Here is a 138,402-nt window from a genome sequence, read left to right as displayed (position 1 = left end):
TAGAAGATCAAATGATGGAAAATGAAGCTGAGAAAAACAGAGATAAACAACTACTGGATCACGAGGGCAGAATTCGAGAGATAAGTGATATCATAAGATGAAACAATATTAGAATAATTGAGATTCCAGAAGAAGAAGAGCGAGAGGGACAGAAGGTATATTGGAGAAAATTATAGCAGAGAACTTCCCTAATTTGGGGAAGGAAACAGGCATCAAAATCCAGGAGGCACAGAGAACCCCTCTCAAAATCAATAAAAATAAGTCAGCACCCCAACATCAAATAGTAAAACGTACGAGTCTCAGAGACAAAGAGAAAATCCTGAAAGCAGCTCGGGAGAAGAGATCTGTAACCTACAATGGTAGAAACATTAGATTGGCAACAGACCTAGTCACAGAGACCTGGCAGGCCAGAAAGGACTGGCATGATCTTCAGAGCACTAAACGAGAAAAATATGCAGCCAAGAATACTATATCCAGCTAGGCTGTCATTGAAAATAGAAGGAGAGATAAAAAGCTTCCAGGACAAACAAAAACTAAAGGAATTTGCAAACACGAAACCAGCCCTACAAGAAATATTGAAAGGGGTGACTAAGCAAAGAGAGAGCCTAAAAGTAACATAGACCAGAAAGGAATACAGACAATATACAGTAACAGTCACCTTACAGGCAATACAATGGCACTAAATTCATATCTCTCAATAGTTACCCTGAATGTAAATGGGCTAAATGCCCCAATCAAAAGACACAGGCTATCAGATTGTATAAAAAAATAAGACCCATCGATACGGTGTCTGCCAGAGACTCATTTTAGACCCAAAGACACCCCCAGATTGAAAATGAGGGTGTGGAAAGCCATTTACCATGCTAATGCACACCAAAAGAAAGCTGGGGTGGCAATCCTTATATCAGACAAATTAGATTTTAAACCAAAGACTATAATAAGAAAGGAGGAAGGACACTATATCCTACTTAAAGGGTCTATCCAACAAGATGATATAACAATTGTAAAAAATAATAAAATGAAATAAAAAGAATAAAAGATCTAACAATTAAAAATATCTATGCCCCTAACATGGGAGCAGCCAATCATATAAACCAATTAATAACAAAAACAAAGAAATACATTGACAACAATAGAATAATAGTGGGGGACTTTAACGCCCCCCTCACTGAAATGGAGAGATCACCTAAGCAAAAGATCAACAAAGAAATAAAGACTTTAAATGACACACTGGACCAAGAGACTTCACAGGTCTATTCAGAACATTCCATCCCAAAGCTACTGAAAACACATTCTTCTCTAGTGCCCATGAAATATTCTCCAGAATACATCACATCCTAGGTCACAAATCAGGTCTCAACCGGTACCAAAAGAGTGGGATCATTCCCTGCATATTTTCAGACCACAATGCTTTGAAACTAGAACTCAATCACTAGAGGTAATTGGGAAAGGACTCACATATATGGAGGCTAAAGAATGAATGGGTAAACCAGGAAATTAAAGAAGAATTAAAAAAACTAATGGAAACAAATGAAAATGAAAACACACCTGTTCAAAATCTTTGGGATACAGCAAAGGCAGTCCTGAGAGGAAAGTATATAGCAATACAAGCCTTTCTCAAGAAACAAGAAAGGTCTCAAATACACAACCTAACCCTACACCTAAAGGAGCTGGAGAAAGAACAGCAAATAAACCCTAAACCCAGAAGGAGAAGAGAAATAAAGATCAGAGCAGAAATCAATGAAATAGAAACCAAAAGAACAGTAGAACAGATCATGAAACTAGGAGCTGGTTCTTTGAAAGAATTAATAAAATTGATAAACCCCTGGCCAGACTTATCAAAAAGAAAAGAGAAATAACCCAAATCAACAAAATAATGGATGAAAGAGGAGAGATCACAACCAACACCAAAGAAATACAAACAATTATAGAACATATTATAAGCAACTATATGCCAGCAAATTAGATAATCTGGAAGAAATGAATGCATTCCTAGAGATGTATCAACTACTAAAACCGAACCAGGAAGAAATAGAAAACCTGAACAGACCTATAACCGCAAAGGAAATTGAAGCAGTCATCAAAAATATCCCAACAAACAAAAGCCCAGGGCCAGATGGCTTCCCAGGGGAATTCTACCAAACATTTCAAGAAGACTTAATACCTATTCTTCTGAAACTGTTCCAAAAAATAGAAATGGAAAGAAAACATCCAAACTCATTTTATGAGGCCACCATTACCTTGATCCCCAAACCAGACAAAGACCCCATCAAAAAGGAGAACTACAGACCAATATCCTTGATGAACATGGATGCAAAAATTCTCACCAAAATACTAGCCAATAGGATCCAACAGTTTAAAGGATTAAATTAAAAGGATTTACTCACAGTGACCAAATCGGATTTATCCCTGGGCTGCAAGGTTGGTTCAACATCTGCAAGTCAATCAATATGATAGAATACATTAATAAAAGAAAGACCGAGAATCATATGATCCTCTCAATAGATGCAGAAAAAGCATTTGACAAAGTACAGCATCCTTTCTTGATCAAAACTCTTCAGAGTATAGGGATAGAGGGTACATACCTCAATATCATAAAAGTCATCTATGAAAAACCCACAGCGAATATCATTCTCAATGGGGAAAAACTGAGAGCTTTCCCCCTAAGGTCAGGAATGCGGCAGGGATGTCCACTAATCAACACTGCTCTTCAACATAGTATTAGAAGTCCTAGCCACAGCAATCAGACAACAAAAAGCAATAAAAGGCATCCAAATCAACAAAGAAGAAATCAAACTGTCATTCTTTGCAGATGATATGATACTTTATGTGGAAAACCCAAAAGCGTCCACCCCAAAACTGCTAGAACTCATATAGGAATTCAGTCAAGTGGCAGGATATAAAATTAATGCACAGAAATCAGTGGCATTCCTATACACCAACAACAGGACAGAGGAAAGAGAAATTAAGGAGTTGATCCCATTTACAATTGCACCCAAAACCATAAGATACCTAGGAATAAATCTAACCGAAGAGGCAAAGGATCTGTACTCAGAAAACTATAAAATACTCATGAAAGAAATTGAGGAAGACACAAAGAAATGGAAAAACATTCCATGCTCATGGATTGCAAGAACAAATATCATGAAGATGTCAGTGTTACCTAGAGCAATCTATACATTCAATGCAAACCCATCAAAATACCATCAACTTTTTTCAAAAAAATGGAACAAATAATCCTAAAATTTGTATGGAACCAGAAAAGACCCTGAATAGCCAGAGGAATGTTGAAAAAGAAAGCAAAGCTGGTGACATCACAATTCTGGACTTCAAGCGCTATTACAAAGCTGTCATCACCAAGACAGTATGGTACTGGCACAAAAACAGACACACAGATCAATGGAACAGAATAGAGAGTCCAGAAATGGACCCTCAACTTTATGGTCGAGTAATCTTTGACAAAGCAGGAACGAATGTCCAATGGAAAAGACAGTCTCTTCAACAAATGGTGTTGGGAAAATTGGACAACCACATGCAGGAGAATGAAGCTGGACCATTTCCTTACACCACACACAAAAATAGACTCCAAATGGTTGAAAGACCTAAATGTGAGACAGGAGTCCATCAAAGGAGAACACAGGCAGCAACCTCTTTGACCTCATCCACAGCAACTTCTTCCTAGAAACATCACCAAAGGCAAGGGAAGCAAGGGCAAAAATGAACTATTGGGACTTCCTCAAGATAAGAAGTTTTTGCACAGCAAAAGAAAGAGTGAACAAAACCAAAAGGCAACCGACAGAATGGGAGAAAATATTTGCAAATGACATATAAGATAAAGGGCTAGTATCCAAAATCTATAAAGAAATTATGAAACTCAACACCCAAATAACAAATGACCCAATCAGGAAATGGGTAGAAGACATGAACAGACAGTTTTCCAAAGAAGACATCCAAATGACCAACAGACGCATGAAAAAGTGCTCAACATAGCTCGGCCTCAGGGAAATCCAAATCAAAACCTCAATGAGATACCACCTCACACCAGTCAGAATGGCTAAAATTAACAAGTCAGGAGACGACAGATGTTGGTGGGGATGCGGAGAAAGGGGAACCCTCCTACGCTGTTGGTGGGAATGCAAGCTGGTGCAGCCACTCTGGAAAACAGTATGGAGGTTCCTCAAAAAGTTGAAAATAGAGCTACCATACGATCCAGCAATTGCACTACTGGGTATTTACCCCCAAGGTACAAATGTAGGGATCTGAAGGGGTATGTGCACCCTGATGTTTATAGCAGTAATGTCCACAAAAGCCAAACTATGGAAAGAACCAAGATATCCATCGACAGATGAATGGATAAAGAAGAGTTGGTATCTATATACAATGGAATATTATGCAGCTATCAAAGAGAATGAAATCTTGCCATTTGCAATGCCATGGGTGGAATTGGATGGTATTATGCTGAGCGAAATACGTCACTCAGAGAAAGACATGTGTCATATGACCTCACTGATATGAGGAATTCTTACTCAGGAAACAAACTGAAGTTTGCTGGAGTGGTGGTGTGTAGGAGGGATTGGGTGGCTGGGTGATAGACATTGGGGAGGGTATGTGCTATGGTGAGCGCTGTGAATTTTGCAAGACTGTTGAATCACAGACCTGTACCTCTGAAACAAATAATCTATTATATGTTAAAAAAAAAAAAGATAGCAGGAAGGGAAGAATGAAGGGGGGGGGGAATCAGAGGGGGAGACGAACCATGAGAGACTATGGACTTGAGAAACAAACTGAGGATTCTAGAGGGGAGGGACATGGGGGGATGGGTTAGCCTGGTGATGGGTATTAAAGAGGGCATGTTCTTCATGGAGCATTGGGTGTTATATGCAAACAACGAATCATGAAACACTACATCAGAAACTAATGATGTAATATATGGTGATTAATATAACATAATTTTTAAAAAGGCAATAGGTGGTGTGGAATGGCTGCAAATCAAGGACAGTAATTTCTTCTATAGACCCAATATTTTTGGTAGCTTTCTGCTTGAAAATGAAGATGACGACGTTGTAGCTCCAGCCTCAGATAAATCTTTGGAGTTGGAAGACATTCAAATGAAAGATAATTCAAACCTGTGTTATGAACAGGGGAAAATCACTGAACTGGGAAGTAGAGAATTCTGGTCCTCTTACTGATATCCCTTCTTCTGAGACAGAAGGTTATGTTTTTGTGGAAACTCAAGGTACTGCCTTGGAAAGGACTCCTAGATGAAATATTTCTCATTATAACTACTGATGAACTTTTGGGAGTTTTTATATAAAATAATTGACTGTGTCGCTTTCAGTTCCCTATTTTACTAGTTTTGTTGGCTATACATGCATTTTTGATTATAGCACAGTTTAATATACCAGAGTCATTAAGGACCAGATATGAATTAAACATTTTTAAAAATCTGATATAAATGACTATAGGGACCCTTTTTAAACTTTCTTTAAATTGGAAGTTTTATTAAAGTAAGTATAAGTTTTTTATTGCAGTCATCACAAATCACTGCAAACTTAGTGGCTTAAAATTACACAGTGTAGTATCTTATAGTTTTGTAAGTTGGCTTTCTGACACGGGCTGGGCTAAAATCAAGGTTTTGGCAGGACTTCATTTCTTTCTTGAGTTTGGGGGTGGGGAGACTCTGTTTCCTTGTTCATTCAGTTGTTGGCAGATTTCAATTATTTGCCGTTGAAGGATCAGTGTTCCATTTTCTTGCTGTCATCTGAAGGCCATTTCCAGCTTCAAGAGGCTGCCTACATTCCTTGGTTTATGGTCTTCTTCTCTTCAAAGCCAGTAAATCTCTTCCTTCTTCCGTCATCCTATGTCTGACCCATATTGCCAATTACCTGACCCAGTATCTGTTCTTTCTTTTTTATTTTGTAGCAATCCAAGAATTATTCAGGTTAGCAATGTGCACATATATGTATATATGTAGCCATATGACTAAATTCTGGCCAGTGACATGGAATTATAAGTGTTGAGTGATGGATGCTTCTGGAAAGTTTCCTTAAACTTTAAGGCTTAAAGGGAGATGGGCCAGTTCATCTCCTTTTTTCCTGCTGGAATATGGTTGTGGTGGCTAGAGCTTCAGCAGGGTTTTGGACTGTAAAGAAACCTCAGAAACAGAAGCCATGAGTGGCAGAGCAACTATATAGAAGATTGGATCCTGATGTGATGCTGCCCTGGACTGCCAAGAATAAGGGTTAATAAATCCTTTCTTTTGCCCCCCCGGTAAAGTGACTTCAAGTTTACTTTTTGCTACTGTTTCTCTGGAAATCTACTAGAGAAGGTAATAATAGAATATCAACTGTGATGTCAGGCAATATTGTTTGTGATTAAAAATGACCCCTTATTGAGGTGCCTGGGTGGCTTAGTTGGTTAAGTGTCCGACTCTTGATCTCAGCTCGGGCCTTGATCTCAGAGTTGTGAGTTCAAGCCCTATGTTGGGCTCCACGTTGTACGTGGAGCCTATTTAAAAATTTAAAAAAAGACCCTTTATTGGTAAACTGTCTAGACCAGGAAAACTATGACAGCTATAAATGCCCATTGGAAAATATGGACTTTGGACTTAAGCACCGTGCATTTTTTGTTTGTTTGTTTGTATTTTTAAGTAGGCTCCATGCCCATTGTGGGGCTTGAACTCACAGCCCTGAGATCAAGAGTTGCATGGTCTACTGACTGAGCCAGCCAGGCGCCCCAAGCACTGTGTTTCTTATTACAAAAATTCTTGAAAGCTACACTGATGGCTGTTTCAAGAGATGTTGGTTCTTGAGAAGCCTGAAGTTTCTAAGCCAGCAGAGCTTCTGCACCCACCCAAATGATCTTGTCTCCTTACACCTGAACTGACACTTCGACGCCAGAGTAAAGCCTCCTGTTGAAACAAGCCTCATGCTGCTGTGCTGTTTCCTATGAAGTTAAGTGAGTCTGGTGCTGGGTTCAGTCCCATAAGGCCTATTGGGTCCTATGAGTGAATGTCCTTCCAAACCTGTGACGACTGTTGCTGTTCAGACAGAGAAGGCACTGCAACTACCTACCTCTGGCCTTTATGTGAGAGAAATAACTCGTCTCTTGTTTAAGTCACAGTGTGATAGCCACACTTAATCCTATTTACTACATTATGCATTTTGAAAAATGGAGAAAAGTATAAGGAAGTAGAATGAAGATTCTTGAGATGTGTAATCTTGCTAAAGAAACTGATCTAGACTGGTATAGTTCTACCTTAAATTGAAGACAATAGAATGATGGTGGGGGGACGATGATGGCAGAGGAGTAGGGGACCCTACTCAACAGGAATTGAGCTGGATATCTACCAGACCACCCTGAACACCCATGAAATCAGCCTGAGATGTAAGAAGATAGATCTGGATCTCTACAAACAGAATATCACAGGTGGTTGGTTTGGAGGTATGAAGCGGGAAGCTGTGATTCTGTGGGCAGATATTGGGGGATAAAGGGCAGGGGGAGGGAGCCTGGCCATGGGGATCCTACACCGCTGGTGAGCAATAGCCTTCTGTGCTGGGGACTGGGCACAGACTCCCAGACCAGTAGCGGCGGGGCAAGGACTTTAGGGCAGCCCCCAGGATGGAAACCCTGAGCAGCAAGGCCACGTCTGTGAACTGGGGGTGGCTGGCGGTTTTAGAAGCACAAAGGGCAGAGACATGCCCCAACCTGGAGGTGAGGACTGGGAGCACTGCTGAGGGGCACACAACCCAGGACTGCAGTTTATAGCAGCACAGACAGAAAAGGAGATAGTGCGGCCTGGAGAGCTCACCGAAGAACAGAATGTGATCTCTCTACTTTGAGGCAGAGGGTTGGTAACAGTCTCTTCTGCTCTGACTCTCCAGAAGACAAAGAAAGCCACCAGAGAAAGCCTCCAGAGAACAAAAGCCCCCCAAAACCGGTTTTCACTGAGCCCATCCCCCTCCATAGGGGTCAGGGCAACTCTGCCCAAACAAGGTTGCTTGAGTAAGAGCACAGCAGGCCCCTCCCCCAGAAGACAGGCTGGGAAAACAAGAGGCCAACAGCCCTAGGGACCCTAGAAAACAGGTGCATCTTGCTTGGGTTCTGGTCATTAATTTGGATTGTATACATTCCCTCAACCACCCCACAACAGAATGACCAGGAGGAGGAACCCCCAAAATAGAAAAGACTCAGAGATTATGAATTATGCCACAGATTTACAAATGGATTCAGATATAACCAAGATGTCAGAGATGGAATTCAGGGTAGCAATTGTGAAGACAGAAGCTAGAATGGAGAAATCAATTAATGGCAACATACAGTCTCTAAGGGCAGAAATGAAAGCTGAATTGGCAGAACTTAAAAATGCTATCAATGAGATCCAACCTAATCTACATAATCTAAAGGCTAGGGTAAGCGAGGCAAAGAACGAATTAGTGACCTAGAAGACCAAATACTAGAGAAAAAGGGAAAAACAACCCAGAATCCATAAAAATAGAATCAGAGAAATAAGTGACACCATGAAACGTTCCAATGTTAGAATTATTAGAATCCCTGAGGGGGTGGGGAGAGAGAGAGGACTAGAAGATATATTTGAGCAAATTGTAGCTGAGAACTTCTGTAATCTGGGGAATGAAACAAACATTCATGTCCTAGAGGCAGAGAGGACCCCTCCCAAGATCAAGGAAAACGGGCCAACACCCCAGCATGTAATAGTAAAACTCGCAAATCTTAGAGCCAAGGAAACCATTTTAAGGGCAGTTAAGGGGAAGAGATTCCTTATGTACAGAGAGAGGAACAGCAAGATAACGTCAGACCTATCGACAGACACCTGGCAAGCCAGAAAGGGCTGGCAAGACATATTCAGGGTACTAAGCAAGAAGAACATGCAGGCAAGAATACTTTACCCGACAAGGCTGTCATTTAGAATGGATGGAGAGATGCAGAGATTCCAAGACCGGCAGAAACTGAAAAAATATGTGACCTCTAAGCTGGCCCTGCAAGAAATATTAAGGGGGGGGAATCTATAAAGAAGAAAGACCCCAAGAGTGACATAGAACAGAAATTTACAGGGAATATCTATAAAAACAAGTACTTCACAGGCAACATGGTGACAATAAATTCATATCTTTCAATAATCACTCTCAACATGAATGGCCTAAATGCTCCCATAAAATGGCACAGGGTGGCAGATTGGATAAAAGACAGGATCCATCCATGTGCTGTCTACAAAAGACTCATTTTGAACCTAAAGATACATCCAGACTGAAAGTGAAGGGATGGACATCTATCTTCCATGACAGCGGACCTCAAAAGAAAGCTGGGGTAGCAATTCTTATATCAGACAAATTAGATTTTAAGCTAAAGACTGTAGTTAGAGACACAGAACGACACTATATCATTCTTTTTTAATTTTTTTATTGTTATGTTAATCACCATACATTACATCAATAGTTTTGGACGTAGTGTTCCATGATTCATTGTTTGTGCAAAACACCCAGTGCTCCACGCAGAATGTGCCCTCTTTAATACCCATCACCAGGCTAACCCATTCCCCCACCCCCCTCCCATCTGTTTTTCAGAGTCCATCGTCTCTCATGGTTGGTCTCCCCCTCCGATTTCCCCCCTTCTATTCTTCCCCTCCTGCTATCTTCTTCTTCTTTTTTTTTCTTAACATACATTGCATTATTTGTTTCAGAGGTACTGATCTATGATTCAACAGTCTTGCACAATTCACAGCACTTGCCATAGCACATACCCTCCCCAATGTCTATCACCCAGCCACCCCATCCCTCCCAACCCCCACCACTCCAGCAACCCTCAGGTTGTTTCCTGAGATTAAGAATTCCTCATATCAGCGAGGTCATATGATACATGTCTTTCTCTGATGGACTTATTTCACTCAGCATAACACCCTCCAGTTCCATCCACGTCGTTGCAAATGGCAAGATCTCATTCCTTGTGATGGCTGCATAATATTCCATTGTGTATATACACCACGTCTTCTTTATCCATTCATCTGTCAATGGACATCTTGGCCCTTTCCACAGTTTGGCTATTGTGGACATTGCTGCTATAAACATCGGGGTGCACGTACCCCTTTGGATCCCTACATTTGTATCTTTGGGGTAAATACCCAGTAGTGCAATGGCTGGATCATATGGTAGCTCTATTTTCAACTTTTTGAGGAACCTCCATACTGTTTTCCAGAGTGGTTGTGCCAGCTTGCATTCCCACCAACAGTGTAGGAGGGTTCCCCTTTCTCCGCATCCCCACCAACATCTGTCGTTTCCTGACTTGTTAATTTTAGCCATTCTGACGGGTGTGAGGTGGTATCTCATTGAGGTATTGATTTGGATTTCCCTGATGCCGAGCGATGTTGAGCACTTTTTCATGTGTCTGTTGGCCATTTGGATGTCTTCTTTGGAAAAATGTCTGTTCATGTCTTCTGCCCATTTCTTAATTGGATTATTTGTTCTTTGGGTGTTGAGCTTGATAAATTCTTTATAGATTTTGGATACTAGCCCTTTATCTGATATGTCATTTGCAAATATTTTCTCCCATTCTGTCGGGTGTCTTTTGGTTTTGTGGACTGTTTCTTTTGCTGTGCAAAAGCTTTTTATCTTGATGAAATCCCAATAGTTCACTTTTGCCATTGCTTCCCTTGCCTTTGGCGATGTGTCTAGGAAGAAGTTGCTGCAGCTCAGGTCGAACAGTTTGCTGCCTGTGTTCTCCTTTAGCATTTTGATGGACTCCTGTCTCACATTTAGATCTTTCAACCATTTGGAGTCTATTTTTGTGTGTGGTGTAAGGAAATGGTCCAGTTTCATTCTTGTGCATGTGGCTGTCCAATTTTCCCAACACCATTTGTTGAAGAGACTGTCTTTTTTCCATTGGACATTCTTTCCTGCTTTGTCAAAGATTAGATGACCATAGAGTTGAGGGTCCATTTCTGGGCTCTCTATTCTGTTCCACTGATCTATGTGTCTGTTTTTGTGCCAGTACCATACTGTCTTGATGATGACAGCTTTGTAATAGAGCTGGAAGTCCGAAATTGTGATGCCGCCAGCTTTGCTTTTCTTTTTCAAGATTCCTCTGGCTATTCAGGGTCTCTTCTGGTTCCATACAAATTTTAGGATTATTTCTTCCATTTCTTTGAAAAAAGTGAATGGTATTTTGATGGGGATTGCATTGAATATGTAGATTGCACTAGGTAGCATTGACATCTTCACAATGTTTGTTCTTCCAGTCCTTGAGCATGGAAAGTTTTTCCATTTCTTTGTGTCTTCTTCAATTTCTTTCATGAGTATTTTATAGTTTTCTGAGTACAGATCCTTTGCCTCTTCGGTTAGATTTATTCCTAGGTATCTTATGTTTTTGGGTGCAATTGTAAATGGGATCGACTCCTTAATTTCTCTCTCTTCTGTCTTGTTGTTGGTGTATAGGAATGCCACTGATTTCTGTGCATTGATTTTATAGCCTGCCACTTGACTGAATTCCTGTATGAGTTCTAGCAGTTTTGGGGTGGAGGCTTTTGGGTTTTCCACATAAAGTATCATATCATCTGCAAAGAGTGAGAGTTTGACTTCTTCTTTGCCGATTTGGATGCCTTTGATTTCTTTTTGTTGTCTGATTGCTGTGGCTAGGACTTCTAATACTATGTTGAAGAGCAGTGGTGATAGTGGACATCCTTGCCACGTTCCTGACCTTAGGGGGAAAGCTCTCAGCTTTTCCCCATTGAAAATGATATTCGCTGTAGGTTTTTCATAGATGGCTTTTATGATATTGAGGTATGTACCCTATACTCTGAAGAGTTTTGATCAAGAAAGGATGCTGTACTTTGTCAAATGCTTTGTCAAATGCTTTTTCTGCATCTATTGAGAGGATCATATGATTCTTGTTCTTTCTTTTGTTAATATATTGTATCATGTTGATTGATTTGTGGATGTTGAACCAATCTTGCAGCCCAGGGATAAATCCCACTTGGTCATGGTGAATAATCCTTTCAATGTACTGTTGGATCCTATTGGTTAGTCTTTTCGTGAGAATTTTTGCATCCATGTTTATCAAGGATTTGGTCTGTAATTCTCCTTTTTGATAGGGTCTTTGTCTGGTTTGGGGATCAAGGTAATGATGGCCTCATAAAATGAGTTTGGAAGTTTTCCTTCCATTTCTATTTTTTGGAACACTTTCAGGAGAATAGGTATTAAGTCTTCTTGAAATGTTTGGTAGAATTCCCCTGAGAAGCCATCTGGCCCTGGGCTTTTGTTTCTTGGGAGAGTTTTGATGACTGCTTCAATTTCCTTAGTGGTTATAGGTCTGTTGAGGTTTTCTATTTCTTCCTGGTTCAATTTTGGTAGTCGATACATCTCTAGGAATGCATGCATTTCTTCCAGGTTATCTAATTTGCTGGTATATAGTTGCTCATAATATGTTCTTATAATTGTCTTTGGTGTTGGTTGTGATCTCTCCTCTTTCATTCATGATTTTGTTGATTTGGGTCATTTCTCTTTTATTTTTGATCAGTCTGGCCAGGGGTTTATCAATCTTGTTAATTCTTTCAAAGAACCAGCTCCTAGTCTCGTTGATCTGTTGCACTGTTCTTTTGGTATCTATTTCATAGATTTCTGCTCTGATCCTTATTATTTCTCTTCTCCTGCTGGGTTTAGGCTTTATTTGCTGTTCTTTCTCCAGCTCCTTTAGGTGTAGGGTTAGGTTGTGTATTTGAGACCTTTCTTGTTTCTTGAGAAAGGCTTGTATTGCTATATACTTTCCTCTCAGGAATGTCTTTGCTGTATCCCAAAGATTTTGAACAGGCGTGTTTTCATTTTCATTGGTTTCCATGAATTTTTTAAATTCTTCTTTAATTTCCTGGTTGACCCGTTCATTCTTTAGTAGGATGCTCTTTAGCCTCCATGTATTTGAGTTCTTTCCAACTTTCCTCTTGTGATTGAGTTCTAGTTTCAAAGGACTGATGTTTGAAAATATGCACGGAATAATCCCAATCTTTTGATACGGGTTGAGACCTGATTTGTGACCTAGGATGTGATCTATTCTGGAGAATGTTCCATGGGCACTAGAGAAGAATGTATATTCTGTAGCTTTGGGATGGAATGTTCTGAATAGACCTGTGAAGTCACTTGGTCCAGTGTGTCATTTAAAGTCTTTATTTCTTTGTTGATCTTTTGCTTAGATGATCTGTCCATTTCAGTGAGGGGGGCGTTAAAGTCCCCCACTATTATTGTATTGTTGTCGATGCATTTCTTTGTTTTTGTTATTAATTGGCTTATATAATTGGCTGCTCCCATGTTAGGGGCATAGATATTTTTAATTGTTAGATCTTTTATTCTTTTTATTTCATTTTATTATTTTTTACAATTGTTATATCATCTTGTTGGATAGACCCTTTAAGTAGGATATAGTGTCCTTCCTCCTTTCTTATTATAGTCTTTGGTTTAAAATCTAATTTGTCTGATATAAGGATTGCCACCCCAGCTTTCTTTTGGTGTGCATTAGCATGGTAAATGGCTTTCCACACCCTCATTTTCAATCTGGGGGTGTCTTTGGGTCTAAAATGAGTCTCTGGCAGACACCGTATCGATGGGTCTTATTTTTTTATACAATCTGATAGCCTGTGTCTTTTGATTGGGGCATTTAGCCCATTTACATTCAGGGTAACTATTGAGAGATATGAATTTAGTGCCATTGTATTGCCTGTAAGGTGACTGTTACTGTATATTGTCTGTATTCCTTTCTGGTCTATGTTACTTTTAGGCTCTCTCTTTGCTTAGTCACCCCTTTCAATATTTCTTGTAGGGCTGGTTTCGTGTTTGCAAATTCCTTTAGTTTTTGTTTGTCCTGGAAGCTTTTTATCTCTCCTTCTATTTTCAATGACAGCCTAGCTGGATATAGTATTCTTGGCTGCATATTTTTCTCGTTTAGTGCTCTGAAGATCATGCCAGTCCTTTCTGGCCTGCCAGGTCTCTGTGACTAGGTCTGTTGCCAATCTAATGTTTCTACCATTGTAGGTTACAGATCTCTTCTCCCGAGCTGCTTTCAGGATTTTCTCTTTGTCTCTGAGACTCGTACGTTTTACTATTTGATGTTGGGGTGCTGACTTATTTTTATTGATTTTGAGAGGGGTTCTCTGTGCCTCCTGGATTTTGATGCCTGTTTCCTTCCCCAAATTAGGGAAGTTCTCTGCTATAATTTTCTCCAATATACCTTCTGTCCCTCTCGCTCTTCTTCTTCTGGAATCTCAATTATTCTAATATTGTTTCATCTTATGATATCACTTATCTCTCGAATTCTGCCCTCGTGATCCAGTAGTTGTTTATCTCTGTTTTTCTCAGCTTCATTTTCCATCATTTGATCTTCTATATCACTAATTCTCTTTTTTTATGTTTTTTTAATTTTATTATATATGTTAGTTACCATACTAATTCTCTCTTCTGCCTCATTTACCCTAGCAGTTAGAGCCTCCATTTTTTATTGCACTTCATTAATAGCCTTTTTGATTTTGACTTGGTTAGATTTTCGTTCTTTTATTTTTCCAGAAAGGGTTTCTCTAATATCTTCCATGCTTTTTTCAAGCCAAGCTAGTATCTTTAAAATCGTCATTCTGAACTCTAGTTCTGACATCTTACTAATGTCTATATTGATTAGGTCCCTGGCAGTCGGTACTGCCTCTTGTTCTTTTTTTTTGAGGTGATTTTTTCCATCTTGTCATTTTGTCCAGAGGAGAATAGATGAATGAGAGAACAAAATGCTAAAAGGGTAACAACGACCCCAGAAAAATATACACTAAACAAATTAGAAGAGACCTGAAATCGGGGGAATAGAAAGGGAAAGAAAGAAAAAGAGAAGAAAAAGAAAAAGAAAAAAAGAAACAAACAAACAAAACAGAATATGATCAAATGCGATCAGGTTGGTGCATAGATCAGTGCCACACAGTAGATTTTGGGCGTATTTTGGTGTGTTAGAAGAAAGTGTCTCCCAAAATTTTAAAGAAAGGAAAGCTTATATATGTACAAAAATAAGGGTAAATATGATGAAGGGATGGAATATTATTGTAAAGATGAAAATTATAAAAGATTTTATAAAAGGAAATGATAATATAAGAAGTTGGTTGAAAAAAGAAAGAAGAGGATTTAAAAAAAAAAAGGGAGAGAATGTGATCAGGCAGGACAGTAGAACAAAGCCATACACTAGAGATTTAGGGTATATTTTGGTCTGTTAGAAGAAACTGTATCCCAAAATTTTAAAGAAAGAACAACTTATATTTATATACCAAAAATAACTTTAACTACTATGAAGGGATAGAATATGACTCTAAAGATGAAAACTAAAAAAGATTTTTAAAAAAGGGATTGATAAGATGTTGGTTGAAAAAGAGAAAAAGAAAAATAAAAAAAAGAGTTAAAAAAATGAACTTTGAAAGACTAAAGAATCATGGGGAAAAAGCCATGAATTCTATGTGCAGTATTCCCCTAGTGCTGGAGTTCTGCCGTTCTCATTGATTGGTAAACTTGGTCTTGGCTGGCTGTTCTTGCTGATCTTCTGGGGGAGGGGCCTATTGCCATGGTTCTCAAATGTCTTTGCCTGAGGCGGAATTGCCCCGCCCTTCCCAGGTCCAGGCTAAGGAATCCGCTCCGGTTTGCTCTCAGCAGCTTTTGTTCCCTGCAAGCTTTCCGTACAGCTTTGGAGGATAAGAGTGAAGATGGCGGCCTCCCAATCTCCGCCCCAGAGGAGCCGAGAGCTCGAGCCCCCAGAGAAAAGCAGTCAATCACTCCTGTCTCCCCGGTCTCCAGCGCACTCCAGGCTCACCCGGCCTGTGACCGAGCATTTCTATCTCTGGCACCCAACCCCGTGTGGAGTCTCCAAACCCAGCATAGTCTTGCAATGTGCTCCTGCACCGCTCCTCCTGGGGGAGGAAAGGGAGTCTCCCCAGATCTGCCACTTGTTGGGTCCCTGCTGGAAGAGCAGTGGCCCGACTGTGCCGCGGATCACGCTTTATGGCAACCCTGAGCTGAGAGCCCACTCCTCGGCTCCGTCTCTTCAGCAGGCTTCCCCGCTCTGATACCTGGGAGCTCTGCCACACTCAGGCACCCCCTGTCTTCCTGTGACCCCGAGGGTCCTGAGACCACACTGTCCCAGCAAGGATTCCACCCCCGGCTTAGCCTTTGGAGCGACGTCCCTCAGTGGAGCAGACTTCTAAAAGTTCCAATTTTGTGCTCTGCTGCTCTATCACTTGCCAGTAGCGGCTGCTGGAGCCCCCCCCCCCCCCCCGTCTATCTTCCCAAATATCACCTCGGATTCACTTCTCCACATGTCCTACCTTCTAGAAAGTGGTCACTTTTCTGTTCAGAGAGTTGCTGCTATTTTCTTTGATCTCCTGTTGAGTTCGTACATGTTCAGAATGGTTTGATCCCTATCTAGCTGAATTCCTGGGACCAGAGGAAATTTAGGTCTCCTACTCCTCCGCCATCTTGCTCCTCTCATGCCTGTTAGATCTCTGGTTGATTAGAACAGGATGTAACTCAGATAATGAGATGCAGAGGGCCAGGTCTAGAGCAGCTTTTCTGTTCTCAACATTGGGGTGCCCAAATGCTCAAGTATCCATAACCTAGGGTAAGCCACATGAACTCTTCCCATGCTGAGCCTAGGGTTCTAATGGTGGTATTTTTAGGACCTTTCCAGGCAACAGTTTGAGAGGCATCCTGTGTAGTTTGATTGACAGAAAAAGAATACCCATGCCCAGTATTACCGATAGTGTGTGCCACAGGCCAGACTTCTGGGTCAATATTGGTAATATCAGATGAATTAAGAATACCAGTCTTAGCTTGTTTTTCCTCAATGTACTATTTTAGGGTCCTCCAATTCCCTCCCTGGAGTGGTGATACTATGGCAATCCCGACAAGCTAAAGAAGGGCAGCTGCCCACTCACTCAACAGTTATATTGATTCCTTTGTCAGCATATGAGTGCACCCATTGTAGAAAAGTATTCCATCAGTTGCCCATCTTGTGACAAGACACCATAGGAGCAGCAGAAGTCTAAGATCAAAAAGACAGATATTTAGTAGGAACTTGTATGGGAAGGTCTTCCCCTTCTATAATAATTACAGTTGTCTGCTCTTTAGATGTTAATGTAGCTGCAGCTTTAGGAATTTGACCTGGTTATGTATACCATACATATTGGCAAGGGAAAGCAATATTGTCAGGTGTGAGGAGATTAACTGGGGCAGGAAATGCCAGACCAGGATCCCCATTTTTCCCCCTCTTTCTATGGTGCTTGTTCCTTTTCAGGTATAGTGTGTTTCCATAGGTCCAGCTTGCCACAGGACAACAGAATCCCAGTGGAGACTGAGCAAACCACACTAAGCAGCCAGTGACCAGGTCAGCCACCTTCAGCAGGTGTCTCTGACCCTATGCTGAGGTGTTGGGAGAAGGTAATGTCACCTGCCGGCTCCTTTGTCCCCAGAAAAGCAATGCCACTTCTCTCAGATGTGCTCCAAGAGGGAGAACTGTCTCTCTCAGTGCATCTCAGGAGATCCTCATATTGTGCCTGCTGCCCCCCCACCCAGGTACCTGCCTGCCTCCTCTACAGGAGCACTGCAGCATCCTCAGGGCTCTATACCAGCTACACCATGGACTTCTAAAACTCCAGTCTTTGAGTGCCACTGGTTGAAAAAACTCATGAAAATCAGCCCCTCTCATTTTCCCAGTCAATGGCTTCGGGGAAGTGTTTTCCTTGTGCAATCACCTCTGCACTCCTCTCTCTGTCTCTCTGTCTCTGTCTCTGTCTCTGTCTCTCTCTCTCTCACCAACCTGGGCTCCCTCCCCTCTGCAGTGCCTACAATCCATTTCTCCGCAAAACCATGTCTCTGCACCTCCTACTTTCCACAGTGTGGCCTCCTCTCTCCCTCTAGTTGTGCAGTCTGTTCTGTCAGTCCTCAGATCAATTTTGTGGGTATTCAGAATGATTTAATATTTATCTAGCTGTGTTGGAGGGGTGAGGCAAGCCTCCTACTACTCTGCCACCTTAGCTCCTCAACCCTCTAGTGTATTTTTAATTTCAGTTATTGAGTTCTTCATTCTCATTAGTTCTTCTACATATTTTCTACCTTTATTGAAGGTCTCACTGAGATCCTCCACTCTTTTCTCAGGTCCAGTATCTTTATGACCATTACTTTGAATTCTTTTTCAGGCATATTGATTATCTCCACTTCATTTAGCTATTTTGCTGTGGTTTTGTCTTGTTCTTTCATTTGGGATATATTCCTATGTCTTCTCATTTTGTTTAACCCTCTGTGCTTGTTTCTATGTATTTGGAACATCTCCTGGTCTTAAAAGTAGTGGCCTTATGAAGAAGAGGTCCTGTGGTGCCCTGTCACACAATGTCTCCTGTTCATTAGATCCACAAGCTTCAGGGGTGTCTCCTATGTGCGTTGTATGTTCCTGGTGTTGTGGATGGGCCTCCTTTGCTCAGTCCACTTGGCTGCAATGGCCCACTTTGCCTGTTGTGGACCAAGTTTGGTCTCTGTGCTATCAAAGGGCTAGTCTGGAGCAGCCATAGGATTGTAGTTGGGTGGTGTCAGCAGTCAGAGCAGATGCAGATGCCTGCCCCCAGTGTATAGGTTGAGGCTGAAATAGCACTGAGCTTCAGGGGCTCTCCCTGCCTTGTCCCCTGAGAAGATTTTGTGTGGACAGAGCCAGCAGTCAGACCACATGCCTGCCCCTAATCCATCTGATGGGGCTGCAGTGACCCTGAACTGTAGGGCTCTTCCCCATTCCTGGTCCCTGAGAGGTTTTTGCTGGTGGACAAGGCTGGTAGTCAGATCAGATGACTGCCCCCAGTCCATCTGCTGAGACTTCAGATACTGATCATCGGGGCACTCTCTCTATATTGCCAGGTCTCAGGTTCAGCTGCTGGAGCTGCAGTTGAAATGATGTGTGTGGTTATCCTTCCCTCTTCCCAAGGCACAAGACACTTTGGAGTGGCACCAGTTCCTGCCAGGACTGCTTGAAGAATGAGACATAGCCAGAACCACTTTGGAGGACCTCCTGCCAACTGGGTTGAGTTGAATGGAACAGATCTGAAGGAGAACGTGGGGGGCAGGGCATGTGGTGTTATCAAGGTAAATGGAGAGTGTCTGGGCTCGTTCCCACAAGTGTCGGGCTATTTAGGCTGTGGAGGCAGGCAGAGAAATGGTATCCAGCAGCTTTTTTTGTTCTTAGAGAAGTCTTCTAAAGATCCCTGCCCCTCCAGCACACATTCTGAGATTAGCAAATAAATCTCCTTCATGCATCCCCAGACACTTTTCAAACTTCTGCTTCTATACTCTATCTTAGTGGTGTTGTTATGTTGTCTCTTTAAGGACTGGCACTCAAGTTCTTATTGCCCTCTGACCCTCCCAGAGCCAAATCCACTGATTAAAGTACTCAGAATTAAGCCCCACTGGTTGTTTAAAAAAAAAAAAAAACTTACAAGGTCCAGCCCCACTGGTTTTGAAAGCCAAATGTCATGGGGACTCATCTTCCCAGTGCAAGTCCCCTGTACCTGGACTACCTAGTATGTGGTCTGCTTCTCTCTCTTCTCTGCGCTTGTGGCATCCCTCCCATTTGTGGTTGGTCTCACTGGGAGTTTTTTCCCTGACCGTGTCTCCACCCCTCCCATGCTTTTTGATGTGGGTCATTTTCTGGGTTGGTTGCCCTGATGTGACTCTTATCTAGGTGTGTCCATGGGATGGGGTAAGCTTAGGATCCTCCTCTGCCACCATGTTTCCAGAAGTCATCAATAGTTATCCTTCTTTAAGGAAGCAGTAAGCTTACTGGTTCCCAGTTGGTGTTTCCCCTCAACATTGGTTTGAGGATTGTAATCCTGAGGCAGAATTCACTAACAGAGTCTTGCGGACTTTGATTTTGTAAGATATTAATGTCCAATATGTTTTCTAATACTGAAGAGATTTTAAAACCTCATATTTTTGTGGGGGAGAATGTCCAATCTGTAATGTCAAAGAGTCCTTCCTGACCAAAATGATTTGTCCTCTGTATCCATCAATGGTGCTGAGATGGGGGCAGAAAACTCCTGAAGGTTACCATATATCAAAATACATTCAGCTCTAGTAGAGCCATCACTTTATATTTGTTTCTAGGGAACTATTGTAAGCTCAACATGAGGTCTCCAATTGCCTCCAGTGGCTCTTTACTTGAACACAGTCTTGACCTGCATCCTATCTCTGGGGAGTAGGAGGCACCCACTCTGAATAGGGCTGTATTCCTGAGCCTTCCACTGGAGCAGGTAGGACATCAACAATGGTAGGGTATGCGGGGCAGGTCTGAACTGGTGTTCAGGTTTTAAGGCACAGTATGAGGTTACCAATTATCCTTTTCAGGTGGGGTCTAGCAGCAGTGAGGCCAAACCACCTTTACTTCTGGGTTATTCTTATCAGACCCTTTATGGTTATATTGAGATAGGTTTTTTGCTTTTTGAGTTCTCTCTCTGTCTTCAGTCTTTCTCAGAGCCTGTACATATTCCCAGGGTTTGTCAGTTTCCCCTAGATCAGCAATAGATTGCCCAACATCATCAAAATGTCTTGTCTTATGACAGGGCTCAGCATGGATATCAATGTCCCATACCAGGTACTTAGGGTAGACTGAGTATCTTGGTTTTCATTCCTGCAGTGAATGTCACCCAGTCAGGTCTTTCAAAGATAGGGGCACAGGGGCACCTGGGTGGTTTAGACTGTTAAGTGTCTGCCTTTGGCTCAGGTCATAGTCCTGGGGTCCTGGGATCAAGCCCCGTGTTGGGCTTCCTGCTCACTGAGGAGCCTGTTTCTCCCTCTCCCTCTGCTCATGCTCTCTCTCTCTCTCTCTCTCTCAAATAGATGGATAAATCTTAAAAAAAAAAAAAAAAGATAGGGGCATAAACAGGCTGTCTCATCCCAGCTCCCTAAGAATTTGTAACTCCTCATAGATCTATAGATTTCCAGGGTCCCACATGCCCAGGGAAATGCTCTTCATTCAGCCAAGCCACCCTGCAGGCTAGAATAATCCAATCTATAAGGGAGTGAGTAATTTTAAGCCCCTGAGCACCACGCAGGTACTGCTGGATGGCTGGGTGTGGGTTGATGTTGCTCATTTTTCCTGTCTCCTCCCTGGTCAGAGAAATGCCATCACCCACCGTATCCCATAGTTGCACTAACCATGCAGGGATACTTTCCCTGGCCCTTTGCTGGAACTTGGAAGCTATATCAGTAAGCTCAGGAGGAGTGTATTCTGAACATTTCCTGAACAGGGGGTTGCCCCACAATCTTGGATTGCTGTTGCTGTGCTTTTGCTTTCCTTTGTATTAAGGGCCACACAACACAGCGTTTCATCCATTTCACTGTCAAGAATCACAACATCCTCCTCCTCACGTTCCTCACTTTCCCAGGTATTCCACCTCTTAGCCTCTCAATCAGGCTTTGCTGCAAGCAATTGGACCTTAATCTATGCCAGCTTATCTTTTCCTAGCTTTGCAAAGCAGCATGCTAGGGTCTCTAACTAAATATCCTGTTCTCCCATCTTGTCAGTCAGTCCCCGAAGCCAGCAGAGTAGTAGACACGTGCTCAGCTTTCTCTAACCTCAGCTGTTCTTCCCAATTCATAACTCAAGTTTCAGCCACTAGTTGGGCACTGATGGCCAGCCCACAGTAGAAGCCAGCCCCACTATGCAGCCATAAGTTTCCCTTCTCTGCTGCGTTGCACTCTGCAGTTCCTCAAACAAGAACATCAGACCATTCACCACTTAGGGGACGTCCCTGTACTCATGCGGTGATTCACATGCATCTGACATATGGGTCACCCCTCTCCACATAAAAATCATGGCCAACTCCCAAGGCACATTTCTTCAGTCTCTTGGCTGGCTAGCAAGTGGTTGGTTTGCAATCTCAGGAATTCCCAGACTGAAACTTGAAACTGGCCCCATACAGAAGGCAGAGAAAGACTGAAGAAAGAGGCAGGCCACTCCAGATTGGTAGATAGCTGGGTTAATAAGCAAGAGAAATTACTATGAGGCTTGTCTTGGGCAGCTGCAAGAAAAGTAAATCTTTACACCTACCATCCAGAATCTTAAGTTTATATAGAGGCCTGAACTGGGATTAGGCACAGTACCATCCACATGCGCTCAATAACACATTGCTCTCTCAAGGCTGTGTCCTTGAAAATGGCTCCCACTGTGGGAATGGTGGGCAGAGTATACATCCCAAGGACAGGGGAGGGGATGAAGAGCCTCTAGTTGCCCGGATCAACCAATGGTCATGTCCTCTTGATGACCTCCTCCCACACACTGCTCTTCTTGCCTTTGGGCACTATTATCTGAGGACAAAATGCCTGGATCTATGGCAGCCACCTTGTAATGATGAGAGGATGGTCTAAAGCAAAAGCACTCCAAAGATGGCTGCATCTTAATGTCATTGTCGAGCAACCGAATTAACCAATGACTATATCTGGACCTCTTGTGTGAAGGCCTTTTATATGCCCTTGTGCATTTTGGTTGTCCTCTGTACCCATAGCCAAAAGCAACCTTCCAGTATAGAAATTAACCTCACTGCTGGTTTTATAAGCTTATTGGAAATTATGTGACTTGTACATGCTTTTGCTATACAAGCAACTTTAACTTATGCCACTGTAGTTTTGCTGTCTTCTCTGTATTTAATGATAAAATGAATTGATTTGGGATGGGAAAGCAGTATGTTACAGTCGTTCTAAGAAATCTTTGTTGCCTTATCTGGAAGGTCATTATGCCATGTTTCGAAATGACACAAAATCTTTGATAGCTTCATGCCATTATTTGACAAAGTTTCATAATGGACAACAGCCTAGGAAAAAATAGATATCTGACCCAATAAAATCCTATTTCAATGGTATGATATTTTCTGGATATAATTTATTTTTGGCTCTGAATCACTCATCCCAGCATTCATACATCCCTATACTAAATGTGCACTGGAGTCTCATTCAATATTGACTTTGATGACATTATTCTAAGTTGCAACAATTCACTTTTTTATCTTAATTTTTATGTTTCAACCAAAACTTTTGAGCCATTGCTCCATTTTTGTGATTGGAGATATAACACAACACAATAGCAACTCTGAAAAAAATCAAATAAAATGAATGTAAGCAATAATATGCAAAGGAAAAATAAGTGAAAGTAACACCTGTTGAATTCATTTTACACAAGAGCCCACTGCAGCCCTTGGAGTCTATGGACAGTCTTTAGGAACAAAATACTAAGGATATAGACAGATTTCTATGAAAGTCACCATTTCAAATGTATGAGATGTGTGGGTTAAAAACTACTTCTTGCAGTTTTTTTTCTCTAAAACTTAGCACGTAGGAGACCACCAGAGACCACCAGTGATTCACAGAACACATTTTGAGAAACAACAATCCAAAACTGGATTCTCATAAAGTCTAATCTGGAGACCTACTTAAAGCTATTGCATAATATTTGGTCCTTCTGGAGACTCCAGAGGGATTTTGGACCCTATGATGATGAAAGGAGGAGATACTTTTGGGTGCCCATAAAGAGCCATTTTCCAGCTTCCCCTATAATCACATGATCAACTACCTCCCCTTTCTGTGTTTCTAATTAGAACATCCACATGGCCCATGGGGCGCCTGGGTGGTGCAGTGGTTGAGTGTCTGTCTGCCTTCGGCTAGGTCGTGATCCCAGGATCCTCGGATCCAGCCCCGCATTGGGCTCCCCACGCTGAGGGAAGCCTGCTTCTCCCTCTCCCACTCCCCTTGCTTGTGTTCCCTCTCTTGCTGTGTCTCTCTCTGTCAAATCAATAAATATAAATATTTATTTAAAAAAGAACATCCACATGGCCCAAACCCCTTGGAGGTGGCAGCAGCGGTGGGATCACACCAAGGCAGGAAATGACCTCTTATGTGTTGACACCCAGCTCAGTGCCAGGCATCACTTTGAGCTTTATACTAAGATGGGTGGCATAATAGCAACAGTGACCATATTGGGGGCAGCAGATCTCTGATACAGGACTTCAGAGTGCCTGCCAATCACTAACCATATGCAAACAGTGTCCCCTTCACGATCTCTTAAGATTTGTAAGAAACACCAGTGTATTGCTTCACTCTAAAGACCTTTCCACCTGAGCCCATTTTCTTGTCCTACCCCCACCTGCCACAGCCCCATTAGCTTCCCATCAGTGACAGCTTTGAGAATTGAGTGAGTAGAATAAGAAGTCAGGTTACCCCAATATAGGGATGTAATAACCTCCCCCTCTATTTAACTTTCTTGTCCTGGTCCCAGGATTCAGGGCTGGCCGGCACCCACCATTGGTTAAGGGACACCATGGGCATCATTGTACAGGACCCACATCCCTAAAAGGCCTGAATTTTAGATCTTTGACTTATTTCTCAACAAAGGTACATATATTCGTTTTGTGTAATGTGTTAATTTGTTAAGGCAAACATTTAAATACACACTTTTAAAAATTATGTATCAGCATTTCTTAATTTACTATATTTGCAATGTCAAAAAATGAAAGTGTCCTGGACCTCTTAATCTCTTAGAGTTGCTGGAGCTGGGTGAGCCAAAGTGGCATTGGGGCAATGCTCCTGCTGGGGTTCTATTCCCCCCTCCCAGCTAGCAAAGCTAACAAAGCCTGAAAGCCAAGTTTACAAATTCCAATGTGCAGACATTTTATTCCCAGTTCAGTTTGGGAAATCTGGACTGGGATTCCTGAGACAAAGTGCTGATAGTGACAGTATTTTACTAGGAATAAGGATGATAGGGAAGCACAGAGCAAATCATGGTATGTGCATCAAAGCCCACCCTCTAGAAATGGAACTGGAATCCTAATATCAATCTGGAGAGTTCAGATGTCAACCTGAAAATTATAGGGAGCCACTAAAGATAGATGAAGATTGTGGCTTGTTTAGTACTGTATTTTAGAAAGATCATTGGCGGCAAGTGAAGCAAGAGAGACTGGAGCCTGAGGCTATTGTTCATGTATTTCTAAGTAGAAATGCAAATCAACTCCGCCCAGGGGCATGGTTAGGGTCCTGTTCTGGGGTTTCCAGTTACAGCCTTGACAAGACAAATGGCCCTTCCCAGGCAAGGCACTTTGTGTGGATATACTGCAGCCTCCCAAAGGAGAAAGCAGCCTGATCCTAGCCTCCCTCACGTGGAACATTTCTCCCCCTGCAGGCCTAACTTAGTTGGGAGTAAGAAGGCCAGGAAACCTCTCAGAGGATAACAGGTCCAAGGGACAATAGGAGGTAGTTTCTTATTGGGCAACCTGAGGGTCTGAAGTCCCATTTTCTGGAACAGTCTGCCCATCGGCTTCCGCCATCATTTCCTTATAGTGACGTTTGAAGAAGCCAACCTGTGGGGGAGGAAGGAAAAGAGAATTAGGAAATCCAGTGGAAGAAAGGAAAAGAGATGGCTGGGGAGAGAGGGATCACCATTTCTGGAACCCCTCCTATGTTCAAGCACTGCACTAGAACCTTTAGATACACTGGGTCATTTAGTGAACCGGGTGGAATCACCTTCAGAATGAGAAACCAAGGCCTGGCCTTGAACAGACACTGCCTGCAGTCACAGACAGAATCAGTGGTAGTGTCAACACCTAATCCAGGCCACTGGATTTTGTGTTACAATTTGCTGTGAAGGGAAACATGTAGCGAGGAAGGTGAGAGTACAAAAGACAGGAAGAAGAGAGTGGAAGAGACAGGGAGAGCAATTAAAGGAGGCCTGAGAATCAAATAGGAAGGCATGGACATGGGGAACAGTTGGGGACCGGTGATGTCATAGGTGAATGGGGATCTCTCACATGCAATGACTGAGGAAGAATGTGCACCTATATCCAAGGTGAGCTCTTTCTTACATTATAAAAAGAATGGGGTCAAATTGCTGGTGGTGTCAAGAGCAGGATAGAAGCACTCACCTTGTATAGGATGGCTGTGATGAGAGCCAGCAGCAGCAGCCCTCCCACAGAGCTGCCCACAATAATGGGGATGGGGTTGTAGACCTCATACTTCTCCAGCACCGTCTCCACCTGGAGTGGAGATGACCTCATCAGAAAGACTCACACCTCTTGCTACCCCAGATTCTTCCTAGGTTCCCCAATTTTAAATCCCTCCCCTCCTTCCCTTCCTCCAAAAGGTGGGATATAGAAACACTCATGGGCTTAGGGATAACTCTCTCACTGATGGACGTTCATCCTCCCTCCCTCCAGGCTTCTGAGCCTCCCACACAGCACCAGAGATTTAGCAATAGGAGCCCTCTTACCAGCCTGGCCACTCCTACCACATAGTCCCTACCTGAGCTCTCAAGAATGCCTCCTGTCCTGGAAGCTGGGAATACACGGACCTGTTGAATGTGATTTCAGCCACACTCACCACCAATACCTTCTTCTGCAATGTCTGCAATACACAGGGACAGAGCTGGGGAAATAGCCCTAAGAAGAGGCTCAGAGTTTGAGAAATCTCCTGGCTTGAGGATGGGCACAGACACATCTGGTACCACCCAAATCCAGGGGAGGGACTCTGCTGTTGGGCCTACACACCTGGCTGACCCAGCCAAAGTTGAGGTTGCCCTTCAGGATGAAGTCAACATCCTCCTGGATGCCAAAGGAGGGGAGGTCACAGCGGAACCTCAGGCATTCAGCAATGGAGCAGTTCTAGAGACAGCGGAGGAATGAAATTGAGGAGGGTCTTAACTTAAGGGAGAACCACAGAAGAAAATGAAGTCCGCCAGGTTTGGGGTGGGGAATAGATGAGCAATTGTAGGTCATATATATAGATCTCCAACCTAGCAAATGCATTTCCCTATCTCCCCCAATAGGCAGCTGGTCCTGCAATGGGAATCCAGGGTCTTTCTCACCAGTACAAGACTCCCTGGAATCTGGGCCAGGAGGTCAGGATGCTGGGGAGGTTCCCTCTCCGACACACAGGGGAGGTTCTAGTGAGAGAGAGAAACAGCCACAGAATGATCAACATTTCACTGGTAAGAGGGTGTGAGGCACTGTGGGATCAGACTCTGGAGAGTTAGAAAGGCAAGCAGATACCTGTGAGGGGGCCACTACAGCCACATCCCACACAGCCACACCATTCAGCAGGATAGGAACCCAGAAATTAATGCTGATGGTCACATCTCGCTGACTCAGGTTATTCACCTGCAGAAAATTGAGACAGAACATTATTGTGGTCCTGGGAGCATCCCAAATCCTACTTCTTTCCTGGATCTAGCCCTCAGCTCCTCTTTCTCCCAGCAGCTCCCAACATTAGCAGCACCACGGGAGGGAAGATATGGATGCTCCCCGGCTTCTCACATGATAACGATGCTCAGCATCTTTCTTGCTCTTCTCATCAGAAGTTGAAAAGTTGAAGTACTTGGTAGATTCTTCCTTCCTGGGGAGAGGGGACTTGTTGGTGAGAAACAGCCCTGGAGCCATCCTCAGTTGTGCCCCAGTCTGCTGCTAAGGGCTCTATTGGGCCTCCCACGCAGATGATCCCGTGAAATAATTATGATCCCCACATGCTTCTGCAGCCTCAGCTTCAGCTCCTCTCCCATAGCATTTGCCCCAGTCACCCAGAACTGATACCATGTCCTTTGATACCCTGGCTCTTTCACATCCCCATAACTTTGTTCAAGTTCTTTCTTTTGCTTGGAACATCCTTACCACTCCCCTTTTGGTAATTTTTACTTAAAGACCCAACTTAAACATTACCTCTCATAACATTTAAACATTTTCCCATGGGAAAAAGGTGTTCACATGGCTTTCTCCTTTACTGGGTATCTTGTTGGCCTCTGGCAATGCTTGCAGAAGCTATTGCCAGAACAAATAAGCCTAAAGGGACTCGAGGAAATCATGGTTGGATCACCCGGGGAAAAATATAGTGCAAGCCCCTCCATGATGGAGTGAAGAAAAGAGATGTGGCTATCCTGGGACAGTTAAGTGAATGTGAGGAAGGATGGTGCATGAACACAAGCCCCTGGAGTGGACATAAATGTTCCAGGCTTCAGGTGGCTTTCCATCCAACCATCCATCCATCCATCCATCCATGCATTGCCTCCTTCAGTAAACATTTACCCTATACCTGGCTGTGTGCTTGGCTCTGGGAATTCAACAGTTAAACAAGCCATAATCCCTGCCTTCCCAGAGTTAACATCTAAGGTCTCAGTGGAATCAAGCCAACAAGCAGGGATGCTGCACATTTCACCAGCACCTAGTGTACAGAAGCCAGGGCAGCCATACAGAAACTCCATGGGCCCTGCACAGTTTCCCACAGATGTGACTGTCAGTGTGATGATTAACAACACAGGCTTGGAGCCAGACCATCTGGGTTCACATTTCAGTCTACCACTTTCTACCCAAGTAACTGAAGGTAAGTTACTTAACCTCTGTGGATTCTTCCTGTACAAAATAAGGATGCTAATAATAGTGCCTGTGACAGAGCTGTGATGAAGTCTGCAGCATGATATAAATGTTAGAATTTATTTTTTTCCCTTACTGTGGTAGCCTTTATGTTCCTCACTCCAACCCTTTCTATGCTTCAGTTTTCTCACCTTAAAATCTTCCAGTTCTAACACTCTTTTCAAATTTGAGTAAATCACTCAGCTTCCCCAATCCTTGGAAAGGCATAGTAGTGTATGGGCATGAGCACAAGCCCTGGAGCCAGACCATCTGAATTTGAGTCCTGGTTCTGCCACTTAGCAGCTGACTGACAGGAACAACCTCTTGATTTCTTTGTTGGTAAAAAAGGGGGTTTAACAATAACTATATCACAGAGTTTTTAGAAGGATTAAATGAATGTGATGAATGTAAACACATGTAAAGTTCTTTTTAAATGTCGGGCATAAGTACATATAACTGTAAGCTCTTAACATAAGTTCCACTATTTTCCCATGGACAGTCAGGGAAATTCATACATGGAGTTTGGAAGGGCAATGACATTGATCCTCCCTCCCTAGTTCCCCTAAAAATTCATGTGTCATCGGCAGCAACAACAGTAGCAAACTCTGTCCCATGGCAATATTATAAGCTTCTGACCACCTCTCTGCACCTCTGGAGTTTAGCCAGGTTATGTGAGTCTCCTTGCCCTGCTTCCAGCCTGGCCTGCCCATGCTCCACCACGCACCTTCAGAACTGAGAGCAACAGCCCTGCACTTGACTTTCCTGTGGCCTGCCACAGCCCTGGACTCTTAGAGACTTTCCCAGCAGTTTGTCACATCTCTGGCCTCCTCTTTGTGTTGTGAAACCTTAACCTTTTCTTTCCTCTGTGTGGTGACAATCCATATCTCCCACTTCAGAGTGCTCATAAAAGCCTCAATCTTAATCTAGTTAGTTTCACTTCAGCACACTCATATTTGCATGAAGAATACAATGGGCTTCATGTTTAAGGAAGCCTGCACCTTGGAGAGAGAGGGAGGAGTGCAGAGTGATGGCAAAGTGTGTGTGTCCCACCAGTAGGTCAATTCATCAGAGAAGAAGCAAGAAGTATATTGTGTATGTTGTTATGGCATAAATATATGACTGGGCACAAGTATTCCCATGTGAGGAATTAGAGGGCTAGTTCGGATACCTATCCTTTAAAGAGCAGTCTGGGCTTCAAGCGGAGGTACTAGGATTATAGGAGAGTCAAAGGTTCAGACCTGCTGATCACCATGTGGACAGCATATATCACTGGGAGCTCCGGATGAAACGTGGTCTTGCTGGTTGTAGGGTTATTATTCTCACTGGAGAGAGACAGAAAGAGAGAGTGAGAGAGAGAGAGAGAGAGAGGGAGGGGAGCCCCATTGGGAAGGAATCCAGGAGAAACGTCTCTGCTTGGGCATGAGATGAAAGAGTGAGGGATACACCTCACCTCACCTGTTACATTGGCCCTCAGAAGCAACTTGTTGCCCAGGGTGGCCTTGTAGGAGACGTCAAATGTGACTATGAAGGTGCCCTGAGAGAAGAAGAAACAAGGAATGGGAATAAGGAAGGTCATGGAGGAAGAAGGGAAAGAAATGCGTCAGGACAAGGGCAAAGAGTGATGAGGATCTGGGAGGAGGCACTCACCTTAGTGCCCTCTTGGAAGATGGGATGGTTGATGTTACAGCTGCTGCTCTTCAGGCCCTCGTTCCCAGTGGGCACTCCCTCACATGCCAAGTGCAGTGGGCGCTGATGGGGTGGCTTCAAGGAGAGGAAAACTAATTAAAAAATGTTACCCCTGTGCACATATGGGCTTGATATATAACATTGGTGGCATTGTGGAGCAGTGGGAGAAAGGACAGACTTTTCAATAAATAATCCTAGGAAAACTGGCCCATACAAAAAAAAAAAAAATCAAACAAACAGAAAAACAAAAAACATTGAATCCCTACCTCACTCCATAATTACAATAGATTCCAACTGGCTTAAAGATTTCAGGTGGAAAAGCAAAATTATTAAGCTCTTAAAAGGTAATAAAGGGGAATATCCTCATAACCTTGGAGTAGGGAAGTATTTCTTAAACAAGATCAGCACATAAAAACACTAAAGATAAAGGAAGTTTTTGTAAAAATCAACCACAATCAAATTAACACATTTGGTTTATTAAAAGACACTCTAAAGAGCCTGAAAAGACATGCAATAGGACTGCAAAATATATCTGAACACATATAACTGGAAAAGCCTGGTAACCAGAATATTTTTTTTAAAGATTTTATTTATTTATTTGAGAGAGAGAGAGAATGAGAGACAGAGAGCATGAGAGGGAAGAGGGTCAGAGGGAGAAGCAGACTCCCCGCCGCGCAGGGAGCCCGATGCGGGACTCAATCCCGGGACTCCAGGATCATGACCTGAGCCGAAGGCAGTCGCTTAACCAACTGAGCCACCCAGGCGCCCTTGGTAACCAGAATATTAAAGAACTCTTACAATTAAGAAAAGTATGTGTGTGGGGGGATGGGGTAATTAGGTGATGTGCATTAAGGAGGGAATTTGATGTAATATAGGTGTTATATGCAACTGATGAATCTCTAAATTCTACCCCTGAAACTAATACTACAATGTATGTTAACTAAATTGAATTCAAATAAAAAGTTAAAAGAAAATAAATGTATGGACAACTCAATAGAAGAATAAGAAAAAAATTTGCACAGGCACTTCCTAAGAGAAGAGATTAAAATGACCAGGAAATAGATGAAAGGTTGCTCAACTTTATTAAAGAAATGCAAATTAAACCTGTAAGGAAAATCTAATTAAAACTATAAGGAAATATCACCAGATGGACAAAAATTTAAAAGTGTGACAATGCCAAGTGTTGCAGTGGATAGAAAGTCACAGGAACTCTAATAATCTGCTGAAGGAAGTGCAAATTATTATACTTGAAGATACAGAAGCCTAAGATCCAGCAATGCCATATGTGGCAACTACCTTGCAAATATTATGCATAGGTGCACCAATATACATGCTCAAGAATAGTCATGGCCAAAATCAGGGAACAACTCAAATGATCACGAGCTGTAGTGTGGTAGATGGCCACTCACACCACTGTTGTTTCACATGGTACTGGAGTCCTAGCCTCAATAATCAAACAACAAAAATAAATAAAAGGCATCCAGATTGCAAGAAGTCAAGCTGTCACTATTCACAGAGGACATGACATGCTATGTAAAAATCCAAGACTCCACAAGAAATTACTGGAACAGATACACAAATTCAGCCAACTCACAGGATATAAAATCAATGTACATAAATCTGTTGCATTTTTTATTGCTTTGTTTTGTTTTTATTTATTAAGATTCAATTAGCCAAGGTATAATACGTCATTAGTTTTTGATATAATGTTCAATATTCATTAGTCGAGTATATCACCAAGTGCTCATCATATCACATGCCCTCTTTAATGTCCATCACCTAGTTACCCCATCCCCTGCCCCACCTCTGTTGCATTTCTATACACCAATAATGAAGCAGCAGAGTGAGAAATCAAGAAATCGATCCCATTTAAAATTGCACGAAAAACCAAAAGATACCTACAAATAAAGTTAACCAACGAGGTAAGGAATCCATACTCTGCAAAAATTGAACGCTAATGAAAAAAGCTGAAGAGGACACAAAGAAAAGGAAAAATATTTCATGTACATAGATTGGACTAAAGACATTGTTAGAATGTCCATACTACCCAAAACAATCTACACATTTAATGCAATCCCTATCAAAATACCACCAGCATTCTTCACAGAGCTAGAAAAAACAAGCCTAAAATTTGAATGGAACCAGAAAAGACCCCAAATAGCCAAAGCAGTCTTGAAGAAGAAGAGAAAAGCTGGAGGCATCACAATCCAGACTTCAAGGTATATTACAAAGCTGTAGTCATCAAGACAGTATGATCCTGGCACTAAAATAGACACATAGATCAATGAAACAGAAAAGAAAGCCCAGAAATGGACGCACAACTATATGGTCAACTAATCTTTGATAAAACAGGAAAGAATATCCAATGGAAAAAAGACAGTCTCTTTAACAAATGGTGTTGGGAAAATTGGACAGCCACATGCAGAAGACTGAAACTGGACCACTTTCATACAATATACAAAGAAATAAATTCAAAATGGAATAAAGACCTAAATGTGAGACAGGAAACCATCAAAATCCTAGACAAGAATACAGGCAGGAACCTATTTGACCTTGGCTGTAGCAACTTCTTACAAGACACATCTCTGGGGGCAAGGGAAACAAAACCAAAGTGAACTTTTGGGACTTCATCAAGATGAAAAGTTTCTGCACAATGAAGAAAACAATCAACAAGACAAAAAGGTAACCAATGGTATGGGAGAGGATATTTGAAAATGACATATAAAGTGTTAGTAACCGAAATCTATAAAGAACTTATCAAACTTAACAACCAAAAAATAAATAATCCCGTTAAGAAATGGGCAGAAGTCACGAACAGACATTTTTCCAAAGAAGACATAAAGATGGCTAACAGACACATGAAAACATCCTCATCATCAGGGAAATACAAATCAAAACTACACTGAGACATCACCACATACCTGTCAGAATGGCTAACATTAACAACACAAGAAACAACAGGTGTTGGCGATGATGCAGAGAAGGAGACCCTCTTACACTGTTGGTGGGAATGCAAACTGGTGCAGCCACTCTGGAGAACAGTATGGAGCTTCCTTGAAAAGTTAAGAAATAGAACTACCCTATGACTCAGCAATTGCACTAGTAGGCATTTACCCAAAGAACACAAAAATAGTGATTAAAAGAGGCACATGCACCCCAATGTTTATAGCAGCATTAAATTCAAAAGCCTAACTATGGAAAGAGCTCCAATGTCCACTGAGTAATGAATGTATAAGGAAGATGTGGTATACATATACAATGGAATATTACTCCACCATCGAAAATAATGAAATCTTGTCATTTGCAATGGCATGGATGGAACTAGAAGGTGCTATGCTAAGTGAAATAAGTCAGTCAATGATAAATGCCATATGATTTCACTCACCTGTGGAATTAAGAAACAAAACAGATGAACATAGGGGAAGGGAAAAAAAGAGGGAGGCAAACCATAAGAGACTCAACTATAGAGAACACACTGAGGGTTCCTGGAGGGGAGGTGGACAGAGGATGGGCTAAATGGGTGATGGATATTAAGGAGGGACTTGTGATGAGCACTGGGTATAATAAGTAAGGGATGAATTACCTCGTGAAACAAATATTACACTATATGTTAACTATTGGAAAATAAATAAAAACATTTTTAATGTGGAATGGGTAAATAAATTGTGGTATGTTCATACAAAGGGATTTTTTTTATTATTTTTTATTGTTATGTTAATCACCATACATTACATCATTAGTTTTGGATGTAGTGTTCCATGATTCATTGTTTGTCCATAACACCCAGTACCCCACCCAGAACGTGCCCTCTTTGATACGCATCACCAGGATAACCCATCCCCCCACCCCCCTCCCCTCTAGAACCTTCAGTTTGTTTTTCAGTGTCCATTGTCTCTCACGGTTCATCTCCCCCTCCGATTTACTCCCCTTCATTCTTCCCCTCCTGCTATCTTCTTCTTCTTCTTTTTTTCTTTACATATATTGCATTATTTGTTTCAGAGATAGAGATCTGTGATTCAACAGTCTTGCACAATTCACAGCGCTCACCATAGCACAAACCCTCCCCAATGTCTATCACCCAGCCACCCCATCGTTCCCACCCCCCACCACTCCAGCAACCCTTAGTTTATTTCCTGAGATTAAGAATTCCTCATATCAGTGAGGTCATATGATACATATCTTTCTCTGATTGACATATTTCATTCAGCATAACACCCTCCAGTTCCATCCACGTCATTGCAAATGGCAAGATCTCATTCCTTTTGATGGCTGCATAATATTCCACTGTGTATATATACTACTTCTTCTTTATCCATTCATCTGTTGATGGACATCTTGGCTCTTTCCACAGTTTGGCTATTGTAGACAATGCTGCTATAAACATTGGGGTGCACATACCCCTTCAGATCCCTACTTTTGTATCTTTGTAGTAAATACCCACTACTACAATTGTTGCATTGTATGTTAGCTCTATTTTCAACTTTTTGAGGAACCTCCATACTATTTTCCAGAGTCGTTGCACCAGATACCATTCCCACCAAGAGTGTAGGAGGGTTCCCCTTTCTCCACATCCCCGCCAACATCTGTCATTTCCTGACTTGTTAATTTTAGCCATTCTGATTGGTGTGAGGTGGTATCTCATTGAGGTTTGATTTGAATTTCCCTGATGCCGAGCAATGTTGAGCACTTTTTCATGTGTCTGCTGGCCACTTTGATGTCTTCTGTGGAAAAATGTCTGTTCATGTCTTCTGCCCATTTCTTGATTGGATTATTTGTTCTTTGGGGGTTCTTTCATAAATTCTTTCTAGATTTTGGATACTAGCCCTTTATCTGATATGTCATTTGCAAATATTTTCTCCCATTCGGTTGGGTGTCTTTTGGTTTTACGGACTGTTTCTTTTGCTGTGCAAAAGCTTTTTATCTTGATTAAATCCCAAGAGTTCATTTTTGCCCTTGCTTCCCTTGCCTTTGGCGATGTGTCTAGGAAGAAGTTGCTGCGGCTGAGGTCGAAGAGGTTGTTACTTTTGTTCTCCTTTAGGATTTTGATGGACTCCTGTCTCACGTTTAGGTCTTTCAACAATTTGGAGTCTATTTTGTGTGTGGTGTAAGGAAATGGTCCAGTTTCATTCTTCTGCATGTGGCTGTCCAATGTTCCCAACACCATTTGTTGAAGAGACTGTCTTTTTTCCATTGGACATCAGTTCCTACTTTGTCAAAGATCAGTTGACCATAGAGTCGAGGGTCCATATCTGGGCTCTCTATTCTGTTCCACTGATCTATGTGTCTCTTTTTGTGCCAGTACCATATTGTCTTGATGATGACAGCTTTGTAATAGAGCTGGAAGTCCGGAATTGTGATGCCTTTGCTTTGCTTCTCTTTTTCAACTTTCCTCTGGCCATTCGGGTCACTTCTGGTTCCATACAAATTTTAGGATTATTTGTTCCATTTCTTTGAAAAAAGTGGATGGTATTTTGATGGGGATTGCATTGAATGTGTAGATTGCTCTAAGTAGCATTGACATCTTCACAATGTTTGTTCTTCCAATCCATGAGCATGGAACGTTTTTCCATTTCTTTGTGTCTTCCTCAATTTCTTTCATGAGTATTTTATAGTTTTCTGAGTATAGATCCTTTGCCTCTTTGGTGAAATTTATTCCTAGGTATCTTATGGTTTGGGGTGCAATTGTAAATGGGATTGACTCCTTAATTTCTCTCTCTTCTGTCTTGTTGTTGGTTATAGGAATGTCACTGATTTCTGTGCATTGATTTTATATCCTGCCACTTGACTGAATTCCTGTATGAGTTCTAGCAGTTTTGGGGTGGAGGCATTTGGGTTTTCCACATAAAGTATCATACCATCTGCAAAGAGTGAGAGTTTGACTTCTTCTTTGCCTTTGATTTCTTTTTGTTATCTCATTGCTGTGCTAAGACTTCTAATACTATGCCGAATAGCAGTGGTGATAGTGGACAACCCTGCTGCATTCCTGACGTTAGGGGGAAAGCTCTCAGCTTTTCCCCATTGACAATGATGTTCCCTGTAGGTTTTTCATAGATGGCTTTTATGATATTGAGGTATGTACCCTCTATCCCTATACTCTGAAGAGTTTTGAACAAGAAAAGATTCTGTACTTTGTCAAATGCCTTTTCTGCATCTATAGAGAGGATCATATGATTTTTGTTCTTTCTTTTGTTAATGTATTGTATCACGCTGATTGATTTGCGGATGTTGAACCAATCTTGCAGCCCAGGGATAAATCCCACTTGGTCATGGTGAATAATCCTTTTAATGTACTGTTGGATCCTATTGGCTAGTATTTTGAATACTAGAATTTTTGCATCCATGTTCATCAAGGATATTGGTCTGTAATTCTCCTTTTTGATGGGGTCTTTGTCTGGGTTTGGGATCAAGGTAATGCTGGTCTCATAAAATGAGTTTGGCAGTTTTCCTTCCATTTCTATTTTTTGGAACAGTTTCAGGAGAATAGGTATTAATTCTTCTTTAAATGTTTGGTAGAATTCCCCTGGGAAGCCATGTGGCCATGGACTTTTGTTTGTTGGGAAATTTTGGATGAGTGCTTCAATTTCCTTTGTGGTTATAGGTCTGTTCAGGTTTTCTATTTCTTCCTGGTTCAATTTTGGTAGTTGGTACATCTCTGGGAAGGCATCCATTTCTTCCAGGTTATCTAATTTGCTGGCATAGAGTTGTTCATAATATGTTCTTATAATTGTCTGTATTTCTTTGGTGTTGGTTGTGATCTCTCCTCTTTCATTCCTGATTTTGTTGGTTTTGGGTCATTTCTCTCTTTCTTTTTGATGAGTCTGGGCAGGGGTTTATCAATCTTGTTAATTCTTTCAAAGAACCAGCTCCTAGTTTCGTTGATCTGTTCTACTGTTCTTTTGGTTTGTATTTCATTGATTTCTGCTCTGATCTTTATTATTTCTCTTCTCCTGCTGGGTTTAGGCTTTATTTGCTGTTTTTTCTCTAGCTCCTTTAGGTGTAGGGTTAGGATATGTATTTGAGACCTTTCTTGTTTCTTGAGAAAGGCTTGTATTGCTATATACTTTCCTCTCAGGACTGCCTTTGCTGTATCCCAAAGATTTTGAACAGTTGTGTTTTCATTTTCATTGGTTTCCATGAATTTTTTTAATTCTTCTTTAATTTCCTGGTTGACCCATTCATTCTTTAGTAGGATGCTCTTTAGCCTCCATGTATTTGAGTTCTTTCCGACTTTCCTCTTCTGATTGAGTTCTAGTTTCAAAGTATTGTGGTCTGAAAATATGCAGGGAATAATCCCAATCTTTTGGTACCGGTTGAGACCTGATTTGTGACCTAGGATGTGATCTATTCTGGAGAATGTTCCATGGCAGTAGAGAAGAATGTGTATTCCGTTGCTTTGGGATGGAATGTTCTGAATATATCTGTGACGTCCGTTTGGTCCAGGGTTTCATGTAAAGTCTTTATTTCCTTATTGATCTTTTGCTTAGATGATCTGTCCATTTCACTGAGGGGGTGTTAAAATCCCCCACTATTATTGTATTGTTGTCAATGTGTTTCTTCGCTTTTGTTATTAATTGCCTTATATAATTGGCTCCTCTCATGTTAGGGGCATAGATATTTACAATTGTTAGATCATCTTGTTGGATAGACCCTTTAAGTAGGATATAGTGTCCTTCCTCATCTCTTATTACAGTCTGGTTTAAAATCTAATTTGTCTGATATAAGGACTGCCACCCCAGCTTTCTTTTGGTGTCCATTAGCATGGTAAATGGTTTTCCACCCCCTCCCTTTCAATGTGGGGGTGTCTTTGGGTCTAAAATGAGTCTCTTGCAGACAGCATATCGATGGGTCTTGTTTTTTAATCCAATCTGATAGCCCGTGTCTTTTGATTGGGGCATTTAGCCCATTTACATTCAGGGTAACTATTGAAAGGTATGAATTTAGTGCCATTGTATTGCCTGTAAGTTGACTGTGACTGTATATTGTCTGTGTTCCTTTCTGGTCTATGCTGGTTTTAGACTCTCTCTTTGCTTAGAGGACCTCTTTCAATATTTCTTGGAGGGCTGGTTTCATGTTTGAAAATTCCTTTAGTTTTTGTTTGTCCTGGAAGCTTTTTATCTCTCCTTCTATTTTCAATGACAGCCTAGCTGGATATAGTATTCTTGGCTGCATATTTTTCTCGTTTAGTGCTCTGAAGATATCATGCCAGTCCTTTCTGGCCTGCCAGGTCTCTGTGACTAGGTTTGTTGCCAATCTAATGTTTCTACCATTGTAGGTTACATATCTCTTCTCCCGAGCTGCTTTCAGGATTTTCTCTTTGTCTCTGAGACTCGTACGTTTTACTATTAGATGTCGGGGTGTTGACTTATTTTTATTGATTTTGAGAGGGGTTCTCTGTGCCTCCTGGATTTTGATGCCTGTTTCCTTCCCCACATTAGGGAAGTTCTCTGCTATAATTTGCTCCAATATACCTTGTGCCTCTCTCTCTCTTTCTTCTTCTTCTGGGATCCCAATTATTCTGATGTTGTTTTGTCTTATCGTATCACTTCTCTGTCGAAATCTGCCCTCGTGATCGTGTAGTTGTTTATCTCTCTTTTTCTCAGCCTCCTTATTTTCCATCATTTCCATCATTTGGTCTTCTATATCACTGATTCTCTCTTCATTTATCCTAGCAGTTAGTGACCCCATTTTTGTTTGCACCTCATTAATAGCCTTTTTGATTTCGACTTAGTTAGATTTTAGTTCTTTTATTTCTCCAGAAAGGGTGTCTCTAATAACTTCCACGCTTTTTTCAAGCCCAGCTAGTATCTTTAAAGTCATGATTCTGAACTCTAGGTCTGACATCATACTAATGTCCGTATTGAGTAGGTCCCTGGCAGACTGTACTACCTCTTGTTCTTTTTGCTGAGGTGATTTTTTTCGTCTTGTCATTTTGTCCGGAGGAGAATAGATGAATGAGAGAACAAAATGCTAACAGGTTAACAACGTCCCCAGCAAATATACTCTATACAAATCAGAAAAGACCTGGAACCCGGGGAAAAGAAAGGGAAAGAAAGAAGAAAAAGAAAAAAAAAGAAAAAGAAACAAAAACAGAACAAAGCAAAACAAAAACAGAATATGATCAAATATGATCAGACTAGTGTATAGATCAGTGCCACACACTAGATTTTGGGCATATTTTGGTCTGTTAGAAGAACGTGCCTCCTAAAATTTTAAAGGAAGAAAGACTTATATATGTACAAAATAAGGGTTGATACAATGAAGGGAGGGAAGATGACTGTAAAGATGACAATTATAAAAGATTTTATAAAAGGAATGGATAAGATAAGAAGTTGTTTGAAAAAAGAAAGAAGAAGATTAAGAAACAAAGAAGAAAAGTAAAAAAGAAAAGGGAGAGAATGTGATCAGGCAGGAGACTAGAACAAAGCCATACACTAGTGATTTAGGGTACATTTTGATCTGTTAGAAGAAACTGTATCTCAAAATTTTAAAGAGCGAACAACGTATATATATGCCAAAAATAAGGGTAACTACTATGAAGGGATAAAATATGACTCTAAAAAATGAAAAATAAAATTTGTTTTTTTAAAAAAGGGATTGAAAAGATTTTGGTTGAAAAAGGGAAAAAGAAAAATTCAAAAAAAGGAAAAAACAGTTAAAAAATCAACTTTGAAAAACTAATGAATCATGGTAAAAAAGCCATGAATTCTGTGCAGTATTTCCGTAGCACTGGAGTTCTCCCGTTCTCCTTGATTGGTAAACTTGGTCTTGGCTTGCCTGCTGTTCGTGCTGGTCTTCTGGGGGAGGGGCCTGTTGCCATGGTTCCCAAATGTCTTTGCAGGAGGTGGAATTGCCCTGCCTTTGTCAGTCCAGGCTAAGCAATCTGCTCAGGTTTGCTCTCCGGTGCTTTTGTTCCCTCCAAGCTCTCAGTACAGCTTTGGAGGACCAGAGTGAAAATGGTGGCCTCCCGATCTCTGGCCGGAGTTGCTGAGAACTCGGGGCCCCGCTCCTCAGTGCACCCCCAGAGAAAAGCAGTCACTCCCGTGTCCCTGGTCTCCGGCCGCAGTCCGTGCTCGCCCGGCCTGTGACCAAGTGTTTCTATCTCTGGCACCCGACCCCTTGTGGAGTCTCCAAACTCAGCAGATCCCTGCAGTGCGCTCCCGCGCCGCTCCTCCCGGGGAAGGAAGGGGAGCTCCTCCCCGGCTCTGCCACTTGTTGGGTCCCTGCTGGAGGAGCAGTGGCCCGACTGGGCTGCAGATCACAGTTTATGGCATCCCGGAGCTGAGAGCCTGTGCCTCAGCTCTGTCTCTGCAGCCACCTTCCCCGCTCCGATACCTGGGAGCTCTGCCGCACTCAGGCACCCCCAGTCTTTCTGTGACCCTGAGGGTCCTGAGACCACACTGTCCCGCGAGGGTTCCACCCCCCACTTAGCCACTGGAGTGACGTCCCTCAGTGGAGCCAACTTCTAAAAGTTCCGATTTTGTGCTCTCCGACTCTATCACTTGCCAGAAGCGGCCGACAGAGGCCCCCTCCCCCGCCGTCTCTCCTCCCGAATATCGCCTCAGATTCACTTCTCCGCACATCCTACCTTCCAGTAAGTGGTCGCTTCTCTGTTCAGAGAGTTGTTGCTATTCTTTTCTTCGATCTTCTGTTGAGTTCACCTATCCAGCTGAATTCCTGAGACCAGACGAAACCCAGGTGTCCTACTCCTCCGCCATCTTGCTCTGCCACCCAGTAGTTATCACTCTTTTTCTCAGCTTCTTTATTTTCCATCATTTGGTCTTTTATATCACTAACTCTCTCTTCTGCCTCATTTATCCTAGTAGTTAGAGCCTCCATTTTTTATTGCACCTCATTAATAGCCTTTTTGATTTTGACTTGGTTAGATTTTAGTTTTTTTATTTCTCTAGAAAGGGTTTCTCTAATAACTTCCACGCTTTTTTCAAGCCCAGCTAGTATCTTTAAAATCATCATTCTGAACTCTATTTCTGACATTGTACTAATGACCATATTGATTAAGTCCCTGGCAGTCAGTACTGCCTCTTGTTCTTTTTGTTGAGGTGATTTTTTCATCTTGTCATTTTGTCCAGAGGAGAATAGATGAATGAGAGAACAAAATGCTAACAGAGTAACAACGTCCCCAGAAAATATACACTAAACAAATCAGAAAAGACCTGAAACTGGGGGGAAAGAAAGGGAAAGAAAGAAAAAAGAAAAAGATAAAAATAAAAACAAACAAAAACAAAACAAAAAAAAACATAATATGATCAAATATGATCAGGCTTCTGCATAGATCAGTGCCACACACTAGATTTTGGTCGTATTTTGGTGTGTTAGAAGAAAGTGCCTCCCAAAATGTTAAAGAAAGACTTATATATGTACAAAAATAAGAGTTAATACAATGAAGGGATGGAATATGACCGTAAAGATGAAAACTATAAAAGATTTTATAAAAGGAATTGATAAGAATCGGTTGAAAAAAGAAAGAAGAGGATTTTTTTTTAATTTTATTTATTTGACCGAGAGAGATACAGGGAGAGAGGGAACACAAGCAGGGGGAGGGGAGAGGGAGAAGTGGATTTCCTGCCAAGGAGGGAGCCCGAAGTGGGGCTCGAGCCCAGGACCCTGCAACCATGACCTGGGCCGAAGGCAGACACTTAACGACTGAGCCACCCTGGCACCCCAGAAAGAAGAGGATTAAAAAAAAAAAGGTGGAGAGAATGTGATCAGGCAGGAGACTAGAACAAAGCCATACACTACAGATTTAGGGTATATTTTGATCTGTTAGAAGAAACTGTATCTCAAAATTTTAAAGAGAGAACAACTTATACATATATACCAAAACTAAGGGTAACTACTATGAAGGGATAGAATATGACTCTAAAAATGAAAAATAAAAATGTTTTTTTTAAATAACGGATTGATAAGATGATGGTTGAAAAAGGGAAAAAGAAAAATTAAAACAAAAAAATATAAAGGACAGTTTAGAAAAAATTTAACTTTGAAAAACTAAAGAATCATGGGGGGAAAGCCATGAATTCTATCTGCAGTATTCCACTAGCCCTGGAGTTCTGCCGTTCTCATTGATTGGTAAACTTTGTCTTGACTGGTTGTTCTTGCTAATCTTCTGGGGGAGGGGCCTGTTCCCATGGTTTCCAAATGTCTTTGCCCTACACTTGCCTTTCTGGGCTAAGTAATCTGCTCGGCTTTGCTGTCCGGGGCTTTTGTTCCCTGCAAGCTTTCCGTACAGCTTTGGAGGATGAGAGTGAAAATGGCAGCCTCCCAATCTCCACCCCGGAGGAGCTGAGAACTCGGGTACCGCTCATCAGTGAGCTCCCAGAAAAAAGCAGTCGGTCACTCCCATCTCCCTGGTCTCCTACCGCACTCCGTGCTCACCTGGCCTGTGACCCAGCATTTCTATCTCTGGCACACAACCCCATGTGGAGTCTCCAAACCCAACAGATCCCTGCGTTTTGCTCCCACGCCGCTCCTCCCAGGGGAAGAAGGGGAGTCTTCCCAGATCTGCCGCTTGTTGGGTCCCTGCTGGAGGAGCAGTGGCCCGACTGCCACGGATCACGGTTTATGGCAACCCTGAGCTGAGAGTCCACGCCTCAGCTCCGTCTCTGCAGCCGGCTTCCCCTCTCCGATCCCTGAGAGCTCTGCCGCACTCAGGCACCCCCAGTCTTTCTGTGACCCTGAGGGTCCTGAGACCACACTGTCCCAGCGAGGGTTCCACCCCCCGCTTAGCCTCTGGAGCGAAGTCCCTCAGCACAGCAGCTTCTAAATGTTCTGATTTTGTGCTCCGCTACTCTATCACTTGCCAGAAGCTGCCACCAGAGGCCCCCTCCCCCGCCATCTATCCTCCCGAATGTCGCCTCGGATTCACTTCTCTGCATGTCCTACCTTCAAGAAAGTGGTCGCTTCTCTGTTCAGAGAGTTGTTGCTATTCTTTTCTTTGATCTCCTGTTGAGTTTGTAGGTGTTCAGAATGGTTTGATCCCTATCCAGCTGAATTCCTGGGACCAGATGAAATCCAGGTCTCCTACACCTCCGCCGTCTTGCTCCACCCCCTCACTTTTCTTCTTGATATGTGTTTATCAATTTTATGAATTTTTTCTTCTTGATAGGTGTTTATCAATTTTATGAATTTTTTTCAAAGAACCAGCTCCTGGTTTCATTGATCTCTTCTACTGTGGTTTTTTCTGTTTCTATATCATTTATTTCTGCTCTAATCTTTATTATTTCCCTCCCTCTGTTGGCTTTAGGCTTCATTTGTTGTTCTTTCTCTAGCTACTTTACATGTAAGGTTAGGTTGCGTATTTGAGATTTCCTGCTTCTTGAAGTATTGACATATAACTCCCTCTTAAGACTGCTTTTGCTATATCCCAAAGGTTTTGGACCGTCTTGTTTTCATTATCATTTGTTTCCATTTTTTTATTTCTTCTTTAATTTCCTGGTTGACCCATTCATTCATCAGTAGAATGTTCTTTGATTTCCATGTAGTTTTGGTCTTTTCAAATTTTTTTCTTGTGGTTGACTTCAAGTTTCATAGCATTGTGGTTAGAAAATATGGATATGATCTCAATCTTTTTATACTTGTTGAGTCCTGATTTGTGACCCAGTGTGTGATCTATTCTGAAGAATGTTCCATGTGCACTCGAGAATGTGTATTCTGCTTCTTTAGGATGAAATGTCCTGAATATATCTGTTAAGTCCATCTGGTCCAGTGTGTCATTTGAAGCCATTGTTTCCTTATTGATTTTCTGCTTAGATGATCTGTCTATTGCTGTGGCATGTTAAAGTCTCCTACTATTATTGTATTATAATCAATGAGTTTCTTTATGCTTGTTATTAATTGTTTTATATATTTGGGTGCTCCCATCTTCTTGTTGGGTAGACCCCTTTATTATGATATAGTGCCCTTCTTAATGTCTTCTTACAGTCTTTGGGTTAAAATCTAGTTTGTCTCATATAAATGTAGCTACTCTGGCTTTCTTTTGATGTCCATTTGCATGACAGATGGTTCTCCATCACTTTCAATCTGCAGTTGTCTTTAGGTCTAAAATGAGTCCCTTGTAGGCAGCATATATATGGGTCTTGTTTTTTATCCATTCTGACACCCTATGTCTTTTGATTAGAACATTTAGTTCATTTACATTCAGAGTGATATTGATAGATATGAATTTAGTGCTATTTTATTGCTTGTTTTGTCATTGTTTCTGAATATTCTCTCTGTTCCTTTCTAGTCTTTTGCCCACTCGAAGAGTCCCCTTTAATATTTCTTGCAGGGCTGGTTTATTGGTCACAGACTCCTTTAGTTTTTGTCTGTCTGGAAAACTCTTTATTTCTCCTTCTATTCTGAATGAAAGCCTTCCTGGGTAGAGTATTCTTGGATGTAAATTTTTCCCATTCAGTAAGTTGAATGTATCATGCCACTCTCTTCTGGCCTGCCAAATTTCTGTGGAGAGCTCTGCTGCTACACTTATTTCTCTCCCCTTGTAAGTTAGGGACTTCTTTTGTCTTGCTACTTTTAGGATTTTTTTTTCTTTATCTCTGTATTTTGCAAATTTAACTACAATATGTCTTGGTTTTGTTGATTTTGATGGGAGTTCTCTGTGATTTCTGGATTTGGAAGTCTGTTTCCTTCCCTAGACTTAGGGACGTTTCCAGCTATAATTTCCTCAAATAAACCTATCCCACTTTTTCTCTTCTTCTTTTGAGAGTCCTATGATATGAATGTTATCACGTTACATGGAGTCACTGAGTTCCCTAAGTCTACTTTTGTGATCCAAGATTTTTCTTTCCCTCTTTTAATCAGCTTCATTATTTTTACATAATTCTGTCTTTTATATCATTTATTTGTTCCGCAGCTTTTTCCATCCTGTGGTCTCTGCATCCAGTTTCAGATCTCAATTATTGCATTTTTCCTTTCAGCTCGATTGGTTTTAATCTCCTTTATATCTATGGTAAGGGACTCACTGATGTCTTCTATGCTTTTCTTAAACCCAGCCTTATGACTATTGCTTTAAATTCTGGGTCAAGTGGGGCAGCTGGGTGGCTCAGGCAGTTAAGTGTCTGCTTTAGGCTCAGATCATGATCTCAGGGTCCTGGGATCGAGCCCCACATCAGGTTCCCTGCTCGGTGGGGAGTCTGCTTCTCCTTATCCCTCTGGCCCTCCCCTCCACTCATTCTCCCTCCCTCTCTCTCTCTCTCTCTCAAATAAATAAATAATAAAAAGTTCTGGGTCAGGGCACCTGGGTGGTTCAGTTGGTTAAGTGATTGCCTTCAGCTCAGGTCATGATCCTGGTGTCCCAGGCTCAAGTCCCACATTGGGCTCCCTGCTCAGTGGGGAGTCTGATTCTCCCTCTGGCCTGCTCCCCCTCATTCTCTCTCTCTCTCTCTTTCATTCTCTCATCAAATAAATTAAAAAAAATCTTTTTTAAAAATTGTGGGTCAGGCATATCACTTATATCTGTTTTGATTAGACCCCTGGCCATGATCTTTTCTTGTTCTTTCTTTTGGAATGAATTCCTCTGTCTTGCCATTTTGTCTAGGTCTCTATCTTCTTTTGTGTGTTAAGAAAGCCTGTGATGTTTCCTGCTCCTGAGAGCAATGGTTTTATGAAGAAGAGGTCAAATAATGTCTAGAGCCTGGAGCTTCAGGAATTGTCTCTGGTGTAGGTTGCATGCATTCTGCTGCTGTGTTATGGCTGCTCTATCCCTCAGGTCAGTCCTCTGCAGTTTTCTTCTTGCCTATAGTGGGGAATTTTTGGACCGTAGCTGGAGTATGCCGAGTTTTAAGTAGTTGTGCTCTGGTCTTCTTGTGAAAAGAAACCTGATGTTATTTCCACTAGAACTGAAGTATGTAGAACTTTATGGTCAGGAAATGTGGTGCATGCAACGGTTTGTGTTGATCTTCTGGAGGAGGGGCCCACTGTGCTGGTTTTCAGGAACACTTGCCCAAGAAAAGCATTACCAGCAGAGTGCAGGGATGTGGGAATTGATGTAAGCAATTTAGGCAGCTAGTGTTGGTACTGTGCTGTTTACAGAAGTTAGATTATGAGGAGAGGTGGGAGAGGGAAATGATACCAGTCAGCTCCTCTGTCCCCAGAGAGGGAAGTTTGTGCTTGCTGCTATCAGGGAAGCTTTCCCAGAAGAGTGAATTAATTTCCTCTGTATGTCTTAGGTGTTTTTCAGATCACTGCTTACACACTGTCTGTATCCAGGTCGCTTGCCTGCCTAGAGAAGTGCAGTGCACTTTGAGCTTTATCCCAGCCAGGCCAACTGAGTTTTAAAACTCCAAACTTTAAGGACCTGGTATGGCAGGGACCTGCACTGGTATCCTGGGGGAAAGCCTCACCACACTGGGATTGATGCAGATTTGACCCAGAAAGGCAGTCAAACCAGAGCTCAGGAGCGTGGAATTTGGAGCAAAGCACACTAAGCAGCCAGGGTCTGGGTTAGCCAACCTCAGCAGGTGTCTTTGACCCTATGCTGAGGGTAGGAGAAGGTAATGTCACCTGCCAGCTCCTTTGTCCCTGGAAAACAATGCCACCTCTCTCAGATGTACTCCAAGAGGGAGAACTGTCTCTCCTAGTGCATCTCAGGAAACCTCAGATTGTGCCATCTGCCCACCGGGTTTACCTGTCTACCTTCTCTACAGGAGCACTGCAGGACCAGTAGTGTTCTATACCAGACACTCCATGGACCTCTAAAACCAGTCTTTGAGTGCCACTGGTTGAAAAAACTCACAAAAATCAGCCCCTCTAGTTTTCCAGTCAATGGCTTTGGGAAAGTGTTTTGTTTGCGCAATCCCCTCTGATTCTCTCTCTCTCTCTCTCTCTCTCTCTCTCCCTCCCTCCTCTCTTTGCAACCTAGGCTCATCCCCCTTGCAGGAACTACAATGAATTTCTCCCCAAAACCATGTCTCTTCACTTCCTACCTTCCACAGTGTGGCCTCTACCTTCCACGGTGTGGCCTCCTCTCTCCCTCTAGTTGTATAGTCTGTCAGTCCTCAGATCGATTTCGTTTAATATTTAATATTTACCTAGATGTGTTGGAGGGGTGAGGCAAGCCTCCTACTACTCTGCCACCTTAGCTCCTCAACCCTCTAGTGTATTTTTACTTTCAGTTCTTGAGTTCTTCATTTCTGATTGGTTCTTTTTCATATTTTCTATCTTTATTGAAGGTCTCACTAAGACCCTCCACTCTTTTCTCAGGTCCAGTATCTTTATGACCATTACTTTGAATTCTTTTTCAGGCATATTGATTACCCCCATTTCATTTAGCTATTTTGCTGTGGTTTTGTCTTGTTCTTTCATTTGGGATATATTCCTATGTCTACTCATTTTGTCTAACCCTCTGTGCCTGTTTCTATATATTTGGAAAATCAGTTACATTTCCTGGTCTTAAAAGTAGTGGCCTTATGAAGAAGAGGTCCTGTGGTGCCCTGTCACACAATGTCTCCTGTTCATTAGATCCACAAGCTTCAGGGGTGTCTCCTATGTGCGTTGTATGTTCCTGGTGTTGTGGATGAGCCTCCTTTGCTCAGTCCACTTGGCTGCAATGGCCCACTTTACCTGTTGTGGACCAAGCTTAGTCTCTGTGTTATTAAAGAGTTAGTCTGGAGCAGCCATAAGATTGTAATTGGGTGGTGTCAGCCGTCAGACCAGATGCCTAACCCCAGTCTATAGGATGAGGCTGAAGTAGCACTTAGCTTCAAGGGCTCTCCCTGTCCTGCCCCCTGAGAGTTTTGCTGGTGGACAGGGCTGGTAGTCAGATTCTTTGCCTGCCCCCAGTCCATCTGCTGAGACTGCAGATACACTGATCATCAGGGCACTCTCTATATATTGCCAGGTCTCAGGTTCAGCTGCTGAGACTGTGGTTTAAATGGCATGTGTGGTTATCTTTCCCTCTTCCCAAGGCACAAGACACTTTGGAGTGACACCAGTTCCTGCCAGGACTGCTTGCAGAATGAGACATAGCAAGAGCCACTTTGGAGGGCCTCCTGCCAACTGATATAGTTTGAATGTGACAGATCCTAAGGAGAACATGGGGGGCAGGACATGTGGTGTTACCAAGGTAAATGGAGAGTGTCTGTGCTCGTTCCCACAAATGTCCAGATATTTAGGCTGTGGAAGTGGGCAGGGAAATGGTATCCAGCAGCTTTTTTGTTCTTGGAGAAGTTTTCTGAAGATCCCTGCCTCTCCAGCACACATTCTGAAATTAGCAAATAAATCTCCTTCATATAGCCCTAGACACTTTTCAAACTTTTTCTTCTACACAGTATCTTAGCAGTGTTGTTTGTTATGTTGGCTCTTTAATGACTGGCACTCAGGTACCTATTGCCCTCTGACCCTCCCAGAGCCAAACCCACTAATTTTTAAAGTACTCAGAAATAAGCCCCACTGGTTGTTTAAAAAAAAAAAAACTTACAAAGTTGAGTCTACACTGGTTTTCTATTATTGTTGTTGTTGTTGTTGTTATTTTATGTTAGTCACCATACAGTACATCATTAGTTTTTGATGTAGTGTTCCATGATTCAGTGTTTGCATATAACACTCAGTGCTCCATGCAGTACATGCCCTCCTTAATACCCATCACCGGGCTAACACATCCCCCACCCCCCTCCCCTCTAAAACCCTCACTTTGTTTCTCAGAGTCCATAGTCTCTCATGGTTCATCTCACCCTCTGATTCCCCCCTTCATTTTTCCCTTCCTTCTCCTAATGTCCTCTATGCTATTCCTTATGTTCTACAAATAAGTGAAATCATATGATAATTGACTTTCTCTGCTTGACTTCTTTCACTTAGCATAATCTCCTCCAGTTCCATCCATATTACTTCAAAAGTTGGGTGTTCATCATTTCTGATGGCTGAATAATATTCCATTGTATATATGGACCACATCTTCTTTATCCATTCATCTGTTGAAGGGCATCTCAGCTCTTTCTATAGTTTGGCTATTGTGGACATTGCTGCTATAAACATTGGGGTGCATGTGACCCTTCTTTTCACTACATCTGTATCTTTGGGGTAAATATCCAGTAGTGTAATTGCTGGATCATGGGGTAGCTCTATTTTTAACTTTTTTTTAAATTTCTTTCTTTCTTTTTTTTAATTTTACTATGTTATGTTAGTCACCATACAATACATCTTTAGTTTTTGATGTGGTGATCCACGATCCATTGTTCTCGTATAACACCCAGTGCTCCATGCAGTACGTGCCCTCCTTAATACCCATCACCAGGCTAACCAATCCCCCTTCCCCCCTCCCCTCTAAAACCCTGTTTGTTTCTCAGAGTCCAGAGTCTCTCATGGTTCATCTCTCCCTCCGATTTGCCCCCCTTCATTTTTCCCTTCCTTCTCCTAATGTCCTCCATGCTATTCCTTATGTTCCACAAATAAGTGAAACCATATGATAATTGACTTTCTCTGTTTGACTTATTTCACTTAGCATAATCTCCTCCAGTCCCATCCATGTTGATGTAAAAGTTGGGTATTCATCCTTTCTGATGGCTGAGTAATATTCCATTGTATATATGGACCAATCTTCTTTATCCATTCATCTGTTGAAGGGCATCTTGGCTCTTTCCACAATTCGGCTATTGCGGGCAATGCTGCTATGAACATTGGGATGCATATGGCCCTTCTTTTCATTACATCTGTGTCTTTGGAGTAAATACCCAGAGTGCAATTGCTGGGTCATAGGGTAGCTCTATTTTTAACTTTTTGAGGCACCTCCACACTGTTTTCCAAAGTGGCTATACCAACTCGCATTCCCACCAACAGTGTAAGAGTGTTCCCCTTTCTGCACAACCTCTCCAACATTTGTTGTTTCTTGTCTTGTCAATTTTTGCCATTCTAACTAGTGTTAGGTGGTATCTCAATGTGGTTTTGATTTGAATTTCCCTGATGGCTAATGATGTTGGACATTTTTTCACGTGTCTGTTAGCCATTCATATGTCTTCTCTGAAGAAGTGTCTGTTCATGTCTTCTGTCCATTTTTTGACTTGATTATTTGTTTTTTGGGTGTTGAGTTTGAGAAGTTTTTCATAGATCGTGGATACCAGCCCTTTATCTGTAGTGTCATTTGCAAATATCTTCTTCCATTCCGTGGGTTGCCTCTTTGCTTTGTTGACTGTTTCCTTTGCTGTACAGAAGCTTTTTATCTTGATGAAGTCCCAGTAGTTCATTTTTCTTTTTTTTCCCTTGCCTTTGAGAATGTATCTTGGAAGAAGTTTCTGTGGCTGATGTTGAAGAGGTTCAAAGTTGCAAATCAATCAATGTGATAGAACACATTAATAAGAGGAGAGAGAAGAACCATATGGTCCTCTCAATTGATGCAGAAAAAGCATTTGACAAAATACAGCATCCTTTCCTGATTAAAACTCTTCAGAGTGTAGGGATAGAGGGAACATTCCTCAATTTCACAAAAACCATCTATGATAAACCCACAGCAAATATCCTCAATGGGGAAAAGCTGAGACCCATTCCCTTAAGATGAGGAACATGGCAAGGATACTCACTCTCACCACTATTGTTCAACATAGTACTAGAAGTCCTAGCCACAGCAATCAGACAATAAAAAGAAACAAATGTATTCAAATTGTCAAAGAAGAAGTCAAAGTGTCTCTCTTCACAGATGCCATGATACTTTATGTGGAAAATCCAAAAGAATCCACCCCCAAATTACTAGAACTCATACAGCAATTTAGTAATGTAGCAGGATACAAAATCAATGTACAGAAATCAGTTGCTTTCCTATACACTAACAATGTAACTATAGAAAAAGAAATTAGGGTATTGATTCCATTTACAATAGCACCTAAAACTATAAGATACTTTGGGATAAACCTAACAAAAGAGGTAAAGGATCTATACTCTAGAAACTACAGAACACTTCTGAAAGAAATTGAAGAAGACACAAAAAGATGGAAAAACATTCCATGCTCATAGATCAGAAGAAGAAACATTGTTAAAATGTCTATGCTGCCCAGAGCAATCTATACTTTCAATGCCATCCTGAATAAAATACCAATGGCATTTTTCAAAGTGCTGGAACAAATAATCCTAAAATTCGTATGGAACCACAAAAGACCCTGAATTGCCACGGAAATGTTGAAAAAGAAAAACAAAGCTGCGGGCATCACATTGCCTGACTTCAAGCTATATTACAAGCTGTGATCACCAAGATGTGATCACCAGCATGGTATTGGCACAAAAACAGACACATAGATCAATGGAACAGAATAGAGATTCCAGAAATGGACCCTCAACTTTATGGTCAACTAATCTTTGACAAATCAAGAAAGTATGTGGAAAAAAACACAGTTTCTTCAATAAATGGGGCTGAGATAATTGGACAGCCACATGCAAAAGAAGGAAACTGGACCATTTTCTTACACCGTACATAAAGATAAACTCAAAATGGATGAAAGACCTCAATTTGAGACAGGAATCCATCAAAATCCTAGAGGAGAACATAGACAAAAACCTCTTCAATATCAGCCATAGCAACTTCTTTCAAGACACGTCTCCAAAGGCAAGGGAAACAAAAGAAAAAAATGAACTTGTGGGACTTCATCAAGATAAAAAGCTTCTGCACAGCAAGGGAAACAGTCAACAAAACAAAGAGGCAACCCACAGAATGGGAGAAGATATTTGCAAATGACATTACAGATAAAGGGCTGGTATCCACGATCTATAAAGAACTTCTCAAACTCAACACCCCCAAAACAAATAAACAAGTCAAAAAATGGGCAGAAGACACAAACAGACACTTCTCCAAAGAAGACATATGAATGGCTAACAGACACATGAAAAAATGTCCAACATCATTAGCCATCAGGGAAATTCAAATCAAAACCACAATGAGATACCACATTACACCAGTTAGAATGGCAAAAAATAACAAGACTGGAAATAACAAATGTTGGATAGGATGTGGAGAAAGGGGAACCCTCTTCTACTGTTGGTGGGAATGCAAGCTGGTACAGCCACTCTGGAAAACAGTGTGGAGTTACCTCAAAAAGTTAAAAATAGAGCTATCCTATGACCCAGGAATTACACTACTGGGTATTTACCCCAAAGATATAGATGTAGTGAAAAGAAGCAGCACATAAACCCCAATGTTCATAGCAGAAATGTCCACAATAAAGAGCCAAGATGCCCATCGACAGACGAATGGATAAAGAAGATGTGGTTTATATACACAATGGAATATTATGCAGCCATCAAAAGGAATGAGATCTTGCCATTTGCAACGACGTGGATGGAACTGGAGGGTGTTATGCTGAGTGAAATAAGTCAATCAGAGAAAGACATGTATCACATGACCTCACTGATATGAGGAATTCTTAATCTCAGGAAAGAAACTGAGTGTTACTGGAGTGGTTGGGGGTGGGAGGGAGGGGGTGGCTGGGTGATAGACATTGGGGAGGGTATGTGCTATGGTGAGCGCTGTGAATTGTGCAAGACTGTTGAATCACAGATCTGTACTTCTGAAACAAATAATGCAACATATTTTGAGAAAAAAGAAAAAGAAGAAGATAACAGGAGAGGAAGAAAAGGGGAGTATGTCAGAGGGGGAGAGGAACCATGAGAGATGATGGACTCTGAAAAACAAACTGAGGGTTCTAGAGGGGAGGGGGGTAGGGGGATGGGTTAGCCTGGTGATGGGCATTGAGGAGGGCACGTTCTGCATGGAGCACTGGGTGTTATGAACAAACAATGAATCATGGAACACTGCACCAAAAACTAATGATGTAATATATGGTGATTAACATAACAATAAAAAAAATCAAGTAGAAAAAAAAAAAAAAAAAAAAAGAACAACATCTAAAAAAAAAAAAAAAAAAAAAAAAGAAATGTCCACAATAGCTGAACTGTGGAAGGAGCCAAGATGCCCTTCAACAGATGAATGGATAAAGGAGATGTGGTCCACATATACAATGGAATATTATTCAGCCATCATAAAGGATGAATACCCACCATTTGCATGGACATGGATGGAACTGGAGGGGATTATGCTAAGTGAAGTAAGTCAAGCAGAAAGAGACAATTATCATATGGTTTCACTCGCATGTGGAACATAAGGAATAGAATGGAGGATTACAGGGGAAGGGAGGGATATCTGAGGGGGTAGAAATCAGAGAGGGAGATGAACCATGAGAGACTATAAACCCCAGGAAATGAACTGAGGGTCTCAGAAGGGAGGGTGGTGGGGGGATGGGGCAACAGTGTGATGAGTATTAAGGAGAGCACATGTGATGTGCACTGGGTGTTATACATAACTAATGAATCATTGAACACTACATTAAAAACTAATTATGTACTATACAGTGGCTAACTGAACATAATAAATAAATAAATAAATAAATAAATAAATAAATAAATAAATAACAACACAATAGCAAATCTGTAAATATGCAAAGGGAAAACATGTGAAAATAACACCTGTTGCTTTCATTTTACACAAGAACCCACTGCAGTCCTTGGAGTCCATGAACAACCTTTAGGAAGATAATACGAAGGATATAGCAAGTTTTCTATGAAAGTCACCATTTGTGATGAGCACTGGGTGTTACACACAACTAATGAATCATTGAACACTACACCAAAGACTAATGATGTACCCTATATTAGCTAATTGAATTTAAATAATTTTTTTTTAAAAATGAAAGTAAGCATTTCGAATGCGTGAGATGTATGGGTTAAAAACTGCTTCTTGTGGTTTTTTTCTCTAAAACTTAGCACTTAGGAGACCACCAGAGACCACCAGTGATTCATGGAACACATTTTGAGAAAAAACAATCCAAAGCTGGATTCTCATAAAGTCTATTCTGGAGCCCTACTTAAAGCTACTGCATAATATTTGGTCCTTCTGGAGACTCCAAAGGGATTTTGGACCCTATGATGATGAAAGGAGGAGACACTTTTGGGTGCCTGTGAAGAGTCATTTTCCAGTTCCCCTATAATCACATGATCAACTGCCTCCTCTTTCTGTGTTTCTAATTAGAACATTCACATGGCCCAAACCCCTTGGAGGTGGCAGCAGCAGTGGGATCACTCCAGGGCAGAGAATGGCCTGCTATGTGTTGACACCCAGATCAGCGCCAGGTACCACTTTGAGCTTTATGCTAAGATGGGTGGCATAATAGCAATAGTGACCATATTGGGGGCAGCAGATCTCTGATATAGGACTTCAAAGTGCCTGCCAATCACTAACCATATGCAAACAGTGTCCGCTTCACGATCTCTTAAAATTTGTAAGAAACACCAGTGTATTACTTCACTCTAAAGACCTTTCCACCTGAGCCCATTTTCTTGTCCTACCCCCACCTGCCACAGCCCCATTAGCTTCCCATTAGGGACAGCTTTGAGAATTGAGTGAGTAGAATAAGAAGTCAGGTTACCGCAATATAGGGATGTAATAACCTCCCCCTCTATTTAACTTTCTTGTCCTGGTCCCAGGATTCAGGGCTGGCCGGCACCCACCATTGGTTAGGGGACACCATGGGCATTATTGTACAGGACCCACATCCCTAAAAGGCCTGAATTTTAGATCTTTGACTTATTTCTCAACAAAGGTACATATATTCGTTTTGTGTAATGTGTTAATTTGTTAAGGCAAACATTTAAATACACACTTTTAAAAATTATGTATCAGCATTTCTTAATTTACTATATTTGCAATCTCAAAAAATGGAAGTGTCCTGGGCCTCTTGATCTCTGAGAGATGCTAGAGCTAAATGATCCAAAGTGGCAATGGGGCAATGCTCCTGCTGGGGTTCTATTCCTCCCTCCCAGCTAGCAAAGCTAACAAAGCCTGAAAGCCAAGTTTACAAATTCCAATGTGCAGACATTTTATTCCCAGTTCAGTTTGGGAAATCTGGACTGGGATTCCTGAGACAAAGTGCTGATAGTGACAGTATTTTACTAGGAATAAGGATGATAGGGAAGCACAGAGCAAATCATGGTATGTGCATCAAAGCCCACCCTCTAGAAATGGAACTGGAATCCTAATATCAATCTGGAGAGTTCAGATGTCAACCTGAAAATTATAGGGAGCCACTAAAGATAGATGAAGATTGTGGCTTGTTTAGTACTGTATTTTAGAAAGATCATTGGCGGCAAGTGAAGCAAGAGAGACTGGAGCCTGAGGCTATTGTTCATGTATTTCTAAGTAGAAATGCAAATCAACTCCGCCCAGGGGCATGGTTAGGGTCCTGTTCTGGGGTTTCCAGTTACAGCCTTGACAAGATAAATGGCCCTTCCCAGGCAAGGCACTTTGTGTGGATATACTGCATCCTCCTAAAGGAGAAAGCAGCCTGATCCTAGCCTCCCTCACGTGGAACATTTCTCCCCCTGCAGGCCTAACTTAGTTGGGAGTAAGAAGGCCAGGAAACCTCTCAGAGGATAACAGGTCCAAGGGACAATAGGAGGTAGTTTCTTATTGGGCAACTTGAGGGTCTGAAGTCCCATTTTCTGGGACAGTCTGCCCATCGGCTTCCGCCATCATTTCCTTATACTGACGTTTGAAGAAGCCAACCTGTGGGGGAGGAAGGAAAAGAGAATTAGGAAATCCAGTGGAAGAAAGGAAAAGGGATGGCTGGGGAGAGAGGGTTCACTATTTCTGGAACCCCTACTATGTTCAAGCACTGCACTAAAATCTTTAGATACACTGGGTCATTTAGTGAACCGGGTGGAATCACCTTCAGAATGAGAAATCAAGGCCCAGCCTTGAACAGACACTGCCTACAGTCACAGACAGAATCAGTGGTAGTGTCAACACCTAATCCAGGCCACTGGATTTTGTGTTATAATTTGCTGTGAAGGGAAACATGTAGCGAGGAAGGTGGGAGTACAAAAGACAGGAAGAAGAGAGTGGAAGAGACAGGGAGAGCAATTAAAGGAGGCCTGAGAATCAAATAGGAAGGCATGGCCATGGGAGACAGTTGGGAACCGGTGATGTCATAGGTGAATGGGGATCTCTCACATGCAATGACTTAGGAAGAATGTGCACCTATATCCAAGGTGAGATCTTTCTTACATTATAGAAAGAATGGGATCAAATTGCTGTTGGTGTCAAGAGCAGGATGGAAACACTCACCTTGTATAGGATGGCTGTGATGAGAGCCAGCAGCAGCAGCCCTCCCACAGAGCTGCCCACAATAATGGGGATGGGGTTGTAGACCTCATACTTCTCCAGCACTGTCTCCACCTGGAGTGGAGGTGACCTCATCAGAAAGACTCAGAACTCTTGCTACCCCAGATTCTTCCTAGGTTCACCAATTTTAACTCCCTCCCCTCCTTCCCTTTCTCCAAAGGGTAGGATATAGAAACACTCATGGGCTTAGGGATAACTCTCCTGCTGATGGACCTTCATCCTCCCTCCCTCCAGGCTTCTGAGCCTCCCACACAACACCAGAGATTTAGCATTAGGAGCCCTCTTACCAGCTTGGCCACTCCTACCACACAGTCACTACCTGAGCTCTCAAGAATGCCTCCTGTCCTGGAAGCTGGGAATACACGGATCTGTTGAATGTGATTTCAGCCACACTCACCACTAATACCTTCTTCTGCAATGTCTGCAATACAGAGGGGCAGAGCTGGGGATTAGGTCTGGGAAGGCTCAGAGTTCAAGTAAAGTCCTGGTTTGAGGGTGACCACAGACACATCTGTTACCACCTGAATTCAGGGGAGAGACTCTGCTGTTGGGCCCACACACCTGGCTGACCCAACCAAAACTGAGGTTGCCCTTCAAGATGAAGTCAAGTTCCTCCTGAATGCCAAAGGAGGGGAGGTCACAGCAGAACCTCAGACAGTCAGCAGTGGAGCAGTCCTAGGAGAAGAGAAGTAACATTAGGCCAGAGAAAGGTGGTTTTAAAGGTAGAAGACAGCATTAAACTGACTGATATGAGAGGAGCAGCCACATTTGAATTCAAGAGGGCTATTCAGCAGACAGCCATCTGAGTGTAATACTGATTCTTGAATTAAATTCTTCTGATGTGTGGTTTAAAGTGGAAATGTCCCAGAACCCTCCTTACCAGCACAGAATTTTTCTGAATGTGGGTCAGGAAGTCAGACTCTCTGTGCACTATTCTCTCTGAAGAACACTGAATGGAGGGATTCTAGGAAAAGACACAGCAAGCATCTCAGTGGAGCCATCAAGGATTCATGAGGGACAGAGAGAATCCAGGTAAAGGGCATGAGCTGTACACAGTCCTGGAGTACCTGGGGGTGGAAGACCTCTAATTCTCTCCACACAGGTACCCCATTCAGTTCCACAGGAACAGAGAAGATGATGCTGATAGGCAGGTCCCTCTGTCCCAGGTTGTTCACCTGCACAGAGGGCAGTGAGGACAAAGACCATGCCAAAATGCACATCCCTCCCTAATTGCTGGCTCCCAGCCCCCTGCCACAGCCCCTGCTCTTGAGTCAGCATCACTACCTGGTATCTATGCTGAGCCTGGTTGCTTTCCTCCTGGTCTGAGGCTGAGAAGTTGAGGTACTTGGTGGACTGTTCATGGCTGGTGAGAAAAGAGGCATGGATGGATTTGAAGTTCCATGGGGGCCTCCTAAAGATGTTCTGGCAGCATGATAGGATAGGTAGTCAGTGGGGCCTTGGGGTAACCTGCAATGAAGTCTATGGCTGATGTTGGATAATGGGAGTATTTATGGCTGGACTTTAAGCTGGGTGTAAGGTTCTTGCAGAAGCTCCCAACAGAGGAAACTGCCAAGGGGACTGGGCAGAGACTACAGTGAAAGGGACCCAGAGCTATGCCATTGACTCACTGGAGGCAGGGGCCAGGCCATCCACTTTCATGGGCACAGAAGACACTGGATATGTGTGTGAGACACAGAAGAGTTTTAGAGAGACTTGGGCTGATGCTGTTGACAAATGTGTACTGAACACTACCCCTGTCTGGTCTCCCACAGGCCTTCTCTCCTGTCCTGTTTCCTTGGCTTTTCTGGCACTGGGGCTTAGAGGTGAGGGAAGGTCTAACAGTAGACTGCTGACTGGATCTCAGTGTAACAATTCATCCTGAGGCCTTCTCAGACCCATGTGTGGAGACCCAGTAGCCAGATTGGCCCCTTGAACAGGTAGGTGGTCTCACCTCTGCCCCTTCCTGCTCCACTGCCTAAGTACCTGTCCTTTGCCTGTACAGTCCAAATTCTAGACCACTTCTACTCTGAACCCTCATCCCTCCTCTGTGAGGAACTCCCCTAAAATGCCCCCAGATTCATCCTATGGGCCTCTCAGAATGTCCCCACCCAGAAAGTCAAATCAGCAGAGCACAGCTGAACTGTAGAGCCACATACATCTAGATGTAATGTGCCCTGCCTATGGGTCCCCAGTACAATCTCTAGAAAGCAAGCTCAGAGCATGCACCTGGCTGAGCTGCTGAGAGCTCCTGGTGTGGAGGTATGAATTAGAGTGTGAGACTGGGAAGGAAGAGGATGTCCAATGAGTCACAAGGGCAGAACTAGTACAGGGGAATGTACCCAGACTAAGCCACATGGGCTTGTTGTACATCGTGAGTGTACACATTGCACAAGGGCAGGTCATTATGTCCAATTTTGATTATACATAATAATGTCAAATGAATTTATAGAAAGCAACTATAGCCCTGCACTTAGAACATAGCAAATGCTAGGAAAGTATTTACTGAAAGAAGGTATATGTTCAAATATATGACTTGACTCCTGAATTTTAAACACTTCATCTATTATCCCTCCTGTAGCAGCATTTTAAGGTCTTTTTCTTTTATCTAGCTTCTCCCTGATACTCGGCCTCTGCAGCAAGCAGCTTATTTCTACCTATACCTCCCAAAGGGACTGGGAAAGGAAGAATAGCAGTTCTAAAAGCCCTTTAGGGTGAAAATCTGTTCCTTGCAATGAGGAATTTTCTCACCCAAATGCCAAGGGCTCTTTTGAGAATCACTGGCTAAGTTCAATGCTATGGACTCTTCAACATTCAGCTGAGGCCTCCCCTGAAAGGAGTCTCTAGCTGCTCTTGGAAACTCATAATAGCCTCAGGGTACAGAACCACAGAGAGGTCCTTGATGATATTCTGCCTTGGATCAGGGTAACCTCACTCCCCAACAAAGCTGTAAGAACCTCAAGACAGGAAAATGTCTCATATTTCTCAGGAAACCCAGGACAGTCTTAGTGCTTTTAAGAAAGACTTCTAAGAACCATAACCTCGGGGCACCCAAGTGGCTCAGTCAGTTAAGTGTCTACCTTCAGCTTGGGTCCTGGGATCGAGCCCTGCATTGGGCTCTCTGTTCAGTGGGGAGCCTGCTTCTCCCTCTCCCTCTGCCTACACTCTGCCTACTTGTGTTCTCTCTCTCTGTGTCAAATGAATAAATAAAATCTTTTTAAAAACAGAACCATAACCTCTATTAAATGTATGATATAATGATAATATCACAATTATTATTATAGCTAGCCCACAATAAACACTCAATACTTGATTAGTAAGTGTTAGCAGTATCATCTACCAATAGAAAGGGTAGTGATAAAACCTGAAGGTCCCAGGTGTTCAACTGCTGCAGGGGCTGAAAACCTTGCCTAGACCCATCAGAATGATGGGGAGGTCATGGTATGGTACCTGCTGATCACGGTGTAGATGGCATACTTCACCATGAGCTCCATCTGAAAGGTGCTCTTGCTGGTCCTGGGAGTGTTATTTTCACTGGAGAAAGAGGAGGAGCCTAGTTGGCAAGGAGCCCAGAGGAGGAAGCTAGGGGCAAGGAGATCTAAATACCCCCAGCTCACCTGCTCACATTAGCTGTCAGAAGCAGCCGGTCTCCCAGCATGGCCTTGGGGGAGACATCAAAGGTGACCAAGAAGGTGACCTGAGGAAAAGGCAGTAATTAAGGAGGTCACCAAGAAGTGAGATAGGGTTGGGGAGGGGAGCTGGGAGTGGACAGAAGCAAGGCTGACCTGGGCACCCTCAGGGAGGATGAGGTGGTTGATGCTGCAGCGGGTGCTCTGAATACCCTGGCCCTGGGCTGGGATGCCATCACAGGTCAGGTGTGGGGAGTGTGGCTGCAGCTGGCTCTAGGCAAGGACAGGTGAAAAAAAGGCAGGTAAGCATTTGCTCACGTTCCAAAGAGACTCCATGAAGTAGTGACAGTTTCCTGGTATCTACCTTAAGATTATGTTTTTTAAAAAATCCTCAGACCTAAAAAAATAAAATAAAAATCCTTAGGCACTATCTGGTAAAACTTCATCCTAGTAGCAATGCCAGATTTATTAGAGTTTACCCCATTTTTATTTACTGTTCTTTAAAAAAAAAAAAAAGCATTTTATTATGGAAATTTTGAAACATACTCAAAAGTAGAGAGAGCTAGATAAGTCAACCCCCTATGTTCCCATCACTCAATTTAAATTACCAACACTTTTCTACTTTTGTTTTATTTAGCTCTTTGCCACTTTTTTTCTGAAAAATTTAAAGCACGTTCTGAATATCACATCATTTTATCCAGAAATACCTCAATGTATGCCACCAACAGATAAGGGTATTTTTGTGCATTTCTTTTTTTTTAAATTTTTTATTTAAATCCAATTTAGTTAATATATACTGTATTTTTAGTTTCAGGGATAGAATTAGGTGATTCATCAGTTGCTTATAACTAACCCAGTGCTCATTACATCAAGTGCCCTCCTTAACGCCAATCACCCAATTACCCCATCCTCACCACCAACCTCCCCTCTAGCAACCTTGTTTGTTTCCTGTAGTTAAGAGCCTCTCATGGGAGGGAGACAAACCATAAGAGACTCTTAATCTCAATTTTAAGAGTTCTGTATCACAGGAATTTAAATAGTGGCAATATACATAGCTCTGTAGGTTCAAGTTATATAAATTAAAATCAAATAATTGGAATGTTTTCCATATGGAAAATATACAAATGAAATAAATTGCAAAAGGACCTAATAGGAACAATATTTCATTACTTATAGATTATCATTATGTAATTTCAGCATCTAAACAAAGACTCTGAATATTCAGACTTCTTTTGCTGTATTTTATATTTAAATATCTTCCTACCTATATTCCAAGTCAAGGTACTTGACCGAAACATCTGATTTAAGGGTGTAAAAAAGATGGTGGAGGAGTAGGGTACCCTATACCAATCGGTCCCCTGAATTGAGCTGGATATCTACAAACGTCCACGAAATCAGCCTGAGATGTAATAAGATGTATCTGGATCTCTACAAACAGAATATCACAGGCGGTTGGTTTTGAGGTATGAAGCAGGAAGCCATGATTCCACAGGCAGATATCAGAAGATAAACAGAAGGGGGAGGGAGCCATGGGGATCCTACACCACCAGTGAGTGATAGTCTCCTGCACTGGGGACAGGGCACAGACTCATAGAGGGGTAGTGGTGGGGAAAGGAATTTATGGCAGCCCCCCAGACTGAAACACAGAGCAGCAGAGCCACACATGCAAACTGGGGGCGGCTGGTGGTTTTAGAAGCACAAAGGGCAGAGGCATGCCCCCATGCCCCAACTGGAGGCAAGGACTGGGAGCCCTGCTGAGGGGCCACACCCCAGAACACTGCAGTTTATAGCAGCACACACAGAAATGGAGATAGTGTGTGGCCTGGAGAGCTCACTGAAGAACAGACTGAGATCTCTCTGTTCTGAGGCAGAGGGTTGGACACAGTCTCTTCTGCTCTGACTCTCAGAAGAGATGCAGAAAGCCACCAGGGAAAGACGCCAGAGAACAAAAGCTCCAAAAAAACGGTTCTCACCAGGTCCATACTGCGCCCCACCCCCACCCCCCGCCGCTAAAGTAGGCAGGGCAACTCTGCCCAAATAGGATTGCCTGAGTAACAGCATGGCAGGCCCCACCCTCAGAAGACAGGCTGTGAGAACAAGACGATGACATCCCTAAGGTCCCTATAAAACAGGTGCATCTTGCTTCAGTTGTGGTCAATAATTTAGACTGTATACATTCCCTCAACCACCCCTTAACAGAATGACTAGGAGGAGGAACCCCCAAAATAGGAAAGACTCAGAGACTGTGACTTCTGCCACAGATTTAAAAATGGATACAGATATAACCAAGATGTTGGAAATGGACTTCAGAGTAACAATTACGAAGATGATAGCAAGAATGGAGAAATCAATTAATGGCAACATAGAGTCTCTAAGGGCAGAAATGAAGTCTGAACTGGCAGAATTTAAACGCTATCAATGACAGCTAGGGTAAGGGAGGCAAAAGAACGAATTAGTGATCTAGAAGACCAATTGATAGAAAAGAAGGAAAAAGACAAGGCCAGGAAGAAACAACTCAAAATCCATGAAAACAGAATAAGAGAAATAAGTGACACCATGAAACATTCCAATGTCAGAATTATTGGGATCCCTGAGGGGGTGGAGAGAGACAGAGGACTAGAAGATATATTTGAGCAAATCGTAGCTGAAAACGTCCTTAATCTGGGGAATGAAACAAGCATTCATGTCGGAGAGGCAGAGAGGACCCCTTGCAAGATCAAGGAAAACAGGCCAATGCCCAGGCATGTAATACTAAAACTCACAAATCCTAGAACCAAGGAAACCATCTTAACGGCAGTTATGGGGAAGAGATTCCTTACATACAGAGGGAAGAACATCAGAATAACGTCAGACCTATCCACAGAGACCTGGCAAGACAGAAAGGCCTGGCAAGACATATTCAGGGTACTAAACCAGAAGAACATGCAGTCAAGAATATTTTGTCTGGCAAGGCTGTCATTTAGAATGGATGGAGAGATGCAGAGCTTCCAAGACCGGCAGGAACTGAAAGAATATGTGACCACTAAGCCAGCCCTGCAAGAAATATTAAGGGGGGGGGCTATAAAAGGAGAAAGACCCCGAGAGTGATATACAAGAGAAATTTACAGGGACAATCTAAAAAAAAACAACGTCTTCACAGGCAACATGATGACAATAAATTCATATCTTTCAATAATCACTCTCAATGTGAATGGCATAAATGCTCCCATAAAACAGCACAGGGTTGCAGATTGGATAAAAAGACAGAACCCATCCATATGCTGTCTACAAGAGACTCATTTTGAACCTAAAGATACATCCAGACTGAAAGTGAAAGGATGGAGATCCATCTTCCACACCAGCGGACCTCAGAAGAAAGCTGAGGTAGCAATTCTTATATCAGACAAATTAGATGTTAAGCTAAAGACTGTAGTTAGAGACACAGAAGGACACTATATCATTCTTAAAGGGTCTATCCAACAAGAAGATCTAACAATTGTAAATATCTATGCCCCCAACATGGGAGCAGCCATCTACATAAGCTAACTGTTAACCAAAATAAAGAGTCACATTGGTAACAATACGTTAATTGTAGGAGACCTCAATACTCCACTCTCAGCAACGGACAGATCATCTAAGCAGAAAATCAACAAAGAAACAAGAGCTTTGAATGATACACTGGACCAGTTGGACCTCATAGATATATACAGAACATTCCACCCTAAAACAATAGAATACTCATTCTTCTCAAGCACACATTGAACTTTCTCCAGAATAGACCAATACTGGGTCACAAATCAGGTCTCAACCGATACCAAAAGATTGAGATTATTCCCTGCATATTCTCAGACCATAATGCTTTAAAACTGGAACTCAATCACAAGAAAAAATTTGGCAGAAATTCAAACAGTTGGAAGCTAAAGACCACTCTGCTCAAGAATGTTTGGGTCAACCAAGAAATCAAAGAACTTAAACAATTCATGGAAATCAATGAGAACGAAAACACATTGTTCCAAAACCTATGGGATACTGCAAAGGCAGTCCTAAGGGGGAAATATAGCCATCCAAGCCTCACTCAAAAAAATAGAAAAATCCCAAATTCACCAACTAACTCTACACCTTAGAAAACTAGAGAAAAAGCAACAAACAATGCCTAAGCCATGCATTAGAAGAGAAATAATTAAGATTAGAGCAGAGATCAATGAATTAGAAACCAGAAACACAGTAGATCAGATCAAAGAAACTAGAAGTTGGTTCTTTGAAAGAATCAATAAGATCGAATAACCACTGGCCAGACTTACCCAAAAGAAAGAGAAAGGACCCGCAGCGGAGCAAGATGGCGGAGGAGTAGGAGACCTAGATTTCGTCTGGTCTCAGGAATTCAGCTGAATAGGGATCAAACCATTCTGAACGCCTACGAACTCAACAGGAGATCGAACAGGAGAGTAGCAACAACTCTCTGAACAGAGAAGCGACCACTTCCTGGAAGGTAGGGCGTGCGGAGAAGTGAATCCGAGGCGATATTCGGGAGGATAGACGGCGGGGGAGGGGCCTCCGCCGGCCGCTTCTGGCAAGTGATAGAGCCACGGAGCACAAAATCGGACCTTTTAGAAGTTGGCTCGGCGGAGGGATGTCGCTGCAGTGGCTAAGCGGGGGGTGGAATCCTCCCGGGACAGTGTGGTCTCAGGACCCTTGGGGTCACAGAGAGACCGGGGGTGCCTGAGTGCGCCAGAGCTCCCAGGTATCAGAGCAGGGAAGCCGGCTGCAGATACGGAGCAGAGTCGCGGGCTCTCAGCTCGGGGTTGCCATAAACTGTGATCTGCGGCCCAGTCAGGGCACGGCTCCCCCAGCAGGGACCCAACAAGAAGCAGATCCGGGGAGACTCCCCTTCCTTCCCGGGGAGGAGCGGTGCGGGAACGCACTGCAGGGATCTGCTGGGTTTGGAGAATCCGCGCGGGGTCGGGTGCCAGAGATAGCAACGCTCGATCACAGGCCGGGTGAGCACGGAGTGCGGCCGGAGATCGGGGACACGGAAGTGACTGCTTTTCTCTGGGGGCACACTGAGAAGCGGGGCCCCGAGTTCTCAGCTCCTCCGAGTGGAGATTGGGAGGCCACCATTTCTGTCCTGGTCCTCCAAAGCTGTACCAAGAGCTTGCAGGGAACAAAAGCTCCTGAGAGCAACCGGAGCAGCTTCCTTAGCCCAGACCGACAAGGGCGGGACAATTCCGCCTCCGGCAAAGACATTTGGAAACGACAGCAACAGGCCCCTCCCCCAGAAGATCAGCACAAACAGCCAGCAAGCCAAGACCAAGTTGATCGATCAAGGAGAATAGGAGAACTCCAGCGCTAGGGGAATACTGCACATAGATTCATGGCTTTTTTTTTTTTTTTTACCATGATTCATTATTTCATCAAAGTGAATTTTTGTTGACTGTTTTTTTTTTATTTTTCTTTTTCCCTTTTTCAACCAACATCTTATAAATCCCTTTTTAAAAAAAAAAAAAACATTTTTTGTTTTTCATTTTTAGAGTCATATTTTATCCCTTCATAGTAGTTACCCTTATTTTTGGCATATATATATAAGTTGTTCTCTCTTTAAAATTTTCAGGTACAGTTTCTTCTAACAGATCAAAATATACCCTAAATCACTAGTGTATGCTTTGTTCTAGTCTCCTGCCTGATCACATTCTCTCCCTTTTTCCTTTTTTTTCCTTCTTAAATCTTCTTTCTTTTTTCAAACAACTTATCTAACCAAGTCCTTTTATAAAATCTTTTATAATTTTCATCTTTACAGTCATCTTCCATCCCTTCATTGTATCAACCCTTATTTTGTACATATATGTCTTTCTTCCTTTAAAATTTTAGGAGGCACTTTTTCTAACAGACCAAAATACGCCGAAAATCTAGTGTGTGGCACTGATCTATGCACTAGCCTGATCATATTTGATCATATTCTGCCTTTTTTGTATTGTTTTGTTTTTGTTTTTATCTTTTTTTTTTCTTTTTCTCTTTCTTTTCTCTTTCTTTTTTCTTTCTTTCCCTTTCTTTTCCCCTGGTTTCAGGTCTTTTCTGATTTGTATACAGTATATTTGCTGGGGACGTTGTAAACCTGCTAGCATTTTGTTCTCTCATTCATCTATTCTCCTCTGGACAAAATGACAAGACGAAAGAAATCACCTCAGCAAAAAGAACAAGAGGTAGTACCGTCAGCCAGGGACCTACTCAATACGGACATTAGTACGATGTCGGACCTAGAGTTCAGAATCATGACTTTAAAGATACTAGCTGGGCTTGAAAAAAGCGTGGAAGTTATTAGAGAAACCCTTTCTGGAGAAATAAAAGAACTAAAATCTAACCAAATCGAAATCAAAAAGGCTATTGATGAGGTGCAATCAAAAATGGGGGCACTCACTGCTAGGATAAATGAGGCAGAAGAGAGAATCAGCGATATAGAAGACCAAATGATGGAAAATAAAGAGGCTGAGAAAAAGAGAGAAAAACAAGTACAGGATCACGAGGGCAGAATTCGAGAGATAAGTGATACGATAAGACGAAACAACATTAGAATAATTGGGATCCCAGAAGAAGAAGAGAGAGAGAGAGAGGGGCAGAAGGTATATTGGAGCAAATTATAGCAGAGAACTTCCCTAATGTGAGGAAGGAAACAGGCATTAAAATCCAGGAGGCACAGAGAACCCCTCTCAAAATCAATAATAATAGGTCAACACCCCGACATCTAATAGTAAAACTTGCAAGTCTCAGAGGCAAATCGAAAATCCTGAAAGCAGCTCGGGAGAAGAGATATGTAACCTACAATGGTAGAAACATTAGATTGGCAACAGACCTATCCACAGAGACCTGGCAGGCCAGAAAGGACTGGCAAGATATCTTCAGAGCACTAAACGAGAAAAATATGCAGCCAAGAATACTATATCCAGCTAGGCTGTCATTGAAAATAGAAGGAGAGATAAAAAGCTTCCAGAACAAACAAAAACTAAAGGAATTTGCAAACACGAAAACAGCCCTCCAAGGAATATTGAGAGGGGTCCTCTAAGCAAAGAGAGAACCTAAAAAGAGCAAAGAGCAGAAACGAACACAGACAACAGACAGTTAACAGTCACCTTACAGGTAATACAATGGCACTAAATTCATACCTTTCAATAGTTACCCTGAATGTAAATGGGCTCAATGCCCCAATCAAAAGACACAGGCTATCAGATTGGATTAAAAAACAAGACCCATCCATATGCTGTCTGCAAGAGACTCATTTTAGACCCAAAGACACCCCCAGATTGAAAGTGAGGGGGTGGAAAACCATTTACCATGCTAATGGACACCAAAAGAAAGCTGGGGTGGCAATCCTTATATCAGACAAACTAGATTGTAAAACAAAGACTGTAATAAGAGATGAGGAAGGACACTATATCCTACTTAAAGGGTCTATCCAACAAGAAGATCTAACAATTGTAAATATCTATGCCCCGAACATGGGAGCAGCCAATTATATAAGGCAATTAATAACAAAAGCAAAGAAACACATTGACAACAATACAATAATAGTGGGGGACTTTAACACCCCCCTGACTGAAATGGACAGATCCTCTAAGCAAAAGATCAACAAGGAAATAAAGACTTTAAATGACATACTGGACCAAATGGACTTCACAGACATATTCAGAACATTCCATCCCAAAGCAACGGAATACACATTCTTCTCTAGTGCCCATGGAACATTCTCCAGAATTGATCACATCCTAGGTCACAAATCAGGTCTCAACCGGTACCAAAAGATTGGGATCATTCCCTGCATATTTTCAGACCACAATGCTTTGAAACTAGAACTCAATCACAAGAGGAAAGTCGGAAAGAACTCAAATACATGGAGGCTAAAGAGCATCCTACTAAAGAATGAATGGGTCAACCAAGAAATTAAAGAAGAATTAAAAAAATTCATGGAAACCAAGGAAAATGAAAACACAACTGTTCAAAATCTTTGGGATACAGCAAAGGCAGTCCTGAGAGGAAAGTATATAGCAATACAAGCCTTTCTCAAGAAACAAGAAAGGTCTCAAATACACAACCTAACCCTACACCTAAAGGAGCTGGAGAAAGAACAGCAAATAAAGCCTAAACCCAGCAGGAGAAGAGAAATCATAAATATCAGAGCAGAAATCAATGAACTAGAAACCAAAAGAACAGTAGAACAGATCAACGAAACTAGGAGCTGGTTCTTTGAAAGAATTAACAAGATTGATAAACCCCTGGCCAGACTAATCAAAAAGAAAAGAGAAATGATCCAAATCAACAAAATCATGAATGAAAGAGGAGAGATCACAACCAACACCAAAGAAATACAAACAATTATAAGAACATATTATGAGCAACTCTATGCCAGCAAATTAGATAACCTGGAAGAAATGGGTGCATTCCTAGAGATGTATCAACTACCAAAATTGAACCAGGAAGAAATAGAAAACCTGAACAGACCTATAACCACTAAGGAAATTGAAACAGTCATCAAAAATCTCCCAAGAAACAAAAGCCCAGGGCCAGATGGCTTCCCAGGGGAATTCTATCAGACAATTCAAGAAGAATTAATACCTATTCTCCTGAAACTGTTCCAAAAAATAGAAATGGAAGGGAAACTTCCAAACTCATTTTATGAGGCCAGCATTACCTTGATCCCAAAGCCAGACAAAGACCCCATCAAAAAGGAGAATTACAGACCAATATCCTTGATGAACATGGATGCAAAAATTCTCACCAAAATACTAGCCAATAGGATCCAACAGTACATTAAAAGGATTATTCACCACGACCAAGTGGGATTTATCCCTGGGCTGCAAGGCTGGTTCAACATCCACAAATCAATCAACGTGATACAATACATTAACAAAAGAAAGAACAGGAATCATATGATCCTCTCAATAGATGCAGAAAAAGCATTTGACAAAGTACAACATCCTTTCTTGATGAAAACTCTTCAGAGTATAGGGATAGAGGGTACATACCTCAATATCATAAAAGCCATCTATGAAAAACCTACAGCGAATATCATTCTCAATGGGGAAAGGCTGGGAGCTTTTCCCCTAAGGTCAGGAACGCGGCAGGGATGTCCACTCTCACCACTGCTATTCAACATAGTATTAGAAGTCCTAGCCACAGCAATCAGACAACAAAAAGAAATCAAAGGCATCCAAATCGGCAAAGAGGAAGTCAAACTCTCACTCTTTGCAGATGATATGATACTTTATGTGGAAAACCCAAAAGCCTCCACCCCAAAACTGCTAGAACTCATACAGGAATTCAGTCAAGTAGCAGGATATAAAATCAATGCACAGAAATCAGTGGCATTCCTATACACCAACAACAAGACAGAAGAGAGACAAATCAAGGAGTCGATCCCATTCACAATTGCACCCAAAACCATAAGATACCTAGGAATAAATTTAACCAAAGAGGCAAAGGATCTGTACTCAGAAAACTATAAAATACTCAGGAAAGAAATTGAAGAGGACACAAAGAAATGGAAAAACGTTCCATGCTCATGGATTGGGAGAATCAACATTGTGAAGATGTCAATGCTCCCTAGAGCAATCTACACATTCAATGCAATCCCCATCAAAATACCATCCACTTTTTTCAAAGAAATGGAACAAATAATCCTAAAATTTGTATGGAACCAGAAGAGACCCCGAATAGCCAGAGGAATACTGAAAAAGAAAAGCAAAGCTGGCGGCATCACAATTCCGGACTTCCAGCTCTATTACAAAGCTGTCATCATCAAGACAGTATGGTACTGGCACAAAAACAGACACATAGATCAATGGAACAGAATCGAGAGCCCAGAAATGGACCCTCAACTCTATGGTCAACTTATCTTTGACAAAGCAGGAAAGAATGTCCAATGGAAAAGAGACAGTCTCTTCAACAAATGGTGTTGGGAAAATTGGACAGCCACATGCAGAAGAATGAAACTGGACCATTTCCTTACACCACACACAAAAATAGACTCCAAATGGTTGAAAGACCTAAACGTGAGACAGGAGTCCATCAAAATCCTAAAGGAGAACACAGGTAGCAACCTTTTCGACCTCAGCCACAGCAACTTCTTCCTAGAAACACCGCCAAAGGCACGGGAAGCCAGGGCAAAAATGAACTATTGGGATTTCATCAAGATAAAAAGCTTTTGCACAGCAAAAGAAACAGTCCACAAAACCAAAAGACAACCTACAGAATGGGAGAAAATATTTGCAAATGACATATCAGATAAAGGGCTAGTATCCAAAATCTATAAAGAACTTATCAAACTCAACACCCCAAGAACAAATAATCCAATCAAGAAATGGGCAGAAGACATGAACAGACATTTCTCCAAAGAAGACATCCAAATGGCCAACAGGCACATGAAAAAGTGCTCAACATCGCTCGGCATCAGGGAAATCCAAATCAAAACCTCCATGAGATACCACCTCACACCCGTCAGAATGGCTAAAATTAACAAGTCAGGGAACGACAGATGTTGGCGGAGATGTGGAGAAAGGGGAACCCTCTTACACTGTTGGTGGGAATGCAAGCTGGTGCAACCCCTCTGGAAAACAGTATGGAGGTTCCTCAAACAGTTGAAATTAGAGCTACCGTTCGATCCAGCAATTGCACTACTGGGTATTTACCACAAAGATACAAATGTAGGGACCCGAAGGGGTACATGTACCCCAATGTTTATAGCAGCAATGTCCACCATAGCCAAACTGTGGAAAGAGCCAAGATGCCCATCGACAGATGAATGGATAAAGAAGAGGTGGTATATATACACAATGGAATATTATGCAGCCATCAAAAGGAATGAAATCTTGTCATTTGCAACGACGTGGATGGAACTGGAGGGTGTTATGCTGAGTGAAATAAGTCAATCAGAGAAAGACATGTATCACATGACCTCACTGATATGAGGAATTCTTAATCTCAGGAAAGAAACTGAGGGTTACTGGAGTGGTTGGGGGTGGGAGGGATGATGGGGTGGCTGGGTGATAGACATTGGGGATGGTATGTGCTACGGTGAGCGCTGTGAATTGTGCAAGACTGTTGAATCACAGTTCTGTACTTCTGAAACAAATAACGCAACGTATTTTAAGAAAAAAGAAAAAGAAGAAGATAACAGGAGAGGAAGAAAAGGGGAGTATGTCAGAGGGGGAGACGAACCATGAGAGATGATGGACTCTGAAAAACAAACTGAGGGTTCTAGAGGGGAGGGGGTTAGGGGGATGGGTCAGCCTGGTGATGGGTATTGAGGAGGGCACGTTCTGCATGGAGCACTGGGTGTTATGAACAAACAATGAATCATGGAACACTGCACCAAAAACTAATGATGTAATATATGGTGATTAACATAACAATAAAAAATTTAAAAAAAAAGAAAGAGAAAGGACCCAAATTAATAACATTATGAATGAAAGGGGAGAGATCATGACTAACACCAAGGAAATAGAAACAATTATTAGAAATTATTATCAACAACTATATGCCAATAAACTGAGCAATCTAGATGAAATGGATGCCTTCCTGAAAACCCATAAGCTGCCAAGATTGAAACAGGAAAAACTTGACAACCTGAACAGGCCAATGACCAGTAATGAGATTGAAGCAGTGATCCAAAACCTCCCAAAAAACAAGAGTCCAGGGTCTGATGGATTCCCTGGGGAAGTCTACCAAATATTCAAAGCAGAAATAATACCTATTCTACTGAAGCTGTTTCAGAAAATAGGAACAGAAGGAAAGCTTCCAAACTCATTCTATGAGGCCAGCATTACCTTAATCCCCAAACCAGGCAAAGACCCCATCAAAAAGGAGAATTTCAGACCGACATCCCTGATGAGTATGGATTCCAAAATCCTCAACAAAATCCTAGCTAATAGGATCCAATAATACATTAAAAGGATCATCCACCACGACCAAGTGGGATTTATCCCTGGGATGCAAGGGTGGTTCAACATTCACAAATCAATCAATGTGATAGAACACATTAATAAGAGGAGAGAGAAGAACCATATGGTCCTCTCAATTGATGCAGAAAAAGCATTTGACAAAATACAGCATCCTTTCCTGATTAAAACTCTTCAGAGTATAGGGATAGAGGGAACATTCCTCTATCATAAAATCCATCTATGAAAAACCCACAGCGAATATCCTCCTCAATGGGGAAAATCTGAGAGCCTTTCCTTTAAGATGAGGAACACGTCAAGGATGCTCACTCTCGCCACTATTGTTCAATATAGTACTAGAAGTCCTAGCAACAGCAATCAGACAACAAAAAGAAATAAAACGTATTCAAATTGGCAAAGAAGGAGTCAAACTCTCTTTTCGCAGATGACATGATACTTTATGTGGAAAACCCAAAAGACTCTACCCCCAAATTACTAGAACTCATACAGCAATTCAGTAATGTGGCAAGGATACAAAATCAATGCACAGAAATCAGTTGCTTTCTTATACACTAACAACGCAACTGTAGAAAGAGAAATTAGAGAAACGATTCCATTTACAAAAGCACCAAAAACCATAAGATACCTTGGAACAAACCTAACCAAAGAGGTAAAGGATCTATACTCTAGAAACTACAGAACACTCATTAAAGAAATTGAAGAAGACACAAAAAGATGGAAAAACATTCCATGCTCATGGTTCAGAAGAAGAAACATTGTTAAAATGTCTGTGCTGCCCAGAGCAATCTATACCTTCAACGCCATCCCAATCAAAATTCCAAAGACATTTTTCAAACTGTTGGAACAAACAGGCCTAAAATTTGTATGGAATCAGAAAAGACCCCGAATCACTAAGGAAATGTTGAAAAAGAAAAGCTAAGCTGGGGGCATCACGTTGCCCAATTTCAAGCTATATTACAAAGCAGTGATCACCAAGACAGCATGGTACTGGCAGAAAAGCAGACATATAGACCACTGGAACAGAATAGAGAACCCAGATATGGACTCTCAACTCTATGGTCAAATAATCTTCGACAAAGCAGGTAAAAACAAGCAATGGAATAAAGACAGTCTCTTCAATAAATGGTGCTGGGAAAATTGGACGGCCACATGCAGAAGAATGAAACTGGACCATTCTCTAACACCATTCACAAAGATAAACTCAAAATGGATGAAAGACTTCAATGTGAGGCAGGAATCCATCAAAATCCTAGAGGAGAACATAGGCAGTAACCTCTTTGACATTGGCCACAGTAACTTCTTTAAAGATACATCTCCAAAGGCTAGTGAAACAAAAGCAAAAATGAACTTTGGGACTTCATCAAGATAAAAAGCTTCTGCACAGCAAACAAAACAGCCAACAAAACAAAAAGGCAACCCACAGAATGGGAGAAGATATTTGCAAATGACACTACAGATAAAGGGCTGGTATCCAAGATCTATAAAGAACTTCTCAAATTCAACACCCAAAACACAAATAATCAAGTCAAAAAATGGTCAGAAGACATGAAAAGACACTTCTCTGAAAAAGACATACAAATGGCTAACAGACACATGAAAAAATGCTCATCATCATTAGCCATGAGGGAAATTCAAATCAAAACCACATTGAGATATAACCTTACAACAGTTAGAATGGCAAAAATGGACAGGGAAGGAAACAAAAAATGTTGGAGAGGTTGTGCAGAAAGGGGAACACTCTTACATTGTTGGTGGGAACGCGAGTTGGTACAGCCACTTTGGAAAACAGTGTGGAGGTTCCTCAAAAAGTTAAAAATAGAGCTACCCTAGGACCCAGCAATTGCACTCCTGGGTATTTACCCCAAAGACACAGATGTAGTGAAAAGAGGCCACATGCACCCCAATGTTCATAGCAGCAATGTCTGCAATAGCCAAACTGTGGAAAGAGCCGAGATGCCCTTCAACAGATGAATGGATAAAGAAGATGTGGTCCATATATACAATGGAATATTACTCAGCCATCAGAAGGGATGAATACCCAACTTTTACATCAACACGGATGGGACTGGAGGAGATTATGCTAAGTGAAATAAGTCAAGCACAGAAAGTCAATTATCATATGGTTTCACTTATTTGTGGAACATAAGGAATAGCATGGAGAACATTAGGAGAAGGAAGGGAAAAATGGGGGGCGGGAATCAGAAGGAGAGATGAACCATGAGAGACTATGGACTCTGAGAAACAAACAGGGTTTTAGAGGGGAGAGAGGAGGGTGGTTCGTTAGCCTGGTGATGGGTATTAAGGAGGGCATGTACTGCATGGAGCACTGGGTGTTACATGAAAACAGTCGATCGTGGATCACCACATCAAAAATTAATGATGTATTGTATGGTGACTAACATAACATAATAAAATTTAAAAGAAAGAGAGAGAGAAAGTGGAGGGGATGGAGAACCATCTATGATGTTAGTGAACATCAAAAGAAAGCTGGAGTAGCCATACGTATATCAGACAAATTAGATTTGTGGGGGGTTAGTTAAATTCAATTTGGTTAACATATAGTGCATTATTAGTTTGAGGGGTAGAATTTAGTGATTCATCAGTTGCATATAACACCCAGTGCTCATTAAATCAAGTGCCCTCCTTAATACCCATCACCCAGTTACCCAATCCCCCACCAGCAACCCTCAGTTTGTTTCCTATAGTTAAGAGTCTCTTATGGTTTGCCCCCTCTCTGTTTTCATCTTATTTTATTTTTCCTTCCCTTCCCCTATGTTCATCGGTTTTGTTTCTTAATTTCCACAAATGAGTGAAATCATATGGTATTTGTCTTTCTCTAACTGACTTATTTCGCTTAGCATAATACCCTCTATTTCCACCCATGTTGTTACATATGGCAAGATTTCCCTCTTTTTGATGCCTGAGTAATATTCCAGTGTGTGTGTGTGTGTGTGTGTGTGTGTGTGTGTGTGTGTGTGTGTGTGTGTGGACATCTGGGCTCTTTCCATATTTTGGCTATTGTGGACATTGCTGCTATAAATATTGGGGTACAGTTCCCCTTCAGATCACTATGTTTGCATCCTTTGGATAAATACCTAGTAGTGCAGTTGCTGGGTTGTAGAAAAGTTCTATTTTTAACTTTTTCAGGAACCTCCATACTGTTTTCCTGAATGTCTACACCAGTTTGCATTCCCACCAACAGTGCAGGAGGGTTCCCCTTTCTCCATATCCTTGCCAACATTTGTTATTTCCTGAGTTATTCATTTTAGCCATTCTGACTGGTGTGAGGTGGTATCTCATTGTTTTGTATTTCCCTGATGCTGAGTAATGTTGAGGACTTTTTCATGGTTCTGTTAGTCACAGACAAACTAGATTTTAAACAAAAGATTGTAATAAGAGATGAAGGACACTATATCATAATAAAAGTGTCTATCCAAAAAGAAGGCCTAAGAATTATAAATATTTATGCCCCCAACTTGCTAGCAACCAAATGTATAAATCAATTAACAATAAACATAAAGAAACTCATTGCTAATAATACAATAATAGTAGGGGACTTTAACACCCCACTCACAGTAATGGACCAATCATCTAACAGAAAATCAATAAGGAAACAGTGGCTTTGAATGACACGCTGGACCAACAGTGGCTTTGAATGACACACATGGACTTAATAGATTCCATGTTATATTCAAAACATTTCATCCTAAAATAGGAGAATACACATTCTCTTTCAGTGCACATGGAACATTCTCCAGAATAGATCCCATACTGGGTCACAAGTCAGCCCTCAACAAGTACAAAAAGATTGAGATCACACTGTGCATATTTTCAAACTGCAACACTATGAAACTTGAACTCAATCACAGAAGACCAATGGATCACCCTATTTGTCCACCTGAGAGATTATATCCCCCCTTTTTTTCTTTTATTCCTATCTTTTTTTTGGTTTCTGACCTCTTTGTATTTGTCTAGTGTGTATTTCACTTGGATCGTGGTTGATATTTTTGATTTTGTACTCTCGTTCATTCATTCCATCTGGGCAAAATGACTAGAAGGAGGAATTCGTAAAAAAAGAAAGAACTAGATCTAATGTTTCTTTGCCACAGAACTAATTGATACAGATATAAGTAAAATGTCAGAGCTGGAATTCAGGATAACAATTATAAAGTTAGAGCTAGGCTTGACAAAAGCATAAAAGATACAAGAGAATCTCTTAGTACAGAAATGAAATCTAATCAGGCCGAAATTTAAAAATGCCTTAAGTGAAATACAGTCTAAATTGGATGCTCTAACAGAGAGGGCAAGTGAGGCAGAAGAGAGAGTCAATGACATAGAAGACAAGTTGATGGAAATGAAGGAAGCTGAAGAAAAGAGAGAAAAACAACTAATGACCATGAGGGGAGGTATCAAGAAATCAGTGATACTATAAAATGAAACAATATTAGAATTATTGGGGTCCCAGAGGAAGAAGAAAAAGAAAGAAGGAAAGAAGAAATATTTGAGCAAATCATAACTGATAATTTCCCTAATCTGGGGAAGGAAAAGGCATTCAAGTCCAAGAGGTAGAGAGAACCCCTCTCAAAATCAATAAAAACAGATCTACACCCAACATATAATAGTGGACCTTGCAAATTTCAGACATAAAGAGAAAATCCTGAATGCAGCTCGAGGCAAGAGCTCCTAAATCCTGCAATGGTAAAAACATTAGACTGGCAGCAGACCTATCCACAGAGACTTGGCAGGCCAGAAAGTGCTGGCATGATATATTCCATATACTAAATGAGAAAAACATGCAGCCAGGAATACTTTATCCAGCATGGCTGTCATTCAGAATGGAAGGAGAGATAAAGAGCTTCCAGGACAAACATAAACTAAAAGAATTTGTGATCACTAAACCAGCCCCACAAGAAATATTAAAGGGGATCCTGTAAGTGAAGAGAGAGCCCAAAAGTAATATAGGCCAGAAAGAAACAGAGACAATCTACAGAAACAGGGACCTTACAGGTAATACAATGGCACTAAGTTCATATCTTTCAATAGTTACTCTGAAAGTAAATGGGCTAAATGCTCCAATCAAAAGACACAGGGTATCAGATTGGTTAAAGGAGCAAGACCCATTCATATACTGTCTACAAGAGACTAATTTTAGACCTAAAGACACCTCCAGATTGAAAGTGAAGGGGTGGAGAACAATTTATCATGCTAATGGACCTCAAAAGAAAGCTGAGGTAGCAATCCTTATATCGGACAAATTAGATTTTAAACCAAAGACTGTAGTAAAGGATGAAGAGGGACACTATATCATACATAAAGTATCCATCCAACAATAAGATCTAACAATTATAAGTATTTGTGTTCCTAACTTGGGAGCAGCCAATTATATAAACCAATTAATAAAAAAATTAAAGAAATACATTGATAATAATACAATAATATTAGGGGACTTTAACACCTACTCAAAGCAGTGGACAGATCATCTAGGCAGAACATCAAGAAGGAAACAAGGGTTTTGAATAACACACTGGACCAGATGGACTCCACAGATATATAGAGGATTTCATCTGAAAGCAACAGAATACACGTTCTTCTCCAGTGCACATGAAACATTCTCCGGAAGAGATCACATCCTGGGTCATAAATCAGGTCTCAACCAGTACCAAAAGATTGAGATTATTCCCTGTATATTTTCAGACCAAAATGCTTTGAAACTGGAACTCAATCACAGGAGGAAATTTGGAAGGAACTCAAACACATGGAGGCTAAAGAGCATCCTACTAAAGAATGAATGGATCAACCAGGAAATTAAAGAAGAATTAAAAAATTCATGGAAACAAATGAAAATGAAAACACAACTGTTCAAAACCTTTGGGATGCAGCAAAGGCAGTCCTAAGAGGGAATTATATAGCAATACAAGGCTTTCTCATAAAACAAGAAAGGTCTCAAAGACACTACCTAACCTTACACCTAAAGGAGCTGAAGAAAGAACAATAAATAAAGCCTAAACCAAGCAGGAAAAGAGAAATAATAAAGATTAGAGCAAAAATCAATGAAGTAGAGAGGGGGCGGAGCAAGATGGCGGAGGAGTAAGAGACCTAGATTTCGTCTGGTCTCAGGAATTCAGCTGAATAGGGATCAAACCATTCTGAACACTACGAACTCAACAGGAGATCAAAGAGGAGAGTAGCAACAACTCTCTGAACAGAGAAGCGACCACTTACTGGAAGGTAGGACGTGCGGAGAAGTGAATCCGAGGTGATATTCGGGAGGATAGACGGCGGGGGAGGGGCCTCCGCCGGCCGCTTCTGGCAAGTGATAGAGCCGCGGAGCACAAAATCGGACCTTTTAGAAGTCGGCTCCACTGAGGGACGTCGCTCCAGTGGCTAAGCGGGGGTGGAACCCTCGCAGGACAGTGGGGTCTCAGGACCCTTGGGGTCACAGAAAAACCAGGGGAGCCTGAGTGCACCAGAGCTCCCAGGTATCGGAGCGGGGAAGCCGGCTGCAGAGACGGAGCTGAGGCACGGGCTCTCAGCTTGGGGTTGCCATAAACTGTGATCCGCGGCCCAGTCGGGCCACTGCTCCTGCAGCAGGGACCCAACAGGCGGCAGATCCGGGGAGACTCCCCTTCCTTCCTGGGGAGGAGCGGCGCGGGAACGCACCGCAGGGATCTGCTGGGTTTGGAGACTCCACACGGGTCGGGTGCCAGAGATACAAATGCTCGGTCACAGGCCGGGTGAGCACGGGGTGCGGCCGGAGACCAGAGACAAGGGAGTGACTGCTTTTCTCTGGGGGCGCACTGAGGAGCGGGGCCCCGAGTTCTCAGCTCCTCCGGGTGGAGATTGGGAGGCCACCATTTTTGCCCTGGTCCTCCAAGGCTGTACGGAGAGCTTGCAGGGAACAAAAGCTGCTGAGATCTAACCCGAGCAGCTTGCTTAGCCCGGACCGACAAGGGCGGGGCAATTCAGCCTCCGGCAAAGACATTTGGAAACCACAGCAACAGGCCCCTCCCCCAGAAGATCAGCACGAACAGCCAGCAAGCCAAGACCAAGTTTACCGATCAAGGAGAACGGGAGAACTCCAGCGCTAGGGGAATACTGCACATAGAATTCATGGCTTTTTTTTTTACCATGATTCATTAGTTCATCAAAGTTAATTTTTGTTAACTGTTTTTTTTTCTTTTTCTTCTTTTTCCCTTTTTCAACCAACATCTTATCAATCTCTCTTTTTTAAAAAAAAACATTTTTTATTTTTCATTTTTAGAGTCATATTTTATCCCTTCATAGTAGTTACCCTTATTTTTGGCATATATATATATATAAGTTGTTCTCTCTTCAAAATTTTGAGATACAGTTTCTTCTAACAGATAAAAATATATCCTAAATCACTAGTGTATGGTTCTGTTCTAGTCTCCTGCCTGATCACATTCTCTCCCTTTTTTCTTTTTTTTTTTTAAATCTTCTTTCTTTTTTCAAACAACTTCTTATCTTATCAAGTCCTTTTATAAAATCCTTTATAATTTTCACCTTTACAGTCATCTTCTATCCCTTCATTGTATCAACCCTTATTTTCTACATATATGTCTTTCTTCCTTTAAAATTTTAGGAGGCACTTTTTTCTAACAGACCAAAATACGCCCAAAATCTAGTGTGTGGCACTGATCTATGCACTAGCCTGATCATATTTGATCACATTCTGCTTTTTTTGTATTGTTCTGTTTTTGTTTTTATCTTTTTTTTCTTTTTTCTTTTTTTTTCTCTTTCTTTTTTCTTTCTTTCCCTTTCTTTTCCCCTGGTTTCAGGTCTTTTCTGATTTGTATACAGTATATTTGCTGGGGACGTTGTAAACCTGCTAGCATTTTGTTCTCTCATTCATCTATTCTCCTCTGGACAAAATGACAAGACGAAAGAAATCACCTCAGCAAAAAGAACAAGAGGTAGTACTGTCAGCCAGGGACCTACTCAATACGGACATTAGTACGATGTCGGAACTAGAGTTCAGAATCATGACTTTAAAGATACTAGCTGGGCTTGAAAAAAGCGTGGAAGTTATTAGAGAAACGCTTTCTGGAGAAATAAAAGAACTAAAATCTAACCAAGTCGAAATCAAAAAGGCTATTGATGAGGTGCAATCAAAAATGGGGGCACTCACTGCTAGGATAAATGAGGCAGAAGAGAGAATCAGTGATATAGAAGACCAAATGATGGAAAGTAAAGAGGCTGAGAAAAAGAGGGAGAAACAACTACAGGATCACGAGGGCAGAATTCAAGAGATAAGTGATTCGATAAGACGAAACAACATTAGAATAATTGGGATCCCAGAAGACGAAGAAAGAGAGAGAGGGGCAGAAGGTATATTGGAGCAAATTATAGCAGAACTTCCCTAATGTGAGGAAGGAAACAGGCATCAAAATCCAGGAGGCACAGAGAACCCCTCTCAAAATCAATAAAAATAGGTCAACACCCCGACATCTAATAGTCAAACTTACGAGTCTCAGAGACAAAGAGAAAATCCTGAAAGCAGCTCGGGAGAAGAGATCTGTAACCTACAATGGTAGAAACATTAGATTGGCAACAGACCTATCCACAGAGACCTGGCAGGCCAGAAAGGACTGGCAAGATATCTTCAGAGCACTAAACGAGAAAAATATGCAGCCAAGAATACTATATCCAGCTAGGCTGTCATTGAAAATAGAAGGAGAGATAAAAAGCTTCCAGAACAAACAAAAACTAAAGGAATTTGCAAACACGAAACCAGACCTCCAAGAAATATTGAAAGGGGTCCTCTAAGCAAAGAGAGAGCCTAAAAGCAGCAAAGAGCAGAAAGGAACACAGACAACATACAGTAACAGTCACCTTACAGGCAATACAATGGCACTAAATTCATACCTTTCAATAGTTACCCTGAATGTAAATGGGCTCAATGCCCCAATCAAAAGACACAGGCTATCAGATTGGATTAAAAAACAAGACCCATCCATATGCTGTCTGCAAGAGACTCATTTTAGACCCAAAGACACCCCCAGATTGAAAGTGAGGGGGTGGAAAACCATTTACCATGCTAATGGACACCAAAAGAAAGCTGGGGTGGCAATCCTTATATCAGACAAACTAGATTGTAAAACAAAGACTGTAATAAGAGATGAGGAAGGACACTATATCCTACTTAAAGGGTCTATCCAACAAGAAGATCTAACAATTGTAAATATCTATGCCCCAAACATGGGAGCAGCCAATTATATAAGGCAATTAATAACAAAAGCAAAGAAACACATTGACAACAATACAATAATAGTGGGGGACTTTAACACCGCCCTGACTGAAATAGACAGATCATCTAAGCAAAAGATCAACAAGCTCTCAGCTTAAGGTCAGGAACACGGCAGCGATGTCCACTCTCACCACTGCTATTCAACATAGTATTAGAAGTCCTAGCCACAGCAATCAGACAACAAAAAGAAATCAAAGGCATCCAAATTGGCAAAGAGGAAGTCAAACTCTCACTCTTTGCAGATGATATGATACTTTATGTGGAAAACCCAAAAGACTCCACCCCAAAACTGCTAGAACTCATACAGGAATTCAGTCAAGTAGCAGGATATAAAATCAATGCACAGAAATCAGTGGCATTCCTATACACCAACAACAAGACAGAAGAGAGACAAATCAAGGAGTCGATCCCATTCACAATTGCACCCAAAACCATAAGATACCTAGGAATAAATTTAACCAAAGAGGCAAAGGATCTGTACTCAGAAAACTATAAAATACTCATGAAAGAAATTGAAGAAGACACAAAGAAATGGAAAAACGTTCCATGCTCATGGATTGGAAGAACCAACATTGTGAAGATGTCAATGCTCCCTAGAGCAATCTACACATTCAATGCAATCCCCATCAAAATACCATCCACTTTTTTCAAAGAAATGGAACAAATAATCCTAAAATTTGTATGGAACCAGAAGAGACCCCGAATAGCCAGAGGAAAATTGAAAAAGAAAAGCAAAGCTGGCGGCATCACAATTCCAGACTTCCGGCTCTATTACAAAGCTGTCATCATCAAGACAGTATGGTACTGGCATAAAAACAGACCCATAGATCAATGGAACAAAATCGAGAGCCCAGAAATGGACCCTCAACTCTATGGTCAACTTATCTTTGACAAAACAGGAAAGAATGTCCAGTGGAAAAAAAGACAGTCTCTTCAACAAATGGTGTTGGGAAAATTGGACAGCCACATGCAGAAGAATGAAACTGGACCATTTCCTTACACCACACACAAAAATAGACTCCAAATGGTTGAAAGACCTAAACGTGAGACAGGAGTCCATCAAAATCCTAAAGGAGAACACAGGTAGCAACCTCTTCGACCTCAGCCGCAGCAACTTCTTCCTAGAAACATCACCAAAGGCACAGGAAGCCAGGGCAAAAATGAACTATTGGGATTTCATCAAGATAAAAAGCTTTTGCACAGCAAAAGAAACAGTCCACAAAACCAAAAGACAACCGACAGAATGGGAGAAAATATTTGCAAATGACATATCAGATAAAGGGCTAGTATGCAAAATCTATAAAGAACTTATCAAACTCAACACCCAAAGAACAAATAATCCAATCAAGAAATGGGCAGAGAAATGAACAGACATTTCTCCAAAGAAGACATCCAAATGGCCAACAGGCACATGAAAAAGTGCTCCACATCGCTCGGCATCAGGGAAATCCAAATCAAAACCTCCATGAGATACCACCTCACACCCGTCAGAATGGTTAAAATTAACAAGTCAGGGAACGACAGATGTTGGCGGGGATGTGGAGAAAGGGGAACCCTCCTACACTGTTGGTGGGAATGCAAGCTGGTGCAACCCCTCTGGAAAACAGTATGGAGGTTCCTCAAACAGTTGAAATTAGAGCTACCGTTCGATCCAGCAATTGCACTACTGGGTATTTACCCCAAAGATACAAATGTAGGGACCCGAAGGGGTACGTGCACCCCAATGTTTATAGCAGCAATGTCCACAATAGCCAAACTGTGGAAAGAGTCAAGATGTCCATCGACAGATGAATGGATAAAGAAGAGGTGGTATATATACACAATGGAATATTATGCAGCCATCAAAAGGAATGAGATCTTGCCATTTGCAACGACATGGATGGAACTGGAGGGTGTTATGCTGAGTGAAATAAGTCAATCAGAGAAAGACATGTATCACATGACCTCACTGATATGAGGAATTCTTAATCTCAGGAACAAACTGAGGGTTGCTGGAGTGGTCGGGGTTGGGAGGGATGGGGTGGCTGGGTGATGGACATTGGGGAAGATATGTGCTACGGTGAGCGCTGTGAATTGTGTAAGACTGTTGAATCACAGATCTGTACTTCTGAAACAAATAACGCAACATATTTTAAGAAAAAAGAAAAGGAAGAAGATAGCAGGAGAGGAAGAATGAAGGGGAGTAAGTCAGAGGGGGAGACGAACCAGGAGAGATGATGGACTCTGAGAAACAAACTGAGGTTTCTGGAGGGGAGGAGGGAGGGGGGATGGGTTAGCCTGGTGATGGGTATTGAGGAGGGCACTTCTGCATGGAGCACTGGGTGTTATGAACAAACAATGAATCATGGAACACTACACCAAAACAAATTATGTAATATATGCTGATTAACATAACAATAAAAGTTAAAAAAAATCAATGAAGTAGAAACGAAAAGAACATGAGAACAGATCAATGAAACTAGGATCTGGTTCTTTGAAAGAATTAATAAGATCAATAAACCCCTAGCCAGACGTATGAAAAAGAAAAGAGAAAGGACCCAAATGAATAAAATCTTGAATGAAAGGGGAGAGATCACAACTAACACCAAGGAAATACAATTTTAAGAACATATTATGAGCAACTATATGCCAGCAAATTAGGCAATCTGGAAGAAACGGATAAATTCCTAGAAATTTATGAACTGCCAAAACTGAAACAGGAAAAAATAGAAAACTTGAACAGACCCATAACCAGCAAGGAAATTGAAGCAGTAATCAAAAATCTCCCAACAAACAAAGCCCAGGGCCAGATGGTTTCCCAGGGGATTTCTACCAAACATTTAAAGAAGAACTAATACCTACTCTTTTGAAGCTGTTTCAAAAAATAGAAATGGAAGGAAAACGTCCAAACTCATTCTATGAGGCCAGCATTATCTTGATCCCAAAACCAGACAAAGACCCCACCCAAAAGGACAATTACAGACCAATGTCTCTGATGAACATGGATGCCAAAATTCTCACAAGATCCTAGCCAATAGGATCCAACAGTACATTAAAAGGATTATTCACCATGACCAGTGGGATTTATTCCTGGGCTGCAAGGTTGGTTCAACATCCACAAATCAATCAGTGTGATACATCACATTAATAAAAGAAAAGACAAGAACCATATGATCTTTTCAATTGATGCAGAAAAGGCATTTGGCAAAATACAGCATCCTTTCTTGATTAAAACTCTCCACATTGTAGGGATAGCGGGAACATACCTCAATATCATAAAAGCCATTCTACAAATTCCCACAGAGAATATCATTCTCAATGGGGAAAAACAGAGTTTTCCCCTAAGGTCAGGAACGCGACAAGGATACCCATTCTCACCACTGTTGTTCAACATAGTACTAGACAGCAATTGGACAACAAAAAGGAATAAAAGGCATTCAAATTAGCAAAGAAGTCAAACTCTCACTCTTCACAGATGACACGATACTCTATGTGGAAAACCAAAAAGACTCCACCCCAAAACTACTAAAATTCATACAGGAATTGAGCAACGTGGCAGGATATAAAATCAATGCACAGAAACCCATTGCATTTGTATACACTAACAATGAGAAAGAGGAAAGAGAAATTAAGAAATTGATCCCATTTACAATTGCACCACAAACTATAAGATACCTAGGAATAAATCTAAACAAAGAGGTAAGGGATCTGTACTCTAAAAACTACAGAACACTTATGAAAGAAATTGAGGAAGAAACAAAGAAATGGAAAAGGATTCCATGCTCATGGATTGGAAGAATAAATATTGTGAAAATGTATATGCTGCCCAGAGCATTCTACACATTCAATGCAACCCCTATCAAAATACCATTGACATTTTTCACAGAGCTGGAAAAAACAATCCTAAAATTTGTATGGAGCCAGAAAAGACCCCAAATAGCCAAAGGAATGTTGAAAAAGAAAACTAAAGCTGGTGGCATCATAATGCAAGACTTCAAGCTGTATTACTGGGCGCCTGGGTGGCTCAGTCATTAAGCGTCTGCCTTCGGCTCAGGTCACGATCCCGGGGTCCTGGGATTGAGCCCCACATTGGGTTCCCTGCTCCAAGGGAAGCCTGCTTCTCCCTCTCCCACTCCCCCTGCTTGTATTTCCTCTCTTGTGTCTCTCTCTGTCAAATAAATAAATAAAATATTTTTAAAAATTAAAAAAAAAAAGATTTCAAGCTGTATTACAAAGCTGTAATCATCAAGACAGTATGATAGTGGCACAAAAACAGACACATAGATCAAAGGAATAGAATAGAGAACCCAGAAATGGACCCTCAACTCTATGGTCAACTAATCTTTGACAAAGCAGGAAAGAATGTCCAATGGAAAAAAGACAGTCTCTTCAACAAATGGTGTTGGGAAAATTGGACGGCCACATGCAGAAGAATGAAACTGGACCATTTCCTTACACCACACACAAAAATAGACTCCAAATGGTTGAAAGACCTAAATGTGAGACAGAAGTCCATCAAAATCCTAAAGGAGAACACAGGCAGCAACCTCTTCGACCTCAGCCGCAGCAACTTCTTCCTAGAAACATCGCCAAAGGCAAGGGAAGCAAGGGCAAAAATGAACTATTGGGACTTCATCATGATAAAAAGTTTTTGCACAGTAAAAGAAATAGTCAACAAAACCAAAAGACAACCAACAGAATAGGAGAAGATATTTGCAAATGACATATCAGATAAAGGGCTAGTATCCAAAATCTATAAAGAATTTCTCAAACTCAACACCCAAGGAACAAATAATCCAATCAAGAAATGGGCAGAAGATATGAACAGATATTTCTGCAAAGAAGACATCCAAATGGCCAACAGACACATGAAAAAGTGCTCAAATCACATGGCATCAGGGAAATACAAATCAAAACCACAATGAGATATCACCTTACACCAGTCAGAATGGCTAAAATTAACAAGACAGGAAACAACAAGTGTTGGTGGGGATGTGGAGAAAGGGGAATCCTTTTACACTGTTGGTGGGGTTGCAAGATGATACAGCCACTCTGGAAAACAGTATGGAGGTTCTTCAAGAAGTTAAAAATAGATCTACCCTATGACCCAGCAATTGTGCTGCTAGGTATTTACCACAAAGGTACAAATGTACTGATTTGAGGGGTACCTGAACCCCAGTGTTCATAGCAGCAATGTTCACAATAGCCAAACTGTGGAAAGAGCCAAGATGTCCTTCAACAGATGAATGGATAAAGATGTGGTATATATATATATATACACTGGAATATTACTTAGCCATCAGAAAGGATGAATACTTACCATTTACATCGACATGGATGGAACTGGAGGGTATTATGTTGAACAAAAACAGTCAATCAGAGAAAGACAATTATCATATGGTTCCACTCATATGTGGAATATAAGAAACAGCACAGAGAATCATAGGAGAAGCGAGGGAAAACTGAATGGGAAGTCATCAGAGAGGGAGAAAAACCATAAGAGACTCTTAACTATAGAAAACAAATGGAGGGTTGCTGCAGGGGAGGTGGGTAGGTAATGGGGTAACTGGGTGATGGGCATTAAGGAGGGCACTTGGTGTAATGAGTACTGGGTGTTATATGCAACTGATGAATCACTGGATTCTAGTCCTGAAATTAATAATATAGTATATGTTAACTAAATTGAATTTTAATTTAAAAAAAAAAAGGATTCTCTATTCTGTTCCATTGATCTATGTGTCTGTTTTTGTGCCAGTACCATACTGTCTTGATGATGACAACTTTGTAATAGAGCTGGAAGTCCGGGAAAATAAGTCAATCAGAGAAAGACATGTATCATATGACCTCACTGATATGAGGAATTCTTAATCTCAGGAAACAAACTGAGGGTTGCTGGAGGGGTGGGAGGTGGGAGGGATGGGGTGGCTGGGTGATAGACATTGGGGAGGGTATGTGCTATGGTGAGCGCTCTGAATTGTGCAATACTGTTGAATCACAGATCTGTACCTCTGAAACAAATAATGCAATATATGTGAAGAAGAAAAAAAAAAGAAGATAGCAGGAGGGGAAGAATGAAGGGGGGAAATCGGAGGGGGAGACGAACCATGAGAGATGATGGACTCTGAAAAACAAACTGAGGGTTCTAGAGGGGAGGGGGGTGGGGGGATGGGTTAGCCTGGTGATGGGTATTAAAGAGGGCACGTTCTGCGTGGAGCACTGGGTATTATGCACAAACAATGAATCATGGAACACTACATCAAAAACTAATGATGTAATGTATGGTGATTAACATAACAATAAAAATTTTAAAGAGAAAAAATAAATAAAAAATTTTAAAAAAGGAAAAATAATCTCAAATACACAACCTAACCTTACAAGTAAAGGAGCTAGAAAAGGAACAGTAAATATTAAAGATTGGAGCAGAAATAAATGATATAGAAACAACAAAAAGAAAAACAGTAGAACAGATCGATGAAACTAAAAGCTAGTTCTTTGAAGAACAAAATACCTAGCCAGACTTATCAAAAAGAAAAGAGAAAAGACCCAAATCTATAAAATCACAAATGAAAGAGGAGAGATCACAACCAACACCATAGAGATACAAACGATTATAAGAGAATACTAAGAAAAATTATATGCCAACAAACAGGGCACTCTGGAAAAATGGGCAAATTCCTAGAAACTTACAAACTACCAAAACTGAAACAGGAAGAAATAGAAAATTTGAACAGACCCATAACCAGCAAAGAAATTGAATAAGTAATCGGGCAATGTGATGCCCCCAACTTTGCTTTTCTTTTTCAACATTTCCTTGGCGATTTGGGGTCTTTTCTGATTCCATACAAATTTGAGGATTGTTTGTTCCAGCACTCTGAAAAATGTCATTGGAATTTTTATCAGGATGGTATAGGTTGCTCTGGATAGCATAGACATTTTAACAATGTTTATTCTTCTGATCCATGAACATGGAATGTTTTTCCATCTTTTTGTGTCCTCTTCAATTTGTTTCATGGGTGTTCTGTAGTTCCTAGACTATAGATCCTTTACCTCTTTGGTTAGGTTTATTCCGAGGTATCTTATGGGTTTTGGTGCTATTGTAAATGGAATCATTTCTCTAATTTCTCTTTCTACAGTTGCATTGTTAGTGTATAAGAAAGCAACTGATTTCTGTGCATTGATTTTGTATCCTGCCACATTACTGATTTGCTGTATGAGTTCTAGTAATTTGGGGGTGGAGTCTTTTGGGTTTTCCACATAAAGTATCATGTCATCTGTGAAAAGAGAGAGTTTGACTTCTTCTTTGCCAATTTGAATACGTTTTATTTCTTTTTGTTGTCTGATTGCTGTTCCTAGGAATTTTAGTACTATGTTAAACAATAGTAGCAAGAGTGAGCATCCTTGACGTGTTCCTGATCTTAAAGGAAAGGCTCTCAGATTTTCCCCATTGAGGATGATATTCGCTGTGGGTTTTTCATAAATGGATTTGATGAACTTGAGGAATGTTCCCTCTATCCCTATACTCTGAAAAGTTTTAATCAGGAAAGGATGCTGTATTTTGTCAAATGCTTTTTCTGCATCAATTGAGAGGATCATATGGTTCTTCTCTCCTCTTATTAATGTGTTCTATCACATTGATTGATTTGCAAATGTTGAACCACCCTTGCATCCCAGGGATAAATCCCACTTGGTCATGGTGGATGATCCTTTTAATGTATTGTTGGATCTTATTACCTAGGAATTTGTTGAGGATTTTGGAATCCATATTCATGGAATCATGGATCACCACATCAAAAACTAATGATGTGTTGTATGGTGATTAACATAACATAATAAAATAAAATTTAAAAAAAAGAAATTGAATTAGTAATCAGAAATCTCCCAACAAACAAGAGTCCTGGGCCAGATGGATTCCCAGGGGAATTCTACCAGACATTTAAAGAAGAGTTAATACCTATTCTCTTCTAACTGATCCAAAAAATAGAAAAGGAAGGAAAACTCCCAAACTCATTCTACAAAGCCAGCATTACCTTGATTCCAAAACCAGACAAAGATCCCACTAAAAATGAGAATTACAGGTTAATATCCCTAATGAACATGGATGCAAAATTCTCAATTAAATACTAGCAAATAAAATTCAATAGTCCATTAAAAGAATTATTCCTCACAATCAAGTGGGTTTTATTCCTGGGCTGCAGGGTTGGTTCAATATTTGCAAATCAATTAATGTGATACAGTACATTAATAAAAGAAAGGCTAAGAAACTTATGATCCTCTCAATAGATGCAGAAAAATCATTTGACAAAATTCAGCATCCATTTATTTTCGGCATCCATTCCTGATTTAAAAAAAACTTCAACAAAGTAGAGATACATGGAACATACCTCAACATCATAAAGGCCATATACAAAAGACCCACAGCTAATATCAATCTCTGTGGGTAAAAACTGAGATCCTTTCCCCTATGGTCAGGAACAAGGTAAGACACTCTCACCATGACTATTTGTTTCTGGTTTTTTTTTTTTTTTTTTTACATCCTCTCCAATGGAATTTTTTTAATATTTTATTTAAATGCAATTAGCCAATATATAGTGTGTTATTAGTTTCTGGTGTAGTGTTCAATGATTCCTTAGTTGCTCATCACATCACGTGCCCTCCTTAATGCCATACCACCCTGAATGCACCCAATCTCATCTCACCATGACTATTTAACATAGTACTGGAAGTCTTCGCCTCAGCAATCAATAACAAAAAGAAATAAAAGGCCTCTACACTGGCAGGGAAGAAGTCAAACTTTCACTATTTGCAGATGACATGATACCATGTAGAAAATCTGAAGGAGGGGCGCCTGGGTGGCTCATTCATTAAGCGGTTCAGGTCATGATCCCAGGGTCCTGGGATCGAGCCCCACATCAGGCTCCCTGCTCAGTGGAAAGCCTGCTTCTCCCTCTCCCACTCCCCCTGCTTGTGTTCCTGCTCTCGCTATCTCTCTGTCTGTCAAATAAATAAATAAAATCTTTAAAAAATAAAAAGAAAACCCGAAAGACTCCACCAAAAAATTGCTAGAAGTAACACATGAATTCTACAAAGTTGAAGAATATAAAATCAATGTGCAGAAATCTGTTGCATTTCTTTTTTTTTTTTAAGATTTTATTTATTCACTTGAAACAGAGATACAGAGAGGGAGAGAGAGAGCATGAGCAGGGAGAGAGGCAGAGGCAGAGGGAGAAGCAGGTTCCCCGCTGAGCCAGGAGCCTGATGTGGGGCTCGATCCCAGGACCCTGGGATCATGACCTGAGCCGAAGGCAGACGCTAAACCATCTGAGCCACACAGGCGCCCCTCTGTTGCATTTCTATACACTAATAATGAAGCAGCAGAAAGAGAAATGAAGGAATTGGTCCCATTTGCAATTGCACCCAAAACAATAAGATACTTAGGAATAAACCTAACTAAAGAGGTAAAAGATCTATACTCCGAAAACTATAGAACACTTATGAAAGAAATTGAGGAAGACACAAAGAAATGGAAAAGTATTCTACGCCTATGGATTGGAAGGACAAACATTGTTAAAATTTCTATACACCCAAAGCAATCTACACACTTAATGCAATCCTATCAAAATACCACCAGCATTCTTCACAGAGCTAGAGCAAACAATCCTAAAATCTGTATGGAACCAGGAAAGACCCTGAATAGCCAAAGCAATCCTGAAAAAGAAAAACAAAACTGGAGGCATCACGATTCCTGATTTCAAGCTATAATACAAAGTTGTAGTGATCAAGACATTATGGTACTGGCACAAAAACAGACACATAGATCACTGGAAAAGAATAGAGAACCAAGAAATGGACCCACAACTGTAAGGTTAATTAATCTTCAACAAAACAGGGAAGAATATCTAATGGAAAAACGACAGTGTCTTCAATAAATGGTCCTGGGAAAAGTGGACAGCAACATGCAGAAGAATGAAACAGCACCACTTTCTTACACCATACACAACAATAAACTCAAAATGGATGAAAGACCTAAATGTGAGACAAGAAACCATCAAAATCCTAGAGAAGAACCCAGGCAGCAACCTCTTTGACCTCAGCCGTAACAACTTCTTACTAGACATATCGCCAGAGGCAAGGGAATCAAAAGCAAAAATGAGCTATTGGGACTTCATCAAGATAAAAAGTTTCGGCACAGCAAAGGAAACAATCAACAAAACTAAAAGGCAGCCTATGGAATAGAAAATATTTACAAATGACATATCTGATAAAGGGTTAGTATCCAAAATCTATAAAGAACTTATAAACTCAATACCCCAAAAATAAATAATCCAATCAAGAAATGGGCAGAAGACATGAATAGACAGTTTTCCAAAGAAGACAGTTGGCTAACAGACACACTACATCAAAAACTAATGATGTACTATATGCTGGCTAACTGAACATTAAAAAAAAAGAAAGAAAGAAAATATGCTCAACATCACGCAGCATCAGGGAAATACAAATCAAAACTATGATGATGTACTGTTCAACAATTCATTAGTTGTGTATAACACCCAGTGTTCATCACAACATATACCCTCCTTAATACCCATCACTCGGCTACCCCATTCCCCACCCCCTTCCCTTCTGTAATCCTCAGTTTGTTTCCCAGAGTCCAGAGTCTCTCATGGTTTGTCTCCCTCTCTGATTTCTACATGCTGGCTAACTGAACATAATCAAAAAAACAAAAACAAAAAAAACCGTGATGAGATACCACCTCACACCTGTCAGAATGGCTAAAATTAACAACACAAGAAACAATAGGTGTTGGCAAGGATGCAGAGAAAGGAGAACCCTCTTGCACTGTTGATGGGAATGCAAACTGGTGCAGCCACTCTGGAAAACAGTATGGAAGTTCCTCAAAAAATGAAAAATAGAAATACCCTATGATCCAGCAATTGCACTACTAGGTCTTTACCTAAATGATATAAATGATACAAAAATACAGATTCAAAGGAGGGCACTTACTGCATGGAGCACTGGGTGTTATACAAAAACAATGAATCATGGATCACATCAAAAACAAATGATGTATTGTATGGTGACTAACATAACATAATAAAAATTTTTTTAATTAAAAACTAAATAAATGTAAAAACTAATGATGTACTCTACCTTGGCTAATTGAATTTAAATTAAAAAAAAGAGTAGTCTCCATCTTGAACCCAGCCACCTTGCTCCCCACCAACACATGACTGTATACAGATAATTAAACAAGTTTATTCCAGCCTGATTCGATGGATCTGCCATTAGAAAATCATGACCTTGAGATGCTCATAGACAGGAACAGTACAGTATGGATCAAGGACAATAAAGAACTGGGTATGCAATGGTGATCCATCAGCAAACATTAGAAGTAGAAGCCCTCTCACCAGGTATCTCCATTCAGAAAGCTGAAACCATAGCTCTCATAAGAGCCTCCATTCAGTTAAGGACAAAACGTGACTGTTTTTACTGATTCTAAATATACCTTTTTGGCAGTCCATGCACATGGAGCCATTTGGAAGGAAGGAGGGTTGTTAACTTCAGGAAATAGGGAAATTAAACAGGCCAAAGAGATTTTAGAAGTACTAGAAGCTGTTTTGGAACTCAAGGAGGTAGCTATTGTCCACTGCTGGGGACACCAGAAATTGGACTGATTGCCCAAGAGAACAACCAGGCAGATCAGACTGCCAAATTGGCAGCCCAGATGAAGACTCCAAAACCCTCTATAATGGTTTTAGTACCAGACATAGACTTAACAACATATCAACCCTAATATTCCTCTGAAGACTTAAGAAGAGCTAACGGATGGATATTTGGACATAATGCTGGCACGGAAACTGGTTGGAAATATAATGAATAAGGAATAATCTTTATCCTAGGACATCTTATGGAGGGGATAATTAGTGATATTCACCAAAGCACCCATTTTGGGCAAAATGCTCCTCTTCAGTGGATCCAAAAATATATTATGGATCCAAATATTCAAAGAACTATTTAAAAGATGGTCCAAGGGGCGCCTGGGTGGCTCAGTCATTAAGCGTCTGCCTTCGGCTCGGACCATGGTCCCAGGGTCCTGGGATGGAGCCCTGCATCAGGCTCCCTGCTCCACGGGAAGCCTGCTTCTCCCTCCCCCACTTCCCCTGTTGTGTTCCCTCTCTCGCTGTCTCTCTCTCTCTCTGTCAAACAAATAAATAAATAAAAACTTAAAAAAAAAAAGATGGTCCAAAAATGTGACATTTGTGCTACAAAACCGTCCTAGGACTGAACTCCCACCGGTCCTAAAAGGTATATAAGTTACAGGCACCAAACCTGGAGAAGACTGGTAGAAAGACTTTTCCATGATGCCAAAAACAACAGATAATTTTCAATATTGCTAGAATTTGTAGACACGTTTACAAGTTGGGTTTACAAGAATGGCTTTTTCATGCCATTCAGAGTTTTCAGAAGCTATCAAGACACTTTTATTTTTTTAATTTTATTTTATTTTGTTATGTTAGTCACCATACAATACATCATTAGTTTTTGATGTAGTGATCCACAATTCATTGTCAAAACACTTTTAGATGAAATCACTCCTAGGTTTGGATTGCCACAAACAATTCAGAGTGACAGTGGAGAAGCACTTGTGGCAAAAGCCACACAAGCAGTGTCTAATGCTTTGGGCATTCGATGAAAATTATATATTTCATGGAGACCCCAATAGACTGGGGAAAACAGAAAATAATGAACCATATGCCTAAAAAAAACTTTGATAAAAATCTGCCAAGAAACCAACTTAACTTGGGTAAAATTCTGGCCAGTTGCCCTACTTCAGGTAAGAGTGGCCCCTAAAATTGGGCTTGGTTTAATCCCCTATGAAATGTTTCATGAAGGACACTTTCTACATTCTTTTCATGGCTTAGAGTTACTGATGGGGCTCATGTTAGGGAATTGGATACTATCAGGTACATTCAGTTTTGGGGAAATAGTCTAAGTGCTATACATAAGTTTGCTTCTAGCAGGTTGATGTAGTCCACAGATGTACTCTTATACTACTTGAATCCTGAAGACCTGGAGGACCAACTCCAACCTCAGTGGACAGGACCTTATTAGGTGCTATTGACCACCATTCTTCAGTGAAACTGAAGGGAATTAACCCATAGATTTATCACACTCAAATTAAGCTGGTTCCACAAGAATCCACAGGTTTTCTGTGCCCTTTCAGCAAGAAGAACATGGGAAAGAATCCTGGTTGGACCAGTGAACCTGTGACAACCTGAAACTGCTATTTAGGAGAACTGGTCTGAAGAAAACAAAAGTAACGAATAACATATGACCTATTAATAGTTTATACACTATGAATGTTATTGCTTTTTCTCTTTGCATTTTCCTATTGGTTACAACCTCTCAAGCTTGTAAAGATAATTCCATGATTAGGATTTCTCAAACATTAGCCAAGGCTGGCAATCTTTCTTGCTGTTGGATATGTCACCCTACACCCCATTCAGTCTACAATAGCAGTGACTAAATAGTGATGTCTGTAACCAACTTTTCTCTGGTTCCTAATTTTTCAGTACATCGAAATTAATGCATTCCATTAGCTTCTAGTCAGGTTAATCAAGCCAGCCTCCCTCACTGCTCCCATCCCTTGTTTTCACCTAGCTATCCCAAAACATGGATCTCTCACATTCAGTGATTAGAATCCACCCCAAGAAGCTTGTAATTCTTATGTTTACAGTATAATCATAACAGTTAACAATTTCACCTCTTGTAAACTTAAATGACCCTTTTTCCTTTCATCACCTTTCAGAGATTTTTGGGAAATATGCTGTTTTAACAAAAGTCACTCATCTTGTCCTGCTCCTCTCTGTACAATACTGCAAACTAAAAGAACTTGACCACATGAGGGCCCCACACTCCTTCCTGGATAACTTCTTACCAATTACACCAAACTTAACTATATTCTTCTTGGTTTCAAGTGATACTTTCAATGATTCTGCAAAGTGAAAGTATTAACCCCTATAAATCAAGAGGAGTGCTATGTGAACCCCCATGTTATATTTTTGTCTGTGGATATCAACACTTCCCTTGGTGATATGAGTGATTAAATGCCTGGAGCATGGAAGGTACTTGTCTTTTAGGATATTTGATCAGTCCTTTTTTTCATATATAATTCTAATAAAATCAGCCATTGGACCAATACTCTCAACTATTTTACAGGTTAAAGAGAAGTGACAAAATATTATGATTATCTTCCCAGAAATCAAGAAGATGGAATTTGGTACATGTTTGGGAGAACATTACTGCCATGGTGGGGGATGGCATCACGTGAACATACAATTAATTTTTTTTCAATAACTTTAGGAATTATAGCAAATGAAACTACCCATGCCAAGCAACCCAACAAAAGGCCTTAGACTCTTTGGCCAGAATAGTTTCAGACAATATAATTGCCTTAGATTATATTTTAGCAGAGCAAGGTGTTTGTGTAGAAGCTAATTCATCCTGCAGCACATATATTAATATTTCCTCAGAAATTGAAGTTTGTCTTCACAAAATAAGAAAATGAGATATGTGTTACAATAAATCTCCCCTGTAGTCACAGATTCAGATTTCGACTGTTTTTCAGGATTATTTTCTTGAATCCTCCAAGAAATTAAGTCAATTTTCCTAGGATTGCTCATATTGGACTATCCATATTCCGAACTCTCCTTCTTTGCTACTTAATCACAAAATGTGGTATAAAATGTTGAACAAAAACCAAAAAAATACAAAAATACAAAAATGGTAAGGCAGAATGTTGGCTAATTACAGAATGTTGGCTTACAAACTGGAACAAAGGAATATTTCCAAATGAGTACAAAAAGTTTCCATTCCTCTAACCCTGATCTCCATACTATATCAGCAGGAAATAGCTAAAGTAATCCATCTTCCCAATTCCCTCAATAATGAGGAATGATCAAAAGACAGTGGGGAGGATTTGGAGCAAGATGGCAGAGGAGTAGGAGACCTAAATTTCGTCTGGTCCCAAGAATTCAGCTAGATAGGGATCAAAACATTCTGAACACCTATGAACTCAACAGGAGATCAAAGAAAAGAATAGCAGCAACTCTCTGAACAGAAAAGCAACCACTTTCTGGAAGGTAGGGCGTGCAGAGAAGTGAATCTGAGGCGATATTCGGGAAGATAGCAGGGGAAGGAGACTCCGTCAATCACGACTGGCAAGTGATAGAGCAGCAGAGCACAAAATCGGAAATTTTAGAAGTCAGCTCTGCTGAGGGACGTTGCTCCAGTGGCTGAGAGGGGTGGAACCCTCGCTGGGACAGTGTGGTCTCGGGACCCTAAGGGTCACAGAAAGACTGGGGGTGGCTGAGGGTGGAAGAGCTCCCAGGTATCAGAACAGGGAAGCCGGGTGCAGAGACGGAGACGAGGAGTGGGCTCTCAGCTTGGGGTTGCCATAAACTGTGATGCGTGGCACAGTCAGGCCACTGCTCTTCCAAGAGGGACCCAACAAGCAGCAGATCCGGGGAGACTCCCCTTTCTCCCCGGGGACACTCCCCTTTCTCCCTGGGGAGGAGCGGTTTGGGAGCGCACCGCAGGAATCTGCTGGGTTTGGAGACTCTGCACGGGGTCGTCTGCCAGAGATAGAAATGCTCTGTCACAGGCCGGGTGAGCAGGAGTGTGACCAGAGACCGGGGAGACAGGAGTGATTGACTGCTTTTCTCTGGGGGCTCACTGAGGAGTGGGCCCCTAGTTCTTGGCTCCACCGGGTCAGAGATTGGGAGGCCGCCATTTTCACTCTTCCTCTCCAAAGCTGTACAGAAAGCTTGCAGGGAACAAATAACTCCTGAGAGCAAACCCGAGCAGATTATGTAGGCTGGACCTGGCAAGGGTGGGGCAATTCCGCCTCCGGCAAAGACATTTGGGAACCACAGCAACAGGCCCCTTTGCCAGATTAGCAAGAACAGCCAGCCAAGACCAAGTTTACCGATCAATGAGAACGGCAGAACTCCAGTGCTAGGGGAATACTGCACATAGACTTCATGGCTTTTCCCCCCTGATTCTTTAGTCTTTCCAAGTTAATTTTTTTAATTTTTCTTTTTTTCTTTTTCTTTTTGAAATTTACATTTTCCCTTTTTCAACCAACATTTTATCAATCCCTTTTTTAAAAAATCTTTTTTATTTTTCATTTTTAGAGTCATATTCTATCCCTTCATAGTAGTTAACCTTATTTTTGGCATATATATATATAAGTTGTTCTCTCTTTAAAATTTTGGGATACAGGGGCGCCTGGGTGGCTCAGTCGTTAAATGTCTGCTTTCGGCTCAGGTCATGATCCCAGAGTCCTGGGATCAAGCCCCGCACCAGGCTTCCCGAGCCTGCATCTCCCTCTCCCACTCCCCCTGCTTGTGTTCCCTCATTCGCTGTATCTCTCTCTGTCAAATAAATAAATAAAATCTTTTAAAAAAATAATAAATAATAAATAAATAAAATTTTGGGATACAGTTTCTTCTAACAGACCAAAATATACCCTAAATCTCTAGTGTATGGCTTTGTTCTAGTCTCCTGCCTGATCACATTCTCTCTCTCTTTTTTTTTAAATCCTCTTCTTTTTTTTCCCACCAACTTCTTATCAATTCCTTTTATAATTTTATATATATTTTATAATAAAAACAATATATATATTTTTTATCTAGAGACTGGGAGGCCACCAATCTCTAAAAAAAAATTATATAAATAAAAGTAAAAAATAGTTTATTATAAATATATATATACAATTATATATATTTTTATAATTAAAACAATATTTTATAATTTTCATCTTTATAGTCATATTCTAGCCCTTCATCATATTTACCCTTATATTTGTACATATATCAGTTTTTCTTTCTTTAAAATTTTGGGAGACACTTTCTTCTAACACACCAAAATACGCCCAAAATCTAGTGTGTGGCATTGATCTGTGCACCAGCCTGATCATATTTGATCATATTCTGTTTTGTTTGTTTGGTTGGTTGGTTTTTTTGTTTTAATCTTTTTCTTTTCCTTTTTTTTTTCTGTTTTCATTCTTTCCCTTTCTTTTCCCCCAGTTTCAGGTATCTTCTGATTTCTTTAGTGTATATTTTTCTGGGGTCATTTTTACCCTGTTAGCATTTTGTTCTCTTATTCATCTATTCTCCTCTGGACAAAATGACAAGACAGAAAAAATCACCTCAACAAAAAGAACAAGAGGCAGTACAGACTGCCGGGCACCTAAACAATATGGACATTAGTAAGATGTTGGAACTAGAGTTCAGAATGGCGATTTTAAAGATACTAGCTGGGCTTGAAAAAAGCATGGAAGATATTAGAGAAACCCTTTCTGGAAAAATAAAAGAATTAAAATCTAACCAAGTCAAAATCAAAAAGGCTATTAATGAGGTGCAATAAAAAATGGAGGCTCTAACTACTAGGATAAATGAGAAAGAGAGAATTAGTGATATAGAAGACCAAATGATGGAAAATAAAGAAGCTGACAAAAAGAGAGATAAACAACTACTGGATCACGAAGGCAGAATTTGAGACATAAGTGATACCATAATATGAAACTATATTAGAATAATTGGGATCCCAGAAGAAGAAAGAGAGAGGGGCAGAAGCTATATAGGAGCAAATTATACAGAGTATTTCCATAATTTGGGGAAGGAAAACAGGCATCAAAATCCAGGAGACACAGAGAACCCCCCTCAAAATCAATAAAAATAGGTCAACACCCAGATATCTAATAGTAAAACTTACGAGTCTCAGAGACAAAGAGAAAATCCTGAAAGGAGCTCAGGAGAAGAGATATGTAACCTACAATGGTAGAAACATTAGATTGGCAACAGACCTATCCACAGAGACCTGGTAGGCCAGAAAGGACAGGCATGATATAGTCAGAGAACTAAATGAGAAAAATATGCAGACAAGAATACTATATCCAGCTAGGCTGTCATTGAAAATAGAAGGAGAGATAAAAAGCTTCCAGGACAAAAACTAAAGGAATTTGCAAACACGAAACCAGCCCCACAAGAAATATTAAAAGGGGTCCTCTAAGCAAAGAGAGAGTCTAAAAGTAACATAGACCAGAAAGGAACACAGACAGTATAGAGTAACAGTCACCTCACAGGAAATACAATGGCACTAAATTCATATCTATCTATAGTTAGCCTGAATGTAAACGGGCTAAATGCCCCAATCAAAAGACCCATTGATATGCTGTCTGCAAGAGTCTCATTTGACCCAAAGACACCCCCAGTGAGGGGGTGGAAAAACCATTTACCATGCTAATGGACACCAAAATAAAGCTGGGGTTACAATCCTTATATCAGACAAATTAGATTTTAAACCAAAGACTATAATAAGAAATGAGGAAGGACACTATATCATACTTAAAGTGTCTATCCAACAAGAAGATTTAACAATTGTAAATACTATGCCCCTAACATAGGAGCAGCCAATTATATAAGCCAATTAATAACAGAAGCAAAGAAACACATCGACAACAATACAATAATAGTGGGGGACTTTAACACCCCCCTCACTGAAATGGACAGATCACCTAAGCAAAAGATCAACAAGGAAATAAAGACTTTAAATGACACACTGGACCACATGGACTTCACAGATCTATTCAGAACATTCCATCCCAAAGCAGCAGAATACACATTCTTCTCTAGTGCCCACGGAACATTCTCCAGAATAGATCACATCCTAGATCACAAATCAGGTCTCAACCAGTACCAAAAGATTGAGATCATTCCCTGCATATTTTTGGACCACAATGCTTTAAAGCCAGAACTCAATCACAAGAGGAAAGTCAGAAAGAGCTCAAATACATGAAGGCTAATGAGCATCCTACTAAAGAATGAATGGGTCAACCAGGATTTTAAAGAAGAATTTAAAAAATTCATAGAAACAAGTGAAAAAAAAAAGACAGTGGGGAGAGAAACCAGTAACCAAAGGGTTAATGGGACTAAAAAGTGCAACTGCAACTTTTCCCCCAAATCTGCTTGTTCTCAGAATGCAGCCTGCCACTGTGTTTCTATAGAATCTTGCCTGACACCATGATAACAGAATATTGATTTAGTTGTCTTGCAGAAACTCAAGGCTTCACTAAGAAAATGACCAAAACCAGTCAGGACCACTGACTGTCTCTGAGCATCCACAAGTGTCCAATGGATGAACCTTTGACATAGAAGGTCCTAAAACCCCTTCGATTATGTTAAGGATGCCATTTTCTTGTTATGGATTGCATAAAAACACATACAGAAACTTCTAGTAGGCACAGATAATGAAATCAACCCTCCCTTACTTATTAATTTCCTTTATCTGATTCTGATGTCACATAGCTCCTCTCCCCTATAACCAGACGCTTTTTTATTTGCCTTAAAAATCTCTGACTCTCCCACTTAGAGGGGGTAGATTTGAGGTTGCCTTTCCTGTCTCCTGGTTTAGCTGTCTCTTCAATAAACCCTTTCCTTGCTTCATATTCAATGTCTCAGTGTTTGGCTCTGCTGTGCATCAGGTATAGACTTAGGTTTGGTTACCAAAGTATGCAAAACCCTGGTCTAGAGTTACCAATAAATTCAACTCTTTCTTATACAGAAAAGTGTTTTAAAATATTTGAAGGTCAAATTATGCTTTCTTTAAAAGGAATATTGCCTGGTGATGGGTATTAAGGAGGGCACGTCTTACATGGAGCACTGGGTGTTACATGCAAACAATGAATCACAGAACACTACATCAAAAACTAATGATGTACCATATGGTGACTAACATAACATAATAAAAAAAAGAATACTGATATGATGTGGAATACAAAGAAATTTAAGGCAAGGTCCCCTCTCTCTCCACACTAGTAGCCTTGTGAGAACTCATTCCTGATAGTCAGTGTCTCTAAAATGCAATACTTAGAGTTGAACACAGTATGGGCCAAGGCAAGCCCTAGAAACATGACCATATCCATCCAACCATGATCAGCCCAGACCTCTTGGCTTACAAGAGGCTCCTAAGCAATGGCAGCACCTGCCTGAGCTTTGAACCCAGCACAGAAGTTTCTGCTGATCTCCAGCCATCACTGCTCTCTTCCCCAGAAAGAAATACCTTGGAAAAGATGGCAGAGAAGTAGGAGACCCTATTCCAACTGGACCCCGGAATTGAGCTGGATATCTACCAGACCACTTTGAACACCCACGGAATCAGCCTGAGATGTAAGAAAATAGATCTGGATCTCTACAAACAGAATATCGCAAGCGTTTAGTTTTGAGGTACAAAGCAGGGAGCCCTGATTCTGTGGGCAGATATCGGAGGATAAACGGAAGGGGGAGGGAGCCTGGCCATGGGGATCCTACACCGCCGGTGAGCGACAGCCTCCCGCACTGGGCACGGGGCACAGACTCGCACACTGGTAGCGGCGGGGAAAGGACTTTAGGGCAGCCCCCCAGAAGGAAGCCCGGAGGGACCGGGCCATGTATGGGAACTGGGGGTAGCTGGAGGTTTTAGAAGCACAAAGGGCAGAGACATGTCCCAACCTGAGGGGAGGACTGGGAGTGCTGCTGAGGGGCTCACAACCCAGGATGCGGCAGTTTATAGCAACACAGACAGAAACGGAGATAGTATGGCCTGGAGAGCTCACTGAAGAAGAGACTATGATCTCTCTGCTCTGAGGCAGAGGGTTGGAAACCTTCTCTTCTGCTCTGACTCTCAGAAGAGACAGGAAAGCCACCAGGGAAAGCCTCCAGAGAGCAAGAGCCCCCAAAAAACTGGTTTTCAATGAACCCATCCCCCACCAAAGGGGGCAGGGCAACTCTGCCCAAACAGGGTTGCCTGAGTAACAGCACGGGAGGCCCCTCCCCCAAAAGACAGGTTGGGAAAACAAGAGGCCAGCAACCCTAAGGTCCCTAGAAAACAGGTTCATCCTGCTTGGGTTGTGGTCAATAATTTGGACTCTATACATTCCCTCAACCACCCATCAACAAAATGACTAGGAGGAGGAACTCCCAAAGTAGGAAAGACTCAGAGACTATGACTTATGCCACAGATTTACAAATGGATTCACATATAATAAACAAAATGTCAGAGATGGAATTCAGGCTAGCAATTGTGAAGACAATAGCTAGAATGGAGAAATCAATTAATGGCAACATAGAGTCTCTAAGGGCAGAGATGAAAGTTCAATTGGCAGAACTTAAAAATGCTATCAATGAGATCCAATCTAATCTAGATAATCTAACAGCTAAGGTAAGTAAGGCAAAAGAATGAATAAGTGACCTTAAAGACCATTTAATAAATAAAAAGGGAAAAGAGGAGGAGAGGGAAAAACAACTCAGAATCCATGAAAATAGATTCAGATAAATAAGTGGCACCATGAAATGTTCAAATGTCAGAATTATTGGAATCCCTGAGGGGGTGGAGAGAGAGCAAGGACTAGAAGATATATTTGAGCAAATCGTAGCTGAGAACATCCCTAATCTGGGGAATGAAACAAATATTCATGTCCTAGAGGCAGAGAGGACCCCTCCCAAGATCAAGGAAAATGGGCCAACACCCCAGCATGTAATAGTAAAACTCGCAAATTTTAGAACCAAGAAAACCATCTTAAGGGTAGTTAGGGAGAAGAGATTCCTTATGTACAGAGGGAGGAACATCAGAATAATGTCAGACCTATCCACAGAGACCTGGCAAGCCAGAAAGGCCTGGCAAGATGTATTCAGGGTACTAAACCAGAAGAACATGCAGCCAAGAATACTTTATCCAGCAAGGCTGTCATTTAGAATGGATGGAGAGATGCAGAGCTTCCAAGACCGGCAGGAACTGAAAGAATATGTGACCACTAAGCTGGCCCTGCAAGAATATTAAGGGGGGTTCTATAAAAGGAGAAAGACCACAAGAGTGATATAGAAAAGAAATTTACAGGGACAATCTATAAAAACAACATCTTCACAGGCAACATGATGACAATTAATTCAATGCTTTCAATAATCACTCTCAACGTGAATGGCCTAAATGCTCCCATAAAACGGCTTAGGCTTGCAGATTGGATAAAAAGACAGGACTCATCCATATGCTGTCTACAAGAGACTCATACTGAACCGAAGTATACATCCAGACTGAAAGTGAAGGGATGGAGATCCATCTTGCATGCCAGCGGACCTCAAAAGAAAGCTGGGGTAACAATTCTTATATCAGACAAATTAGATGTTAAGCTAAAGACTGTAGTTAGAGACACAGAATGAAACTATATCATTCTTAAAGGGTCTATCCAACAAGAAGATCTAATGATTGTAAATATCTACGCCCCCAACATAAGAGCAGCCATCTACATAAGCTAACTTTTAACCAAAATGAAGAGTCCTATTGATAATAATACGTTAATTGTAGGAGACCTCAATACTCCCCTCTCAGCAATAGACAGATCATCTAAGCAGAAAATCAACAAAGAAACAAGAGCTTTGAGTGACACACTGGACAGATGGACCTCATAGATATATACAGAACATTCCACCCTAAAACAACAGAATACTCATTCTTCTCGAGCACACATTGAACTTTCTCCAGAATAGACCACATACTGGGTCACAAATCAGGTCTCAACCGATACCAAAAGTTTGAGATTATTCCCTGCATATTCTCAGACCATAATGCTTTAAAACTGGAACTCAATCACAATAAAAAAATTTGGCAGAAATTCAAACACTTGGAACCTAAAGTCCACTCTGCTCAAGAATGTTTGGGTCAACCAGGAAATCAAAGATCTTAAACAATTCATGGAAATCAATGAGAACAAAAACACATCAGTCTAAAACCTACGGGATAATACAAAGGCAGTCCTAAGGGGGAAATCCATAGCCATCCAAGCCTCACTCAAAGAAATAGAAAATCCTGAATTCACCAACTGACTCCACACCTTAAAGAACTAGAGAAAAAGCAACAAACGATGCCTAAGCCTTGCACTAGAACATAAATAATTGAGATTAGAGCAGAGATCAATAGAAACCAGAAACACAGTAGATCAGATCAACAAAACTAGAAGCTGGTTCTTTGAAAGAATTAATAAGATCGATAAACCACTCACCAGACTTATCCAAAAGAAAAGAGAAAGGACCCAAATTAATAAAATTATGAATGAAAGGGGAGAGATCACAACTAACACCAAAGAAATAGAAACAATGATTAGAAATTATTAGCAACAACTATATGCTAATAAGCTGAGCAACCTGAAAGAAATGGATGCCTTCCTGGAAACCTATAAACTCCCAAGACTGAAACAGGAAGAAACTGACAACCTGAACAGGCCAATAACCAGTAACGAGATTGAAGCAGTGATCAAAAACCCCTCCCAAAAAATAAGAGTTCAGGGCCTGATGGATTCCCTGGGGAATTCTAACAAACATTCAAAGAAGAAATAAAACCTATTCTCCTGAAGCTGTTTCAAAAAATAGAAACAGAAGGAAAGCCTCCAGACTCATTCTATGAGGCCAGCATTACCTTAATCCCCAAACCAGGCAAAGACCCCATCAAAAAGGAGAATTTCAGACCAATATCCCTGATGAATATGGATTCCAAAATCCTCATCAAAATCCTCGCTAGCAGGATCCAACAATACATTAAAAGGATCATCCACCACGACCAAGTGGGATTTATCCCTGGGTTGCAAGGGTGGTTCAACATTCGCAAATCAATCAATGTGATAGAACACATTAATAAGGGGCGAGAGAAGAACCATATGGTCCACTCAATTGATGCAGAAAAAGCATTTGACAAAATACAGCATCCTTTCCTGATTAAAACTCTTCAGAGTATAGGGAGAGAGGGAACATTCCTCTATCATAAAATCCATCTATGAAAAATCCACAGTGAATATCCTCCTCAATGGGGAAAAGCTGGAAGCCTTTCCCTTAAGATCAGGAACATGACAAGGATGCCCACTCTCGCCACTATTGTTCAACATAGTACTAGAAGTCCTAGCAACAGCAATCAGACAACAAAAAGAAATAAAACGTACTCAAATTGGCAAAGAAGAAGTCAAACTCTCTCTTTTCACAGATGACATGATACTTTATGTGGAAAACCCAAAAACTCCACCCCCAAATTACTAAAACTCATACAGCAATTCAGTAATGTGGCAGGATACAAAATCAATGCACAGAAATCAGTTGCTTTCTTATACACTAACAACGCAACTGTAGAAAGAGAAATTAGAGAAATGATTCCATTTACAATAGCACCAAAAACCATAAGATACCTCGGAATAAACCTAACCAAAGATTAAAGGATCTATACTCAGGGAACCACAGAACACTCATAAAAGAAACTGAAGAAGACACAAAAAGATGGAAAAACATTCCATGCTCATGGATCGGAAAAATAAACGTTGTTAAAATGTCTGTGCTGCCCAGAGCAATCTATACCTTCAACGCCATCCCAATCAAAATTCCAAAATTCCGATGACATTTTTCAAAGTGCTGCTACAAACAATCCTCAAATTTGTATGGAATCAGAAAAGACCCTGAATCGCCAAGGAAATGTTGAAAAAGAAAAACAAAGCTGGGGGCATCACGTTGCCTGACTTCAAGCTATATGACAAAGCAGTGATCACCAAGGCAGCATGGTACTGGCACAAAAGCAGACATATAGACCAATGGAACAGAATAGAAAGCCCAGATATGGACTCTCAAGTCTATGGTCAAATAATCTTCGACAAAGCAGGAAAAAATATGCAATGGAAAAAAGGCAGTCTCTTCAATAAATGGTGCTGGGGAAATTGGACAGCCACATACAGAAGGATGAAACTCGACCATTGTCTAACACCATACACAAAGATAAACTCAAAGTGGATGAAAGACCTCAATGTGAGACAGGAATCCATCAAAATCCTAGAGAAGAACATAGGCAGTAACCTCTTCCAACATCAGCCACAGCAACTTCTTTCAAGATACGTCTCTTAAGGCTAGTGAAACAAAAGCAAAAATGAACTTTTGGGACTTCATTAAGATAAAAAGCTTCTGCACAGCAAGGGAAACAAAACAAAGAGGCAATCCACAGAATGGGAGAAGATATTTGCAAATGACACTACAGACAAAGTGCTGGTATCCAAGATCTATAAAGAAATTCTCAAACTCAACACCCGAAAAACAAATAATCAAGTTAAAAAATGGGCAGAAGACATGAACATACACTTCTCCGAAGAAGACATACAAATGACTAACAGACACGTGAAAAAAATGTTCATCACCACTAGCCATGAGGGAAATTCAAATCAAAATCACATTGAGATACCACCTTACACCAGTTAGAATGGCAAAAATTGACAAGGGAAGAAACAACAAATGTTGGAGAGGTTGTGCAGAAAGGGGAACCCTCTTACACTGTTGGTGGGAATGCAAGTTGGTACAGCCACTTTGGAAAACAGTGTGGAGGTGCCTCAAAAAGTTAAAAATAGAGGGCGCCTGGGTGGCTCAGTTGGTTAAGCGACTGCCTTCAGCTCAGGTCATGATCCTGGAGTCCCGGGATCAAGTCCCACATCGGGCTCCCTGCTCAGCGGGGAGTCTGCTTCTCCCTCTGACCCTCTTCCCTCTCGTGCTCTCTATCTCTCATTCTCTCTCTCTCAAATAAATAAATAAAATCTTTAAAAAAAAAAAAAGTTAAAAATAGAGCTACCCTATGACCCAGCAGTTGCACTACTGGGTATTTACCCCAAAAACACAGATGTAGTGAAAAGAAGGCCCATATGCACCCCAGTGTTCGTAGCAGCAATGTCCACAATAGCCAAATTGTGGAAAGAAGCTGAGATGCCCTTCAACAGATGAATGGATAAAGAAGATGTGGTCCATATATACAATGGAATATTACTCAGCCATCAGAAAGGATGAATACCCAACTTTTACATCAACATGGATGGGACTGGAGGAGATTATGCTAAGTGAAATAAGTCAAGCAGAGAAAGTCAATTATTATATGGTTTCACTTATTTGTGGAACATAAGGAATAGCATGGAGGACATTAGGAGAAGGAAGGGAAAATGAAGGGGGGGGGGAATTGGAGGGAGAGATGAACCATGAGAGACTATGGACTCTGAGAAACAAACTGAGGGTTTGGGGGTGGGGTGGGGGGATGGGTTAGCCTCGTGATGGGTATTAAGGAGGGCACATACTGCATGGAGTACTGGGTGTTATACAAAAACAATGAATTATGGATCACTACATCAAAAGCTAATGATGTATTATATGGTGACTAATGTAACATAATAAAATTAAATTAAAAAAAAAAAAGAAATACCTTGCTCACTGCCACACGTCGATAAGACAGCCCTGGTGGGTAGAAGAAGGTGACTGTGGTTCCATAGGAGTCCTCACCATCATTCCACACCATCACTTTCATATTCATCTCCAGGGTACTCCCCACCAACAGCGTCTTCAAGCTAGGTGTTGGAGTAGAGGGCAGGAGATGAATCTGGGACTGGGGCTAGAAAGGGTCTGAGGATGAAACACAGAATGGGGAGGTAGGGGAGAAATAGGGGACAGAATGTTTTTCTGAGCACAGGCTAGAAACGTTGGGGAAAGCCAGAGCAAGAGCTCCAGATTCCAGAAGAGGAGCCGGGGAACCAGGGCAGGTCTAACGGAGTGGTAGCTCACCCTGAGAAGCCAAAGGAGATGCCAAGGTCATCCTGGCAGACATGGTCAGTTCCACAATTCTTCTCAAAGGGGAGCTGAGAGGGAAGGCAAAGCAGGGTTTTCCCCAAGATCTGGAGTCCACACCCTCCACTCCCTTCTGGAAGATTCCAATACCAGGACTTACAGAGGCTGTGTAGTATCTCTGAGCATCCACAGCCAACATAGGCCGGAGGCTTCCAAAGGAAGGGATAGGCTTGCCCACTAGGGAGAAGTTGAGACGCAAGGTGATGGGGGTCACTGAGTCCTCCACACAGGCCTAAAGGATGGACATTGAAGACAGAAGTGGCAAAGAAATGCATCTTCACAGTCACTAGCTACGTCCTGTTCCCTCATCTGTAAAATGGGGTAATAAGGATACCCAGCTGTGCTCAATTGCTACAATTCCACCATTTAGAACCTCCGCTTTGCCTGATTTCTGCCTTGAATTCCCTCCCCACAGCATCCCACGTGGCTCACTCATTCTATTCAGGATCTTCCCAAACTTTACCTGATCCAAGAGGTCTCCCAACACCTTCTCTATTCTCCTCCCTGACTTTTTTTTTTTTCATAGCATTCATCACTACCTGACATCTATTATCTAGGAACTTGATTGTTTTTGGCCTTCTCTCAGAGTTTCCTGTGGGCATGACTGTTTTGTCCACTGTTGCATCCCCAGTGCCTAAGACAGGGCCTGTCTCAGAGAAGCAGCTCCTAAAAGAATCCCAGTGCATCACCCCATAGTTCTCTGAAGCAGTGGTACTCTCCTAAAATCCAACTGTGTAGCCTCAGCCGTTGCCAGTGATCCATCCATTTATTCATTTGCTCACTCACTTACTTCATCAGCTAACCAGTGTTATGCACCTCCTGCATGCCAGGCCCTATGGTAGGGCTAAGCCACAGTGAGAATCAGAACACACCCTCTTCCTTCACTGCCCAGCTCATTGCCAGCCTCTGGATCTCTGCCATCCCCATGACTCCGAGGTCCCCTTACCAGGAGAAGCAACTTCACAGTCTCACAGTGCTGTCTCAGCCCAAGGACTCGGACACGAGTCAGATTCCAGGTCTTTGTCTCCTCAAAGATGGCACGAGGACTCTGGCGGCCTGGGTCGAGGGTCAGGTCATAGGTCACAGAGCTTTGGAGGTCACCTGTAGGGGAAAGGAGGGGATAAGGAGGGCTGAGAGAGCTAGAAACTCCCCAGGTGGACAAGGGTCAAGGCAGGAGACAGGAGTCCTGAGCTAAGGGACTCTAAGGGTCAGGGTATCTTGGGTCAGAGAGGCGAGGACTCACCCAGCCGATTCTTGGGACTTTCATAAATATGAAGACAGACATTGGCATCGCCCAGTGCATTGACAGAGGAGGTCTCCTCCCGACACTCAAACAGAGACTTGGCTATCTCTGCAGGTTTGAATCGGATGCTCATCCACACCCTGAGTACAGGTCTGGTCCTAAGGGCAGAACACTGAGTTGAGGGCAGGTCCTTGGTCCCAGGAGGGTGAACTGGGATGGGGTTGGGGAGGCTGAAATCCTAGGCAGACTTAGAATGATCTAGAAGTGTCTGAGGAGGACTTTCTCACCTGAGCAGCAGCACCTGCCCATGGGCCCCCACGGCCAGGTCCACCAGTCCATCCAGGGTAAGGTCCTGACCCCCACTCAGTGACTGCCCAAAATACTGGAGGCTGGGGGAGAGCTGGTAGGCTGAGATCCTCTGGACAGAGAGGGAAAGGCAAGTCAGGTTGAGGGTGATGGAAACAAGGTGGAAATCAGCAACAAAAGGAACAGTGATGTAGGAATGTGGGAGACAGAAAGAAGAGGTCAGTAGTGAAAAGATGTCACCAGAAGTGCCTAAAAAGAGGAGGTGGGGTGGGGAAATGATGACCAGAGAAAAAATCCCCAAGACATAAATGAAGAAGTGGTGATTGAAAGTTTGGTCTGGTGACCTGTGTCTCATTTATTCATTCATCTATTTAGTCTCAGGTCCTCCAATTCTGGCTCTACTCATGAGCAATGAGGCCTTGGGCCAGGATCCAATCTTACTGTGCCTCAGTTTCCTCATCTTTCACATGCAGATAATAATATCTTAGAGTTTAGCTGTGAGTAGTAAATGAATTAATGCATATAGTTCTTTGAACAGCAAAAGTCACTAGTCACTGATTATGATGAGTATTAGAGCTAGAAGGGACCTTAGAGCTCATCTAGCCCCACTTCCCATTTTGCAGACAGTGCCTAGGCCACACAGCCTTTAAGAGGCCAACTCCAGACCTGAAGTCAGATCCTCTGACCCCATGCCCAAGGCCCCTTTTTGCTTACCAGGGCCACCCTATCTCTTCAGAGGACAAAGAAGGAAAAATTTGGGATGGGGAGTGGCTGTACCCATAAGAAAATTCTATGCTCTGGAACCTTGCCTCCCCTGTGGGTTCCTTCTCTTTTATTTCCATTGCTCCTATAATGACCAACCCCTTGGAGAATGTGCTCTTTAAAATCTCTAGGCACTGCTGGACTGGCAGACATTAAGCATAGTAATAATAAAATAAAAGAGAAATCTAAGGACATCTGGAAAAGAAGAGGTAGGTAGAGATAGCACAAACCCAGTCAAGTAGTCTCATGCTCAAGAAAACTGATATCACTGCCATATCCTCAGGTTGGTGTGTGGGCCCAGTGGGAACAAGCAAGTCCTTCCCAGTCAAGTAATGTGGTGGGATACATCATAGTGGGAAGGAAGAAAATCATGTTGGACCAGCAAATCTGGAGAGGCCTCCTCTTAGAGTCAAGCCTTTCAGGTATAACTCAAGTGATATTTGCAATTAAGGGTGTTCATAGCTATGCCTCTAAACTGCTGCAGCAAGGGGAAGTTAAACCAGTTGGTGTGGAATGAATGCAGTTTCTTGACATCAGGTGTTGTTGTCAACAAAGCTTTTCATTCTCTTCTTAAAGTTCCAAGTTCTTTAGAACCCCTTCAATTGTTAAACTGTATTATACTATGTATATACTCTATATGTACTAACTCATTTAATCCTCAGAGCAGCAGCCCAGTGAGGTTGGTTCTCTTACTATCACCATTTTATAGATGAGGAAACTGAGCACAGATAGGTGTGTAATGACTAAGATCCTATAGCTAGGAAGTAACAGTACTGCAGGGATCTTCTTTGACATTTCTTTCTAACAACTTTTTCAGATATAATTCATATACCATACCATTTACTTTTTTAAACTATACAACTCAATGGTTTTAAGACGTTCTCAGAGTTATGCCACTATCACCAAATCAATTTTAGAACATTTTCATCACCCGCCAAAAAAATCCATACCCCTTATCACTCACCCCCATGTCCCTCATTTTCCTCCACCACCAGCACCTGACTACCCCTTATATACTTTCTGTCTCTATGGATTTACCTATTTACATTTCATATAAATAGAATCATACAATATGTGCCCTTTTGTTTCTGGCTTCTTTTACTTAGCATAATGTTTTCAGGGTTCATTCATGTTATAGCAAATACTAGTTCTTCATTCCTTTCACGGCCAAATAATATTCCATTGTATGCATATTTATTTACAATGGAATTTATGTGTTCATCAGTTAATGGACATTTGGATTGTTTCCACCTTTTAGATATCATCAGTAATGCTACAGTGAACATTCATGTATAAATTTTTGTGTGGACATATGTTTTCAATTCTCTTGGGTCATACAGTATACAATTGCTGGTCATACAGTAACTCTACATATAACCTTTTGAGAAACTGCCAGATGTGTTCCAAAGTAGCTGCAGCATTTTATATTTCCACCAGCAGAGTTTGAGGGTACCAAATTTTCCACATTCTCACCAACACTTGTTATTATCTTTTTCTAGCCATCCCAGTGGGTGTGAAATGGTGTCTCATTGTGGTTTTGATTTGCTGATGACTGATGACTAATGATATTTAGCATCTTTTCATGTGTGTATTAGTCCTTAGTCCTTTGTATATCATCTTTGGAGAAATGTCTATTCAGATCCTCTACCAATTTTTTAATTGGGGCTTTCTTTAAATTTTGGCAAGGGAAGAAGCCCTCCCTTTTCAGGGAACTTTCCCCATTGAGACAGACATTTGGCAGGACTGCTGATGGCATGAGTGAACGGTCATATAGCATCCAGGGAGAAGAAGGGGTGAGTAGACAGGCAGACTGAGGCAGTCAGACCTAGACTGGCAACAGGGAGCCACCAAGAGACCAAGAACTGGGTCAGAAGTCAGGAGATTGGAACCTACCTCATCACCATTCCTGATCCACTATAAACCTTGGACAAGTCAAATCACTGATATTCTCCATGCCCCAGATTTCATTTCTAAAGTGGGTCTGTTAATGCCTGGCCTTTGTACCTTGTAAAGCCACTGGGGGATTAAAAGGCCTAAGTGGAGACATCACTCAAGAATCAAGTCCTCATACAAAGCAGAGAACATACCAATGTGTTCATTTCTAAAATTCTGCAGATTTTGCTTGCTGCCTACAAGGTGTCAGTGCTGGGCAAAGGAAGTAAGATGAGGTAAAGGAGAATTTTCTAGGTGGCAGAATAGAAAACAAGGAGAAGAAAGGAAGAAGTTGTAACAACCAGACCTGTGACCGGGCCTCACCTGACTGTGGGAGGTGCTGATGCCCAGTCCTGAGGTTCCATGAAATAGGTAGACAGCACCCCGGCTCTCCTGCTCTCCTGGGGCCCCGATGGCCACGTCTGTCAGCTTGTCCCCATTCACATCCCCCAGCACCGTCAGGGCTGCCCCAAAGCGGCCCCAGGGGTGGCCCTGCTCCCCACAGAGAATGACCTCACACTGCCACTTAGCCCTCTGTAGAACAAAACCAGTGTCAGGTCCGAACCCAGGCAACCCCTCCACCCCACACCCAGTCCTCACCCAGCCCAGCTCTCATCAGACACTCACCCCTTGGGGCAAGGGGCACACAGACACCTGGCCCCCCTGGGTTGGCTTGTAGTAATGGGGAGCCCCAATGAGGACAAGGTCAGAGCTGCCATCTCTATCCACATCCACAGTGCAGAGGGAGGCCCCAAAGTAGGAACCAATCTGCAGGGCAGAGCCTGAAGTCATCCTGCGGGACCCTGCCAGAGGCACCCCCTTCTGGGACAGGACCCACTTCTCCCCAGCCACCAGGACCTTCCCCCCATAGGCTCCCAAACCCCTTCATCTCCTCCCCCTCTGGCCCCGGAGACCCTGCCACCCTCATGTTCCACTCTGGCTTCCTCAACACCCAACCTGAGTCCCTGCGACTTCAGCCTTCGGCCTCCATTGCCCAGATGCCTGGGTGAAGATGACAACCTTCCCAGTATGTTGATGGCGGGGGGCCCCCAAGATCAGGCTCTGGACCCCCTTCCAAAGAGCCAACTCAGTGGAGTAACCTGAGGAGGGCAGGCCTCAGCACAAAGCTTCCTCCCCACCCCTGAGTTCCTGCCCTTCCCAGGCAGCTCATCTCCCACCTGTGCCCCCAGACTCAGCCTTTTCTCACCCAGGTAAGAGTCCCTCATGTCCACATTCTCTTGAGACATGTTGATGAAAGTGGGGCTCATATTTGGGGGGTACAGGAAGGCACCTCCAGACCAGCTGAAGCTCCCCACTGCCCCCAGAACTGGTCCATCCTGGGAGGAAAGGATTCCAGGGCTGAGCAGGCCTGAGCCAAAAGAAGACAGCCTATTCCAAAGCAATTCCTGCCACCAACTCTGCTCATTATTTGGAATTCTCTTCCTCCACTCACTTATCTAACACCTTTCCTTACCTTCCCTCCTCCCACTCCTCCCTTCTCCTACATCAATGGCCTGAAAGGGACCCCACTCACAGGTATGAACACAGCGCTGAAGCCCTCCTGGGACATCTCCAATTCAAAGGAAATACTGCTTATCGTCTGCGTACCTGGGGGAGGGCATGACACCTGGGTTCCAGAGGGAAAGATAGGCTTTGCCAAGTCTGAGATGAACACCTCAGCTTTAGAGGATCTAATGTTGGAGATTAATACCGAAAGGGATGTGTTGGTGCCCGTGGCATGGGGGCCAGATTCAAGAAGGGAAAGCATTTATGGGTGAGGGTTTCTGAAGGGAGTACTTTTATCTGTAACTTACCCTCAATGGCAAAGATCTTCTCTTTCAGTTGGTTTTGAATGTCTCTCAAAGCATCAAAATTCTCCACTTTAAAAATGTACTCATGGGAGGGCTTCGATGCAATGTCATTTAATTCTTTCCAGGAATGTTTCTTTTGAAAAGCCGATCCCACCTATCCCCAGTGAAGACCAACTCAGTGAAAACAATCATAAATCTAATATGCCTAGCACATGTTAGATGCTGATATCCTCCAGAAGGTCAATATTATTACACTCAGTGTACAGATGAGAAAAATGAAGCTCAGACAGCATCAAGGAGTTTAGGGAAAAGGATCAGGGTCCCCAGACTGGAACACAACTTTCATCCTGAAGGTAGTAGAACCTGAGAGATCTGGGGGTTTTGTCCTAGAAAGGGAAGTTGCCTTAAGAGGAAGCAAGGGGAGGAAGTGGTGGTAGGGCATGTCCACATCCTACCCCAACTGCATAACGGATGATACCCGCAGCCTCAGCCATAGGGATGACATCCTCATAACCCAGGCGGTCGCCTTGTTTTTGCCCATCGGTGATGACAATGAGGATCTTGGAGGCATCTTTTCGGGCCCCTCCTGAGGTACTGAACAGTTCGTTTCTGTCAGAGAATAGGATCCAGAGACCTATGAACAGACCTGCTGCTAGCCCTTGATGCCTTTTGAGAAGAAGGAGCTGCCCCTTTCTCTTGGAGGCCCTGGCCCCACCCATAGGCCCCCACAGACTGAATCTTAGTCCCAACCTGTCCCTCTCTCATGGAGACAGATGAGGCCTAAAGGAAGACCCAGATGCTTTAGGGAAGGACCTAAAAGAAGTCAGGACTCACGTGACTTTTTGGATGGCTGTGGCTGTGTGAGTATACCCTCCCAGCTGGTGTACAGAATCCAACAGGACGAGTGGGTTTGAGCTGTATGTGAAGTCTTTGAAAGTGAAGTGCACCCGGAAAGTGTTGGAAAACTGCATCAGGGAGAACTGGAAGAATTGCAGAGGGCTGGGAGCCAAGGCCACTTGACCAGAACCCTGGGCACTGCACCCACAAACCTCCCACAGGGGCCCTGCACACTTGCCTTCCCTCCCCCAAAGGCACACCTGGGTGTTAGGTCTCTGGAACTGTCTCATCACAGCCTCCACAAAATTCAGCATCTTTCTAAAATCATGGAATGAGATGCTGCCTGAGCCGTCGATCAGGAACACAATATCTTGCTCTTGCTTTGGACATTCTGGGAAAAGAGGTGGCACCAGTCCTCCAAGGAACACTCCCAGAGCCTAGGACCCCAGCCTCCTGGCCATAAGAATTCACTGCCCCCTGACCCAGGAGTTTCCCCAATCCCTGCCTAAAACAGGGCCCTTTGGCCTCCTAAAGTCCTTAAAGAGGCTACCTTTGTGACACAGCCGCTCACATCTGTGTAGCCAGCCTGGTTTATAAAAAAGTGAAGGTTTTTTCAGACAATTCAGATGGTAAGAAGCTGGGGGCCCCTCTTGCTACCTTGGCTGTCTGTGTCCCTTTCCCAAGCCCTACTCTACCTCTTCCCCCACATTTCCATGATCTAGCAATGAAAGGGGACTGCTTCAGCCCCTGGCCAGAGTCTGTCCTCATTAGTCAGTGCCAAACTGTACTTTTGTTAAATATTTTTAATGTCACCCCTGGCAACAACCACACACTGGCCCTATTCTGTTCTCAGCTTAAATATGGGCCACTAGGCCCCTCCTGAGTGAATTCAGAATTGGTTAAAAAAAAGGAAGCTCTCCCAAATCTCCAAGAGGAGACCTCCCAGCTTCCCCTTTCTGTTCCAGAGGTTCTACCAGTAAATGTGAAACCAGGGAGGGGCCTAGGTCTGCCATGGCTGGGTCTAAAAAGCTCACTGTTCTTACCTCCTTATCTCCCATCCTTATCAACACTAGGGAAGCCAGGCCCTATGCCTCAACCTGCGCGCACGTGCGCACACACACGTACATATATACATATGTGCATATGCATGTGTGCATATAGGCACACATACATATGTATACATGTGTGCACACATACATTCATACATGCATACACACATATACATACATACACACATATACAGATGCATGCTTATATACACACATACTCATGTATACACTTGCATGCAAGTATACATGCAGACACATGCATGCACATATATATGCATATGCATAGATATATACATCCATACGCACACACCACACATACCACTCAGACTGTCTGCACCCTCATCACCCATTCCTACAAACCAATTGGTTATACCCCAGGGTGTATTGGGTCAAAATAAATCCCCTTCTCCCTAAAAATAATAGCAGCTAGCATTAATTGAGCCATCACCACGTGCCATGCACTGTGCTAAACCCTGGCCATGGATCATCTTATGTCACTCTCAGGGTTGGGTGTGTCATTATCCCCATCTGACAGATGAAGAAACAGAGGCTCCAAAAGGGTAAGGTCATAGGAAAGTGGGACAGAGACAGGGCAAGGTGTAAAATCAGGCAGTGACTTCCCAGGCCACATTTGGTACCACTATCCCATCCAGGAATATTTTTTTCCAGATTTCTCTTTTTTTAGCCACTCTGGAAAAAGTATTTCTGACCCCACTGCACTCCCAGTCACAAGTGTGTGTGCTCCACAAAGAAGCCAGCAGCCCCCAACACTCACCCTGCAGGGCAGCTGGGAGCCTCTGGGTTTGCCAGGAAGAGGAGCCCAGCAGGAAGCAGAACCCAGTCAAGTACATGTTCTCCTGGCATGTATGGTGCACTGTGGGGCCACAGGCCTAGGGACAGAGGCGCCTGATGGGAGGGGCTGCTCCTGCTTTCATCCCATCCTCCTATACCAGTACCTTCACCCTCCCCAAGACCCCTAGCCCCACCAGCCCCAGGTTCCCACTCCTTCCCTCAGGACAGCTCCACAACCCAAGGCAACTCACCAGCAACTGAGAGGGGTTAGTGGAGGCTGCCAGGGTCAGTCCCAGGGACATGTTCACAGCTTCTGGGGGAACTGAGGGGACAGATATGTGCATGGTTACCCTCAGGACAGAGGAAGCTGTATGGGCAGGGGTCACCCCAAGACAAGGAAATCTGACCAGTGAAGGGCTTTCAGGTCTTGATGGAGCCATGGGGGTACAGGGGTGTGATGGGCAGGGAGGCCATGAGGGGGTCAAGAAGCCTGTCTAAGGTTAAGGGTCTCAGACAGAGTTGAAGCTGGGAAATGGGTCTTCTGTGCTCCCCAAAGTTCCCTAGAGCTTGGGAGTCTGGATCTGGGTCCCAAGGACAGGCAGTGACTCACTCTGCAAGTGGATGGGCTCACACTTGCCCATGCTGTAGTCACACTGGTAGAGGCTGCCTGTTTGGTTGGCAGCCTTTATCTCCTGGGGGGCTCCAACCACCACCCTAGAGGGAGACAAAGAACACTGCAATTAAAAATGTAGACAGCAGAGCCAGACTGCCCCTTGACAAGTCTGCTTCACTTCTCTAAGCCTCAGTTATCCCATCTACAAAGTGGAGATTAATAACAATGTAAGTTCCACATGGGAGGGATTTTTGTCTCTTTTGTTCTCTAGTGTATGCCTGGCTCCTGAAACATTTAGTAGTTGGTGCTCAATAAATATTTGTTGAATGGTTGATACCTATGTACCTCATAAGGTTATTGTGAGGACTAAACCAATGCTCACCTAAAAATGCAAATCAAAACTACAATGAGATATCACCTCACACCAGTCAGAATGGCTAAAATCAACACAAGAAACAACAGCTGTTTATGAGGACATGGAGAAAAAGGAACCCTTGTGCACAGTTGGTGGGAATGCAAACTGGTGTGGCCACTGTGGAAAAGAGTATGGATGTTCCTCAAAAAGTTAGAAATACCCTATGATCTAGCAATTGTACTACTGGGTATTTACCCAAATAATACAAAAATACTAATTTGAAGGGATACATGCACCCTGGTGTTTATAGCAATATTATTTACAATAGCCAAGAGATGAAAGCAGCCAAAGTGTCCACCAACTGATGAATGGATAAAGAAGATGTGGTATTTAGAGATAGGTATAGATAAAGATATTATTCAGCCACATGAAGAATGAAATCTTGCCATTTGCAATGACATAGATGGAGCTAGAGAATATTATGCTGAGTGAAATAGGTCAGTCAGAGAAAGACAAATACCATATGATTTCACTTATATGTGGAATTTAAGAAACAAAGCAAACAAACAAAGGGAAAGAGAGACAAACCAAGAAACAGATTCTTAATTATAGAGAACAAACCAATGGTTACCAGAGGAGAGGGGCATAGGGGGATGGGTAAAATAAGTGATGGGGATTAAAGAGTGCATTTGTCATAATGAGCACCAGGTGATGTATGGAATTGTTGAATCACTATATTGTACCCCTGAAACTAATATAACACTGTATGTTAACTATACTGGAATTTAAAATAAAATAAAATAGATCAGTGCCCACATAAAGGGTGCTTGGCACAGCGCTGGGCACTTAGTAAGTGCCTGATAAATATTAGCTGTGATTATCAAGATGGTATGCCAGCACCTGCTTTCAGTCCAACTCTTCATAGCACTGGGGGAATTGCCACACCAGACAGAGATTAAGAGGGTCCTGGGGAAGGACAGGACCCTGTGCATGGAGAGGAGTTGATGAGAACCAAAGGCCAGTCACCACACAGTCTTTACCAGGTATTGCCATACTGGACCACGCTGTGTCCAAATCCAGCACTGTCCATAAGGAAGGTTTTTGGCTGGTCTGTGTCCAAGTTGAAGCAGAGAGAAGAAGCCAAGGCTGGGGAAGGAGGTAAGAAAAGAAACTCTGGAGAAGGGTCTTCCTCCTGTTTCATCTCCCCAACGCCTGCTCTCCCCTATAGGCCCAATGACCCAGCATCTCCTGGACTTCTGAACTCCCAGGCTCAGGCCTCCCTCAGCCCTGCTTCTCTCCTGCAGGTAGTCCAGAGACAGCTCTTCACCCATTGACCTGCTTGCAAGTTTCAATTCTCCATTTTCACAGAGCAACACATAAGCTCTAAAGACACTCCTTTGCCACCCTTACTACTGGGGGCTTCCAGGAAGAAGAATCCAGGAAAATTGGGCCAAAGTGACACTGTGAATAGAGCACAAGTTTGACTTGTTCTGTCTACTTGGGAAATCTCTGGATTGTTCAGGCAACTGGCTCCTTTTCTAACATCTCTTGAACTCCCCTAAAATTAGTTCTTCAATATACTCTCCCTCCAAAAACTCTGGATCCCAAACCCTATGTAATTCCAGATCCCCCTCTTAATATCTGGGTCTAAAACATGTACAGTCTCAGCTCTCTCTCTCTACCTGGACCCCAATCTTCTCATATCCCTTCACTGGGGCCCGTGACTTACCCATCAACAGGAGGAGGGATGTTCTGGTCCTGGTCATGACTGGAAGGTCAGACATGGGCTTCTGAGCTCCTCAGCCACTGAGGGAACAGCTGAACCAGGGTGCAGAGGGAGCAAGTGAGCAGAGAGGTGGTCAGGAGGCCAGAAGCAGGGAGGGAAGTTGTCAGCATGACTCAAGAGGTGGAGGGCGGAGAATAGAACTAAATTAAACAGAAAAAAAGGGTTAAGGCAGCCCACACATGCTGTGTCCCAGAGTCTTTCTTTTTTTCTTTTTAAGATTTTATTTATTTACTGGAGAGAGAACACAAGCAGGGGGAGTGGGAGAGGGAGAAGCAGGCTCCCTGCTGAGCAGGAAGCCCAATGCAGGGCCTGATCCCAGGACCCGGAATCATTACCTGAGCCAAAGGCAGACGCTTAACCAACTGAGCCACCCAGGCACCCCTCCAGGAGTCTTTCTAATCAGAGATGTCTTGGCTTGCTTCTCTTGCCTTACCAAACTAGGTTTAGGTGGATAACAAATTCCCTGCCCTGCACCACCTCTCCAAGTTTCTCTAGTTGTACTGGCAGAAGTTTCCTCTTGACCTTGAAACTTCAGTTCACCTGGGGAGGGAAAACCGGCAGATACCAGGGTAAAATTAGGGCCCTAATGAAGACCCTGATGAGAACCCTCCACTTCAGACCTGGAAACCTCTGGGCTAGGAGTCAAGCATCCAGGCCTTATGAGAACAGAGTGAGTATTCAGTCATTTACTCAACATGCTAATTTGAGGCTGATTATGTACCTCTCTATTTTTTTTTAAGATTTTATTTATTTATTTGACAGAGAGAGACATAGCGAGAGGGAACACAAGCAGGAGGATTAGGAGAGGGAGAAGGCTTCCTGCTGAGCAGGGAGCCTGAGGCAGGGCTCGATCCCAGAACCCTGGGATCATGACCTGAGCTGAAGGCAAATGTTTAATGACTGAGCCACCCAGGCGCAGCGTAGCTCTCTATTAACAAAGAGATAAAACACAAACACAAGCCCTGGGATCAATAGAGAGGGCAGATGTGCAAACAGCAAGATGTTGTTATGAAATGAGAAGCCTACTGACCACAGAGTAGCTTACCCAAATTAGAAGGGTGTAGATTTCCGGAAAGTCTTCCTGGATGGGCACTTGAGCTGAGTCTTGAAGGCAACTGACTATGAGGGAGTGTATTTCAGAAGGGATAACCAAATATAGAAGGGGCATAACAGTGGGGAGCTTCTTGGGAAACCTGTGATGAGAAACCAGAGAGTGGGAGGTAGGACGTGGCAAGAAATGAGATCAATACCATGGAGGAGTGGGGACGGGGAAGCAGGCCCCGGGTCTGGAAAGCCCCTAAGGCATGTTTATTTTATCCTGAGGGTAGAGGGAAGAATTGAATTAAATTAGGAAGACTGAGATCTTCAAATTTACATTTTAGAAAGCTAGAAAGAGGGGCTGTACGGATCAGGTTTCAATGGAAACTAGCTGGAGACAAATCAGTTAGGAAGGAGGTAATGGGGCCCTGTAGGGTGAGCTAGTGTTGGGTGGGGGATGGACTGGAGGCTGACTGGTCCCTAAGGGGAGGACTGTGGTGATGGAGGGGCAGTGGGCTAGGACAACTTTGGTTTTTAGAAAACCAAAATTTAGTGTTTAAGAGCTTGGATTCTTTCAACCTCTCTAGGTTCCAGTTTCCTCATCCACAAAATGGAGTGATAATAAAAGTACACATGTCCCTGGGCGCCGGGCTTAGTCAGTGGAGCACATGACTCCTGATCTTGGGGTTGTGAGTTCGAGCCCCACGTTGGTGTAGAGACTACATGAAAAACTAATGATGTACTATACAGTGGCTAACTGAATAAACTGATAAATAAATAAATAAATAAATATTAACCCTCAGATTCACACACAAAAAAGATTATTTAAAAATAAAATCTTCAAAAAAAAGTACACACCTCCTATTGTTGCTGGGAAGGTTGAGTTAGTAAGTGTGAAATGCTGAGAAGAATGTGTAAGAGCTTCAGTTATTGGCTATTATCAATGCTATGCTGTGATGATTATTGTGTTATGTAAGAAGGGACTGAAGACCTTCCAAGAAGAGATGTCCTAGAAGAGGGTTGAATGAATGGGACTAGATCTCAGGAGAAAAGTCTGGGTTGGAGATGAGTTTTAGATCCATCAGAAGTGTTGGATGAGATCCTGATGGGAGTGTAAAGAAGGAAGAGAAAGATAGGCAGAGGAGGGGGAGAAAGCCAGTGTTGGCAGCAGAGCAGAAGCCAAAGAATATTGAGAAGAAAGGAGTCCCCAAAGAGGGAGAAAGAAGCCAGGAGGAAAAATAAAGGGCATCATGGAAGGGCTGTCTTGAGTGTAAATAGCGTCACAAGCTGCCAGATGTCAAGTGCGGTAAGAAATGAGGAAGTCCCCAGTTCTGACAATAGAGGCTGCCAGCGACCCTCGAGTCAGCTGTGCCAGAGTAGTGGGAGAGGATCTGGGAATGAGGAAGGTGGGCAGCAATGTCACGTGGGTATAAGGAGCCCTGAAAAGACCTCAGATGCAATATGGCTGGAGAAAAGCCCTGGAATTCTTGGAGATGAAGAAAATTTGAGGGAGAAGGAAATGGTGACAGAGAAACCCAATAAAGAGAAAGGAGAAGTGACACAGATTCTGAAGAGAATAAAAGACAAACCAGAAAGGACTCAAGTCAGAAGATGTCTGTGAGACTAAGAGCTGACAGGCAGTGTGAGCACCAGAGAGGACCCCAGCCTTCAAAGGTGCCCTGAATCCTGACCCTTCCATTGCTTCCTTTCCTCGGGCTTGGGTTCCACCCTTGGTGGGTGAGAGTACACAAGACAAGAATATTGGACAAATAAGCCTTCATTTCTTCTTTCAAGCTGCCCAACATACTTCCATGATACTTCAGAGAAAAGCCAGGCAAGGTAAGACATCTCACCTTTAGCAAAGATAACTTAAACCATAAAAGTGTAGAACAGAATATGTCTTTAACTCAACCCATCCATTTTACAGATGAGAGCAGGGAGGCTCCAGCCAGGAACTAAAATTCACAGACCCTTTCCATTTCAGTGAATCATGGTGTGACACTTCCAGAAAAAGGACAGCAACTGAGGGAGATAATATAAGCAAGGAAGGAGTGGACACCCAATTTCCCTAATCTCCTCAGCCCAGTGACTGTCCATCTGGCACCCCAAGGGTGTTCAGAGGGAGAGGGTCTGGGGAAGTTTGGAGGGCAGCCAGCCTTTCCTACTGCTGGCATCCCTCACTCAATAAATTTCTGCTCTGTCCCTGAGCCTAGAGGTGCTGACTGAAGGAGATACTGGCAGGGCGGTGGGGCAGGAGGGGCTGCATCTGATCTGTCACATACTTGGGGGGGGTTGTTAGTGGAGAAACAAGGACAGAAGCTGTTTTAATTCAGGTCTGATTTGCCTGAGCTAAGTAGAACTGAATAATCTTGGGTCTGTCTCCCATGTTTCTTTTCCATGGAAAGAGAACAGAAATCTGGTGGGTGGAAACCCTCGTATTTTTCAGTCCATTTCCACCCCACCCTTACCCTTGAGGCCCGAATGGATTTTCCCTAGAGTTTCTGCCCTTCCTCTTACTACATGAAATCTGTCTCACTTCTCTGTCTTTGAAGGACATTTTCCACCTCACCACCAGATTTTCTCAAAACAGAATTTTTTTAATTCTATAGTGTAGAAACACACATGCATACTCAGGTTCTCAGGAAGAGACTGTCCTCCAAAAGCAACTGGTTTTCCCTGAACTCCCGGAGCTCTAAGCATAAAGTTCTGTTATGATGGATGATTTGAGAGTGCTAGAGGATTTTAGCCAGTGGTTGGGAAGCTTGGGACATGGACAAGAGAAGCAGGCATGGGGTAATAACATTTTGGTGGCAGAACAAAAGAGCTGAGGTAATACTAACATATCATTGTACACTTTATGTCTGTTAGCTCACTGAATCTTCACAACAGTCCTATGCGGGTGGGGAGTTTCTATTATCCTCATTTTACAGATGCAAAATTGAGACACAGAGAAGTTGAGTCATTTGTCTCAAGTTGCCCAGCTAGTACAAGGTAAAGACAGATTTCAAGGCACCAAAATCTTGACCACACTACTAATGATCTTACTTCCTCCTCTCTACCCCATCTGCTGCCTGGGCAGCATTTGTTCACGCAACCATTCATCCCACACACAGGAGCTGTTCATGTGACCCAGGCTGTGGGTTAGTTGCTGGGGAAGCCAGACAAGCAGGAAAGCGTGCTGACCTTCAAGGGGATCATACCCTACAAGGGAGACAATATTTTCATGCATTCAAATCACAAGTTTTACTAGATGGCAGGATGACTTGAATGGCTCAGGGAGGAAGTGATTAACTCTGCTTTGATGAGTCTCAGAAGAAGAGGCTTGGGGGGAAAAATGCGTTGATACACCAGGGACTGAGGTAGGGACTATAGACTTCAATATAGGGACTGTTTCCTTCTGGCCCCTCTATCCCCAGCATTCAGCACAACACCGGACACACAGCCAGACACACAGGAAGCACCCAATCAATACTTGGTACCTGCATGAAGTTAAACAACGGCAGAGCTAATCCCAGGCAAGGGAACAAGTCTTTTTGTACAGAAGATCCAACAGTTCTGGTCTCAGTCACTGTTGCAGCTCAGCTATGTGCCTGGGAAATAGCACTTGCTGCTGTTTGTTGCTGCAGTCTTTATAAGCTGAGGGCAAGGGTGAAAATTAACAATCAGTCTTCCTAGTGAAAAATAAGAGGTGACACCTTCTCAATGAAAGCTCATTGAGAGCAGACACTCATTTCTCTTTGTCTTTCCAAGGATGGCCATTAGGACTGGAGTAGATATAACCAGGGCTCAAACATGTCTGTTGGGTATGTGGATGAATGAGTGTGATAAGAGGGTAGATGAGGGGGTGTCTGTGTGGTTCAGTTGGTTGAACATCTGCCTTCAGCTCAGGTCATGGTCTCGGGATCCTGGGATCAAGCCCCGCACTGGGCTCCCTTCTCAGTGCAGAGCCTGCTTCTCCCTCTCCCTCTGCCATTCCCTCTGCTTGTGCTCGCTCTCTCTCTGTCAAATAAATAAATAAAATCTTAAAAAAAAAAGAGCAGATGAGTTTGTGTGTGGACAGGTGAGCAGATGACTAGGTAGATGGAAAGGTGAGTGGATGGGTGGGTAAGTGCGGTGGATGGGTATGTGGAAAGGGAGTCTGCACAGATTGGAAGTTAATGGACCAAGTGTTCAGCCCAGATCACCCGGGGATCTGCTCAATAGTTGTATAAATCAGAAGGCTGCCTCAGAACAAGGAAGAAGCAGCCTTTCTAGGAGGCAAACTAACTTGAATTAAGGCAAATTCTGGATACAACAGGGATTTATTTAGGTTGAGTAAAAGGCTTTAGGAAATAAGTAGAGAAATGTTAGGGAGCACAGCAAATGTGTGCCTGGTGGATGAGGAAAATCATAGGGCAACAGTGAAGGGAAGAGGAAGGAGCACTGGCTTGGCTCATGTACAGAAATTGGCAAAACCCCTGGGAGAGCCAAAGTGTTGCTCTTGCTCTAATTCCCACTGCTGGTAAGTGATTTAGCTGGAATGAGAAAACTATAGTACTTAATTTGTACTTAAGTTCTGTGAAATAGAGGCAGAAGAGAAACGGAGAAGCAAAGATGAGTCACTGGGAGACAGGGGAAAAGAAGAGGAAATGATGTAGTCAGAGTAAGGGAGGGGTAGGGGCTGAAGTCTTGATAACTGGTCTATCTCCTGTGTTTCCTTGGAGAGAACATTCATACTTTCTATCTGAAGGCTCCACAATGCTGTCCCAGTTCCCAGCCTTAGATTCAACTCACAGAGGTTGAACGGGCAAAGCGGGCTGGAGTCCAATCTATGGAAAGTCTGCCTGACCTTGGTCAAGTTAACATAACCTCACTAAGCATCAATATCCTCTTCTGCAAAATGGGAACAATAATATCCACCTCACTGGGCAGGTGTGAAGAATTTCTTGAGAACTGGATTGGCCTTCAGGACAGGACTTATCCAGCCCTCTCTGAACTAGAGTCTGGTCAGCATACTCCTTAAAAATATATGAAACCTTGAGCAATGGTATGATTCCACCTGAGCTGCAACACGTAGATCAAGATGCCCTTAAACTAGAAAAGATAGTAGTCTTCTGCCCACTCCACTCTGTTTGTAACTCAAAAACAATTCTAAATGAAAAAGTAAGTGCAAGAAAAGTCCTTGAAGTTCTGGTTTTCCTTCCAATACTACTTTGATATTTCTTTGGGACTGACAAATATTATATCCTTTTCAAAAAATTATTCCCTCATTTTTTTTTTGATGCCTTTACTTTAATGGAGCCTTAAGCACAGGAGCTGTGGGAGTTCTGGCTCAGAGCTGCTATCCCAGGTTAAGTATTACCAGTGCCTCTTTCCTTCTCCAAGGTTGTCCTGCCTAAACATACAGTCAGCCGGGATAGGCAGCCTGAGTTTAAGCAACATGGCAAATAACCTGATGGGTGTCATAGACTTCTCGACCAGCGCTCCCCCGAAAATCACCCCTCTCCCACACACACATATACCCACTTTCCTTTCTAAGTCTGTACAAGACTTAGCATTTGTAAAAAGCTGCAAGCTCCCTAAAAAGCAGAAAAAGTAAATGCATTTACAAAAATGCAGAGGGAGTAAGTTCCCTTGCTACTACTGCAAGCTATACATCTGTCATTCGTTCATTTGCAAGTATCCATTGAGCACCTGCTCAGTGCCAGGTATAGTGCCCAGGGCAAAGAAACAAATAAACTCAAGCATTTTTTCAGATAGTGATAAAGGTTATAAAGAAAACAAAATGGTCCAGAACATTCTTTAGAGTGGCCATTGCCTTGGATCTGGTTTCCTAGCAGCAGTCTGAGATGGGAATTTGGGAGCTAATGATTACTGAAGGAGGCTCTTAAGAGAAGGGTATGAGGGAAGCAGGATATAGCAGAGAAAAAAGCTAAATGATAATGAGACTGGAATCTAGCTTCAGCCTGATCCCAGGGGGAGCTCTGGAACAGGAATTGCATCCCAGAATGGGCCCCACTTTTAGACCAAGGTCTGGTCTGTGGTACTTGCTGTGTCCATTAGTCATTGATCCCTGGCCATTCTTCCACCTTCTCCCACACCCAGGGATAGAGACTGCTCCTGTTCAGCCAAGGATGATTCTCCAGAGAATGGGGCAGCTGTGAAACTTTAGCAGCCAACAAATTCAACATAGAGAAATTGTTCTTGACCATTGTGGAGGAATCTGGGAGGGGAACATACAGCATCTAGTGATTATAGAATCATTTAATCTCAATTTCCTTTTAGGGCAAAATGAAAGAGCAAGGTGTCCTAGGAAGTTAGTGTGGGAGCACAGAACAGCAGACATCTACTGTCTTGGAGAGAACATGGGCCAAGAGGGGCTACAACTGGGAGAGGCTAGGCTGGAGATGCTTGTGGGAATTAGGGGTGGGAGAATTCCAGAGAGTAGGAGTAAGACTGGATCTTCAGGTTCAACTTCTATATCTTGGTCTTGGCTTGGTAGCTGGATTATTCTCAACAGGCAAATGTATGTATGGCAGAAACTGGCAATCTATGCATTCAATTTTTGTTTACTCAGAGGGGCCTGGAACTTCAATGTACAGCAAGGGATGAGGGCAGATTAGGGAACTGATTTCAGCAATTGTTCAAAGTCTGTGCCAAAATGGGAATGACCACAGAGAAACTGGAAAGGAGATGGCTGCATTTATTTTTCTTTTTATCACAGTAACTGGACCAGGAGATTGTGGAAATAAATGAAAACCAACAAAATGCCTGTTCAGTCAAAGGCTATTTATTCAGAACTTGCTCCAGCAAGAAAGTCACTTGCTAGACTATCACTTGTATTTTGACGGATACTCAAAGACAGGCAAAGAGGAATGGATAAGCTTTATCATATAAAAGAGGAAGTCTTTAGGTGTGCCTTGCCTGGAGGCTGTCAGCTCAGGGAAGCTGGAAGCTGGTTAACTAGAAGCAGGACATCCTGTGATTGGTTAGGGGAGCATATTTGGCTTTCTCTGGTTGGTCCTAAATTGGATCCAAGGACAAAAATTAGTTATTAATCAAGGCCAGTGGCTCATTTTGAGCTAATTATTAGAGGTATTATTCTTTGGTTTCCTGGACCACTTGCTGAAGATGTGACTTCCTACAGGTCTGACAGAGCTGGCAGGCTGGCTCCTTGGGCTGAATATTGTAGTTAATGGGTGGGTTTCTTGGGCTGGTTACTGCAGATTGTGGGTCAGAGTTCTGTTTCAATGTATGGACTGTCCATTACCCATTTGTATATTCATTCTCTCAAGATACAGAAAATGTGAAGTACTTGTTATAATGAGCACTGGGAATTACATGTGATGAATCACTAAATAAAATTATTAATTAATTACTTAATTAATAATTAATACAAGTGGGAAATAAAGAAAATGTGAAGTAGTTACATATAGCCACATACTATATAGTCCTGAAGAAATGTTTTGTACCACAGGGAAACAGATTTCTTTTATGTTATGTTAGTCACCATACAGTACATCATTAGTTTTTGATGTAGTATTCTATGATTCATTGTTTGCATATAACACTCAATGCTCCAAGCAATACCAGCCCTCCTTAATACCCATCACAGGGCAAACCCATTCCCCTCACACCCTCCCCTTTAAAACCCTCAGTTTTATTACCAGAGTCCATAGTCTCTCATGGTTCATCTCTCCCTCTGATTTCCCTCCCTTCGTTTTTCCCTTCCTTCTCCTAATGTCCTCCCTGCTATTCTCTATGTTCCACAAATAAGTGAAACCATATGATAGTTGACTTTCTCTGCTTGACTTGTTTCACTTAACATAATCTCCCCCAGTCCCACCCATGTTGATGAAAAAGTTGGGTATTCATCCTTTCTGATGGCTGAGTAATATTCCATTGTATATATGGACGACCTCGTCTTTATCCATTCATCTGTTGAAGGGCACCTTGGCTCTTTCCACAGTTTGGCTATTGTGGACACTGCTACTATGAACATTCGGGTGCATGTGGCCCTTCTTTTCACTACACCTGTATCTTTGGGGTAAATACCCAGTAGTGCAATTGCTGGGTCATAAGGTAGCTCTATTTTTAACTTTTTGAGGAACCTCCACACTGTTTTCCAAAGTGGCTGTACCAGCTTGCATTGACACTAACCCCTTTCTCCACAACCTCTTCAACATTTGTTGTTTCTTGCCTTGTCAATTTTTGCCATTCTAACCGGTGTAAGGTGATATCTTAAAGGGGTTTTGATTTGGATTTCCCTCATGACTAAAGATGATGAACATTTTTTGATGTGTCTGTTAACCATTTGTATGTCTCTTTTTGAGAAGTGTCTGTTCGTTACTTTTGCCCAATTTTGACTTGATTATTTGTTTTTTGGGTGTTGAGTTTGAAAAGATCTTTATAGATCTTGGATATCAGTCCTTTATCTGTACTGTCATTTGCAAATATCTTCTCCCATTCGGTGGATTGCCTCTTTTTTTTTTTTGTTGACTGTTTCCTTTGCTGTACAGAAACTTTTTATCTTGATGAAGTCCCAAAGTTCATTTTTGCTTTTGTTTCACTAGCCTTTGGAGATGTATCTTGAAAGAAGTTGCTGTGGCCAATGTCAAAGAGGTTACTGCCTATGTTCTCCTCTAGGATTTTGATGGATTCCTGTCTCACATTGAGGTCTTTCATCCACTTTGAGTTTCTCTTTGTGTATGGTGTTAGAGAATGGTCAAGTTTCATTCTTCTGCATGTGGCTGTCCAAATTTCCCAGCACCATTTATTGAAGAGACTGTCTTTTTTCCATTGGATATTTTTTCCTGCTTTGTCGAAGTTTAGTTGACCATAAAGTTGAGGGTCCATTTCTGGGCTCTCTGTTCTGTTCCATTAGTCTATGTGTCTGTTTTTCTGCCAGTACCATGCTGTCTTGGTGATCACAGCTTTGTAATATAGCTTGAAATCAGGCAACATGATGGCCCCAGCTTTCTTTATCCTTTTCAACATTTCCTTGGCGATTTGGGGTATTTTCTGATTCCATACAAATTTTAGCACTGTTTGTTCCAACACTTTGGAAAATGCCCTTGGTATTTTGATCAGGATGGCATTGAAGGTATAAATTGCTCTGGGCAGCATAAACATTTTAACAAAGTTTATTCTTCCGATCCTTGAGCATGGAATGTTTTTCCATCTTTTTGTGTCTTCTTCAATTTCTTTCGTGAGTGTTCTATAGTTTCTAGAGTATAGATCCTTTGGCTCTTTGGTTAGGTTTATTCCAAGGTATCTTATGGTTTTGTTTTTGGTGCTATTGTAAATGGAATGGATTCTCAAATTTCTCTTTCTACAGTTGCATTGTTAGTATATAAGAAAGCAACTGATTTCTGTGCATTGATTTTGTATCCTGCCACATTACTGATTTGCTGTATGAGTTCTAGTAATTTGGGGGTGGAGTCTTTTGGGTTTTCCACATAAAGTATCATGTCATCTGCGAAAAGAGAGAGTTTGACTCCTTCTTTGCCAATTTGAATACGTTTTATTTCTTTTTGTTGTCTGATTGCTGTTGCTAGGACTTCTAGTACTATATTGAACAATAATGGTGAGAGTGGGCATCCGTGATGTGTTCCTGATTAAGGGAAAGGCTCTCAGATTTTCCCCATTGAGGATGATATTTGCTGTGGGTTTTTCATGGATGGATTTGATGAACTTGAGGAATGTTCCCTCTACCCCTATACTCTGAAGAGTTTTAATCAGGAAAGGATGCTGTATTTTGTCAAATGCTTTTTCTGCATCAATTGAGAGGACCATATGGTTCTTCTCTCTCCTCTTATTAATGTGTTCTATCACATTGATTGATTTGCGAATGTTGAACCACCTTTGCGTCCCAGGGATAAATCCCACTTAGTCGTGGTGGATGATCCTTTTAATGTATTGTTGGATCCTATTAGCTAGGATTTTATTGAGGATTTTGGAATCCATATTCATCAGGGATATCAGTCTGAAATTCTCCTTTTTGATGGAGTCTTTGCCTGGTTTGGGGATTAAGGTAATGCTGACCTCATAGAATGAGTCTGGAAGCTTTCCTTCTGTTTCTATTTTTTTGAAACAGCTTCAGGAGAATAGGTATTATTTCTTCTTTGAATGTTTGGTAGAATTCCCCAGGGAATCCATCAGGCCCTGGACTCGTTTTTTGGGAGGTTTTTGATCACTGCTTCAATCTTGTTACTGGTTATTGGCCTGTTCAGGTTGTCAGTTCTTCCTGTTTCAGTCGTGGGAATTTATAGATTTCCAGGAAGGCATCCATTTCTTCCAGGTTGCTCAGCTTATTGGCATATAGTTGTTGATAATAATTTCTATTGTTTCTATTTCCTTGGTGTTAGTCATGATCTCTCCCCTTTCATTCATAATTTTATTAATTTGGGTCCTTTCTCTTTTCTTTTGGATAAGTTTGGCCAGTGGTTTTTTGATCTTATTAATTATCTCAAAGAACCAGTTTCTAGTTTCGTTGATCTGATCTACTGTGTTTCTGGTTTCTAATTCATTGATCTCTGCTCTAATCTTAATTATTTCTCTTCTAATGCGTGGCTTAGGCATCGTTTGTTACTTTTTCTCCAGTTCTTTAAAGTGTAAAGTTAGTTGGTGAATTCAGGTTTTTCTATTTTTTTGAGTGAGGCTTGGATGGCTATGTATTTCCCCCTTAGGAATGACTTTGCAGTATCCCATAGGTTTTGGACCGATGTGTTTTCGTTCTCATTGGTTTCCATGAATTGTTTAAGTTCTTCTTTGATTTCCTGGTTGACCCAAACATTCTTGAGCAGAGTGGTCTTTAGCTTCCAAGTGATTGATTTTCTGCCAAATTTTTTCGTGTGATTGAGTTCCAGTTTTAAAGCACTGTGGTCTGGGAATATGCAGGGAATAATCTTAATCTTTTGGTATCAGTTGAGACCTGATTTGTGACCCAGTATGTGGTCTATTCTGGAGAAAGTTCTATGTGTACTCGAGAAGAATGAGTATTCTGTTGCTTTAGGGTGGAATGTTCTGTATATATCTATGAGGTCCATCTGGTCCAGTGTGTCATTCAAAGCTCTTGTTTCTTTGTTGATTTTCTGCTTAGATGATCTGTCTATTGCTGAGAGTGGAGTGTTGAGGTCTCCTACTATTAACGTGTTATTATCAATATGTCTCTTTATTTTGGTTAACAATTGGCTTATGTAGATGGCTGCTCCCATGTTGGGAGCATAAATATTTACAATTGTTAGATCTTCTTTTTGGATAGACCCCATAAGAATGATATAGTGTCCTTCTGTATCTCTAACTACAATCTTTAGCTTAACATCTAATTTGTCTGATATAAGAATTGCTACCCCAGCTTTCTTTTGAGGTCCCTTCACTTTCAATCTGGATGTATCTTCAGGTTCAAAATTAGTCTCTTGTAGACAGCATATGAATGGGTCCTGTCTTTTTACCCAATCTGCAATGCTGTGCCATTTCATGGGAGCATTTAGGCTGTTCACGTTGTGAGTGATTATTGAAAGATATGGATTTATTGTTATCATATTGCCTGTGAAGTCCTTGTTTCTATAGATTGTCTCTGTAAATTTCTGTTCTATATCACTCTTGGGGTCTTTCTCCTTTTATAGAAACCCACCTTAATATTTCTTGCAGGGTCGGCTTAGTGGTCGCATATTCTTTCAGTTTCTGCCAATCCTGGAAACTCTGTATCTCTCCATCCATTCTAAATGACAGCCTTGCTGGATAAAGTATTATTGGCTGCGTTTTCTTCTCATTTAGTACCCTGAATATGTCTTTCCAGCCCTCTCTGCCTTGCCAGGTCTCTCTGGACAGGTCTGACGTTATTCTGATGTTCCTCCCTCTGTACATAAGGAATCTCTTCTCCCTAACTGCCCTTAAGATGGTTTTCTTGGTTCAAAGATTTGTGAGTTTTACTATTACATGCCATGGCTTTGGTCTATTCTCCTTGATCTTGGGAGGGGTCCTCTCTGCCTCTTGGACGTGAGTGCTTGTTTCATTTCCCAGATTAAGGAAGTTCTCAACTATGATTTGCTCAAATATATCTTCTAGTCCTCTCTCTCTCTCCAGCCCCTCAGGGATTCTAATAATTCTGACATTGGAACATTTCATCACATCACTTATTTCTCTAATTCTGTTTTCATGGATTTTAAATTGTTTGTTCCAGGCCTCCTCCCATTCCTTCCTTTCTAGATCACTAATTCATTCTTCTGCCTCATTTACCCTAGCTGTTAGAGTATCTAAATTAGATTGGATTTCATTGATAGCATTTTTAAGTTCTGCCACATCAGCTCTCATTTCTGCCCTTAGAGAATCTATGTTGCCATTAATCATTTTCTCCATCCTAGCTATTGTCTTCATAACTGTTACCCTGAAGTCTATTTCCAACATCTTGCTTATTTCCATGTCCATTTGTTCTGTGACAAAGGTCACAGTCTCTGAGTCTTTCCTATTTTGGGGGTTCCTCCTCTTAGTCATTCTGTTGAGGGGTGGTTGAGGGAATGTACAGAGTTCAAATTATTGACCACCACCCAAGCAAAATACCTGTTTTATAGTGACCTTAGGGTTGTCGGCCTCTTGCTCTTCCAGCCTGTCTTCTGGGGGTGGGGTCTGCCATGCTGTTACTCAGGCAATCCTGTTTGGGCAGAATTACCCTGTCCCCTCTGGGGGGGGATGGGCTCAGTGAAAACCAATTTTGGGGGGCTTTTTTTCCTCTGGCGGCTTTCCCAGGTGGCTTTCTGAGAGTCAGAACAGAAGTGACTGTATCCAAACCTCTGCCTCAGACAGAGAGATCGCAGTCTGTTCTTCAGTGAGCTCTCTAGGCCACACTGTCTCCATTTCTGTCTGTGCTGCTAAAAACTACAGCACCCTGGATTGTGCGTCCCACAGCAACACTGCCAGCCCTTGCTTCCAGGTCCAGGTATGTCTCTGCCCTTTGTGCTTCTTCTTCTTTTTTTTTAAGATTTTATTTATTTATTTGACAGAGAGATAGAGACAGAGAGAGTGAGAGGGGAACACAAGCAGGGGGAGTGGGAGAGGGAGAAGCAGGCTTCCTGCCGAGCAGGGAGCCCAATGTGGGGCTCAATCCCAAGACCCCGGGATCATGACCTGAGCCAAAGGCAGATGCTTAACAACTGAGTCAACCAGGAGCCCCATGCCCTTTGTGCTTCTAAAACCACCAGCCACCCCCAGTTCACACATCTGCCCCTGCCGCTTCAGGTTTCAGTGGGGGGGGGGCTGCCCTAAAGTCCTTTCCCTGCTGCTACCATCTGTGAGTCTGTGCCTGGTCCCCAGCATGGGATGCTTTCAAGCCTCCTCAGCTCAGGATCCTGGAAATTCCGTCCCTCTTCCATTTATCTTCTGATATCTACCCACAGAATCACAGCTCCCCGCTTCATACCTTGAAACCAACCACTGGAGATATTCTGTTTGTAGAGATCCAGATATATCTTCTTACATCTCAGGCTGATTTCATGGGTGTTCAGAGTGGTCTGGTAGATATCCAGCTCAATTCAGGGGACCGGTTGGAATAGGGTCCCCTACTCCTCCACCATCTTTGCCCCCTCCCTGGGAAACAGATTTTTGAGAGCTATGTCTTCAGGGGTGAAGGACACAAAAAGAACAAGAAGCCAGGCAAACCAAGCCTATTCATTCATTCATTCATTCATTCACCAAACATATAGTCAACAATTGTCTGCTCTGTGTTCCAGATATTGTCCTAGGGGTTCCTGCCCTCCAGGAATGTAGTGTCAAAGAGAAAAAACACATGTTACTGACAGCATATGAGAGGTAAAGCTTCTCTTGGCTAGGCAGTCAGGAGGCTCTGGAGGAAGTGACCTTCAAGCTGAGACAAGAGTCAAGTGAAGGAGGAGAGGAAGTGAGTTCTGGGCAGAGGTAAAGCATGGACAGAGACTGGGAAGTGAGAGAGAGTATCAGAGGAACACAGATATATCCTGACCTGTCCCCAAAAGATCATGGTTAGGCCTGACATCCCAATGTAATTATTAATCACACTCCCTTTCACTTTCAAAAGGGTCCTGGCTGGTCACCCTGTAGTATATGAGAGAAATATGAGCTTGAGAGGGAAGGGCAAGAGCAGAAGGTGGGCTGCAGAGGTAGACAGTGATCACATAGGGCCTTCAAAGGTCACTTTTAATACAATGGGCCCTGGCCTCAGAGCAGGAGAGCTATTTGGAGTGAAGTGAAGAGCCATGTCCTGCCTGTTCATGGTGGCCTCTACCTAGCTGCAGCCTCATGTTGCCTCACCCATTTTTCAAGAAAAACCATAAATCTGGATTTCTCTCAGAAATCTCTCAATTTTAGGGTGGGGAGAAGGAGTAACTGGGTGATGGGCATTAAGTAGGGCACACAATGTAATGAGCACTGGGTGTTATATACAACTGATGAATCACTGAACTCTATCTCTGAAACCAATACACTATATATTAATTAACTGAATTTAAATTAAATTTTAAAAAGAAATCTCTCAATTTTAAAATGTCAGCAACTAATAAAAAACAAATAAACAAAACCATGTAGGCTAAATAAAACCTGAGGGCTGGATTTGGCCTAAGGGTTGCCAGTTAGAAATCTCTTTTCTTTTTTTATTATTATGTTCAATTAGCCAACATACAATACATCATTAGTTTTTGATGTGGTGTTCAATGATTCATTAGTTACATATAACACCCAGTGCTCATCACTACAACGTGCCCTCCTTAATTCCCATCTAGACTGTAAATGAGTAAAAGGGAAAAATTAAAAAAAAAAAAAAAGACTGTGAGCTTTCCCTGAGGAAGGGAAATCCACACTATCAGGATGCATATCTCTGGTAATCTTGAGAGAGTGGAAAGAGAAATACCTTCCAAGTACCTTTCTCATGCATCTACAGGGAAAACAGGTCAGCTAATTTCTCTATCAGGTCATCTATCCACCTAGAGGGAAGGAATAAATGGGTGGGATCCCACCTTTGTGCTTTCAGAGGTTGATGATAAATCCTGGAGCGCAAACCAAGTGGGTTCATCAGGAAGGTCCCACAGATGGAGAAAGTATAACTGAAACCGGTGACCATCCTGAGGATGGATAGAGTGGAACACTCCCAGCCCCCCATTTTGAGTGCAAGCTATATCATAAGTCCTGACAAGAAGGAGGGGCCTGAAATGCTAGGAATTGGGCTAGTAGCACCATCAAGAAACCTTCAGGCTTTACCACAAGTTTAGTTTATTGGACCAAGTAGGAAAATAGGACTTTTGAGATGGTAATGGTATTACTTACAATACAGGGGCAGCTGCTGTAATGGAGGTTCAGAATACCAGTGTTATAAAAAAGATTAGTGTTCATTTCTCTTTCTTATAACAATATGAGATTATGGAGTCCAGGACTAACATGGTAGTTCTACAGAGTTAGAACCCAGATTCCTTCTGTCTCACTCTGGCCTTCTTGGATGTTGCCCTCATCTGCAAGGTCCAAAATGGTGCACCATGGCATTCATGCCCCAGCTGGTAAAAAGATGATAAAGAGAAAGGAAGGACACTTCTCTCAGAGGGCCTGACTCCAAAGTTGTTCACTCAACCTACTCATATCCCATTAGCCAGAACCTAGTCACACAACCATCTTAGCTGCATAAGAAACTGGGAAATGTGCTTTTTAACTGGGTGGCTATATTAGTTACCCATTGTGGCATAACAAACCATTCCAAAGCATAGTGGATTGAGATATCAACAATTTATTATTTCTTTTTTTTTTAATTATGTTAGTCACCATACAGTACATCATTAGTTTTTGATGTAATGATCCATGATTCATTGTTTGCGTATGACACCCAGTGCTCCATGCAATACATGCCCTCCTTAATACCCGTCACTGGGCCAACACATTCCCCCATCCCCCTCCCCTCTAAAACCCTCAGTTTGTTTCTGAACCCATAGTCTCTCATGGTTCATCTCCCCCTCTGATTTCCCCCGCTTCATTTTTCTCTCCCTTCTCCTAATGTCCTCCGTGCTATTCCTTATGTTCTACAAATAAGTGAAACCATAAGATAATTGACTTTCTCTGCTTGTTTCACTTAGCATAATCTCCTCCAGTCCCATCCATGTTGATGCAAAAGTTGGGTATTCATCCTTTCTGATGGCTGAGTAATATTCCATTGTATATATGGGCCACATCTTCTTTATCCATTCATCTGTTGAAGGGCATCTCAGCTCTTTCCACAGTTTGGCTATTGTGGACACTGCTGCTATGAACATTGTGGTGCATATGGCCCTTCTTTTCACTACATCTGTATCTTTGGGGTAAATACCCAGTAGTGCAATTGCTGGGTCATAGGGTAGCTCTATTTTTTTTCCAAAGTGGCTGTACCAACTTGCATTCCCACCAACAGTGTAAGAGGGTTCCCCTTTCTCCACACCCTCTCCAACATTTGTTGTTTCTTCCCTTGTCCATTTTTGCCATTCTAACTGGTATAAGGTGATATCTCAATGTGGTTTTGATTTGAATTTCCCTGATGGCTAATGATGATGAACTTTTTTTAAGTTTTTTAAAAGATTTTATTTATTTATTTGACAGAGAGAAAGAGTTAGTGAGAGCTAACACAAGCAGGGGTAGTGGGAGAGGGAGAAGCAGGCTTCCCGCTGAGCAGAGAGCCCGATGTGTGTCTCAATCCCAGGACCCTGGGATCATGTCCTGAGCCAAAAGCAGACACTTAATGACTGAGCCACCCAGGCACCCCATTTTTTTAAAGATTCTATTGATGATGAACATTTTTTCATGTATCTGTTAGCCATCTGTATATCTTCAAACAGTCAACAAAACAAAGAGGCGACCCATGGAATGGGAGAAGATATTTGCAAATGACACTATAGACAGGGCTGATATCCAAGATCTATAAAGAACTTCTCAAACTCAACACCCAGAAAACAAATAATCAAGTCAAAAAATGGGCAGAAGACATGAATAATTTATTATTTCTCACAGTTCTGGGCAGTTCTTTTGTTGGGCTTGCCTGTGGCTGCAGTCATCAGATGGGTGGACTAGGATGGAAGTCCCATTATGGCCTCAAGCATGCACTTGTGCTGGCTGTCAGTTGAGAGCCTTAGTCATCTGCTCTTTCTCTAATGAACTAGATGGGTCTCAGGTTGGTGGTCTCAGAATTCTGAGAAGATGAAAGCAGAAGCTGTAGTGCATCTAAGCCTAGGCTCTAGAACTCCCATACATTCCTTGATCCACCACATTCTATTGGACAAACCAAGACACAAGACCAGCTCAGATTCCAGGTGGTAGAGATAGCCCCCTTCACTTGATGGAAAGAGGAGCAATGTCCCATTGCAAATGAGTGGGACACAAGAAGAACCAGTTCACTGGGGGTCATAATTCTTTTTTTTATGTTGAGTTAGTAAGTATATAGTACATCATTAGCTTTTGATGTAGCATTCAACAATTCATTAGTTGCGTATAACACCCAGTGCTCATCACAACACGTGCCCTCCTTAATACCCATCACCTGGCTACCCCATACCTCTACCCCCCTCCCCTCTGTAACCTTCAGTTTGTTTCCCAGAGTCCAGAGTCTCTCCTGGTTTGTCTCCCTCTCTGATTTCTTTGGCATGGGGGTCATAATTCTAATGATCTTCCATGGTGGCCCAGATAAGAACCCTATTCCTAAACAAGAAAATGAGGATAGAGACTGAAGGAATCTATTTATTCTGACACAAGGGACCCCAAAAAGTAAAAACAATAGCAAATTTTTCTGGGTTTGACTGCTTATCATGAGAGATTTATGGCCCTGTTTATTAGTAACTTTGTGGTCATGCTAGGGTAATTTGTCACTAGAAATTATTTATTTTACAACCCATCATAAAACACCTATCTGGCTGAATTCAGCACAAGCTTCCAACTCAATGCTGTAAATGTGGACTCTGAGCCCACAGGACCTTAACTGTCCATTCAAAGATAGGCCCCTGCAAATACAGAGGCCCTCCCCTTTCCTGGGTCAGCTAAGAACTTCCAGAGATATTAAGGTCTTTTATCTTTCAACTTAAGGAAGTAGAAAAACATTTTTAATGAATTTTGAAGTCAGAAGAGGAAATTGTGTAGACTCATC

At 42.0% G+C, this 138,402-nt stretch overlaps 2 protein-coding genes across 7 annotated transcripts; both read right to left on the bottom strand.

The window, feature by feature from the left end:
- Window positions 1–23,015: 23,015 nt before the first annotated feature.
- On the bottom strand, window positions 23,016–27,625 carry LOC113932136 (integrin alpha-D-like). The gene is made up of 7 exons (XM_027610685.2): window positions 27,341–27,625; window positions 27,077–27,184; window positions 26,893–26,970; window positions 26,576–26,689; window positions 26,331–26,432; window positions 25,955–26,065; window positions 23,016–25,393 (listed from the first exon to the last, which is right to left on the bottom strand). Exons 1-7 carry the CDS (start codon window positions 27,461–27,463, stop codon window positions 25,295–25,297), a joined length of 735 nt encoding a protein of 244 aa, XP_027466486.1. The 5' UTR covers window positions 27,464–27,625; the 3' UTR covers window positions 23,016–25,294.
- Window positions 27,626–55,266: 27,641 nt separating this feature from the next.
- Window positions 55,267–119,332, bottom strand: LOC113932134 (integrin alpha-X-like). 6 transcript variants are annotated; one of them, XM_027610679.2, is made up of 30 exons: window positions 119,214–119,332; window positions 118,525–118,630; window positions 117,127–117,230; window positions 116,768–116,838; window positions 116,500–116,614; window positions 114,936–115,066; window positions 114,673–114,818; window positions 114,294–114,447; window positions 113,842–113,992; window positions 113,562–113,635; window positions 113,235–113,364; window positions 112,985–113,127; window positions 112,655–112,795; window positions 112,352–112,561; window positions 109,315–109,445; window positions 109,028–109,185; window positions 108,731–108,885; window positions 107,885–108,016; window positions 107,722–107,795; window positions 107,366–107,507; window positions 60,059–60,175; window positions 59,891–59,970; window positions 59,724–59,807; window positions 57,561–57,639; window positions 57,344–57,451; window positions 57,157–57,240; window positions 56,838–56,951; window positions 56,596–56,697; window positions 56,220–56,330; window positions 55,267–55,658 (listed from the first exon to the last, which is right to left on the bottom strand). In XM_027610679.2, exons 1-30 carry the CDS (start codon window positions 119,266–119,268, stop codon window positions 55,560–55,562), a joined length of 3,501 nt encoding a protein of 1,166 aa, XP_027466480.2. In that variant the 5' UTR covers window positions 119,269–119,332; the 3' UTR covers window positions 55,267–55,559. The 6 variants fall into 6 exon arrangements, with proteins under 6 accessions (XP_027466480.2, XP_027466481.2, XP_027466482.2 ...); XM_027610680.2 differs by lacking the exon at window positions 57,344–57,451; XM_027610681.2 differs by lacking the exon at window positions 118,525–118,630 and having other exon boundaries at window positions 119,214–119,313.
- Between the last annotated feature and the right edge of the window lie 19,070 nt (window positions 119,333–138,402).

Source organism: Zalophus californianus, chromosome 10 (genome assembly GCF_009762305.2).
Source record: "Zalophus californianus isolate mZalCal1 chromosome 10, mZalCal1.pri.v2, whole genome shotgun sequence".
Taxonomy (NCBI): domain Eukaryota; kingdom Metazoa; phylum Chordata; class Mammalia; order Carnivora; family Otariidae; genus Zalophus; species Zalophus californianus.
The sequence above is the reverse complement of the archived record's forward strand: the minus strand, read 5'-3'. Positions and strand labels throughout refer to the sequence as shown.

Bases quoted from the DNA above. Each gene is read 5' to 3' on its own strand.
- LOC113932136 (XM_027610685.2), bottom strand. From the start codon at position 27,463: ATGGCTCCAGGGCTGTTTCTCACCAACAAGTCCCCTCTCCCCAGGAAG. The intron at 27,185-27,340 runs GTGAGAAGCCGG...AATTTTCTGCAG, and splicing joins ATGCTGAGCATCGTTATCAT to GTGAATAACCTGAGTCAGCG. The intron at 26,690-26,892 runs GTGAGAAAGACC...CGCTGTCTCTAG, and splicing joins TTCCAGGGAGTCTTGTACTG to AACTGCTCCATTGCTGAATG.
- LOC113932134 (XM_027610679.2), bottom strand. From the start codon at position 119,268: ATGTCTGACCTTCCAGTCATGACCAGGACCAGAACATCCCTCCTCCTG. The intron at 118,631-119,213 runs GTAAGTCACGGG...CTCCTTCCCCAG, and splicing joins ATCCCTCCTCCTGTTGATGG to CCTTGGCTTCTTCTCTCTGC. The intron at 108,886-109,027 runs GTGAGTCCTCGC...TTTCCCCTACAG, and splicing joins AAGTCCCAAGAATCGGCTGG to GTGACCTCCAAAGCTCTGTG.